Below are 128336 nucleotides of genomic sequence, written 5' to 3' on the forward strand. Positions count from 1 at the left end.
ACCACCACCACCCCCCAGACCCTTGAAGATGTTAATCAGTTGAGCCCATTCCCTGTGTTTAATTTACTCCTTGACTCTTTTTCCATCCTTGCTGTACAGAGGTAACTTTATCCATTTTTTTTTTTTTTTTTTTGGTCCTTGAAGTATCCTTTCTGTTGACCGATGCAGAGGGCTTTTAGTGCTTGGTGCTGCATTGTTAGCTGTCGTCATCACAGTTTTCTAGAATATCTCCTGCAACTCCACTGTAAAAGGAAACAATGTTTTTTCCCCTCTGAAATAAGACTGGTTAACAGCTTCTGGTGCTTGATCAGGAGAGAGGCTTGAGCTGCAAAGTTCAGATGAGGAGTCTGGTGGCACTTTAAAGACTAACAGATTTATTTGGGCATAAGTTTTCGTGAGTAAAAACCTCACTTCTTCGGATCCTTGTTGTTTTTGTAGATACAGACTAACACGGCTACCCCCTGATACTAAAGTTCAGATGCAAACTCACTTGCAAGTTGAGAAGGATTCAGGACTGAGCCTTTTTTTGGTTCAGGCCCATCTTGAGAGAGCAGGGAGAAGAAACCAAATGCTGTGTCCGGCAGTGGAGATGTTGACTGTGCTGGGAGCAGAGAAACAACCGTTGGTAGTGAGCATTTTACTACCTTTTGTCGATTTGTAGTAAAACGTTACCTGAGACACAGAAGATGCAATCCTGTGCTAGTAGTTCAAAGTAGGTTTGACAGGATGCATTGCAAGTGTTGACATCTTTCATCTGTCACTTCGTATATACATAACGAAGATCTGTTGCTTTTAAAGAGTTCTGTGCAGGTTAATTTTGTTTTTTAGGTGGTTCATATGAGCTCACGCACTCCCACCCCCCTTCCCCTCCCCCCCACTTCCCTCTGGTGCATTTTTATAAGGCTTATCAAGCTGCTGTGCACCTTTTCTCCTAAAGAGATTTCAGTAAGTTTCTCTCTTACCCAGTGGCCTCAGGATATGGTCAGTATCCTGATCTGGGTAAAGAACTTGAATTTCTGAGGATCAGTCTTGTAGTGTTTGGTTAGTATTTCCAAGTACACAAACAAATCAAAACCTTCAGTCTCCCCACCCCTCTGCCCCCACTCTTAGGACACTTACTGTATGATCTGTGTTGGGATGGTGCCAAATTGGTGTGACCATACTGAATGAATGGTGAGAACATGGCTTGATGTGACTGAACTGCAAAAGAGGATTCTGGGAGCAGAATCCTTCTCTTAGCATCAGGCAGATGCCAGAGGTGAAACTGACTGGCTCAATGCTGCATGTATGATCAAGACTGATCTTTGAGTCAGCAAATATGTCCACCTTGCACACATCGATGAAGCTCTTTCTATTTGCAGCTTGACTACAGTTGGGGAAGGAGTGAATTATATAATGCTTATTAACCTCTCCGTGGACTAAACAAGGTAACTTTGCTTGCCCCCCACAAACGGTGCACAATGGTAGACTTCCCAAGGGAAACCATTTGTCATGTCATATAATACAGATATCTCCAGTATTTTGCATTTGAGAATATAAAACTATCAGAGCATACTGCAATAAACCCAGTATTATGAGATATGAGACTTTTTTTTAATGTCTGCCACTGTTTGACTACTGTAAGCTAGATTGCTCCTATTCTGTTCTATATATGTTCTCATACTGCACACATCACCACAGTATCAGAGTGCCTTCATGGTCAACATGCAGAGTAAAATCTCCATGTATGGATATCCCACTCCCTTTGTTAGGATGGGTATAGGATGTATTAGGAGTGTGGATGGGTGTTGCCACATGAATCATTACCTATTCCCTCCCACTGACCATAGCAGGGGGATCTATTGTGAAGGACCAGCTCCCTTGAAAGTTTCTGGTAGCTGTAACCAAATAGTGGTCCAAGGAGAATCTTCTCGTGGTCTGTAGAGAGCAGACAGATCAGCTGGCCTGATACTGAGAGGTGCTAAGCAGACAGCAATCGGTGTTTTAAAGACTATGATATATGGTCAATGGGGAATGGTGGGTGTTCAGTACCTACTTTTCAGGCATCCAACTTCTTACTACTACTACCACCTCATCACATAAACCACAGTCACCTCTACCACCCCAACATTAGAAGCAGAATTTACAATGAAATAATGAATTAGTGTAAAATACAGGACTAAACAAAGACCCTCCTATTTTTAAAAACATAAGTTTATGCATAAAAGCATAACAATGTTAGTCATACCTGTAGTCCTCATTGACTTCAGTGGGAGCTTATATTAATAAACCAGTGTTCTCTAGCAATTTGGAAATGATGATTTAAAATACATTGTTTGTCAAATCCTTTTCCTATTCCTTGAGGCAAAAACTTTTATGGGTTAGAAGAAAACAGCCAAGTATAAAAATATTGTTTGCTAGCATTTTGGCTTTGATTAAAGGCTCAAATGCTGGGTGAGATGGACTCAGTGGTTGGGATCCCAGTGAGACTGCATGGCTGCCCCAAGAGTGAGTGTGCATACTTGTAGGGTACCATGCTTGGAAGGATGTATTTTTCAGACAGTGCTAAATCCAACAAGTAATAAGTCAACACAATTTCAGTGATTTGTAAGAAACTACACCTGCTTATCCCAGGTCTGAATTTGTCTGTATTAGTTAACTGCCTTTTTTGTTCCTTGCAGTGATTGTCAGAGAAACTTATTCACTTTGTGAATCCTCATTATGAACTTTGATTTGAGAACAAGACTTGACAGTTGCTATAAAATCTATACAGTCCATGAAAGCCAGTAGCAAAATGTACCACTTTTGAGCTTTATAAGGCTAGCCAATCAAACTGCCTACTAAATATAGACTCTATATGGTGTAACCTTTCAAAAACTTTCCTTATGCAACAGTTCATGTCTCAGCCTTTGGATGCAGATTGTAGTGAAAAGACACAAGGTACATTATTTTATTCTTCTGATCATGATTACAACATTCATGATCTTGTTCTCATTATAATCCTTGTGCTTGCAGCTCTGGAAAGCTCACACGAGGTTCACTGTGCACTTTCTTTCTTTGAGCTTGGGTTTGGTAGATGGGTGTAGGTTTTATTTTTTGTTTTTGTTAGGGGTTTAAACAGACACAATCTTAAAGCTAACCACAGTAGGGTCTCATCTGGCTTTGTCTAATTTAAAAAAAAATGCAAAACTGAATGTCTTATGGTTTTGGATAGCTTTATGATTTTGATGCAAGTTAGCCTGAAACCCAAACTTGTGAGTTTGTTGTGAGCATTTAGAATTGCTCTGTTTATCAACACTCATCTTGTGATTCATGCTAAGGAGGGGCAAAAATGAATTCTATATGAATCTCCAGAATGCAGCTTTCAGGGTAAAAAATATTATAGTTGTATTTCCTTCCTAAGTGTCTCATTTTTGTGGCATTTTCCCTTGAACTCCTACCATAATCAATTCCATTTGGCAGAAAGCACATCTTGATTCTGTCTTATTTACTTGCAAGAATTTCAATATCTAGCTTTTATTATTAACCAGATGTTTAAAAGAAACAATCCAAAGACCTTTTAGGAATTAGTAAATTATTATTACAGAAATGCCTCCGACATAACGTAGGAGGCAAAGAAAATAGGATCACTAAATCTGACCTCACTTGATACCATAAGATGTGTAGTAGGCCAAACTGAAATCTGACTTCTTAAACTAGGAAGCTGTTCCTTAATCTCAAATGATGAAGGCTAAAATGCACTGAAGCCAATGATAGCATGTGTCCAAGAGCAGAATTTTATTCAATGTACTTGACTGTGAAAATGGAGCCTAATAGCACTTTATATCAGAACTCCAATACAATATCAATGAGAACTGTGTGCAGAGGATAGTATTTGGACATATTAATAAGGTCTGTTTCCACTATTGATCTTTCCTTATAAAATTTAATTAGTGCCAGCTGAAAAAATTATCCAGTGAATTGATCCCCGTTTTTCTGGTTTTGAAACATTTGTGAACCCATCCTGATTGCTTACAACTCATATGTTTTAAGACTTTGTGAAGCTGGCAAACCAGGTGCCAGCTCATGCCAAGGCCCCTTGGCCTCACTGAACATTGACAAAAGCATAGCTGGAAACCAGTCTGGCTCACCTATGTGTTAGCATTGTTACATTCTTATCAACTTAAGATCTATTATGTTTAGTGTCTAGACTTGATTAAATGTTTGTAGGATGCTGCATGTATCTATCTTAACAGCTGTATCCCATGGTATAAAGTTATATTGAATGTTTGCATTGTAAACCTCTAACTGTAATTCACAAAACAGGAAAGAAGCATTAAGAAATGTAAAGAGCTGGTCCTTCATATGAGAAGACCCATGAGAACCAAATGAGCTGTTTTGAAACCTTAGAGGGGACAGACTGATTTCCTTCACACCCATGCCCCATGGAGAGGAGACCAGTGCCAACACTTGTCCTATCAGTTTGAATTCTGGGGGAAGGGAATAAAATCACTGACCAGAAGGAACTTTCAGTATGCTGCTTGGATTTAGGAGAGGGCAATATTTCCAAGTATAAGCAAGGGATCCCCAAGCTGCTTAGCTTAGCCCTAAAGAACATTATGGAGCTTGCATCTTACAGCAGCTTCTATCTCAGGTTTTTTTCTCAAAACAAACAGACTGGAACTCATTTGTGTGTATTTTACCTGTCTAACCTTGTAAATAACTCATTTCTTTTCATTAGTTACTCTTGAGTTAACTTACAGGATTGGCTACAAATGTCGTCTTTGGTTTGAGATCTGAGGTACAATTGACCTGGTATAAGTGACTGCCCCTTTGGGAGTAGGAGTAACCTGAATATTGTTACCTTTTTGGTGTAAGGGACCATCTATTACAAAGGCAAGCTTGCCTATGTGGCAATATAGACTTAACATATCTGTGACAATTAAGGAAGAATAGAATCCAGCTCGTTTTCTAATAGCTGGTATAGCATTACAGGGTTGGTGGGAGGAAAAAGCAATAGAAACTTTTATCACTAAAGGGAGAAGATGTAATTCTTGACACACAACAGATCTGAGTTGGGAGGTGTAATTTTCAGACAGTTTTCATACGTTGATGTCTTGTATGTTTATCTTCTCACACCTAGTGTGAAGATAGTTGAGTAAGTTTTTGCAAAACTTTCTCTTCCAGTTGAGAAAAGCCTCTCCAATCAAGAAAGTATTTAAGCACATGCTTAATTTTGAGCACCTGCGTAAGCCTCTTTTGAAATCCATGGGACTGAAGTGCATGCTTGAGTGCTTTCCTGAATAATGGATCTTTAAAGATGCAAAATTCAATAAGAATATTAAAAATACTTAGCTATATTTATGCCATACTGCATTGTATTATTGGTATTAGAAAAATGTCCATATGTAAAGTAAGGCACTTCTATTTGTGAGTTCAACACTAAAATAACATAGAAACAGCATTACAAGGACAGTGTCATGTGACTGCTGGTGTCACAAAGGATAACCGTTTTCAGCAAGATGGCTGTCACAGAAGTGGCTTTAGAAGGGCCAGTAGTCATTTAAAGCGTAGACACTTTTCTGCATTGCTCCCAGTGGCCATATACCCCCTCTGAGGGCAGAATTTGCCTGGAATTTTGAATTGTATTAAATAATCAATGCAGCGTTAGCATTTTCAGAACCTAAAAGCGGTCACTAAAGCAGGTACCATGCTGTGCATCTGCCAAAACATTGTGCTAGTTAAGAGATCTAACTGTTGCTGTCTGTCTCAGCTGAGTCCTCCAAGTAGCCTCTTGGTAACTGCTTTGGTTAATATTGTTAGTCAAGTACTTTTACAGCAAAGAACCATAGGTCAGAAGGGTCTGCAAGATTCCTCTAATATAACCCACTGCCAAGATACAAGTGATTTGAAATCCTTTTAAAGAGCCATCTCCTGCCTCCTAGAAAGGCAGCAAAAGAACTGACAAATCTCTGGAAGAAAAATAGTGGTGTTTGTGTTTAGTTGGACAAGCTCAAATGTAAAACTAACCTAAACTCCAAACTTTGGAAGCCCCCCAGCACTGTGTTACATAACCACAATTCAGTCTAGGTACACACTGGCTTCCAAACCTCCTTAGCACAAGCAGACCTAGTTGTCAGTAAATTTATTCTAGCAAACAGGGCCTGATTTGTTGTTTTGTAAACTCATTCTTAACACCTCTTACTGCGAAAGCAGGTCTAAGTTGGTGACTGAGGTTCTCTTTAAAGGAACTCAAAACAAAAACAACCCACAAATATTAGTGGGGAAACATTCTTCAAGATTCTGCATTAGTACCTGGGTGCCTAAATCTCCCTGCACTTACATGGACACATTTTAGGCATCTGCAAAGTGAAGGGAAAACAGATCAGTTGCAGGGTTTGGTCTCTTGTGCACTCCACCAACAAGCAGCTTCTAATCTGCTTTCAAGGAAGAAACAAGAGCAAGTTATAAAAATTTCTGCGTGCATTTGATTTTTAAAAGGTAAATTGGGGTGATTGTCAGGCTCCTAACATCTGTGCTCTATAATTTTAGTCAGACACTGTATTGTTACTGTTCTACCTAGAGAGTACATGGAAGTGAGAAGCAGAGAAGTATTTTGGCATGAATTCTTGACCTACAGATATTTTCCTCTGCTGTAAAGCTCTATGTGGCTCATTTTGCCTATTGCTCAGACATTATGTAGCTTTTGTCTTTAATTTTGTGCAGCGGTTATACTGCAGAATTTGCTGTCTGAATTTCCCTCTGAACTGGTTATAATGTGTCATAAACCATGCAAAGGTGGTTTACCATTTAGACACACATCAGACCCCCTCAAGCTGATGGATCATGATAGGTCAGATAAGAATTATCACAAACTTACCACCACAAGCAGTAGGAATCTGGGAAGTTATAGTATGGGGGGGCTTTATGCAGCTTGTACTGTAGTGAAAATACATCAGTTGAACCATAATGCCAAAGATCTGAAATCATTTGTCATCTCCACTCAATACAGATAATTTAAAACATCTCATGCTGATATATCTGATTTTAAAAATTAAATGAATAAAGATGGAAACTTCAAAAGGAAAGCTTGGCTTTTTCTAATAGTTCAAAAAAAAAAAATCACATCTTCACAGCCCTACTTCAAAATAATCCAGTATGATACATCATCAATGATTCTTACTGATTTTGTATGAGTTGGTGACTTGAAACCCTGTGTCTTTATGATCTTAATTGAGGAACACGGTTAACTCATTTGACTGACTTCTCCACTCTAGCTATGCTAACACTGGGTTGGACACCCCTCCCCATCTGGGATGCCATCTGATGTGCTGAGGTCTCACTGAGCCCACCCATTCCACCAGCCTGGGCTTCCTCACCCCTTTTATGCTGTGCCAGGCCCTCAAGCCTTAGCAAGTGCACATATGCACAGGTAAGGCCACAGCCAGCTGCAGAGATGGACTGAAGTCAGCTCTGTGTGAGAGGGTTCAGTTCAGAGATTCACCTAGCTTTCATGTGCATGTCCTCTTCGGGGAGTAAACCCCAAGTAACATTGTCTTGCACTGTAGAGAAATCTATACAATGTAAGCTCATAAATTCACCCCTCCCTCAATGTGGAGGAAGATGTGCACAACTTCTTGCCTCCCAGTTATAAATTGCACAAACTGGGTTTTATAATAAAACAAGTTGATTGCCTTTTTAGTTTTTAGGTGATAAGGGATAGCAAACAGAACAAATATTACTAAGCAAATAAAACAAAACATGCAGAGTAAGCTTAAGATCTTAGACTGGATTCAAGAAGTAATTTCTCACCCTAAACATTGCATTTTGGGCAGATTGCAGAAATTCTTGAATGTTAGCTACCCTGTTTGCAGTTTAAATCTTCAGACACCATATTCTCAGAGCAGATCCCTTTTTCAGCCTGGGCTCAACTTTCTCCGCCTCTTCCTCTTCCCCATGCCCTGCCCCCAGTGTCTTTGTTTCTCAGCTTTCCAGCTGTCATCCTGGGTGGGGATTCAGTGAAGAGTGAACCAAGATCAAATTACTTCCCAGCCTTTAATAGAATTAACATAAGGTGGGACCTTTTGTTTCCCAGTCTTCTACCAGCCCTCCTTTTTAGTGGAAAATCATGAAGTCCAAGATGGTATTTAGTACCAAGTGACATGACCACCTGACCTTGTGTCAAAGCAATGTCGCTTCTCGGGAAGGGGAGAGATTCTTCCTAATGGCCTATCATAACTATAAAGGGAAGGGTAACAGCTGTCCTGTGTAGAGTACTATAAAAACCCTCCTGGCCAGAGACTCCAAAATCCTTTTCCCTGTAAAGGGTTAAGAAGCTCAGGTAACCTGGCTGGCATCTGACCTAAAGGACCAATAAGGGGACAAGATACTTTCAAATCTTGGGGGAGGGGGGGGGGAAGGCTTTTGTTTGTGTTCTTTGTTTGGGAGTGTGTTCGTTCTCGGGACTGAGAGGGACCAGACATCAATCCAGGTTCTCCACATCTTTCTAAACAAGTCTCTCCTATTTCAAACTTGTAAGTAAATAGCCAGGCAAGGCGTGTTAGTTTTCCTTTGTTTTCTCAACTTGTAAATGTACCTTTTACTAGAGTGTTTATCTTTGTTTGCTGTACTTTGAACCTGAGACTAGAGGGGAGTCCTCTGAACTCTTTAAGCTTGATTACCCTGTAAGGTTAATTTCCATACTGATTTTACAGAGATGATTTTTACCTTTTTCTTTAATTAAAAACCTTCTTTTTAAGAACCTGATTGATTTTTCCTTGTTTAAGATCCAAGGGGTTTGGATCTTGATTCACCAGGAGTTGGTGGGAGGAAGGAGGGGAATGGTTAATTTCTCCTTGTTTTAAGATCCAAGGGGTTTGGATCTGTATTCACCAGGGAATTGGTGAAGGTTTTTCAAGGCTTCCCAGGAATGGAATCCATTGAAATGGTGGCAGCGGAACCAGAGCTAAGCTGGTAGTTAAGCTTAGAAGTTTTCATGCAGGCCCCTACATTTGTACCCTAAAGTTCAAAGTGGGGATCCAGCCTTGACATGGCCCATCAAGGCTGATGGCCTGCTCTCTGGTGGGTGTTTCCCCAAGTGTACACACAGTTGTAATTGTTACATAGTCTGTTCCTAACTTTAGATACAGAAATGATGCATACAAATTGGATAATCTGATTCAGTAAATCATAACATACAGAGCATTTTAATGTGGCATGCATGAAAGTTAAACAACTTCATAGTTTATTGGCAAGCTGGGATTACTTCAATTTAAGTATGTACCTTTTTTGTTTCATCAGAATGCAGGGCCCAGTCCTGCTCCCTTTGACATCTTACCATATATAACACCTGCAGTTAGGTCAACATGTAATATAATTCAGTGCTAGCAGACTGTTTTGGGTGCTGTCCACATACCTGCCTGTAGTATGACCAGGTCATTCAGTTTGATTTCCCTTTATGTAACAGCTGGGTGTTTCTGTTGACACACCTTGTTTGCAGTTGTTAGAACACAGTATAAGGCTGTAGAAGCTCAGTCTCCCTACTACGGCATGTATGGTTTGCTAGCTCTAACTAGGCTATGAGGGAAGTTGGAATAGCTCTCTAGGGAATGAGCACAGAAGGTCCTATAGGGAAACCTAGTGACAGCAAAGCTCAGGAAGGAAACTTGGACTGAGGTGGCTGTGTTGTTGCTTTGAGGTTAGCAGTACAGCCACACCCCACAAAGGGGAGGAAGTTATACCCTACTGTAAGTCAGGGAGTATATGCGCTGTGGAGGATGGGATAGCTTCTTGGCTCGTTCATGCTATTTTTGTAGCTTTTTTTAATTATATAAATTTACAATATATCTTTGCTAGAATCCTTTTTGGGGAATAACCCTATACTGTCTCCCAAGAAAGTAGTATTCTGCTGACTCAGTCGAGATCCTCACAACCCTCTTTCCTCATGCTGTTAAAGGTTTCACTAGCGAACCTTGCCACCAACGACAGTCACTGCTCAGCATGGATGTCCAGCTGCACACCTTGATCACTGATGCAGATTTCTGTGCACACTTGTCAGTGACTAAAGTAACACCTGTGTTTATCTGACATTGGGGAAATGGGGGGGACCAAGGGGGTTTTGGCGTGTTGTGTTTAGCATGCTGAATATTCTGTAAATATTACAACCATGTGTTTGTTTTAATTCAGAAATGTCCATGCTTGTCAATGTAAATTATGGTTAGGTTTACCAGTGCAATGGTAATTTATCTTGTAAAACTCCTTAGCATGAAGTCAGGAGTTCCTTAGCCAGAGGGCTGATTTACAAACAATTGCCATCTAATCAGGTGCTGAGAATCTTTGGATAAGTTTCAAATCATATCAAATTGTATTTCATGCAAATGACCTCAACAGCCACTTCTGTTATGATATAAAGTCATCCTGCATGATTTTGGGATACTGTTAACACTGTGGGGTGAAAAACTTCATAGTGATTTAAAAAAAAAAAATCCTGTATACGTTGATTCCTAAATTAATAGGCAACAAAATTTGCCCATTTAGAGCTTTATCCTGCACCATTGAAGTCAGTGAAGTTTTTTGCCATTGATTTTTTTTTAATGGGCTCAGGATCAGGTCTATCCTGTTTAGTCAATGGACACCTGTTGCTGTCCACTGTCACATGTTTAAATGTCATTGATATCACTAAGAGCTCTATTCCTGCAATGAGGGCAGAACTGAACTGAGACAGCTGATATGATTTATCCTTAAATGAATGCTTTCCAATCATTCTTGGGCAGCACCCATACCAATGTATTGCCAACTGGGGATTCCTTCACTGTGTCTCCTTGTGACATGTCCTGGGACAGTTTTATTACCATCTCACATAAAATCACAGGTCTCTCCTACAAGGTAAGGAAGTACTACCCCCATTTATTTTACAAATGTTAAATGAAGCACAGAAAGATTGATTTGTCCAAGTGTGTGCGCACTCTCGATCTGTAACAGAGGCAGGACAAGAATCCAGACTTCCTCGGTCTTAGTCCAGTGCCTGGATCATAAGAGCATTCTTTCTCTCTCAGCAGAGCCCTGTCTCATTCAGTGCACACGGTTACCATAGCAGTGAATGAAGCAGTTCTATTGTTACTACTGTGTTTTATATACATATAACTTTAACTTTTATTCTTTGGCTATTTTTCTTGCACTCCGGTAGCTTCCCCTGCTTGTTCCTCCACCAAACAATGCCAAATTCTACTTTGCTTCTTTGGGCGTGAGCATCTTGTGGCTCCAGGGGGTTGGACCACATGCACCTCTGTGACTGGACTGAGTGTTGCAAAAGTAGGGGAATACAGGAATACACTCCTGCATAGTTTATCGAGGTAATACTACCACTGCACTGAACTTAGGTTTTCCTGAATGAGGACTCTGTTAAAAATGGAGGCTTTCAGGATTTGGCTAAGGCACACAGTACTCATGGCTTTTCAAGATATGATGGACAGTGCATGTGAGATTAGCCTGACACAAAGAAAGCAATTAGTCCTGGTTGAACCTTTATCTTGAAAACATGCTGTGGATGTTTTTAGTTGGATTATAGTCCACAACCCCATAGGCAGAAATAGTGAGCAATTGAGAAACATTTGAACAAAGCAGCAAACAGGCCTTTCATTTAACAAACTCCAGTGCAGTTTCCAGTACTGAACCTTACTGACCATATCTCTGAAATGTAAGAGCTTAACTTCATGTCTTTTGGAATAGATTCATTATTAAAACATTCTTAAAACATAGTCTGGATATTCAGTTAAAGCAGAAACTACAAAATTTTCAGTCTCTAAATAAGGTTGACTTACGGCATATAAATAAAATATACACTTCCCTAAGGAATGCAAGTTAAACCAAAAAGCAGTTTGGGGCGACTAGCTGGAAGTATATATTTCTGGTATTTCCTGAAATGAAGCAATAAACTGAGTATATTCTATGAACAAAAGACCCATTGAAAAAATGAAGTAGATGGAATAGGATATATTGACTCCCGGGGCACAGCCAGAAGTCTAAAAAGAGTTTGCAATTAATCACCATAAATTTCTTCCACGGGTACATCACCTGATATGGCCTGTTTGTATTCACTGAACCAGGGCTTGTGCTAATGGTTTTTCTCATCTCCACTCCGATACTACTGGTTTAAAAAGGTTACCCTTTATTCCCATCTGTACTATCCAGCTTGGGGAGGCTCGGGAGTGGGGAACTGAACAAACCCTGCATTGTTTGGGTCATGGTGCTGTTTGTAAACTGAATGCTGAAGTTTGGCTCACCAAGAGTTGGATGGTTAACCCCTTTGTGAGCTCTTGGGGTGGGGGGTGGGACTTGTATTAAGGTGAAACCTCCCACCCTGGCTGTACTAACCCCAGGGTTCCTCTACTTACTACTCCTGCTTTCAGGTTGGCCTTGCTCTCCTCACACACCTTTCAGCCCTGGATTTTCAGGGGTCATCAGCCACTATGTGCTAAGACAGAAGGGACTGTACTACTTGATAGTCTAACAAGATAGCTAAGGAGCCCTTGGCAGTATTCTAGCAAGCACATTAGCCCTTAATGGGTGGTGTGTCCCTGTAGAGTAGCACAGGGCTTCTGCAGCAGAAAAAGGAGGGTTTCCATGGTCCCAGTGCCCTAAGGGGGTGGGACAGTAACCCTGCCTAATGACCACCAAAAGAAAACAGGACATAAAGGGAAGCCAGACCAATCCTCAAGCCATCAGGGTTAGCAGGCAGCAGGAAGGGATGAGATCCTCAACCCTTGGGCAGATGGTTTAGGGATGTTTTTGAGGCTCTCCAGACATCCAGGTAGTCAAGGGTTGCTGCAGATGCTAGGCCACTGCCACCAAGAAGGTAATGGGGTGGGGGGGGAGACCCTTCCTGCATTCTGGGGCCAAATCATATAGGTTTAGACGGGACAGCAAGGGTCAGCTAGTCTAACCGCAGCCAAGATGCAGGATTTGTTGTCTAAACCAGGAGTGGTCAACCTGTGGTTCCAGAGCCGCATGCGGCTCTTCAGGAGTTAATATGCAGCTCCTTTGTATAGGCACAGACTCTGTGCCTGGAGGTACAGGCGCAAACTTTCCACTGTGCTGGGGGGTGCTCACTGCTCAACCTCTGGCTCTGCCACAGGCCCTACCCCCACTCCACCCCTTCCCGTCCCTTCCCATGAGCATGCCGTGCCCTACCCTTGCCCCTCCCCCGAGCCTCCTGTATGCCACGAAAGAGCTGATCAGGAGGGGGAGGTGCTGAGTGGCGGGGCTGTCAGTGGGCGGGAGGTGCTGGGAGCAGGGGTGTGGAGCTGCTGATGCATTATTGTGGCTCTTTGGCAACATACATTGGTAAATTCTGGCTCCTTCTCAGGCTCAGGTTGGCCACCCATAGTCTAAACCAGCCAGGAAAGACAGCATCTAGCCTCCTTTTGAAACTCTCCAGTGAAGGAGATTCCACAACTTCCCTAGTCAGTCTGTTCCATTGTCCTCCTGTTCTATAGTTAGGAAGTTTTTGTTCCTGATATCTAATCTAAATCTGCTATGCTGTAGTTTGAACCCATTGCCTCTTGTCCTGCTCTCTGTGGCACAAGAACAATTTTTCTCCATCTTCATGGTAGTGTTCTGAGTAGTTGATACATCTAAATTAGGAGATAAATTATCTTCCTGAATTTAAACAGAGGTGAAATACCTTATTTTCTATCAAAAGGCAAAGCAGGGGAGGTCTGTGGGAAATGAGGCAGGAAAACATCAGGCCTTTTGATATATCTTCCCTATGCCAGGCAAGGTGCCTGCATTCCTCTTACAGACCGAAGCAGCCAGCTGGGTGAGGGTGAAGGCCTTGGTGGAGGAAGAATGTTTAGATGGATTTTGTATGTTGCCCGGCTTTGCAAACGTTGGTTCATGAGGTGCACAGAACAATCAGTCTAAAATCCAGGGCTATTCTGACTTTATTCTAGCTGCCAGCGTGGCTCAGATATGCCCTGGCTACCTTCCCAGGGCAGTGCTGGATAGGGGTGCAGGGTTAACAAAGGACCAAGTATTGTGACTCTCTGCTGGTGAATTCCCCTTTCAGCTGGTGGGTCCAATCATAGGAATATTCCCCCCCCCCCCAAATTAGGACTGCACTGGCAGAGCAGTACACAACAGCCTCCGTTCAGGGGATAACCTACCCAAAAAACAATTAAAAACCAAGGTTCACTTTTTGCTATTAAGCCCCAAACTGTTGACCAAAACAGGAGCTAAAATTAACAATGGCCAGAAGTCTCGGTCTCAGGTTCGCTTCCCTTCCCGTATCTCTCACTGGGGGGTGGAGGGGAGGGGGAGGGGGGGTCTGTGTTCTCAAATATGACTTAAACAGGATAAAGATGCAACAAATTTATTAATGGGTGGTGAGTCCTCACCACTCATAACAAGATGAAACATAATAAAACAAGGCAGGCTGTATCAATGGGGATTTATACACAAAGATCGAAATGAGTGACAATACCACTTCTGGCAGCTTGATTCAATAGTGCCTTCTCCTCAGGATAGCGCAGCACAACAGGACAGCAGGGTTCCTCAGATGGGAATAGAACTTCGAGACCGGATCAAATAAGTCTTCTCAGGTAAGATTTCCCTCCCCCTGCCTCTCTTCACCTGTGTCATCGTGCATGGAGCAAGCAGGCACTATGGAAGATGAATTGGGTGTGTGTAGGTAAGTATATCCCTTGCTTAGATGACCTTTGTGGGGTGAATGGCCTACCCTATTAACCCTCAGCTACTTGTTCTGCTACAAACAGACCGTAACAAGACTCTGCCCCTCGGGCGGGCAGCTCTGATTTAATCTGTGCACCGCCTCACATAGAAATGGGGTCGCTAGGCAGATTAGCTGATTGACAGCAACAATCTTTTTCCTGCCTAAACATAAAAAGGCGCCAAAATCAAAGAAAGGAGGGGACAAGACGGGATTACAATGTAGATGCCTAGTTGTCCTCTAAAAGATCCAAGATGGCCTTAGGATTTTTACCTCTACACCAGCAGGCTATGGTGCTGGACATCACACACAAGGTTACAGAATTCAGGTTGGGTAGGTCCATAATATGCAGAGGCCAAACTGGCTAACATTACACCCACTTTTTAAAAAGATGGTTTATTTACTGTGTGCAAGCAAGAAAAAGCCTGCTTAACTTCATCCTTTTTTTGTAGATTGCACAGCCCTTTGTGGCTGAACAGGCATAGCTATTTGGGCATGGGGAAAACAATATTTGTAACTATGAAAGCTGCACATTTTGGACAATTGGCGGTTTCTTGGAAAGGAATCTGTAGCCAACTTACGAAAATGATGTGTAGTTTTCCTTATTGAACTGGGTCCTTCAGCTCTCTGTATTATCTCATCTTTTCTGACCAATATGGAAAACCCACACTCTACCTGCCCCCCTCTAGTCCACAGGCATATTGGATTTCTTTGCACCACCATTAGTTATTTTTTGCTACATTGAAGACTTTGGGATGGGTGAACTCCATTTTCGGGGCATATATATACCTGCCAGGTGCATAGTTATTTTCTTGGTGGTCTATCTCTCTTGGGGGTCCCTTACTTATCTTTCATAGCTACCAGCGCTGCAGTTTACCTTTTGGAATATGACATCACTCTGTGTGTACTCTATATGGGCCTGATCTTGCAGATCTTACTCAAGTAACTCCAGAACTGCAAAGTCAGTCTTTATTCAGCATTTCCCTTTTTCTATTTTACTGATATTTCTCCATGCATCAGCTGGGACTATTCCAGTGAATGGAGGATGCAGGATCATGCAGTCTTGTCTGGGCATTCATTCACCTTCCTACTCTCTGCCTAAGCCTTGACTACAGATCTATCCTCAAAGAAAGGATTTTCCACTATAAAATACATAGTGTAAGTATTAGGATGGTGGAACATTACAGTAGCACTGATCAATAGACACCAACACTTTAAGTAATTTTTAAATAGGGGTGAGCCCTACACAAAAAGCTAATGCATTTAAAAACTGCAAAAACTTTCCTAACCTTAAATAGGTATGTCTCCTACTTATTACGAATGGTGTAAAAATATTGAAGTATTTTTGCAACATTACTTTGATTGAAATGCAACTTTAACAGGAACCCCTGTTTCCAGAACAGAAATGTTCAACAAGTAACATCCAAACACTGGAATGGCAAGCTCTACTTTGTGGCTCACTTGTCTTGGTACTTCTGACTGGTTTCAGGGCCAGGTTCATGGTTAGGCATGATGCACTGCAGACAGATCTTTCTCGGTGCTGTAACTTTGGGGACAGTGAACTTTTATGATTGTGGTGCAGAAAATATTCAGCTCCATCAACCTCTAAGAACACACATTTTTAGATATTATTATGTAGCACTTGACAAGTATGATTTTGTTAAAGTAGGTAAATATATCCTTTTTCAGAGAGATTGCATGACTTGCCCAAATTAATTCAATTAGTGCCAGAATAAGGAATAGAACATGCCTCCTGTTCATGTCTAAGCCACTGAACTACAGCCATCTTCAGGCAAGTCTCCAGGCTAATTGTTTTCAAAGATGCCAAATGGGAGTTGGGCACCTAACTCTACTTTTGTGCTTTTGAGAATTTCCCCAGATATTTCTAGAGCTGGGCTAATTAGTCTTTCTTTACAAACTGGTGACTTTCCTCAATATATTTGGGGGTTTTTTTTATACTGACCTGATAGTACAGTTAGATGCAGAGGAAAATCAGGTGAATGAACATTCTTGGTTTGTGTCCTGTTTTGGGAAGCAATTACCAGAGTGTTTTGATATTTGAAAATTGATTTAACTAGTAAGCTGCTGTTCCCTGCTTTAGAGAAGTATAATTCTTAGACTCAAGTTTGCAGTGTACTTAAGAACAAATTTGCAATTGGCTTTCTGCAATACTTGCTTAAAATCCATGGCTTCAGTGAAGATGCCTGACAGTGCTCTCATTTTCTGGAATACTTGCAGAAAGTGAAGGGTGCATGCAAATTGGCCAAGAGAATTAATTTTAAAAAATATAAGCAGACTTTCACAAATTCTTTGCAGTATTTTCCTAGTTCTAACATAATAAAATCTGGAAATCTACAAGACAAGAACTACAGCTGTCAGTAGGTATCTGTAAATCTCCACTTTTACTGAGCTGGAAACAATGCTCGGTTTTACTTGTTTTTCTCTTTATGGAGACTTAATATTTAGGCCTCAATGTTTTAACTTAATTTCACTCTTCCTAATTATCCTTATATTAGGATGAAAAGTTTGGTTAGGACCTTATTATTCTACCTTCTATGAAATCAAAGCAGCTGAACTGTTTAAAGGCAATCTTTAGGGGTTGACTGTTAACACAAAAGACTTTACAGTATGTACCCCATGAGTCAGGAAAAATACACAGTTTCATTGCATAATAGGCTGCCTGAGCCATTGGTGTTTTCCTCTTCAGTGAGCCACATTTCAGAGTTTGTGTGGTCTTGGCGCTAATGAGTCTGAATGGGCCGGAAAAAAGTTCATAAACTAATACACCATAAACAAACAAACACTTTATAAACCATGTCCTTAGATAACAGTCTAGATCAGATTCCTCATTCATGCGCACACAGAAGCAATCAGATGCAGACCCCATAATACAGATAGATGCAGAGGAAAATCAAATGAATGAACATTGGCTTTAACAGTATTGTAGCCATGTTGGTCCCAGGATATTGGGGGGAGAGAGGGTGAGTGAGAATCTTTTATTGGATCAACTTCTGCTGGTAACGGAGACAAGCTTTCGAGTTTATGCAGACCTGAAGAAGAGTTTTTTGTGGCAGTTTGAAAGCTTGTCTCCTTCGCCAGCAGAAGTTGATCCAATAAAATATATTACTTCACCCACCTTCTCTCTCTCTCTCTCTCTCTCTCTCATTGGCTTTAACAAGTGAGTAAGGACCCAGTCTTGTAGTAGCTGCTTTGCCAATCTGTTCCAGGACTGGGGCTATGTATCTAATCTTGCTATCCTTACTCAAGCAAAATTCCTCAAGTTTTGTCAAAGTAAATTTTCTACTAGCTTTTTATGGGGGAAGAGCAGGTCCACAATTTTTCTAAGGGTGAGATTCTGATGTTTATTCATTGAATAGCACCTTCTTTCACATGTAGTCCTATTGAAATCAATGGGTCTAATCACATAGTAAGATGCGATCCATTGTGAGTAAAGGATGGCAGAATCTAGCCCCAAATAAATGTCTCCAAAAATAGCATAAACAAATACTTGAAGTATTGCAAGTTGTAGCACATAATGCTGTCACGTTAATGAGTGGCCTTTGTAATACAAGACTCCAACTTTTAGATCATTGATTTATTCTGTGTGTGTGTGTGTGTGTGTGTGTATAATAGCTATATAGCAACTTTATTATAGGAACTATATCTGTGTGGTGTTGTAAAACTGGGTAAATGGTATAAAATTAAGTTCAGATTTAAAATCTTAAATAGATTTCATGATCTCTTGCACAGCACGTTTACTAGAAAAGAACATCCCACTTGAGAAATTCTCAGCTACTAGTTTTGCCACTTATATGGTTTGTCTTATCCTCATATAAACTTGGAAAATAGCAACTCTGGGAGGTGGGGGGGAAATCATTAATGCTGATGAGTTGTAAATTTTAAGCAATGGAATGTTGTTCTCCTCATGAGTGCTGGAAACCTGTTCCCAGATGCTAGTGGTTCAAAGCATTTGTCTGGAAGCAAAAGGAAAAATGAGTTGCAAAATAGGTTCTTAGTGCATATTGGCTTCAAGGGCTATATACTGCCTCATAAGCCAAAAGGCCCTATAGATTTCTGGAAAAGATTCCACCCCTTCTCCCTGAATTGGTGTGATCTCACTTATTCTGTAGAAGTTCAGATCCTTTTCCCCAAGAAAACAATTACTGTATCAGAGTACTTCACTTTTCTAGTACGCAAAATTTGGAACGTACTTTGCTTTTTAACATGACAGCAATATTCAGGAAGAAGTATTGCTTCCCATCCCAGTAGCTGACATTTCAGTGATGTAACAGAAATATGGGTTATAATATAGATAAATAAGCTTCCATGTCCACATGCATTTATATACATGTTAACCTGACCTAAAACAGTCTCGAAACACTGATTGGATTCTCTTTACTTGTCCCACATCCACTACGTTCAGAATGTTCATGGCCACAGCTTTCTTCGCATCTCGGATATCAGCACATTTGTTCAAAATATTGAACACTTGGCCAGGAAAAAGCTTGGCTGTAATGAGTAAAAATGTAACTCAAAATTGATATTGCCATAAGAACAGAAAATGAGTGACTAGGCAACGAAATGGCAGATGAAATTCAGTATTGATAAATGCAATGTAATGCACATTGGGAAACCATCCCAACTGCACATACAAAACAATAGTCTAAATTAGCTGTTACCATTCAAGAAAAATCTTGGAGTCATTGTGGATAGTGCTCTGAAAACATCTGCTGAATGTACAACAGCATTCAAAAAGCTAACCATGTCAGGAACCATTAAGAAAGGGACAGATAATAAAACTGAAAATAGAATGCCATTATATAAATCCATAGTACATCCACACCTTGAATACTACATGTGGTTCTAGTAGCCCCATCTCTTAAAAAAAAAAAAAAAAAAAAAAAAAAAAAAACACTTAGAATTGGAAAAGGTACAGAGAAGGGCAAAAATGATTAAAGGTACAGAACAGCTTCTGTATGAGGAGAGACTAGGAAGACTGACACTTTCCAGCTTGGAAAAGAGATGTCTAAGAGGGGATATGATGGCCTATAACAGGGGTTGGCAACCTTTCAGAAGTGGTGTGCCAAGTCTTCATTTATTCACTCTAATTTAAGTTTCAAGTGCCGGTAATACATTTTAACGTTTTTAGACGGTCTCTTTCTATAAGTCTATACTGTATAACTAAACTATTGTATGTAAAGTAAACAAGGTTTTTAAAATGTTTAAGAAGCTTCATTTAAAATTAAATTAAAATGCAGATTTTTGTCAGTTTAGTTCAGTGGTTCTTAACCTGGAGTGCATGCACCCCCTGGAGGTGCAAGATGCCCTTTCTGGGGGTGCAAGACAGGTGAGGTTTTTTTTGTTAGAAGCTAAATCATCGAAAACACAAATTTAAGCACAGGCACATAAGTACAACTACTTCGTTTCATCAAACCTATGTATTAACATTATACATGTTTTAATGATTACTGTAATAAAAACTTTGTTTGTATAAGTTTTCAAGCTAATTGTAGTGTAAATTTTTTATAAGGGCTGCAGATCGCTGGGACCTGGCCGGCTGCCGGTGCCCCGCAGGGCTGGAGGCCCGGAACCTGGCTGGCAGGGAGCTGGGCGGCTGGAACCCCAGACCAGCAGCAAGGTGAGCGGGGTCGGTGGCTGGTATCCCAGGCCGGTAGCAGCTGATCAGGGCCGGCGGTTGGGACCCCGGCTAGCAGGAGCCGGCGGCCAGAACCCCAGGCCGGCAGCAGGCTGAGCAGGGCCAATGGCCGGGACCCCAGATGGCAAGAGGCTGGCAGCCAGGACCCCAGACTGGCATTGGGCTGAGCGGCTCAGCCCGCTGCCAGTCTGGGGTTCCGTCCGCCGGCTCCTGCCAGCCAGGGTCCTGGCTGCTGTGGGGTTCCATTCGCTCAAGCCGGCGGTGGGCCGAGTGAGGCCGGCGGCTGGAACCCCATCTGGCAGCAGCTTTAAAAATGATAGCCGTACCAGATAAAAGGCAGAGAGGCAGTGTTAACTGGATACTGACAGACCAATGCAGAATTAATAACTTTTACATTGCAGAATTTTGTACATATTTTTCTACTAAATTTCACTTGGGTTTTTTTGCAACTCTCCCACCTCCCTCAAATTTTACTAGAAGTGAATTTTTCATAGAGCTATTTGTACATAAAAAGATGCTGAAAGGTAAATGTGCTAAATAAGCCAGTTTCTCCTTTCCAAAAAATTGTACCAACTGAATGTTTTCCTCAAAGGTCACATCTTTAAGTTCCTAAGGAAATAGGAAACACTTTGCATTTCATATAGTTGTATATTCATTGACAAATATTTGGTATTTACTAGTTAAAACACAGAAGTGGAAATCAGACTTCAATCCTGGCTCTCACTGATTTTTCTGAGACTTCACGTGAGTTACTTAACCTCTTTGCCTCTGTATAGCCTTTTGTAAAATGAACATACACTAATACCTACCTACCTACCTCATAAGGGTATTGTAAGGGTTAATGATTGACACTGAGCTCCTCAGATGAAAGGTGGTGTAAGTGCAAAATAGTCATGACATTTAACTTATTTACTATAGTTAAGACACTAAACAGGGATTCAACAGATCTAGGTTCAGTTCCTCTCTGGGCCGCTGGCTTTCTGTCTCACCTCAGGAAAGTCAATTGTGTTGTGCCTCCATTTTCCTTCTGTAAAATGGTGACAACACTTCTTTATCTCACAGGAGTGTTATGAGGCTAAGTTCATTAATGTTTATGAGGGGCTGAGTTATTAAACGGATGGAAACCTTATAGTTATTAAGGGCTTGTCTCACTGGCAATTTACAGCACTGCAACTTTCTTGCTCAGGGGTGTGAAAAAACACCTTTCCCTCCCCGAGCGCAGCAAGTTTCAGTGCTGTAAAGTGCCAGTGTAGACCATGCACTAGCGCTGGGAGCGCTACACCTCTTGTGGAGGTGGGGTGTGTTTGTGGGTTGTGTGTGTGTTTTTTGTTTTTTGTGTTTTTGTTTTTTTGAGCACTGGGAGTGTGTAGATTAGCCCTTAGCTCCACAATGATGGCCCAAATCATGCCCCTAAATCCACCCAAGGGAGATAAGACGATCCATGTGTGGCCCTCCTTCTCCCATATGGAAGGGAGTTCTCTGCAGCCCCATTCACCTCACTGCTTCATGGACTCTGGAGTCTTAAGTCCAGGCTGGGGAAGGATGTGGAAACTGGTAGTCTTAAGGGAGAAGGGGGATGGGATGGGAGGGGCCATGTTATCCTGCTCTAACCCTATAGAAAGTTCCCAGAAAATAGGAGTCCAAAGTTAGGGTGCAGGTATAGCCATGGGGCAGCCCTGGTAGAGTAGCTGCACCGGAGTCTTGCTGACAGGGGGTCTGTGGAATTGCCTAGAGTGGATTTGGAGGCAGAAGGCCTATGTGCAGACAGCCTTTTGCATCTATGGATCCCCAGGGAGCCAGTGGGTTTGAGAGCAGGCCTGGTGGCCTTTTCTATGGGGAGAATATCTTTCCCCCACTTCTCCCCACCCCATCACATCCTCTTAGTGTTGGTGTTGCTGCAAGAGAGCTCTCATGCCAATCCCCTCCCAGTTGCAGTTTTCTCCATCATAAAGGATGAGCTGGGCCAATGTTAGAGCCCAGTCCTGCTGCCAGTAAAATAAAGGAGTTTTACCTTGACTTCAGTGGGAGTACAATCTGCCTTTCATCCAGATGGGGAAACTTAGTCACATGACTTGTCCATGATCCCACAGGGCATCAGTGTGTCTGTCTTGAATAGAATCCAGGCCTCCTGATTCCCATGCCAAGAGACCCCAAGGGGACAGGATCTTTGCAATCAATCAGGTTCAGGGTTTGTCCATCTTGAGTCCTGTGTGGGGTGTGTGTGGTGGCTTTGTTTGTTTTTTAAATCACACTTTCACTCTTTCCCTCCCCCCACCCCACCATCCATACACTTAATAGCAGCGCACATTGCATCCACTTCAATGACTGTGTCTCTAAAACTTGCCTGAAAATCAGTTCATCTTTCTCAACACTCACATGATGGGGCCTGTTTTCCTTTCAATGCATTTGGTAACCCTCATTAATGTTAGCAGGAGTCTCACATGCTCACACAGAGAAAAATGGGATCTAATGTCCCCATCACAACTGCTAATTCAGCACGACCATGGTATGGTTCCTTGCATTGTATGTGAAGCAGTTTTAGGACCCTTAAGTTAGTCTTAGGACAGTGCCCAGAAGGGGATAAAGATAAGTTGACAGTGGGAAGTTATCAGCTGTGAATCTTAGAATATTTTAAAGTAGTTAAAGGACTAAAAGGAACAGGATAGTAGAAAACCTTTCTCCCTACTCAGTAACACACCCCATCTTCAATTCTTGGGTACATACACTGGGAAGAAATGTGAACTATAGTAAGCAAAGTACTGCGTGGCATCTGAACAGGACTTCCAGATACTACTGATGACTGGAGTCCCACATGATTCTTTTAGCAGTGGAAAGTTACACCCTGGTTCTGAGTTACTTCACAAAAATGAATGGTATCCACTTAATAAAACTGTTCAAGCTTATGAATTTAGTGTATTGGGAAGGTGGAGATTGGAATTATTTCTTGATGAGACTGACCATATCAAGCTTTTAAATTGTTCAGTGTTTTCCCTTTATATAGGTTATAAACCTGTATGTGAAATATTGGTTACTCAATGTTAGTTTATAATTAGGTGCCTTACTCCCACTGAACTTAACTTCATTAGGTTCTTTTGAATATTCCAGCCATAGTGTCAGTCTAAACCTTTTTCTTGAATCTAGTAAGCTCTTGGCCTCCGATCTACTGTGATGATTTTTTTTTTTTGAGTTCCACAGGCTAATTATGCATTGTATTTAAAAAATCCTTTTATGGTTTTAAATCATGCTATTCATTAATTGTATGTCCTGTATTAAGGGTAAATAGGAACACCTGATTTACCTTCTCTGCGTAATTCATTTTGTCTCTTTCATAACCTTATTTTGCCTTTCTAAACAGTTAGTCCTTTCAATCTATCCTCAGAGTCCTTCCACGCCTTATTTATTTTGTCACTATTTCAGCATGCCATCAATTGATTAAATTTAAATGAAAATAATCTCAGTTGGATTATACCAGCACTTTGCCAGAACACTGCCATTTACCAATAATCAGTTGGAGTGACAAACCCTCTTTGTTCTTCACTGAAGGATTGTCTCTATGTATTCTACTCTTGGTGCATGGTGTGTGCTGGAGATCAGAATCTTTTGGACAGCAGTATCTGTTGGCCGTCACCTGTACCCTACCTGCCCTTGCGGCGTCCTCAGATCATAAAAAGACAGAGTGGGACAACACCTCGGTTCTTTCGTCATGTCTATGGCTGAGACAGAACTACTGGTGTCCTTGCAGTACAGGAGCTAGTTTTTTGATAAATTCTGTATATAGTGTTTTTTATTTATTTTTATTAAATCTGTAGGTTTTCTTCTTCTTATGCTTCCTCTGGGGTAACCCTTCGGTCCATTTCCTGTTACCCAGTACCAGGTGTTCAGTCTCCAGGACTGAACAAAAAATCCCTGGCTTTAAATCCCCTCTTGCGATAAAGCCATTTCCTCAGTGATTGTCACTCCAAATGTTGTTTAGGTGAAGGGTATCTCAAAATGAACTTAAGTGAGAGAAGCTCACTTAAAACGGACTTCTCTTAGACAAATTAATGAGACCTGCCTCTGAGCTGAGCAAACAAGACCCATCCTCATCAGAATAATCTTCTTCCAAAAGTGCCCTGGCTACCACCAGCTCCCAGTTCCTGCCTCCTCTTCACTCTGCAGCGGTTCCTGCTCCTAAACTCTCTTCTGAGACGAGTAAGACTCCTCATTGCTCCCGCAAAGAGCATAAGAGTAGGTCACCATTGGAGGCAGAGATTTCCTCACTCAGTCTCTCATTTAATAGAGCACAAGACCTGAACATGGTCCCTCTGGCCCAAACTTGGTACTGGTGAAAGAGCAGCTATCTGCACTGATGCTGCAGTACCACCCATAGGGCTTTTGGCACAGACAATGGTTCCTTCAGTATCAGCGCTGCCCTTATCATTGTGGTACCATCTACACTGGCACTGAAGTTTTCTGATTTAAATCAGTACCAACTACACTGGTGGTAGGACATTTAATGGTGTCCAAATTTCCGGAGTCCTGCCCTTACTTTCTGCAACCCATAGGATTCCTGCCTCAGTACCAAGCTGTACTAGAAGATCAGCAGAGTTGCTGTTTGGCACCCATGAAGGAGGCCATGAAAGAAATATCAGTGACTCCTCTTTTTATGTCTGCTTCACTCATGCAGAAGTATTCATTCTCTGACCAGACTAGGCAGAACTCTCCAGTCTGACAGAGTGCAGGTACAAAAATTAGAGGGTGGGACAGCCCCATACACAATTTGCCCATGGACCTCACACCGGGCCCTATTGGGTCCCTTGGCTACAGTGCAGCTGGGAGCATGCTATGTGAATAGCACAAGTGATAGACTCGTGCTAGCTCTGCTCAAGCTAGCCTGCTCCAAGCAGTGTGCATAGTGCAGCGCAGGTGGTGGCTCAGGCTATCCACCCAAGCTCAGACCCAGGAGCTCTGGGTGTGCTTGGAATTGGGTGGCTAGTGTGAGCTACCACCTATGCTGCAATGTCAATGTTCAGGGCCGGCTCCAGGCACCAGCTTGCCAAGCAGGTGCTTGGGGCGGCCACTCCAGAGAGGGGCGGCATGTCCAGCTATTCGGCAGACGGTCCCTCACTCCTGCTCAGAGCGAAGGACCTCCCCTTGAATTGCCGCCACAGATAGCGATCGTGGCTTTTTTTTTTTTTTTTTTTTTGCTGCTTGGGGTGGCAAAAACCCTGAAGCTGGCCCTGTCCATGTTGCTATTTTTAGCATACTAGCTGGAGAGGAGCTAGAGTCTGCCTACCCAGGCTTGGAGGCACACTTCTGACTGCACTGTTAGCCAGACTCCTGGGTCCTCACCACATTAGACTGGTTTTCTCTACTTCAAGGTCAGATCACCCTCCCCTGTAAAGTCTGAGAGTTCAATCAATTTGCATGTCTTCTGCTCAACTGCTGTAAATTCAGACCTCTGATAAGGAACACATCTTCCTTCTGATCTGCTCCAGCTGCCATTTCTTCCTCTTCCCTTAATGAGGCTATAATTCAGTCTAGTCCCATCACATCCAGACAACCAAGACATTTCAGGATTTAATCACAAGACTGGCCGAAACATTAGATTCCAGTGGAGGTGATGCATATTGAACATACTACATCCCTCCTTACCAGAAAGACTGGCTAGCCATTCTACAAGGGTCCATTAGCACCAACACAATTATGGTGCCAAACATCAGCCACCATACCTCCGACATTCAAGAAAGCAGATAGGAGATACCAGTTTTCCTCTGTGGTTACTGCTGCTCACAAGCATACTCCTCAGCCAACCTCAGATTGCCAATTATCTGGCACTCTTCTCCAAATAGGATTCACAGTTGGTGTAAGGATTTGGATTTTGTGGCTAAATTACCACAAGATTCTAGGGAACAGTTTTTTTTCCTCTCATTGCTGATTTGCATCTAGTGGAACAAACCTCATTGCAATAGATGCCCTTAATCTTGCCCTTAACTAATGCAACTGTGACAATGAGATGGGTGTTGCACTGTCTGAAGTGCCTCACAACTGAGTGTGCCTACCTCAGGGCAGACACCTCCCCCACCCCCAAAACTGGTGATGTGTTCTATAATTGATTGTTACTGGTTTGGTGAAAAATGTGAGCTCCTGGATCAGCGTAACAGTCTCACCATGGAGTCACAGACAGTCCCCTTAGACTCTCCAGTCTATTTTGCCAGACTGGACTTTGTGACAAAAGGTCACTTAAACCGAAAATCTCACCCCATCAGGTTTCTCCCAGTCCTAAGAGACCAGCCAATTTTATAATTAACTATAAGTTTATTAGCTAAGAAAAGGAAATGAGTTAGAGGTTAAAACAGGTAAAATATAATAACAGGAGCCAGTTTGTAATCACAAATGGTGGCAATGATAGAATTGTCAGTTTTTCCCCCCAAATCTTTCAGGGTACCCAGATTCTCTCTCTCTGGGGATGTCTGCTTTGCATCTGATACACTTCCTGGTAAGAGTCCCAACAGTTCAGTGATGAAGTATCTTTCTTTGAATCTATATTTATAGTATCTTGACACTGTCAGCTTGCTTTCTGTGTGTCTACCCCGTGGGCTTTTCATTTGATGGCGTGTGAGGAATGCACTTAGTTTTTTGACCTCCAATCATTCTACATAATGGCCACTTTCTTTGAAATTAGCATTTTCTGTTTAAAGTCCTTAGGATCTTCATTTGCATTTTACAAGAGTTCTTTGATGGGTTATTTAGTCACAAGGTATACACAAAGTAAATGTTTGTTACATTATAACAGGAACAGATAAGTGAAAACAATACAAGTTAGGTGCTACTAATTTTAATGAATTTTAAACATCTGAATATACATTTAATTATTTGATCTATACCAACAAATAAGTTAATTCGCCTGGGCTTCTGACCTGAGCTGGCACCTGGTTTGCCAGCATCACAGGTGTCATGACTGCAATCCCCAGGAATGCCCTGTGAGGTCCAGACTACAGCTGAAGATCTTCCCTTGGAGGGCTATGATCATTTAAATTCTAAAACAGATGACACCTTGCATTCAAGTACATAAAAGGTAGTTACAAGGAGGAGGGAGAGAAAATGTTCTCCCTATCCTCTGAAGATTGTACAAGAAGCAATGGGCTTAAATGGCAGCAAGGCCAGTTTAGGTGGGACATTCGGAAAAACTTCCTAATGATAGGGCTGGTTAAGCACTGGAATAAATTGCCTAAGGAGGAGGTGGAATCTCCATAGTTGGAGATTAAAAGCAGGTTAGACAAACAGCTGTCAGGGATGGTCTAGATAATACTTAGTCCTGTCATGAGTGCAGGGGACTGGACTAGATGACCTCTCAAGATCCCTTCCAGTTCTATGATTTGCAGAAGAATTCTCAAAAACAACAAGGAGTCCAGTGGCACCTTAAAGACTAACCGGTTTATTTGGGCATAAGCTTTCATGGGTTAAAAAACCCACTACTTCAGATGCATCAAATGAAAATTACAGATGCAGGCATTTATATACTGACACATGAAGAGAAGGGAGTTACCTTACAAGTGGAGAACCAGTGTTGACACGGCCAATTCAATCAGGGTGGATGTAGTCCACTCCCAATGACTGAGGAGGAGGTGTCAATACCAGGCGAGGGAAAGTTGCTTTTGTAGTGAGCCAGACACTCCCAGTCCCTATTCAAGCTCAAATTAATGGTGTTAAATTTGCAAATGAAATTTAGTTCTTCAGTTTCTCCTTGAAGTCTGTTTTTTGAGAATTTTTTTTTATTTCTGTTGAAATATGGCTACTTTTCAATTTCCCTGGACATTCTATAACAGATTTAAGTGTTCTCTTACTGGCTTTTGTATGTTACCATTCCTGATGTTTGATTTGTGTCCATTTATCCTTTTATGTAGACTGTCCGGTTTGGCCAATGTACATGACAGAGGGGCATTGCTGGCACATGATGACATAGATCACATTACTAAATGTGCAGGTGAATGAGTCCCTGATGGTGTGGCTGATGTGGTTGGGTCCTCTGATGGTGTCGCTAGAGCAGATATGGGGACAGAGTAGGCAACAAGATTTGTTACAGGGATTGGTTCCTAGGTTAGTGTTTCTGTGGTGTGGTGTGTAGTTGCTGGTCAGTATTTGCTTCAGGTTGGGGGCTGTCTGTAAGCGAGAACTGACCTGCCTCCCAAGGTCTGTGAGCATGAGGGATCGTTCTCCAGGATAGGTTGTAGATAGTAGTTGATGATGCACTGGAGAGGTTTTAACTGGGGGCTGTATGTGATGGCCAGTGGTGGTCCATTATTTTCCTTGTTGGGCCTGTCTTGTAGTAGGTGACTTCTGGGTACCCGTCTCACTCTGTCAATCTGTTTCCTCACCACCCCAGGTGGGTACTGTAGTTTTTAAGAATGCTTGATAAAGATCTTGTAGGTGTTTGTTTGTCTCTGTCTGAGGGATTGGAGCAAATTTGGTTGCATCTTAGGGCTTGGCTGTAGATCGTGTGATGTGTCCTGGATGGAAGCTGGAGGCATGTAGGTAAGTACAGTGGTCAGTAGTTTTCCGGTATAGGGTGATGGTTAGGTGACTGTAGTGTAGTGTCCAGGAAGTGGATCTCTTGTGTGGACTGGTCCAGGTTGAGGTTGATAGTGGGGTGGAAATTGTTGAAACCCAGGTGGAATTCTTCAAGGGCCTCCTTCCCCTGGGTCGATGATGATGATGATGTCCTCAATGTAGCAGAAGTAGAAGAGGGGTGCTAGGGGATGAGAGCTGCGGAAGTATTGTTCTAAGTCAGCCATAAAAATGTTGGCATTCTGTGGGGCCATGCAGGTACCCATAGCACTGCCATTGACTTGAAGGTATAAGTTGTTCCCAAATCTGAAATGGTTGTGGGTGAGGACAAAGTCACGAAGCTCAGCCACCACATGTGCCGGGGACTCATCAGGGATACAGTTCTTGACAGTATGTAGTCCATCCTCATGGAATATTGGTGTAAAGAGCTTTACCATCCATGGTGGCCAGAAGGGTGTTTTCAGGAAGATCACCAACGCATTGTAGTTTCCTCAGGAAGTCATTGGTGTCTCAAAGATAGCTAGGAGTGCTGGTAGCATAGGGTTTGAAGAGAGTGTCCAAATAGCCAGATAATTCAGATGTAAGAGTGCCAATGCCTGAGATGATGGGGCATCCAGGCAGTGGCATAGCCAGGTGGAGGGAAGAGGGGGAGCAGGGGGTGGGGAGAGAAGGTGCCACCCACTGCAGCGCTTTTACTGACTGGGCAGCGCTTCAGGTGTTTGGTGGCACCTCGGCGGCGGGACCGTCACTCGCTCTGCAGCTCTTCGGTGGCATTTATGAAGCTTCAGTGCTCCCGGGTGAGTAAAATTAAAAAGGTGTCACTTGCGCTCAGCGGGGGAGTGGCCGCTGCCCTGCTCCCCCCAGCTACACTACTGCATCCAGGGTTTCCAGGTTGATGGATCTTGGGTAGCAGAATACCCCTGGTTGGGGCTCTAGGGGTGTGTCCATGTAGATTTGTTCCTGTGGTATAGCAGGGAGTTTCTTGAGCAGATGGTGTAGTTTCTTTTGGTATTCCTCAGTGGGATTGGAGGATAGTGGTCTGTAGAATGTGATGTGATGATGAAGAGTTGCCTGGCAGCCTCCTGGTCGTAATCCGACCAGTTCATGATGACTGCAGCACCTCCTTTGTCAGCCCCTTTGATTATAATGTCAGTTGTTTTCTGAGGCTGTGGATGCGTTGCGTTCTGTACAGCTGAGGTTATGGGGCAAGCGATACAGTTTGTTCACAATTTCAGCCTGTGCACATCTGCGGAAGCACTCTATGTAGAAGTCCAGTCTGTCATTTCAACTGTCAGGAGTCATCCACGCAGAATTATTCTTCTTGTATTGTTGGTAGGAGGGTTCCTGTGGGTCAGTGCTCTATTCAGTGGTGTTGAAAATATTCCTTGAGAGGATTCGCAGACCACATTAAGATCACGGAGGACATGTCGTCACTAGCAACATTAAAGCGCTGCTGCAGCAGTGCTTTAACGTGGCTGTAGTTGTGGCACCAGTGCTGGGAGAGAGCTGTCAACACTGGCACTTTACGGCACTGAAACTTGCAGTGCTCAGGGGGGTGTTTTTGTTTTTTTGTTTTGTTTTGTTTTCCCCCCACACCCCTGAGCAAGAAAGTTGCAGTGCTGTAAAGTGCCAGTGTAGCCAAGGCCTGAGTATATGCACTCCTCCTTACTTGACTAGATCTAAGACTTTCAGAATCTTCTCTATATTATTTGCTGAATGAATGAAAGGGCAGGCCATTTGTTCTTGGTGATTATCTAAATGTATCTTGACTGCATTAAACTATGCTACCAGTTACCTAAATTAGAACCTCCTGATCAAATTTAAGATCTCTCCACAAGGGCTCTCTCAGCTTCTGTAACACTTTCCAGAAGCATCCCCATCTCTGAAACCTCTAAAGCACCCACCTGGAGTTTTTGTTCATGTATTCTCAAACCACTGTTCCCTTACAGAGGTATCTAGGGCAGATGACAACTTTAGCAGAGCTGCATTACAATTTATATTTAGATAACAGGCACCCACCTCCTTCATTAGGTAACTGCTTGAGTCATCAAGAGCGGAGTACATATTGACAGTCATTTGAAGAATGAATGGTTACAAACTTTAAAATAACTATGGTTCTTTGAAGTGTGTTGTCCATATGTACGCCATGATCCACCCTCCTCCCCACTACTATAGAGTCCTTTAAAAGCTGGATTGTGTATTGGCAAAGGAACTGAGAGATTATTAGCTCTGCCTCACACTTTTACATCCTTGGGGAAGGAAAGGGGGAGGGTACTCAAAGTACAAACATGGGTCATTGGGTCGTGCTGGCCAAGAGCCCAATCTTGGATGCATGTGGTGCGCGCGCGCGCGCACACACACACACACACACACTAATACATCTCAGAACCCCAGTAACGTAAGACACAATTTATCACATTTTGCAATCCTAGGAGGCAATTGAACGAAATGACAATTGGAGTTATGCCTCTCATCGCTTGTGAGCCCTATGGCTAGCAGTTCTTGTGTTTCCAGAAGCGGGGCTCGGAATTGAAGGGTGGGGGGGCGAGAAAGGAATCTTGTTCTCATGCCATCTGCAGCAGAATGTGCTTTTAAAAAGGCAGCTTTGCTAAGGTTCCAGCTAGGAGTTTTAACATTATTAATAAAACTTAAGTGGGGGATAAAGTGGACAATTGGACTAAATTCTAGTTAACTCTTCTATGTGCTACCTTCAAATCCCGCATCAAAACTTTATACATTTGCTCTGCCCCCAGAAATGGGGGAGGGGGGAGGAGGGGGCGCTGAAGGGAGGGGGGGAGAGAGAGAGTGTGTGTGTGTGTGTGTGTGTGTTTTCCTAAATGTGCATTATTGATGTACGAACAGTCCTGCAATATTTTACCTGGTGAATATCTTAGGCCTTGGCTACGCTTGCGAGTTACAGCGCTGTAAAGGCTCCCCCAGCGCTGTAACTCACTCCCCGTCCACACTAGCAAGGCATTTGCAGCGCTGTATCTCCGTGATTGCAGCGCTGCATGTACTCCACCTCTCCGAGAGGAATTGCGAGTATTGTGCTGCCACTGCGGCGCCAGTGTGGCCGCCCAATGCGCTGTGAATGGCCTCCAGAATTATTAGGCAGTATCCCACAATGCCTGTTCTAGCCACTCTGGTCATCAGTTCAAACTCTACTGCCCTGGCCTCAGGTAACCAACCATGTGACCGACCCTTTACATTCCCCGGGAATTTTAAAAATCCCCTTCCTGTTTGCTCAGCCCAGAGTGGCGTGGAGTGCTATCAGCGAATCTTTCCAGGTGACCATGCCTCCACGCGCCAAGCGAGCCCCAGCATGGAGCAATGGCGAGTTGCTGGACCTCATCAGTGTTTGGGGGGAGGAAGCTGTACAGTCCCAGCTGCGCTCCAGCCGTAGGAATTACGATACCTTCGGGAAGGTATCAAAGGACATGATGGAAAGGGGCCATGACCAGGACGCCCTGCAGTGTAAGATTAAAGTGAAGGAGCTGCGGAGTGGCTACCCCAAAGCCCGCGACGCAAATGGCCGCTCGGGTACTCCCCCCCCCCCCCCCCCGGCGACCTGCCAATTCTACAAAGAGCTGGATGCGGTACTTGGAGTTAACCCCACCTCCACTCCGAGCACCACCATGGACACTTCAGAGCCGGTGGGGGGGGGGGTAGGAGGAGGAAAACAGGAGTGATGGTGGTGGGTCGGATGGAGACACCCCGGAATCCCTGGAGCCATGCAGCCAGGAGCTCTTCTTGAGCTAGGAGGAAGGTAGCCAGTCGCAGCGTCCGGTACTTGGTGGAGGACAAACAGAAGAGCAGGTTCCCGGTAAGCGTTTTTTTGTTGTTGTTTTTTTCGGGAAGGAATTTTTTCGGTGCGGGCTCTTTGGGAGAGGAGGGTTAGGCATGCATGCCTAGATGCGGAATAATGCATTGATGTTGTTTATCACATCGCGGTAATCGGCCGCGGTAATCTTCTCGAATGTCTCATCCAGAATGTGTGCAATGCGTTTGCGGAGGTTTATTGGGAGAGCCACCATGGTCCTTGTCCCTGCCAGGCTAACGTGTCCGCATCACTGTGCCGCGAGGGGCAGGGGGGGAACCATTGCTGCACACAAGCAAGCTGCATATGGGCCAGGGCGGAAGCTGCATTGCAGTAGAAGACCCTCCCTTGCTTTCCAGGTCACCCTTAACAGCGAGATATCGTCCAGGATGAACTCCTGTGGAAAATGTTGGGACAGTGTTCAGTGTAGGTGCCCCCTGAAGCTGTTGGCTCTCCCCAAGGCACAGAAACCCAGAGGACAGTGCAGCCCTGAAACAATCAGTCCCCCTTACTCACCATTTTGAAGCTCCCGTGGGATGTGTGGACTCTGTTTCGGACAGGAAAATTATGCTATTGTGTAGACCCTGTGTGTTTTCTACTCCTTAAGTGCAGGGGGAATCATTACTCTGTCTGGTATAAACAATGCTGCCTCTGTTAAATGTTACGTTTTTACCTATACAGCTGCATCAACCTTGAGACCTCAGCCGTCCCTCTTATTGCCTGCTCAGAGACTGCAAAGACTCAGGAAGAGACCGCGAAAAAGCAAAGAAGACATATGCTGCAAGAAGTGATGCGGCAATCTATTAAAGAGAATGAGAAAGCACAGGACTGGAGGGAGAGAGAAAGGAGGATCCACCAGGAAAACGCAGCGCACCGGCGGCAAAGCACCGCGCACCGGCAGCAAAGCACTGGTGGGCTCATAAGCATCCTGGAGCGCCAAGCAGATGCTATCCAGGAGCTGGTAGCCATGCAGAAAGAGGAGCAGTACCGCAAACGCTACCCCCCCTTCCAGCCCTTGTCCCAAAACTTTCTATTGTGCCCCACTGTCACCTCCAACCCACTTTCCCCAACTTCCCTGTTCTTCACGCCACCCGCTGGCTCCAACACCAGTATCTTCACCATCCAGCCCTGAAAACCACGACCCTTACCCTCTGCACTCAACCCCCATCACCATGCAGTATAGCTGTCCTGAAGTACAGCACTCACTGCACAGCACACCAGACAGGACATACGTGAATCTGTGATTGTACTGTTCCCCCCCTTTTTCTTTTCAATAAATGGATTCTTTGGCTTTGAAAACATTCTTTATTATTGTATAAAGTAAAAGACTCCTTAGCCCAGGAAATAAACAAGCACTGCATGTCTGCTAAGCAGACACTGATTCCTAAAGATTGGAATGACTGCACTTCACTCCTGTGCAGGGCACCAGATATCACTGCTGGTTTTCAGCCTCAAATTGCTCCCTCAAGGCATCCCTAATCCTTGCAGCCCCGCGTTGGGCCCCTGTAATAGCCCTGCTCTCTGCCTGTGCAAATTCAGCCTCCAGGTATTGAACCTCAGAGGTCTATGCCTGAGTGAAGCTTTCATCCTTCCCTTCACAAATATTACGGAGGGCACAGCACGTGGATATAACGGTGGGGATGCTGTTTTCGGTCAAGACCAGCTTCCCATACAGAGATCGCCAGCGGCCCTTTAAACGGCCAAAGGCACACTCCACAGTCATTCGGCACCGGCTCAGCCTGTAGTTGAACCGTTCCTTGCTGCTGTCAAGGCTCCCTGTGTAGGGTTTCATGATCCATGGCATTAAAGGGTAAGTGGGATCTCCAAGGATCACAATGGACATTTCAACTTCCCCTACCGTGATCTTCCGCTCTGGGGAAAAAAGTCCCGGCCTGCATCTTCCTGAACAGCCAAGTGTTCCAAAAGATGCATGCGTCATGCACCTTTCCGGGCCAGCCTGTGTTAATGTCAATGAAACGCCCACTGTGATCCACAAGCGCCTGGAGAACCATAGAGAAATACCCCTTCCGATTAACGTACTCTGATCCTAGGTGGAGTGGTGCCAGAATAGGAATGTGCATCCCATCTGTCACCCCTCCACAGTTAGTGGATGGCTTTGCACAAATGGGGTTCCCTATTTCCTGCACATTACCCAGAGTCACGGTTCTTCTGAGTAGGATGCGATTAATAGCCTTGCAAACTTGCATCAACACAATTCCAACGGTCAACTTTCCCACTCCAAACTGGTTTGCGACCGACCGGTAGCTGTCTGGAGTTGCCAGCTTCCAGATTGCAATAGCCACCCACTTCTCCACTGGCAGGGCAGCTCTTAATCTCATGTCCTTGCGCCGCAGGGTGGGGGCAAGCTCCTCACACAGTCCCATGAAAGTGGCTTTTCTCATCTGAAAGTTCTGCAGCCACTGCTCATCATCCCAGACTTCCATGATGATGTGATCCCACCACTCGGTGCTTGTTTCCCGAGCCCAAAAGCGGTGTTCCATGGTGCTGAGCATGTCCGTGAATGCCACAAGCAATTTCGTGTCGTATGCGTTACGTGGCTCGATAGCATCGTCGGACTCCTCACCCTCACTCTCACTCTCACTTTGGATCTTAAGGAATAGTTTGACAGCCAAACGTGACGTGCTGGCGAGACTCGTTAGCATACGCCTCAGCAGTTCAGACTCCATTTCCCGCAGACAGATCGCGCTGCACAGAAACCGTTGAAAGATGGTGCCAAAGGTGGACGGAAACAAAGGGATTTCTGGGATGCACAGTGATGCATCACGGGGCATTGGGACAGGACCCAGAATCCCCTGCACCCACGCCCCCTTCCCACAACTCACGGCGCCAGAATGGGAAAAGGTGCTCTGTGGGATAGCTGCTCATAATGCACCGCTCCCAGTAGTGCTGCAAATGAGGCCACAACAGTGCGCTGGGCAGCTGTCAGTGTGAACAGACTGCAGCGCTTTCCCTTCTCAGCTGCACGAAGCCAGGTTTAACTCACAGCACTATATATCTGCAAGCGTAGCTAAGGCCTTATAAAGACCTGCTACTTCTGCCCTTTATGGCATGTCATCTGCAATAGGTTTACTATTTCAGCTAAGGCAACGAGTTCTCACTTAGTGCTGATCAATGCTTTTTAATGTTTACAGGCCACTGGTTTGCCTCATGATGATTCTTTAACCCTCACAAGAAGTCCTCGGGTTTTGCTAGGGCCAGATTAACTTTTTGTGGGCCCAGCGCCAAACATATTTGTGGCCTCCATTGGGGAAATGGGGCATGTGATGGGGGGCAGTCCGCAGAGCAAGGGGCCGGTTGGGGGCAATGAGACGCAGCGCAGCAGGAGTGGCCCCACTCAGCCCAGCACAAGGGCACTATTTACAAACCCCAAACTGCTAGACGCACACTGGGCCACCCAGCCCAGCGCTGCCAGCGTGCCCCTTCCACACTGCCCCCCAGCCCAGCGCTGCCAGCGTGCCCCTTCCACACTGCCCCCCTGCCCAGTGCCCTGCTCTTATGCCCGTGCCGCCTCACCCAGAGACCTCCCCCATAGATCCCTATGCCCAGCACCCTCTGCCTAGAGACCCCTCCCGCTGACATCCCACCACAACTACACAGCACCCTGCACACCATACCCCCTGCCCAGCTCCTCCACCCACAGATCCCCTACTGTCCAGCACCCCCTTCACAGTCCCACCATCACAGCTGTCCAGTGCCCCTTATTCCTGAGGGAATTTTGCATCAAATTCTGTACATAATAAATGTATAAACATTTTTTTTTTTTAATAAATGTGGAAGCTCCACCATGGCAGTGGGGAGCACAGGCCACTGGCTGCATGGAGGTGGGAGATTACCCTGCAGCCTTCTCCCTCCCCTGGGACAGGGACTTGGCAGTGAACCTGAACCTGACCCTGACACAGTACAAGGGCCAGGCCTGCCACAGAAACACCCTGAGGCCCTGCCCCTTTTGTGCCAGGCACACCAGATATGGGCAGGGAGGCTCAGCCCAGCAGCCGGCTCCAAGTGCAGAGGAACTTAGTGTGGGAGTAAGAGGGTTCTGTGGGGGAAGTCTGGGTGCAGGCAGCTCAGTGGGGGATCTGGATGCACAGGGAGGTGCAGGGGCAATGGGAGTCTGCAGGGGGGAACCAAGTGAAAGTGGTTGGAGCTCAGCGTGGGGGGGGGGGGAAGAGTCTGGATGCAGGGGAGGTGGGGTTGTTGTACTTAAAGTACTGCACAGGATCTTTTCAGGGGGAATAAGGCAAAAACCACATTCATTGGTAATACATGCATCAATCAATCAACACTATCATATATATATATGCTCTAGATTACACTCATGCACACATAAACAAACACACTCCGTCTTGTTGTTGTTACCAACTAGTTGCTCCCCTTAACTTCACTGGCCAGGTGAGTTAGAGAGGGGAGGGGTGGAGCCGGGCTTCTGCCAATCTGCATCAATGCTCTGATGTTGACAAGACCCAGGGTCCTCTGCAAGACACGTCACATTTATAGCAGCTTCCCTCTCATGCAAATCTATACCAGATTCAAAATCTGTGTCCGTTGGTCCTTTGTGCTGCTTCCTTCTGGGTGTTGTCCCAATACCGTTCAAAGAGGGTGTTTCCAAAAGAAGATGCTTGATTCTAAACCACCTCCCCCCAAAGGCCATCAATATGTCTGCTCTTCTTTAGTGAGCCCACTTGACAAGTTTGATTGTCCTTGGGTCTGGCTTCCATCCCCTCTACAACTAGCTGTCTAGAGATGTTGCCTTCCATGTAGGGTGACCAGATTACCAGTATAAAATAACGGGACGGGGGCGGAACCAAAAAAAAGGGGGGGGCGGAGCAAAAAAAAGTTTTAAGGGGCCTGGGGCATTAGCAGGCCCCGCACGCTGCCCTCCCCGAGTCCCCGCGGAGCCTCCCGTCCCCTGGCCCGCCACGGGCATATGCGGGGCGCAGTGGGTCTGGGCGGAGGCAGCGCGGAGCGGGCAGGAGCCGGGGAGGGGCAGCAGGGGCCGAATCCCCGCTGCTGCCAGGGAGCCCTGGGTCTCTCCCTCCTGCTCGTGGCTGTGGCTCCTTCCCGGCAGGACGTGCCTCCCGCCGCCCCGGCCACATGCGGCGCGCGTCCCCCGCGCCTAGTCTCCCTCCCGCCGGGAAGGAGCAGCTGGACACTCGCCGCATGTGTGCGGGGCAGGCCGGGGGGTGCGTCCCGCCGGGAAGGAGCCACAGCCGCAAGCGGGAGGGAGAGGCGCGGGGCTCCCTGGCAGCAGCAGGGATTCGGCCTAGGCCCCCGCGCCACCCACCTGGCCCCTGCCCGCTCGGCGCTGCCCCGGCCCGGACCCACCGCGCTGCCCTGCGGGCTGCAGGGCTGAAGCAGCCTTCAGGCTGCGCTCCCGACCCCGGGTGCAGCAGCCCGGGCAGAAGCCCTCTGGCGCGGCGGGGGGCTCACAGCTGAGCCCCCCTGTCTCCCTCCCTTACCAGCCCCCCTTTGCCCGCCCGGTGCCCGGGTGCTGGAGCTGACTCACCAGCTCCAGGATCCAGGCACCGTCGCCGCCACCCCCTCCCTCCAGGCTTGCGCTGCCATGCTGCAAGCCTGGGAGGGAGGAGGAATGTTGGGGAAGAGGCGGGGCCAGGGCGGGGATTTGGGGAGGGAGCTAATGGGGGAAGGAAGGGGCGGAGCCGGGGTGAGGGGGGCCCGAGCGCCAGAACGGAAGGGAAAATTTCTTCTTTGTCCAGTGTCCCGACCAAACATTGGTCGGGACGTGGGACAAAGAAGCAAATATCGGGACAGTCCGGATAAAATCGGGATGTCTGGTCACCCTACTTCCATGCCTTGCTCATTCACACCTCATTCTTTCAACATGCCAATTGATTAAGGAAGTGTGAATCTTATTCTGCTCCTAGCAAAAAGACATTTTCTTCTACTTTAACTATCCTTAGGGGCTATAACGTTATACCAAGGCTTAACACAAAGTTTTCTATACGTTTTTCTACATAGGGATCTGATACAAAGTTCCTATATCAAAGTACTTGATACACAGTTGTATGAAAATAGCTTAATACATGGTTATATGAAGAGGCATAATACAAAATCATATGAAAGTTAGAGGTTATATATGGATAGGCTTAATACAAGGTTATACAGAGAGGCATAATATAAAGTCATATGAAAATTATGTGAAGATGCTTAATACAGACATTTATCTATAGGGTTCATTTGGATGGGGGTCTAGGTGGGTGGGGCTCAGTGGGGAGGATGTCTGGGGGGGGCTCATCGGGGTGGTACAGATGCAGGGGAGGTGGGGCTTGTCAGGGTGAGGGTTTGATGGGCCTGCTTAACAGGGGAACCCTAGCTGCTGCCAAGGGGATCTGCATGCTGGGCCCCCATTTTCCCTATGCCAGGGATCGGTAACCTTCGGCACGTGGCCCACCAAGGTAAGCCCCCTGGCGGGCTGGGCCGATTGTGGCTCCCACTGGCCATGGTTTGCCGCTCCAGGCCAATGGGGGCTGCGAGAAGCTGCGGCCAGCACATCCCTCGTCCTGCAGCCCCCCATTTGCCTGGAGCTGCGATTGTTTACCTGCTGCGTCCGTGGTTCAGCCAAACTGGCCCAGCCCACTAGGGGGCTTACCCTGGCTGGCCGCGGGCCGAAGGTTGCCGATGCCTGCCCTATCCCCTTCTCTTCCCCATCCCATGCCCCTTCCTTCCCCACTGCCTCTGTCCCCCTGCCCTGCCTGCCCCACCATGGCATTCACTCTTGTACAAGATGAAGGATGGCTCCCAGCACACGGAAGGGAGCTCAACCAGCACTAGGTCCCAGAAGGTGGTGTCCAGCTGCAAAGTCCTGGGAGCTGAGCAGCACCTTCTTTTTTCAGCCTGGCTGGGCCGCTCTGCAGTCAGAGTAGGTCTGCTCATTCCACCCCCTTCCCCAAGGGCCCACCCTCACCTCTTCTCTGCCTCCTCTCCCCAGGTGAGCATGCTGCGGCTGTGCTCATCCCCCACCCTCCTGCCAGCAAACAGCTGATTGGCAGCAGGGAGGGGAGGGTGGGAAGGGAGCAAGCTGTGAGAAGAGGCAGGGGAGGGGGAGCTTGGCTGCCCTACTGCAGCAGGAGCCTCAGTGCCAGGAGCACCAAGCTTCTGCCCCCTGCAGGAGAGAGTGGGGGACAGAGAAGAGTGGGCCTGGTCGGGGCCCCCCTGGAGTGTGGGCCTGGCTCCATGGAACCACTGGCTCCATGGTAAATCTGCTACTAGGTTTTGCTCCTTTCTAGCTCACCATGTGGTTCTAAGTAGGAATTTGAGTGCACAGGTCTCGCTGTGAACTGCAGAACTGGAATTAAGTTGCAAACTGGACACTATCAGATTAGGCCTGAATAAAGACTGGAAGTGGTTTGATCATTACAAAACCTAAATCTAATTTCCCCAACACTAATTTCCCCCTACTCACACCTTCTTGTCAACTGTCTGACACAGGCCACTCTCCTTACCACTTCAAAAGTTATTTTTTCTCCATTGGTATCCTTCTGTTAATTGAATTGTCTGGTTAGACTGACCTCACAGGTGGTAAGGTAACTCACATCTTTTCATGTATTTATACCTGCTCCTGTATTTTCCACTCCATGCATCTGATGAAGTGGGTTCTAGCTCATTAAAGCTTATGCCAAATAAATGTTAGTCTCTAAGGTGCCACAAGGACTCCTCCTTGTTTTTGCTGATACAGACTAACAGGTCTAGATGTGTAACTTTCTGATCCATTCTCTCTCTCTCTCTCCTGTTTACCTCACGGCAAAAGCCAAAGAGCAAAGTAAGCTCCATTTAAAAAAAAGTTTATCTTCTTTGATAGTTTTCTCAGGTAAACTCCACCCCTACTTTACCCACTGAGCTGGCAGTGGTTTCTCTCTGAAGTTATCAGAGCTGTAGATGCTGCACCCCACAGTAAAGGGGGTGCTATTACTAATGGCAATCCCGAACCGATCCCGAGGAAGCGGGGGCGTTACTTGTAAGGCATTAAAGATTTTATCGCCAGGCGACTTCAGAGGCACGGGGAGAAATGGGGCGCATCCCTGCCACGTGCACAAGCTCGAGGTGGCTCTTGCTCAGTGCAAGCCCCGACTGCGTTCCCCGCTCCAGCCTGCACAACCCGGGGAACTGGGGTGACTGTGGCCCGGCCACACGCCCCCCGGCCGGCTTTCCAAGCAGTGCCTCGCGGATGGTAGCACAGCACGGCCGGGTCCCCCCGGGCCGGTGTCGGTTCCCCTTCGCCGCAGGACCTCGAGTCATCCTCCGGAATGACTCCTCAGCCCGGTACCTGGCCCCGGCTCGAGCCCCGCGGTCCGGCCGCTAGCCCGGCTCTCCTCAGCAGCCCGGGCAGCTCCGCACCCCTCTTCCGGGGACGAGGCGAGGCTGGCGCGCCCGGCAGAGACGGCTCCTTGCCCGCAGCGCCCCGGGGGCAGCCTGCCTGGCTCAGCTGGGGCAGGGGAACTAGCGCTGCTCCGGGCAGGAGCCGGGAGCCGCTGGTGTCCTCAGCCGGGCTCGGGCTCCGCTCCCTCCCCCGGCTGCTGCCGGCCCAGCGTGCCACTCAAGCGGCCTGGCACGTCCTGTTGCCCGGGGAGGAGCGCTCCACCCCTCTCCGCTCCGGCTTCTGCAGGGCGAGGAGGGGGCGGGCCGTGCAGCCGGTGACTTCATGGGGAGGAGGCGGTAGCGGCAGGAGGTGGGTCTCTCCCTTTCTCTTTCTGCAGGGCGAGGAGGGGAGAAACAGCTGCTCCCCCAGGCCAGCCGGGGAGGAGGAGGACCACAGTGACTGAAAGCAGCAGCTGGGGGAGAGGGCTCCAGCTGATCTGATTTCCTCCCTCCCACCCCATCCCCCAGTTAGAGGAGAATGGAGCTCGGGTAATCAGGGCTGGCAGGAGGTGCAGCTGGAGCAGGTAAGAGGCTGCTTCTCCCTCCTTCTCCCTGGCGGGTTCTGTGCATGGCAGGGGCGGATCGGGGGGAGTGCGGGCAAGTGTCACTGCAGCAGAGGGGATGGGACAGGTGCGCTCGCCGCTTGCTCCTAAATCATCCCCAGCTTGCAGCAGCCCAGGCAGGCGCCGGGACCAGCGGCGATGTCCTTTCTCGGGGCTGTCAGAGCCGTCCATGCCAGAGAAGTTCCAGTTGGGTCTGGGCTGGGGCAGCAATAGGGCCAAGCCGTCTCGTTCATAACCTTGTGTAAATCCTTGCCTGTGAAAATGCAGGCAGTGCCCCCCCTCCCCGCTCGCTCCCTCCCTCCCTCCCATTCAATAGTCAGCTCCTGGAAGGGATTCTGCATTGCAGAATCTCCCACCGAATTCATGGCTGTAGTCGCTGCTTTATCTGATGGGAGCCTGCTTCTTGGCCGGGTAGTCCCTTTGTGGGCAGGAAGCCGGCTTGGGCAGGTGATGACCCCTGCTGCTGCTGGACCTTCACAGGCCATTTGTGAGAGAGGCATTCGCCGATAGATGGGTTCCCCCCCCCATCCAAAAGACTCACAAAAGGGAAATGGTCAGGCTCAGGATCCATGTGAATAAACATCCACCCGAGTTTACAGTGTGACTTGTAATGCAGTGAGCTATCATGTGCCTATAAAACATAATGCAGTAAGGTACAAACCACCTTATATCATTTAAATTGAAACATCTCCTTATCCCTTCGCTTCCCTTGATGCTTCAGACATCTCTCAGCTTTAAGGCTTGTGGAGACTCATAATCTTCCCCTATGAAATTGTGCCATGCAAGGCTGTGTGTCACTATAACTGAAAATAAAGGGACAAAATGTTGACTTCCCTGCTGTGGTTTTATCAAAATATTATCCTCACCGCCGGTCAATGTTGTGCACACCCTACCCTTCTCCACCAGCTCTGTAAAGGGGGAAGGGAGGGGTGGAAATCTAATCTGTTGTCCCTTGGATACCCCTCCTTTAAATTTGACAACGTCAGTGATGTCATAATTTAACAAACTCTTAGTTCCCCCGCACCCAAACAGTGCAGCAATTTCCAATAGACCCTGCAGGCATAAATTATGTAAATATGAACAAAATCAAACCTTTCCAACTTTTAATTTGACCTTTAGCAGCTGAGGCCCATATGTGAAACTGATGATCAGGGCATGCATTTTGCATAAATTGATTGAAAATACGTTGGATGTAATTGGCTTGGTTCTAACACTAAACCAATCCACAGGGAACACACCTTAGCCCAAAAGAAACTGAAATGCCTCATGTGAACAGGTTTTTAAAAAAAATAAACCTAGCACAAAACCAGCTCAAGTAGTTGACACTGAATCTGGAAAAGATTGGTGTGGCATAAATCTAACATTAGTGAAATGCTTTGAGAACTGTGGATAGAAGGTACTCTAGAAGTACAAAGTATTGTTTTATTGTTTATGATCATTTATTAAAATATAAAGTAGCGGGGAGGCTGTGTTGTAACTATTCTCTTTTCATTCCTGAGGTATGAACCTAAATGTTTGGGGGCCCCATTTTCTACTCTCGGTATGAGCTGATTAGATTTTTTTTTTTTTATAATATAAGTAAGGGCCAAATTCTGTGCTCAGATGTACATGCACAACTCTCACTGGCATAAGTCAAAATAAAGCTTGCATATCTGAGCACAGAATAAGATCAAAGAGATTATCCCATGGTCTATCATTACTTGTCTCCTTTTCTGGCATGTTTTATTACAGTCACACCTCAGCTTGGTAAGGCCCTAACATGGGACACAAGATGTGGAACAGCAACCCAAAATTAGGGACACAATGAAAGAGGTAGTACAGAGAATTTAATGTGATATAGTATTGAAATAACATTTTCTTGAGCTTTACTTTTTTATGGTTCTGCATTTTGATGTAAATAGTTTACAAGAATTTCAATCATCTGTGCAACAGTTTAATTTGTTTATAAAATGATGGCGCTTGAAAGTACCATATGGGCATGCATAAGCGTTAATGATCAGCCATAATAGGTTAATAATCTGTTACATAAACATAGCAAAATCAACCAGTTCTTCACCTAGTCATAATGAGGTATCTATATTTGAAAAAGGTGGTTTGTGGGAGTGTGGATACAGATGCATGCATTTTAGTCCAGCAGTTCAAATTCTGACATGGTTGGTAGTGGCTAAAAGCTGCTATCATTTGGTTGTATGTGTGAAATGAGTAGGGATGGTAGGGGTCAAATTTCAGTTCAGACTGGACCCATGTCCGCAACACCAAAACCACCATCCTAACTGGCACTCTTTAGTACTCATGTTGGCAATCTTAGCAGAGAGGCCAAGGGATTGAATGAGCTGTCAATCAATGGGCCTCCAGGTCAGTTTGAGGAAAGCTAATGGTCATACTCTACTTGTTCAGTGGGTTTACAGATTTCTATCTACAGAGCTGTGTGCATGTAGTATCATACACACTTACTCAAGAAACTTAATACCTGCTGGTAGGATGCATCCACTGTACTAATTGTTGCTGTGCTAAGTATTACTATAAATCAGAACACTTAAGATATGAGATGGCATACCACAACACACAATTTGTGAACCCGTGTTGTCTGTACATAGACAAGGTTTAAAGTATAAGTGATATTTTTAAAATCAACATTTTTCATTTTATCAATTTTATTAAGGCTGTTATGGATTTGATAAAATGCAATATGTTCCTTGCTAAACTGCTTATCTCTGTTCTTCCTAGTGTGCGGTGCTGCATTACATCATTTGCTATTTGGATAGAGTTCTTTGGTGTAATATCTGTGTAGGTGAAAAGATGTGTTAATTTTTTTTGGAGCCTTGACAACTGTTTGTCATTGTATTTTTGTTAGTCTTGATTGTATTTCCCTCTTAGAAACGTGGCTACTTCATGTGTCTATTGTCTCTTTCTGTTTGGATAAAATTAGGTTTTCCCTCTTAATTTCATCAGCTAGAAATAATATTGTAGTGGTGATGTTGTAGTCCTGTATCTTTAGTGATCTCCTGGCAGCCTTAAAAATATTGACTTCTGTAATGCCACCAGGGGGACAACAAAACTCTTATTTTTGGTGAGCCTGCAGTTTATGTATTCATGGAGACAAAGTTGGGGGTGGGAAAGGAGGATTAGAGGGAAAACTTGTAGAACACTTACCACCAGATCACTTAGACTTCAGATTTTACTGACTATGTTTCATGAAATGTTCCTGGGTACAGAAAAATATATTACATGGAAATTAAATCTTATGCTTTTAGTTAAGAAAATAGCAAGCTGTTTAAAATATCAAATCTTGCTGTCAGAAAAGTCAGGCCTGCATGGGGGGAGGGGCTGTTTTTTAGCTGGCATGGTCTTTGTGTTTGAATGAAGTTTAATTTTTCCTTTTAGCATGCACCAGTTTAGCGCATAAATGTGTGCAAAGAAATATGTTCCATTGTGTAGAACTAGATGATGCAGACGTTCTGGATGAGATGAATGATGTCACTCTATGACCTCAATGGGACGATGTTGACTTACCTCACCTAAGCATCTGGACCTCTATTTTCAGTAGGGGTGAAATTCAACCAGTTTAAGTAAGGCTTAAGTAGTGCATAGACCTTATGCTGAGCCTTGACATAGGGGTGAATTGTACCCTACAGATAGGTGAGCTAAGAAAACAAACTCTGACACAGTGTATTGCTCACAATAATGTCAAACAATAGCAAATAAGATGCCAAAATGGTTTTCTATTCGTTGGATAGTAATATTTGGGCTTTCCTGGCAGAACAATTAGCCTATGTTTTAGAAATAGAAAACATTTGTTGATGAAATAACTGTGATTATTGCACTCCCTCACCTTTACTTGCTGTCCTCCAGACTTCACCAAATGTTAACCAAAAAAGGTCAAAATGGGAAACTTGTTAAATATGCAGGGAGTGGATATGTAAAATTTTTGCTAACTTGCTGTTTTCCATTATTTTCATAGCAAAATTGTATTTGATAAGCATTTCTGATGGATTTTAAAATACTTGAAAGAACAAAATGAATTGATGTGTTTCAAGGTTTATTCTGAGTTTCCTTTACCTTCCAGCTCTCCTTTCAATGCTTTATTTTGAAGTCAGTACTATGTGTATTAGGTACCTGTCATACCAGTGGCCCTTAGTCCTTTGCTGTAGTATTATTGAGTCATTGATATAATCAGTACTCATCAATTCATGGTTTCTTTTTTTTTTTTTTGGATGAGCCATTGATGATCTTCTATGTTTGAAGTAAACAGATGATTAGGCTATATATTTCAAGCACATAAAAGGTTGTTACAAGGAGGAGGGAGAAAAATTGTTGTTCTAAACTGCTGATGATAGGGCAAGAAGCAATGGGCTTAAATTTCAGAAATGGAGGTTTAGGTTGAACAAAAGGAAAATCTTCCTGTCAGAGTGGTTAAAGCACTGGAATAAATTGCCTAGGGAAGTTTTGGAATCTCCATCATTGGAGATTAAGAGCAGGTTAGACAAACGCCTGTCAGGGATGATCTAGTCCTGCCATGAGTGCAGGGGTCTGGAGTAGATGACTTCTCGAGGTCTCTTTCAGTCCTATGATTCTATGATTTAACTATTTTTAATATTGTTCTTTTTGTTCTTTAAATACTATATTATTTAGGATTATCTTTATTACCTTGTTAAGTATTTTAAACTCAGGCCTCTGAGTCTGAAAGGTATGTGAGTAATATATATTTGATCATTTTGACTTGCTTATTGTTTCTATATAAAGTTCGTTATCCATCAGTGTTTTAAAACCAATGTTGATCTGAACAAAATAATTCACAAATCTTACAACTGAAGACTTTGAATTATTTAAAGTAGTTTGAAAATCTATTTTTCAATACAGTTTACAGAAAATGTTCTGAGTTTTTCTTCACAGGGGAATATTGTCTCTTCACAGTTTTCCCTGACACAGTATTCAGTGCAAATCTCTACATGAATAGTCATTGCTATGAAATTTATAGATTCCAAGCCAGAAGGGACCATTGTAATCCTCTAGTCTGACTGCCTGCGTAACACAGACCACAGAACTGCTCCCAAAATAATTCCTGGAGCATATTCTTTAGCAAAACATTCAATCTTGATTTAAAAATTGTCAGTGATGGAAAATCCACCACAACCCTTGGTAAATTGTTCCAATGATTAACCACTTTCACTGCTAAAATTTTACACCTTATTTCCAGTGTGAATTTATTTAGCTTCAGATTCCAGCAATCGGATCATGTTATACCATTCTCTGCTAGATTGAAGGGCTCTTATTAAATATTTGTTCCCCATGTAGGTACTTATAGACCAGGGGTCGGCAACCTTTCAGAAGCGGTGTGCCGAGTCTTCATTTATTCACTCTGATTTAAGGTTTCGTGTGCCAGTAATACATTTTAACGTTTTTAGACGGTCTCTTTCTATAAGTCTATAATATATAACTAAACTATTGTTGTATGTAAAGAAAATAATGTTTTTAAAATGTTTAAGAAGCTTCATTTAAAATTAAATTTAAAATGCAGAGCCTCCCGGACCAGTGGCCAGGACCGAGGCAGTGTGAGTGCCACTGAAAGTCAGCTCGCTTGCCGCCTTCGGCACACGTGCCATAGGTTGCCTACCCCTGTTATAGATTGTGATCAAGTCAGCCCTTAGTCGTCTCTTTAAGCTAAATAGATCAAGCTCTTCTTGTGTCTTTCACTATAAGGCACATTTTCTAATCCTTTAATCGTTCTCATAGCTCATCTTTGAGCCCTCTCCTGTTTATTAACATCCATTCTGAATTATAGACACCAGAACTAGATGCAGTATCCCGTTGGGCCTAGGAGCACTGTAACTGATTGCAGTGGGATAAGCAATGGGTCACCTGGCACTTGCTTACTTTGAAATTAGATTTGTTTTTTAACCCATCAATATTTTCTGTGTTTTCGATCAAGTGTCTAAACTTTGTTATAACACTTTAAAGCTTAGCTTCAGCCTTTAACCTTTGGTATAGTGTAATAAATTGAGACAGAACAATTCATATAGAACCACTATTGATTAAAATTATGCATTTTGTCAATTTAACTTGATTTTTGGAATTGGATATTTCTAAATACAATGTATTTGGCCCCAGACCTTTTGGATTCAGTCGTCTGCTTAGTAAATTTGTCTATATACATACATCTTTCTTAGTTTTTATTGCTTTACATACAGTGATGCTACTTCCTCTTTCTTAGTTTAAATCAATGACATTTGTATTTCAGTTTCAATAGGTTTCCTAAAATCATTAATTATTGATGTTTTACTTTGTCCATAAAGAAACTGGCAAGGAGTGTGGTTGGAAGTGTTTGTAATATAACACTGGCTGCTTTAGCTAGAAAATGCAAGAACTTGCTTGATGAAAGTATTTTTAAATACTGCCGTATCGAGAATGTTAATCTTTATTTTCAGAATGGGCAAAGCTACTAATAATTTTGAATGTATCCATGTGGAATCAGAATATTTCCCGTTGCCTGTCTGAAATTTCATCAGTAAGAATATTTGGAGTTGTGCTGTCTTTGATCCATGGGCATAATTTCTATATTTTAAATATGACATTTAACTACCATTCTGTCTGTATAGAGGATGGACTACAACTACCACTTTTTAGTTTAAATTAAGGTAGCCATTTTTTTGCATCCATCTTTGTATTTTGCAGTTTCCCAGCATTGCACTGTGCTCTTCCTTTCCTATTTGTGATATAGCTTGATTTTTAGTAAGGTTTTTGACAAAGTCCCACATGATATTTTCATATACAAAGTAGGGAAATGTGGTCTAGATGGAATTACTATAAGATGGGTACACAACTGATTGAAAGATCATACTTAAACACTACTTATCAATGGTTCATTGTCAAATTGGCAGGGTGTATGTAGTGGGTTCCTGCAGGGGTCAGTCCTGGGTCTGGTACTAATCAATATTTTCATTAATGACTTGAATAATGGAGTGGAGATTATGCTTATAAAATCTGCAGATAACACCAAGCTGGGAAGAGTTGCAAGCAGTTTGGAGGACATGATTAGAATTCAAAACGACCTTTATAAATTAGAGAATTGGTCTGAAATCAACAAGATTACATTCAATAAAGAAAAGTACAAAGTACTTCAGTAAGGAAGGAAAAATCAAGTGCACAACTACAAAATGGGGAATAACCGGTTAGGTGCTAATACTGCTGAAATGGATCTGGGGGTTGTAGTGGCTCACAAATTGAATATGATGCAGTTGCAAATAAAGCTAAGATCATTCTGGTGTATTACTAGGAATATCACATACAAGACATGGGAGGTAATTGTCCTGCTCTACTCAGCACTGATGAGGCCTCAGCTGGAGTACCGAGTCCAGTTCTGGGTGCCACACTTTAGGAAGGATGTAGATAAACTGGAGAGAGTCCAGTTGGGGAGAGGAACAAAAATGATGAAATGTTTAGAAAACCCGATCTATGAGAGAAGGTTTTAAAAAAACAAAAAACAAACAAAAAACTAGACACGTTCAATTTAGAGGAAGAAAGACTGAGTAGTAGTCTGATAAGTCTTCAAATATGTTCAGGGTTGTTACCAAGAGGGGGATCAATTGTACTCCATGTTCACTGAAGTTAGAAGGAGGTAATCAGCTTAATCTGCAGTAAGGGAGATTTAGGCTAGATATTAGGAAACACTTTCAAACTATAAGGATAATTAAGTATGTGAATAAGTTACTAAGGAAGGTGGTGGAATCCCCATCATTGGAGATTGGACAAATACCTGTCAGGGTGTTCTAGGTTTACTTGGTCCTGCCTCAGCACAAGGGGGCAGGGCTTGTTGACCTCTCAGGGATCCTTCCAGTCCTGTTTCTGTGATTCTCTTAGGATCATCAGGGCTGGCTCCAGGGTTTTTGCCGCCCCAAGCAGCCACCTCCCCCCGCGCAAAACAAAAAACAAACAAACAAAAAAGCCGCGATCGCGATCTGCGGCACTTCGGCAGGAGGTCCTTCGCTCCGAGCTGGAGTGAGAGACCCACTGCCGAATTGCTGCCGAAGAGCCGGATGTGCCGCGCTTCTCTGGTGTGGCCGCCCCAAACACCTGCTTGGTAAGCTGATGCCTGGAGCTGGCCCTGAGGATCATAGAGCATATAGGAAAGCTCCAGTAGTATTTTACTGAGTAATCAGATATATTGACTAATCAAGGAGGGGCCAGAACCTTTGCCATGAGTGAGCAGACAGCAAAATAATGTTGAATCTGTTTTGTTACACTGATTGTATTCCCACTGTTAATACTGGTGTCTGGAATTAATGTAAAGGACTCTAGGAGAATTTGTTTTATTCTGTTTTAATAGGTGCCTGGAATACTTTTTTTTTCTAATTGTGATGACTGACAGTTTTGAACATCCCTGAAAACAGACCAGAGGTCACTAAAGGCACAACAAACAAACAAACAAAACCCCACCACTATGTTGTCAGAGATGAGAATAATTCTGAGCCTAGTCCCTCTGCAGCACTGATTGAGGATCCAAGCTCTCTCACATACTTGCAACTTATGCGAAGTGATCCAGTGTTGCATGTGTCTTTGTTTAAAACTCCAGGGTCCTGGAGACAGGTGACTGCATGAGAATCTCAGCTTTCATTAAGAAAAGTGTCTAGCTCACATGGTTAGAGAGAGATCTTGAAAACAAATACTAAGGCTCAGAAACCAAAAGGCAAATAGAAAAGACCCAGCATTTATTAATTTTCAAAGTCATATGATATTTTAAACTAACCTTGTGATCTTCTGAGTCCCAGCTCATAATTTTTGAACACTTTTAGGATTACAAATACCAGTGGCCTGTGCTAAAGTTACGACCATCCAGAATCTAAGCTGCAGGATGTAGCTGAATCTATAATATCAGCCTAAATCAGATTCCCTCCTATTTGGCCTCCTCTTTCATGGGCCACAGAATACATTACTCTTGTTAGTCTGTATAGAAAGAGCACTCCCTTACCAAACTCTTGTCCTTCTGCACCTGTGGAGAAAGGGAATGTGTGATCTTAATTAACTTTCTCTGATTTGAACTTTAAATACTCTCTCCCAACTGAATATCAGTATGCAGTGGTCTACGTCTACATTTTATTGATGAAAACTGCATCTCTTCTTTACATCTTTCATTTACCTACCCAGACACAAAAAAAAGGATTCCTTAAAAAGAGGGGGGGTCATCTGATGATTTTGTTTTTGCTTACAGTTCAGTGCATTAAAGACTCTTTCTTGAGTTGGGGCAGCAGCATGGAGAAATACATTTCAGAGCCATTTCCTTGTAGACAACTGTTTATTCCTTGTTCTAAAAGAGCACTTGGGATGGTAGATCCTTTTGAAGCTGTGCGTTTCTTCACAATAGAAAGTTTTGTAGTTGCAAGATTGTTTTATTTAAATATAACCGAGGTCCTGACATAACGTTTGGAAGTTACATGTACCAGTTCATGGTCAAAATTCTTCTGCATGTTAGTGCTGTGGTAAAGTTTCTAATTTCTGTTCATCACTAAATGGCTGGGGTCAGAGCATCAAGTGTGTTTGGAAATAATTGCTTGCAGTTTTACCGTCTTCTTCCTCCAGAAGGCTCTCAACGTGCTTTGCTGATTTCTTTCTCTCTCATTTGAATAGAACATACAGTAATGCTTACATCACCCAGCTCAGGGTTGGAAAGCTGAGGGTGCCTAGCAATGGCAACACTATTTAACATTTTAGGGCAGGAAGTGCAGAGTAACGTATCCAATAGAAATGACAGAAGAATTTTAGTAGGCAGAATGAACAGCCCAAAGGGAAATTTAACCAGGACAGTTGGATTAATAAGATCCCTATTTGTGAAGAGACTGAGGAGGAAACAAAAGAGGTCCAAGAATCTTTCTTTATGCTTCCTTCAACTTTGGTGTTGTGCTAGGAAAACGAATATTATCAGAGTTAACTCTGCCAGATGCGGTGGAGCATTTGGTTAGCTGAATGTCTTTTTAGTGGCATCAAGGGATGCTGATATGCGATCCATCTGTTGAAATTTTCAGCTAATAAATCCAGTCGGAGGTTGTAATTTGCCTTGGGTAAAGGTGGGTTAAGGGCTAACTAGCTGGGTCTAATGGTAGATGATTCCGTGCTCTGAATTCCGAGAAATAGGATTCAGCTGTTTCATGTCATGGCACAAGTAGGCTGTGAGGGGTAACTAAATATTAGCACCTAATGAAAGAGACTGGTGGAAACCGGAGCTGGTCAGGAAGGTGTGTGTGTGTGTGTGTGTGTGTGTGTGTGTGTGTGTAAATTGTACTTTTTTTATGATGGAATTTTAAATTTTTGAAAACTATTCCGTGCAGCTTTGGTAGGAACATCTCCTCCTAACATAGGAATCCTTGTTATGGAAATGTTTGTTCCTAATTATAACTCTTATTTTTCCTGTATTTTGCTAATATTAAAGTGATCTTATTCTTTTGCTCATTATTTTAGGATGTCTGGTTCCTTTCTTTATTCCTGTAAATATTACCCCCCACCCCACACACACATACACAGTTTTGTTAGTTGTAAATAAATATTAACCTTTGTTCTTCCCTTCTTTGGACTGTTGTCTACAATCTCTAAAGCAATTATTAGGGGAGTGGAGTGTGTGGGAACAGATTAATTTTAAAATACCTACATGGGAAAGCTTTCTGTTAGTAGAAAAAGGCATAACAGGAGCCAATGGCTGGAAGCAGAAGCTAGACACATTCAGACTAGAAATGGTGCAAACTTTTAACTGTGAAGGTAACCAACCATTGGAACAACTTATGAGGGGTGTGGTGGATTCACCATCACTTGCAGTCTTTAAGTCATGACAGGATACCTTTCAAAAAGAGTTTATAGCTCACCTAGAAGCTATAGGTTTGATGCAGAAATCATTGGATGTGGTCAGGATAGATGATCAGAATGATTCTTTCTGGCTTTCGTAATCTGACTGGAAAACTCTAACTTGATCTCCTCTAGAACACCCAATTTAAATCTCTTGGAAATCAGGGAGATAATCCTGGGCCTGTTATCCAAGGTGACAGCAATTTAGTTCAGTTTAAACCCGCTAAAATGTCCATCAAATTTCATTTTTGTAGTCCGCTAAGCATGGAGGTCATAACAAGCAGCATATACAAGAACATAACACGTTATTTGTATTCTAGTAGCACTTGTTGGTCCCAACTGAAATCAGGGACCCCAGGTGCTGTGCAGACATATAGTGAAAGACAGTCCCTGCCCTGAAGAGTGTGGAGTCTAAATGAACAAGACAGTGAGAGGGGACACAAGTCAAGCGACTTAATCAAAGTCCACATCAGGTTAGCGGCCCACCCTGGCATAGAACCCAAGTCTTCTGAGTCCCAGTCCAGGGCCCTACTGATTAGATCATGCTGCTCTCACCTAATCTGATATGGAACTTCCCATGTTTCACTTATCCCTCTGAAGTTTTTTTTGGTAAAGGACTCCAGGAAGCAAGAACACTGTGGCTTGACAGAGTGGGGACAGAATAAACTGAAGAATTAGGCTGTTCTTTTGACAAACATTAATGCTCCAAATCCATTCTGCTGTGGTAAATCCATTATCTGGTAGTGCTTATCCATCTGCATCACTGTGAAGAGAAGAAAAATCACTGGTAGCATCATAGACCTTAACTGTCTTGTTCATGCAGCTTGTTCAACTACAATACTTCATTGTTCTTTCCTTCACGAGGGAGGCCATCCTGGAAAGAATGCACTTAAAGAAGGCTGCAATTCTTCCCAGTTAATAAAGTTCACATTTCCTCCATTCTGTATTGTGCAAAATTTTTCTAGCACTGAGGCAGATGAGAGTAATACAGAGAAAAGGCATATGGAAGTGTCATAATGACTAAAGGTGACAACAGCTATCCTGTTTTGTAATAAGGGCTGTTATTATCTATTATGTTCTGGCCAGGACACATCACAGGTTTCCATTACCTCCTGTTTAACAGGCAATCTCCATTCCCTTAAATCCCTCCATGAACACGCTGGCAAGTTCTGTACAGGTGGCCTATTGTGAAAGAAATTCACAAACACTGGCATATACCTGGCATGGTTCACCCTCCTCCCTGACTCTTGCCTCTTCGGCGGTGTGAGGAAGACCCTGGTGCACATCTACCTTGAGTGTGCTAGGTTGCAGCCCCTTTTCCGGCTCCTCCAAACCTTCTCCTCAACTTTGGGCTGCACTTCTCCCAACACCTCCTGCTCTATGCACATCTCATCAGTGGCCCCATGAAGTTGTGAGACCTCCTCCTGGCACTGGCCGAGGTGGCTGTCCACCATGCCAGAAGGAGGATTTGGATGGGGAGATGCTTTCTGACTGGGGGGCCTATTTCTGCTCCTCCCTGAAGTTACATCTCTGGGCAGAGTTCCTCTGGGCCACATCCACTGGCTCCCTGGATGCTTATGAGGCGTAGTGGGCACTGTCTGGAGTTCTCTGCTCAGTGTCCCCCTCTGGCTTCCTGCTTTTGACCCTGTGACCCTCACTCCTGTTCCTGTTTTTTCATTTGTTGTCCCCCAAATTTACTTGAGCCCTGGGTTCAGTGGCTCCTCCTCCTTAGGCCAGAGGAGGGGCCCTTAGAAGCCTTCCCATTCCCCCAGAAACTCTATAGGTGCAATGACTCAGGTATGGTGCAGCCTATCCCTTGAGCATGGCCTGAGTCAGGCCTGGTCTACACTATGAGTTTAGGTCGAATTTGGCAGCGTTAATTCGAATTAAGCCTGGACACGTTCACACGACGAAGCCCTTTTTTTCGACTTAAAGGGCCCTTTAAACCAGTTTCTTTACTCCACCTCCAACGAGGGGATTAGCGCTTAAAATCGGCCTTTGCGCGTCGGAATTGGGGTAGTGTGGACGGAATTCGACGTTATTGGCCTCCGGGAGCTATCCCACAGTGCTTCATTGTGACCGCTCTGGACAGCACTCTCAACTCAGATGCACTGACCAGGTAGACAGGAAATGCCCCGCGAACTTTTGTATTTCATTTCCTGTTTGCCCAGCGAGGAGAGCACAGGTGACCACGCAGAGCTCATCAGCACAGGTAACCATGATGGAGTCCCAGGATTGCAAAAGAGCTCCAGCATGGACCGAACGGGAGGTACGGGATCTACTTGCCATATGGGGAGATGAATCAGTGCTAGCTGAACTCCATAGCAGTAAACGAAATGGCAAAATATTAGAAAAGGTCTCAAAGGCCATGAAGGACAGAGGCCATAACAGGGATGCACAGCTGTGCCGCGTGGAAAATTAAGGAGCTAAGGCAAGCCTACCATAAAGCCAGAGAGGCAAACAGAAGGTCCGGGGCAGAGCCGCAAACATGCCGCTTCTACGCGGAGCTGCATGCAATCCTAGGGGGTGCAGCCACCACTACCCCAACTGTGTGCTATGACTCAGTCAATGGAGAAACACGCGGGTTCGGGGTACGAGGAAGATGAGGATGAAGATAATGTAGATAGCTCACAGCAGCAAGGTAGCGGAGAAACCGGTTTCCCCAACAGCCAGGATATGTTTATCACCCTGGACCTGGAACTAGTAAGCCCCGAACTCACCCAAGGCGTGCTCCCAGACCCTGAGGGCACACAGGGGACCTCTGGTGAGTGTACCTTTGTAAATATTACACATGGTATAAAAGCAAGCATGATTAATGATTAATTTTCCCTGGCAATCGCGCCCAGTACAGCTACTGGAAAAGTCTGTTAACGTGTATGGGGATGGAACGGAAATCCTCCAGGGACATCTCCAGAAAGCTCTCCTTCATGTACTCCCAAAGCCTTTGCAAAAGATTTCTGGGGAGGGCTGCCTTATCCCGTCTGCCATGGTAGGACACTTTACCACACCAGGCCAGTAGCACATAGTCTGCAATCATTGCATAACAAAGCATGGCAGCGTATGGTCCCGGTGTTTGCTGGCATGCAGACAACATCCATTCCTTATCTCTCTTTGTTATCCTCAGGAGAGTGATATCATTCACGGTCACCTGGTTGAAATGGGGTGATTTTATTAAGGGGACATTCAGAGGTGCCCGTTCCTGCTCTGCTGAACAGAAATGTTCCCTGCTGTTAGCCACGCGGTAGGGAGGAGGGGTGAAGTGATCATCCCAGAGAATTGGGTGTGGTGGCGGGGGGGTAGTTGGGTTTGTGCTGCATGTTAACCCGGAAACCGCAGCCCTCCTTTTACATTGCAAACCCATTTTAAATGGCCAACCCAAAGGGTGCTTGGTATGGGAAATGAGGGCGCTACTGTTTGAAACCATTCCCACATGTTAAGAAGGTTAAAAAAGCCAAACTGTGGCTTACCATGGCTGCCTGCAAGCCAAAATCTGTTGCCTGGCACTGCGTGAGTGATCTCTCACACCAAACCAGCAGTTCCTCAATATAAGAGGAAAAATGTGACCTTGTAACGAAAGCACATGTGCTGTGTAATGTGAACAGCAAAATTTAACGTGAAAGAGTGTACCCATTGTTCTCTAAAATGTGTCTTTTTGAACCACCTCTCCTTTCTCCTCCACCAGCTGCAAATGTTTCTCCTTCACAGAGGCTAGCGAAGATTAGAAGGAGAAAATGGTGGACTCGGGGTGATATGTTCTCGGAGCTCCAGATGTCCTCCCACGCTGTCAGAGCACAGCAGAATGCGTGGAGGCAGTCAATGTCAGACTACAGAAAAGCACAATATGAACGAGAGGAGAGGTGGCGGGCTGAATCGCGGGCTGAAGAGAGCAAGTGGCAGGCTGAAGAGGATAGGTGGCGTCAGCTTGCAGACAGAAGACAAGAGTCTATGCTCGGGCTGCTGAAGCATCAAACTGATATGCTCCAGCGTATGGCTGAGCTGCAGGAAAGGCAGCAAGAGCAGAGACCGCCGCTACAGCCCCTGTGTAACCAACAGCCCTCCTCCTGTGTACGGCTTCATGAGCCATGGCATTAAGGGGTAGGCTGGGTCCCCAAGGATCACGATAGGCATTTCAACATCCCCAACGGTTACTTTCTGGTCCGGGAAGAAAGTCCCTTCCTCCAGCTTTCGAAACGGAGCAGAGTGCCTGAAGACGCGAGCATCATGTACCTTTCCCAGCCATCCCAAGTTGATGTTGGTGAAACGTCCCTTGTTATCCACCAGGGCTTGCAGCAGCATTGAAAAGTACCCCTTGCGGTTTATGTACTCGGTGGCTTGGTGCTCCGGTGCCAAGATAGGGATATGGGTTCCGTCTATGGCCCCACCACAGTTTGGGAATCCCATTGCAGCAAAGCCATCCACTATGGCCTGCACGTTTCCCAGAGTCACTACCCTTGATATCACCAGGTCTTTGATTGCCCTGGCAACTTGGATCACAGCAGCCCCCACAGTAGATTTGCCCACTCCAAATTGATTCCCGACTGATCGGTAGCTGTCTGGCGTTGCAAGCTTCCACAGGGCTATCACCACTCGCTTCTCAACTGTGAGGACTGCTCTCATCCTGGTATTCTGGCGCTTCAGGGCAGGGGAAAGCAAGTCACAAAGTTCCATGAAAGTGCCCTCACACATGCGAAAGTTTCACAGCCACTGGGAATCGCCCCACACCTGCAACATGATGCAGTCCCACCAGTCTGTGCTTGTTTCCCGGGCCCAGAATCGGCGTTCCACGGCATGAACCTGCCCCAGTAACACCATGATTTGCAAATTGCTGGGGCCCGTACCTTGTGTGAGGGCTGTGTCCATGTCAATTTCCTCATCACTCTCGTTGCCGCGCTGCAATCGCCTCATCAGCTGGACCTGGTTTTGCTTTGGCATGTCCTGGCTCTGCATATACTCCAGGACAATGTGCGTGGTGTTCATAGTGCTCATAATTGCCGCGGTGATCTGAGCGGGCTCCATGATCCCAGTGCTATGGCGTCTGGTCTGAAAAAAGGCGCGAAACTATTGTCTGACGGAGGGATGGAGGGAGGCATGGGTGACGACATGGCGTACAGGTACAGGGAATTAAAATCAACAAAGGTGGCTGTGCATCAGGGAGAAAAACAAACTGTCACACAGAATGGCCCCCCAAAGATTGAACTCAAAACTCTGGATTTAGCGGGCCGTTGATTTCACGGCGGGAGGGGGAAGCAAATGAATACAGAATAAATCTATTTTTTATATCTTAAGCTGGCAGCTGATGGTGCATCTTCTGGGTTTTTGGCAGAAAATACTGGGCGCTTGGCAGAAAATAGTGTATTACGACTGATAGCCGCCATCATCATTGGGAAGGCAGCAGAATATGACTGGGGGACATACGGAGTTTCAGCCATCATCTGATCGAACCAGTCGTAATACACCATCTGCTGCCAAAAGGCAAGGGGCTGCTGCTGTGTAGCAATGCAGCCCCACGTCTGCCAGCCCCACGTCTGCCAGCACCCAGATCACCAATGAAGCCTACCAGTCATACTCAACCGTCTACTGCCAAAAGCCAATTAGCTGCTGCTGTGTAGCAATGCAGTACCACGTCTGCCGGCACCCAGATGACATATGGTGACGGTGAGCTGAGCTGAGCGGGCTCCATGCTTGGCGTGGTATGTTGTCTGCACAGGTAACCCAGGTAAAAAGGCGTGAATCGATTGTCTACCATTGCTCTGATGGAGGGGGAGGGGCCTGACGACATGTACCCAGAACCCCCCGCGACACTGTTTTGCATCATCAGGCATTGGGATCTCAACCCAGAATTCCAATGGGCGGCGGAGACTGCGGGAACTGTGGGATAGCTACCCATAGTGCAACGCTCTGGAAATCGACGCTAGCCTCGGTACTGTGGACGCGGTCCGCCGACTTAATGCACTTAGAGCATTTTATGTGGGGACACGCACAGTCGACTGTATAAAACCGATTTCTATAAAACCAGCTTCTATAAATTCAACCTAATTTCGTAGTGTAGACATACCCTCAGAGGACACCCAGCCACAGGTATTTCACTGAGCTCCCGCCCCCCCCCAAGCTTCAAGTTAGTTTGTGCAATAGCACTACTCAGCCAGGAACCCTCCTGCCACCTTGCGCTGTCACAGATTCCTAAGACTTTCAGCCTGCTCTTGATATGATTTCTGTTCCTGCCTCCAGCCTTGCCTCAACCTTGTTCCAGCCTGCTTCAGCCTTGTCTGTGCCCTACCCTGACCTTACTCCAGCTCTGTTCCTGACTCAGTCCAGCTCTGCAGCTGCTTCCTCATTCCCCACCCGCCCAACCCTGGTGCTAATTCCAACCTGGCTTCGACCTTTAGCCTGACTATGACTACAATCCTGAGTTGGCTTGTCCAAAGACTGACTCCAGTTCTGACCCAGTCTGCCCCAGATCTCTGTTACAGATCTCCCCTCAGCCCTGTGTCTGGCTTCGACCACCACTCCAACCACCAGGCCTGGCCACCTAGAACCCATAGTCTGACGCCTATTTTCACTCCTTCATCCACCAGAGGGAGAACCTTTCCAGCTAGGGAAGAAGGATGGGGCAGATAGGATGATAGGGGTTGCACGTGGAATCCTAGAACTTGCAGCTGGGAGACCCAATAGAATGCCTTTGCATTGGGGCCCAGATTTGCTTGAATCTGGCCTTGTTTGTGACTAAGCGTGGGTCACAAACTCTTCATTGCTTATTATTCAGGAGGATCTTCTTTCAAGCAAGCTGTCTTTGTGCATTCAGCAGGCCCTTGTTCACTGGCACTCACTGAAATGAGCATATGACCTTTGTGTGGTCATAGTTTTGGCAGCCCAGCAGATAAGCAAAGAGTACTCATACCAGAAACCCTGCAGAATGTGCATCCATTTTAAATGTCCCCAGCTTGACTCCTCTCCACCAGTATTCAAAGCAGTTGATGCGGCAGAGTTATGCTATTCCTGACACCAAACATCATGCCACTGCAGTTTAGACCTCAATTAACTTGAAAACATAAATCATTATCTTCTACACCCAGAAGAGATTCATTTTCATGCCTAAACAGCTCAAAGTCATGTGGTGGTTTGAAGCTGGTTATAACATTTCTTTTTAATCTAGGTGATCAAGTCTCTGTGCCCTTTGTGAGATAAAGATTTTAAAAATATCCACTGTAATTTTTCTTTCTTTCATTCTCTTTCCAGTTCACCATAACACAAAGTTGATTTAAATCAAGAGTGGGGAAAGTATTTCCTCCTTGAGGGAGCAGAAAATAGCAAGCCATTCAGCCCTGAGATTGATTGATTGATTATTTATTTATTTTGTCTCTTGATATATATAGATAAAGATGGATAATTTAATATTTTAAAATATTTTTTTCCATTCAAGAGAACCCACATCTTTTCCTAACATGAAAGTGAATTTTTGTGTGACATATTTGTCGATAAGTGAATGTTTGCAAGCCTTAAAGAAACCTATGTTATACCTATACTCAAATAAGATGCCTTATTTTTGCGAGAAGCTACACTGGCTGTAGCTAGGGCTGCTTCACATCTAAATGTTGTTCTTCTTGCTATGTGCAACTCTGGATACAAAGGGAATAGTGACTATTTATGTCTCAACTTTTTTATAAGTAGTAGTAACATATGAACTGATGCTTCATAGAAAGGATTCCTGTTTGTTTCTTTGTTCCTAACAAAATCTAAGATTAACAATTTAGTGTGGCTCAACCAAGGAAGACAGGACTCTGTCACCATTAACTTACACAAGTACGTCCTCACTGCTCCTTGGGAGATATTCTGCCAAGGGGCTGGGGAGCAATTAAGGTGGATGTAGGCAGCATCTTTGGCACTGGGTGACTGGTAAATCTCAAGGACTACGCTGTCCAGTCTATGGGGTGGAAGCTACCTTCCCTCCCCACTGAAATGACTATGAGGAAATGTCTGGAGCATAGATTTATGTCATTCATTGACCCTTATGTGGGATGTGCTCATATAGGGGATGATTTGGCCCATAAACAGCACTTTTCTTGAGAGTAGGGTTGTAGGCTTTGAAACAAAAATTGTAAAGCAGTGAATGGCAGATCAATGGGCCTGGTTCACTCTTCTCATACTCCATGCTTGGGAAGGGCAAAAAGTTTGCCTTTTGAAAACAGCAGATTTAATCGTGCCAGATTTTTTTTTAAACACTTCCTATAAGAGAGATCTCTTAAAAAGGCTCCTCTTCTCCTCATTTCAAATGATGCAAGCTGAACATTGGGTGATACTATCAATAAAAAATACTTGGCATGTTTTTCTGGAACAAAATATACAAACTGTAGCTCCATATATATGTGTTTGCTCAGTGCTGTTGCATTCTTTCTTGGTGATGGTATGGAAAAGCACTTTTGTTTAAAGGAGGAAACAAATGACTAGGTTTTCCCAAACAAATGACTAGCCCTCTTCCTTTTGTAGGACTAGGGTATGTCATAGCTCTAAGAGGAGATTATTTATAGTTGATCTACCTGATGCAATGAAATCCTGAACCCTAGAAGAGCAGTGCTTCAGCGAGCAAAACTCTAATTATGGGAACTTATGTTTATCTTCTGTTTTTACTGTTACATTTTACTCAGGGTAATGGGTGAGTTGACAGTACTCATAATTTTATTGTTTGAAATAATAAGCACTGTATGTGACCTTCTTTCTTTTTCTTTTAGCATAATAGTATGAATAGGGTTTGTTCTTGGTGTGAAGATAAATGATTTGAACCAAAGCTTATCTGCAATGTTTATTACATTTTTCAAAAACCCTTTTGATGCACAAAAATCCTTAGCCCCTAAGAACAGTTTCCCAGAGAACTTGCTCTATGTTTTTGTTTTTAAAAGACTGTTTGTAAACAGTCCCATTGGCTACTTCGTAAAATTATTGAGGCACAGTTCTGCTAGTGAGATGCAATGGTTCTATCTCTGTTGGTCCTGCACTTTCCCATGTCTGTGCAGTTGGAATGCAATGATATTATGTACATTTGGATTTACCAGCTCTCCTTTCTTTCTTCAAGCCTTGCACTGTTAAATTAGGTCACTGCATATATTGCATGTTAAATAAGGAGAGAGGCTTTGTGGTAATATAGAAGAAGTTAGTGTCAGTTCTTCAAACCTGCAAATATTACTGGAAACGTATCTTATTAAAGTATACCTCACACATGCATCTTGTATGTTCACTTTTCTCCATACTATTAGTCACACATGAACACGCTAATCAGTTCTTTGTTCTGCATGGGTCTATTCTCCTGAAAATTGTGGCATTTGGAATCAATAGAACCAATGAGCCAAATTCTCTTCTCAGTTACACCCATGCAGTCTTACAGATGTCAATGAGTTTTCATGAGTGTAACTGAGGAAAGAATTTGGCCCCAAATACTCAATGACCTGATATAGTGAACATCTATGGTTAGTGGCAATTGTCCATTTTCTAATCAAGCATTTACAAACTTACTCTAAAATGAAAATACATTTCTTTTTCTAAAGAGATCTGAGTTAAAACAAATCTGTTTATTGAGGTGAGATTCAACTACAGACAGACTTGGAGTAAGAAATTCAAAAAGCCCCTGAGTCCCATTTTGAAAAGAAAGAAAGTCTTGGCTCTTGTTGAAGGAGAGTGAGCTGACAGCAGATCCAAACCCATCTCTGGCTTTCTATACTGTACAGCATCAGTGTCCCAACCTAAACATGTTCACCTAAGACCAGGACGATAGGTGCGTGGTGGTTCTTAAACTGTAGCACTGAGGTATTTCCAATTCTTTTACATCTCTGTTAGGAATTCCTGGGGACCCAGCTGAATTGATGGAGGAATGATGTGCTGATGCCTATTTTCTGAGATGATGATGATGATATATAACTTTTTATATACTAGTTCTTTTCATCAGCACACCTTGAAGCACTTTACCAAGAAGGTCAGTATTGCTATCTCCCTCTTACAGATAGGGAAACTATGGCACGGGGAGATCAAGTAACTTGTGCAAGGTCACCCTGCTGGTCAGTGGCAGAGCAAGGAATAGACCCAGGTCTCCTGAGTCCCAGTCCAGTACTCTAAACACTAAGCTACACTGGCTGTAGCTAGGGCTGCTTCAGATAATACAGCCAAACCTGCAGCCGCAGGGCTTCCCACCAAGTAGGAATGATAGCTAGTGAGATATTTACCACTCAATGCCAGTGCCACCTGGTGTGGTGTGGCAAACAAGCCGATTCATGAGACCTCTGTGGAGATTTCTTGAAATCCTTGAGGGGAAAAATACATACTTTAGTTCTTGACATATTAGTCGAGGACATATATTGGTTCTGCTTTATGAAACTTCAGCCTTCCCCCCAGCTGGTATGGCAGAGCTGTCTGAGGTAAGATGGAGTGAAGATAGTTATATGTTGACTTTTGGGCCTTGTGTATGGATGATAAACTTGCAGCAGGTCCGGAGTTGTTCGAACTGGCCCTGAAAAGATTATTCCAGACTCCCAAATCAAACAGGATTGATAGGTATCCTTTTCTCTCTTCTGTTCCCCCTCCTTGTTGCTTTGACTATTGATTTAAATTTTCCATCTGCTGTAGGTAGAGCCCTATAAAAATGTGTCACAGACCGTGAAATCTGATCTCCTCAATGAAATCTGGTCTTTTATATATTTTTACCCTATATTATACTATAAGGTAAAAGTATACAAAAGTACAGTACATAGTGTTGCTCAAACTGGGGTCCTGACCCAAAAGGGACTGCAAGGCTATTGTAGGGGTCGCGATATTGCCACCTTTACTTCTGCACTGCCTTCAGAGCTGGATGGCCGCAGAGCAGAGATTGCTGGCCATTGGCCAGGTGCCTATCTCTGAAGGCAGCACTGCAGAAGTAAGGATGGCATGGTATTGTGTATCGCTGCCCTTACTTTTGTGCTGCTGTTGGTGGCAGGAGTGCCTTCAGAGCGGGGTCTCCAGACAGCTGCTTTCTGGCTGACCATCACTAAAGGCAGCGCAGAAGCAAGGATAGCAATTCTCTGACCCCCACCTCCACACACAATAACTTTGCAACACCCTCTTGAGTAGGGCCCCCAGTTGGAGAAATGCTGACTTAAGGGCTTTACATGTTTGTTTTTTGCTGGTTTTTAAATACATATTCATGCTTTGTTACAACACCATGACATTTAAGATTTACATATCTGACACCATGAAATTCAAGACTTTTAATATGCTTGACTGTGAAATTTACAAAAGTGGACCATGAATTTAGTAGGGCCCTAGTTATAGGATACAGCTGCCCAAGTTGCAATCTTGTGAAAAATGAAGCAACTGAAAATGAAACCCACTGGTATGTATGTACCTTGCTATTGCTTCAGACTAAATAAATCCCATTTTTTCAGTCTTTCCTTGTAGGTCATGTTTTGTAGACCTTTTTAATAATTTTTGTTGTTCTCCTCTGGACTTTTTCCAGTTTGTCTACATTCTTCCTAAAATGTGGTGCCTAGAACTGGACACAATACTCCAGTCAACAACCTTGCTAATACAGCCTGGAGTGATTTTTTTTTTCAACTGTGTTACACTGTTGACTCATATTTAGCTTGTGATCCAATATGACCCGCAGAGCCTTTTCTGCAGTGAAAATCTGGGAGTGGAGGGCTGTGTCACTACCCTGTTTAGTGGCGTATGGTTCTTCAGTTAACCATATTGCATTAAGGGAAAAACTCTTTTCAACTGCAGTGTAGATCTGTTGGTTGTTCTCTTTTTGTTGCACATATTAAACAAGTGTATAATGTGCATTGGAGCTCTGCTTTCCATATGGGAGATTCATAGTGTGGATCAGAGGGGAAAACTTTGCCTTAATGTAATTATAGAGTAAATATCCTTAGGTACAGACTTAGCCATTGAAGGCACCTTAGGGTATGTCTACACTACGAAATTAGTTCGAATTTATAGAAGCCGGTTTTATTGAAATCGGTTGTATACAGCCGATTGTGTATGTCCACACAATAAAATGCTCTAGGTGCTCTAGTCGGCAGACCTCGTCCACAGTACGAGGCTAGCGTCGACTTCCGGAGCATTGCACTATGGGTAGCTATCCCACAGCTATCCCACAGTTCCCGCAGTCTCTGCCGCCCCTTGGAATTCTGGGTTGAGATCCCAATGCCCGGATGATGCAAAACAGTGTCGCGGGCGGTTCTGGGTACATGTCGTCAGGCCCCTCCCTCCCCCGTCACAGCAACGGCAGACAATAGATTCGCGCCTTTTTATCTGGGTTACCTGGGTTACCTGTGCAGACAACATGGAGCCCGCTCAGCACAGCTGAGCTCACCATCACCATATGTCCTCTGGGTGCCGGCAGACGTGGGACTGCATTGCTACACAGCAGCAGCTGCTAACTGCCTTTTGGCGGTAGACGGTGCAGTAGACTGGTAGCCTTCATCGGCGATCTGGGTGCTGGCAGCCGTGGGGCTTGCCTTTTGGCAGTAAATGGTGTATTATGACTGTTAGCCGGCCTATTACAAGTCGGGTCATCGCACGTTAGCAGAGTCTTCCCTGAGCAGCAGCTCGTGCAATAGGCCTGAAGACCATCGTCATACACCGCCCAGTATTTGCTGCCAAGCACCCAGAAAGATGCCGAGGGCTATCAGTCACGCTGCACCGTCGTCTTAAGATGTAAAAAATAGATTTTCTCTGTATTCATTTGCTTCCCCCTCCCTCCGTCAACAGGGTTTTCAGTTTAATCTTTGGGGGGGACCAGTCTGTGACAGTTGTTTGTGTCTCTCCCTGATGCACAGCCACCGTTCTTTATTTTAATTCCCTGTGCCTGTACGCCATGTCGTCACTCGGCCCCCCTCCCTCCTTCCCCTAGGCCGTCAGATACTACGTTTGCGCCACAGCTCGAGCCGAGAAGCGGTTCGCGCCTTTTCTTTGAATTCTGGGTTGAGATCCCAATGCCCGGATGATGCAAAACAGTGTCGCGGGCGGTTCTGGGTACATGTCGTCAGGCCCCTCCCCCCTCGTCACAGCAACGGCAGACAATAGATTCGCGCCTTTTTACCTGGGTTACCTGTGCAGACAACATACCACGGCAAGCATGGAGCCCGCTCAGCTCAGCTGAGCTCACCGTCACCATATGTCCTCTGGGTGCCGGCAGACTTGGGACTGCATTGCTACACAGCAGCAGCTGCTAACTGCCTTTTGGCGGTAGACGGTGTAGCATGAGTGATAGCCGTGGGGCTGGCAGCCGTAGTGCTGCATTGCACCAGCCCCTTGCAGGCGATGGTATATTATGACTGGTACCCGTCGTCGTCGTACTGGTATGGCTGTCAATCATGGCCACCTGGGCAGACATGCTACTGTTTCGATGATGACGGTTACCAGTCATAATATACTATTTTCTGCCAATTGCCCAATATTGTCTGCTAAGCACCCAGAAGAGGCCGAGGGCGATGCTGGGTGCTGGCGGACGTGGGGCTGGCAGACGTGGGGCTGCATTGCTACACAGCAGCAGCCCCTTGCCTTTTGGCAGATGATGGCATATTATGATTGGTATCCGTCATCGTCATACTGGTATGGCTGTCACTCATGCTGCAGCGTCGGCTGCCACCTTAAGATGTAAAAAATAGATTTGTTCTGTGTTCATTTGCTTCCCCTTCCTCCGTGAAATCAACGGCCTGCTAAGCCCAGGGTTTCCAGTTTAATCTTTGGGGGGACCATTCTGTGTGACAGTTGTTTGTGTTTCTCCCTGTTCCTGTACCTGTACGCCATGTCGTCACTCGGCCCTCCCTCCCTCCCGCCCTCCTTCTCCTGGTCCATCAGATACTACTTTCGCGCCTTTTTTCTGACCAGGCGCCATAGCTAGCACTGGGATCATGGAGCCCGCTCAGATCACCGCGGCAATTATGAGCACTATGAACACCACGCGCATTGTCCTGGAGTACATGCAGAGCCAGAACATGCCAAGGCGAAACCCGGACCAGGCGAGGAGGCGATTGCAGCGCGGCGACGAGAGTGATGAGGAAATTGACATGGCCATAGACCTCTCACAAGGCACAGGCCCCAGCAATGTGGAAATCATGGTGTTACTGGGGCAGGTTGATACCGTGGAACGCCGATTCTGGGCCCGGGAAACAAGCACAGACTGGTGGGACCGCATCGTGCTGCAGGTATGGGACGATTCCCAGTGGCTGCGAAACTTTCGCATGCGTAAGGGCACTTTCATGGAACTTTGTGACTTGCTTTCCCCTGCCCTGAAACGCCAGGATACCAAGATGAGAGCAGCCCTCACAGTTGAGAAGCGAGTGGCAATAGCCCTGTGGAAGCTTGCAACGCCAGACAGCTACCGGTCAGTCGGGAATCAATTTGGAGTGGGCAAATCTACTGTGGGGGCTGCTGTGATCCAATTTGCCAGGGCAATGAAAGACCTGGTGATAGCAAGGGTAGTGACTCTGGGCAACGTGCAGTCAATAGTGGATGGTTTTGCTGAAATGGGATTCCCAAACTGTGGCGGGGCCATAGACGGAACCCATATCCCTATCTTGTCACCGGAGCACCAAGCCACCGACTACATAAACCGCAAGGGGTACTTTTCAATGCTGCTGCAAGCCCTGGTGGATCACAAGGGACGTTTCACCAACATCAATGTGGGATGGCCGGGAAAGGTACATGATGCTCGCGTCTTCAGGAACTCTGCTCTGTTTCGAAAGCTGGAGGAAGGGACTTTCTTCCCGGACCAGAAAGTGACCATTGGGGATGTTGAAATGCCTATCGTGATCCTTGGGGACCCAGCCTACCCCTTAATGCCATGGCTCATGAAGCCATACACAGGCAGCCTGGACAGGAGTCAGGACCTGTTCAACTACAGGCTGAGCAAGTGCCGAATGGTGGTGGAATGTGCATTTGGACGTTTAAAAGCGCGCTGGCGCAGCTTACTGACTCGCTCAGACCTCAGCGAAAAGAATATCCCCATTGTTATTGCTGCTTGCTGTGCGCTCCACAATATCTGTGAGAGTAAGGGGGAGACATTTATGGCGGGGTGGGAGGTTGAGGCAACTCGCCTGGCCGCTGATTACGCGCAGCCAGACACCAGGGCGGTTAGAGGAGCACAGCAGGGCGCGGTGCGCATCAGAGAAGCTTTGAAAACGAGTTTTGTGACTGGCCAGGCTACTGTGTGAAACTTCTGTTTGTTTCTCCTTGATGAACCCTCCAACCCCCCCCCCCCGACCCGGTTCACTCTACTTCCCTGTAAACCAACCACCCCACCCAACCCTCCCCTCCCCTCCCGCTTGCAGAGGCAATAAAGTCATTGTTTTTTCACATTCATGCATTCTTTATTAGTTCCTTACAGAGGTAGGGGGATAATTGCCAAGGTAGCAGGGATGGGTGGGGGAGGAGGGATGGAAAAGGACACACTGCATTTTAAAACTTTAACTCTTATTGAAGCCCAGCCTTCTGATGCTTGGGCGATCATCTGGGGTGGAGTGACTGGGTGGACGGAGGCCCCCCCACTGTGTTCTTGGGCGTCTGGGTGACGAGGCTATGGAACTTGGGGAGGAGGGCTGTTGGTTACACAGGGGCTGTAGCGGCGGTCTCTGCTCCTGCTGCCTTTCCTGCAACTCAACCATACGCTCGAGCATATCACTTTGATGCTCCAGCAGACGGAGCATTGCCTCTTGCCGTCTGTCTGCAAGCTGACGCCACCTATCGTCTTCAGCCCGCCACCTCTCCTCTCGTTCATGTTGGACTTTTCTCATCTCCGACATTGACTGCCTCCACGCATTCTGCTGTGCTCTATCAGCGTGGGAGGACATCTGCAGCTCCGTGAACATCTCGTCCCTCGTCTTACGTTTTCTCTTTCTAATGTTCATGAGCCTCTGCGAAGGAGAAACATTTGCAGCTGGTGGAGGAGAAGGGAGAGGTGGTTAAAAAAGACACATTTTAGGGAACAATGGGTACACTCTTTCATTACAAGGTCGCATATTTCGGCTTGCAGGCAGCCATCGTAGGCCACAGTGTTTTGGCTTATTTAACCTTCTTAACATGCGGGAAAGGTTGCAAACAGCAGCGCATTTCCCATCTCAAGGATGAATTGGGTTGTCCATTTAAAATGGGGTTTCAATGTAAAAGGAGGGGGCTGCAGTTTCCCGGTTAACATGCGGCACAAACACAAGTAAACCACCCCCCCCACACACACACACACACACGATTCTCTGGGATGATCACTTCACCCCTCCCCTCCACCGCATGGTTAACAGCGGGGAACATTTCTGTTCAGAAGAGCAGGAACGGGCGCCTCTGAATGTCCCCTTAATAAAATCACCCCATTTCAACCAGGTGACCGTGAATGATATCACTCTCCTGAGGATAACAAAGAGAGACAAGGAATGGATATTGTCTGCATGCCAGCAAACACCGGGACCATACGCTGCCATGCTTTGTTATGCAATGATTCCAGACTACGTGCTACTGGCCTGGCGTGGTAAAGTGTCCTACCATGGCGGACGGGATAAGGCAGCCCTCCCCAGAAACCTTTTGCAAAGGCTTTGGGAGTACATAAAGGAGAGCTTTCTGGAGATGTCCCTGGAGGATTTCCGCTCCATCCCCATACACGTTAACAGACTTTTCCAGTAGATGTACTGGCCGCGATTGCCAGGGCAAATTAATCATTAAACACGCTTGCTTTTAAACCATGTGTAATGTTTACAAATATTTACAAAGGTACACTCACCAGAGGTCTCCTGTGTGCCCTGAGGGTCTTGGGTGAGTTCGGAGGTTACTGGTTCCAGGTCCAGGGTAACAAACAGATCCTGGCTGTTGGGGAAACCGGTTTCTCCGCTTCCTTGCTGCTGTGAGCTACCTACAGTACCTCCATCGTCATCTTCCTCGTTCCCCGAACCGTCTTCCCTGTGTGTTTCTCCAGTGAGAGAGTCATAGCACACGGTTGGGGTAGTGGTGGCTGCACCCCCTAGGATCGCATGCAGCTCCGCGTAGTAGCGGCAAGTTTGCGGCTCTGCCCCGGACCTTCCGTTTGCTTCTCTGGCTTTGTGGTAGGCTTGCCTTAGCTCCTTAATTTTCACGCGGCACTGCTGTGTGTCCCTGTTATGGCCTCGGTCCTTCATGGCCTTGGAGATCTTTTCTAATACTTTTCCATTTCTTTTACTGCTACGGAGTTCAGCTATCACTGCTTCATCTCCCCATATGGCGAGCAGATCTCGTACCTCCCGTTCGGTCCATGCTGGAGCTCTTTTGCGATCCTGGGAGGACTCCATGACGGTTACCTGTGCTGATGAGCTCTGCGTGGTCACCTGTGCTCTCCACGCTGGGCAAACAGGAAATGAAATTCAAACCTTCGCGGGTCTTTTCCTGTCTACCTGGTCAGTGCATCTGAGTTGAGAGCGCTGTCCAGAGCGGTCACAATGAAGCACTGTGGGATAGCTCCCGGAGGCCAATAACATCGAATTCCGTCCACACTACCCCAATTCCGACCCGCAAAGGCCGGTTTTATCGCTAATCCCCTCGTCGGAGATGGTGTAAAGAAACCGGTTTAAAGGGCCCTTTAAGTCGAAAGAAAGGGCCTCGTTGTGTGGACGTGTCCAGGCTTAATTCGGTTTAACGCTGCTAAAGTCGACCTAAACCCGTAGTGTAGACCAGGCCTTAGACTCTCATAGTTATTAAAATGTTGATTTCCTATATTTCCATTAATCAACAATACAATAATGTATTTATATATAATTTGACCTCTTTATTCAAAAGGATTTTGTTGAGCTCTACATTTGACTGGAAATATGACCTGCTATATAGGTATTAGGGACTGATTTCCAAGACTGCTTACATTTTTCTTGCTCCCAACTTAGGTGTACAAATGGCCTGGGGTAGTGACATGTATAACATTACTGCTCATTGACGGTTGTAAGGGTAAAAATAGAGATAGTGGTAAAAATTATTATATTTAGACTTCATATAATATATTCACATTAGTCTGAATACTGATAATCTGCTCTCCAGCTTTACTTCTGGTTCATTACTGTGTCTTTAAGGAAGCCCGAAATCATTAGTACATTTTTAGTAGAATTGAAACACCACCAATGGTAATAAGTATAATAAAATATCTTTTTTACAGAGGGACAATCAATTAATAAATTACAAAATATTTCAAATCAGGTGAATGACGGCAGAGGTAGAGCGATTAAAAACTTCTTCCTCAAACACCAAATCCTCTTTTTCAGTATGTATTGTATATGATTCAACATATCTCTAATAGTTTTGAGCATCTGGAAGGAAATTTAACTGAGAAATTATGCTGAAATTTTAATACTTACAAAAGTGTGCTTTTTATGCCAGTTACAATGGAATTGTCTCTTGAAGTTTAATTCTTTGAATTCATGTCTGATGGCAGTGTTGGATGTCTGTGAGAACCAGGGAGAATTTCATGAGCTAGTGTAGATAACACCAAAATCTGGAATGAAGGAGGATACTGAGTTTGAGAAGAGCTGGGTAGGGCAATTTTCTCTCCATTCTTTGACACTCTCAGCTCTAAATAGTAATCCTCTCTCTTCTCCCTCAGTTCTACTGAATATGACAAAGTTCAGGCTTGTGTAATGGCTTTTAGATTAAATTCGATATCCACACCCAACCTAAGTGGGTCACTCTGGATGATATTGCTGTAATTTAATTAAACTTGTCATTACAGTAGGGCAAATACTGAGAATAACTGAAATGAAATTCGTTTAGGGAATCTGAAGATACAAAGCAAGGAAGAGGAATATTTGTATCCTTCACCTATTAAAAAAATGGCAATTCTCTTTTTCACATTTTTTTAAATTGTTAGTGTTTTCCTCCTTTTGTTATTAATGTATAAGAAAATCTGTTGGAGGACACCCAATCTTTGTGTTAATCTACCCTAGAAGATTTTATCTTAAAATGGGAAATACTTTTTGATCCTGTTTCATGTATAAGGAGCAAGTGCACTCCTATTGAAACATTAGGAATTCTTTTACATTTTTATATATTCCTTTTAGGTCTATAAATAGTATTTTGTTTAAATCATATAACAAAATACTTTCATTGTTTTGTAAATTTGATTGTAATTCCTGTTCTAAATGAAAATTATTATTATTATTATACCTAATGGATTCCATGCCAGAAGGTCAGATTGTTTACTTTCATATGTGAATAATGGTCAGTCAGTGAAAAAATGTTTTCTAATTTATTTGTTTTCAATCCCTTTCTAAAGACATTTAAAACCAGACTGGGCAAAGACTAGAAAATGTACTGTAGGAACTAATTCTGCATTAGTGGTTGGAGAAGATAGACTAGATGTCTTAATTCCCTCCCCTCCTCCCAACCCCCCTCAAGTTCTATGATTCTCTAGTGTAGTTTCTAAATGTTATTGGATATATTATTTATTTTCTTTGTGTATTGACTGAAATGGATTGTCATTGTCTTGATTTGGAGACGCACAGCATATGACTCATTAGATTTTTAGGACCAGAAGGCATCATCCAGTCTGATCTGCTGCATAGCCCAGGCCATATAATTTCACCCAGTAATTCCTGAATAAAAGCCATGAATTCTAATTGAACTAGATCAGATATTTCAGAAAGACATCCAAACTTGATTTAAAGACTCGGTCCATTGCCCAAGTCTGAGTCACCAATGCACACAAAATAGCAGCTTTTGTCACATAAGCAGTATCTCTGTGGTCAGAGTGAGTTGAGACAGCTCTTTCATCTTCTGTTACAAAAAGAGTGTATATAAGTGTACAGTTACCTTTTGTGGTCAAAAGGAAGGGCTCTGTCGGAGAAAAACAGAGTTCTCACTATTTGTTTAGTGAACGCATCTGTTCATATTGGAAATCTGGCTCAGGTACAACTTACCTAACTGGTAAGTGCTTATGGGCCTTAGACTTCCTGGTGAATAGTTCTATGCACATAATGCACATATTCAACGCTACAGAGGAATTCCACAAAACCTGAAGAGAGAGACATACTAGATGTGGGATTTTTTTAAATGCCGGTGTGCTCCTTTAGGTGCTCTTGAAAATGCCACCATAGGTGGGAGATCTGTGTGCATAGGAAGTTCTCTGTTTAACGCCATTTTCTTAAAAGGAGACCTAGTTAGGCTTAATTTTGCAGCTGGGTCCATGCAGGTAGACTTTATGGCCATGCAGATCCCCATTGACTAATGGGACTGTGTGTGTGTGTGTGTGTGTGTGTGTGTAAAGGTCTGCCCAAGTGGATCAGATTACACTGGTCTACAATTTTTGAGAAGTCATCTGCTTCAGAGATAAAATGTACTATTTATTATGTATTTTGATGTGCTGAATTCAAATATGACAATTAAAACAACTGATTGGCTACTGTTTCTAAGATATTTAAGTTTTTACATTTCATGTCTATGTATACTGTGTAGATAGTACAGTTCTAATCATAAATTGTAAACCTAGGTCTTTTCATGTGTTTATGGTTGCTTTACATGATAATATTTCACCTGTCCTGTTTATGTAACACTTTAAAAATCAGCAAAAGGGTTACATAAATAAAATTTATTATGAAACAAAAGGCAAAAAACTATTATGTACATAGACACTGAATAGGACTAAACTACTCGGCGCTTCTTGGCTAGTCTCTTGTATTCATTAAATGGAGCATCTCTTGTCACTGTCCAGCAATAGTCTGCAAGCATTGATGGGCTCCATTTGCCCTGATAGCATTTCTCCATTGTTGCAATGTCCTGGTGAAATCGCTCGCCTTGCTCATCGCTCACTGCTCCGCAGTTCGGTGGAAAAAAATCTAAATGAGAGTGCAAAAAATGTATCTTTAGTGACATGTTGCAACCAAGACTTTTGTATGCCTTGAGGAGGTTTTCCACCAACAACCTGTAGTTGTCTGGCTTCTTGTTTCCGAGAAAATTTATTGCCACTAACTGGAAGGCTTTCCATACCATCTTTTTCTTGCCACGCAGTGCATGGTCAAATGCATCATCTCGAAGAAGTTCACGAATCTGAGGACCAACAAAGACACCTTCCTTTATCTTAGCTTCACTTAACCTTGACAAAATTCTTCATCAAACCCAGCTTGATGTGTAAGGGTGGTAACAAAATCTTCCTTGATTCAACAAGTGGTGGATGCTGAACACTTTTCCTCCCAGGCTCCAATGACTGTCGGAGTTGCCAATCTTTCTTGATGTAGTGAGAATCTCTTGCACGACTATCCCATTCGCAGAGAAAACAGCAGTACTTTGTGTATCCAGCCTGCAGACCAAGCAAGAGAGCAACAACCTTCAAATCGCCACAAAGCTGCCACTGATGTTGGTCATAGTTTATGCACCTCAAAAGTTGTTTCATGTTGTCATAGGTTTCTTTCATATGGACTGCATGACCAACTGGAATTGATGGCAAAACATTGCCATTATGCAGTAAAACAGCTTTAAGATTCATCTTCAATGAATCAGTGAACAGTCTCCACTCATCTGGATCGTGAACGATGTTGAGGGCTGCTATCAAACCATCGATGTTGTTGCAGGCTACAAGATCACCTTCCATGAAGAAGAATGGGACAAGATCCTTTTGACGGTCATGGAACATGGAAACCCTAACATCACCTGCCAGGAGATTCCACTGCTGTAGTCTGGAGCCCAACAGCTCTGCCTTACTCTTGGGTAGTTCCAAATCCCTGACAAGGTCATTCAGTTCACCTTGTTTTATGAGGTGTGGTTCAGAGGAGGAGGATGGGAAAAGCCTGTGACATTGATGGTTCAGGACCAGAAGTTTCATCCTCTTCCTCGTCTGACTTAAGTGAGAATGATTCTGGTGCATCAGGAACCGGCAGTCCTTCTCCGTGGGGTACTGGGCGTATAGCTGATGGAATGTTTGGATAATGCACAGTCCACTTTTTCTTCCTTGACACACCTTTCCCAACTGGAGGCACCATGCAGAAGTAACAATTGCTGGTATGATCTGTTGGCTCTCTCCAAATCATTGGCACTGCAAAAGGCATAGATTTCCTTTTCCTGTTCAACCACTGGCAAAGATTTGTTGCACAAGTGTTGCAGCATATGTGTGGGGCCCACCTCTTGTCCTGATCTCCAATTTTGCAGCCAAAATAAAGGTGATAGGCTTTCTTAACCATAGTGGTTATACTGCGCTTTTGTGGTGCAAAAGTCACTTCACCACAAACATAGCAGAAGTTATCTGCACTGTTCAAACAAGTACGAGGCATCTCTGCTCAAAGTGGCTAAACAGAAATGTGTCCCTTTGCAAAATCAAACACTGACAAATAAGAGAGCATGACACTGTATGATTTCTAGAGCTGATATAGGGCAATTTTTTCAGCAGAGTGATGTAAGCTTCGTTATGATTGCATCACCCATGACTTCTAGGAATATTCATGATGCAATACCAGCTTCAGATTGCATCATTCATTGTTTTGCCTAAAAAGCAAGTACTGTCCAAACCCAGTCATAGATTTATTCATAGATCCAGTCAAAGATGTATTTTAGTCATTTCTGGTTTAAATTGAGATCCCTTCCCTTTATAACTCACTTATCCTCCGCCATTCCCAAGTCAAGGGTTGTATATACGGACCCAATAGCATATCTTGAAAACTAGAGCAAATCAACAATTTTAAGCATCATTTTCGTTCTCAGTGACCCAGAATTAGTAAAGTTTGACTACATTTATTTCAGAAGCATTTTGGCTTTAGAGCAGTGTTACAGCATCAGGGCCCAAATTAGTAAGCAGCTAGTGTTCTCTTATCATTTGATTCTTCAGCTATTTTACACAATTAAATTACCTTTAACACCCAAGACTGCAAGTATAAGCAAGTGCCTTTTGCCTCTTTTAGCATCATTGGGTGGGACAATTGTTAAATTACGTACTTGGTTTCATATTTTAAGTGAGATTATTTAAGACAGATACTCAGCTTTTGTAAAGTGGTAGGTCATTAATCTTTCAAGAGCCATTCACACAGTCTTTGCAAACACACATGAGCTTTGAGGATGACATAGTTTCAATAGCAGAGCCTGGTAGCTCTTGCTGTAAGCGTGTGGTGTTAGTCAAAACAGAATGATGGTCCGCTATTAAATACTAATGCTTCTGAAGTTGGATTGTTATTAAAAATCTGTGTAAAATAGATTGCTTTCTCAGGCCTCAACTAAAATGAAATTACCAAAAATATTGTATTTTCATGATAGATGGAAAGTGCTAGGATCTAAGGTAAGATGCCATGGGGGTTTTTCATAATGAATTGAGTACTGCATCTTACAACCTCTCCTAGGAAAGTTTTCCACTGATTATGTCATAACATTGAAACCCTATAAACTAAAATACTGTTTGTTTGTTTTTTTTGTCTAACTTATACTTCTGTCTGCTTCCTTTATAAACTCATGGGATTACAGCTATGTTATAAAGTAGTCTTCTGCATCGCTATATCATGCATCTGTAAGCTCTTCCATTATTTAATAATGTGTGAATTCTTGCAAACATCTGTTTTAGGTTAGAGCCATGTCTTCAATTCAAGAAGGCTGGAGTCTTGCACTGGGCAGCAAATAGCAGGTGTAAACTTAATTTCCCCTTTGGTCGACTATTTTCCTTTTTATTGGAAAACAAAATAAAGCAACCAAGAGTCTTTTTTGTTAGCACAAACCTAGTTATTTGAGACCTCTAGTTTTTAAGGTTTTATTGTGTCAATGTTTTGTTTGTCATAAAATATTTTAAAAACGTCAATCACAAATAAAGCAGACTTAAAGTTCTTAACTTATTAGGTGTCCTGGCTAGCAACATTTATATGGGTGCTACCCAAGTTGAGCTCATCAACTGACAACTTGGTGTTGTAACTCACTCACTTTTGTTAAAAACTGTGGGTGTTTCCTTTTGAGAAACTACTAGGGTTGGAAACTTATGAACCTTTCTTTTTTTTTGGCAAGACATAATCCTTCCTCCTCCTGATTACTTTTTACCTCTCTCCTAGCCTTGGAAAAAAATATGCATTTGCTCCTTTGCTGCATAGGGAGGCAACTTTCCCTAACTTCCAAGGTTTAACAATCTCATTCGCAATCCAGAAGTCTCTTGAAAGTATTTGGTCTCAGAAGCAGCAATGGATTAAGGGCAAATATGTAAATGAAGGGCAAGAACAGGATAAGGGATCCACACTTTTAAAAGCGTCTCCAGTGCACAGCATTTCTCTTGTGCACCTGAACGTCATGCAATCAACAAAGGCCTCTTCTAGGCTTATTATTTCCATGATCAGAGAGTTGTGTATCCCCACTGGCTTCAAAAAACTAGTCACTTACAAAATCTGTGCTTGCCAAAGGGCTGATCAAAAGGGGCTGCTTTCTCTCACTTGAATGTGAAGGAAGCTCACACCTTTGTGGCCAGTACCTCCTGCCTCTTAGGTGGAGCCCAAAGGGATGCCCTTAGATTATTTGTTTATAAATTATACCACAAACAGCAATTTAAAGGAATAAAAAGTTAGGGAATGAAACCCATGAGAAACCAGATCCTAGTCTTTTTATAAAAAGATGAATTGAATGTTCCAGACCAGCTCCTATGGCATCAGGGGTCCAGTGGAAGTTGTACACTGCTAGGATAGATGCTCAACCTGCTGTCCCCACTACTGAGGCCCACAACAAGAGTTTTTGGAATCAGAGCTTGGCTTCTTTCTCTAGAATGTAAGGACTAAGGAGATGGTCCATGGTGCCTCCACCTGTCCTCCTTAAGCCTGCAGCAAGGCAGGCTGGAAAAGTAGGGCACCATGATAGTTATCTTTGTGGCCCTATTTGTGGTGAGGCCTGCTGGAGATAAAAGGACTGAAGGCTTTTCCATACAAACAGCTCCCTCTTTACAGACTCAGGAGAGCTAGAAGGAGGAAGATTTCAGGGAGAATTTATTGGAAGCGGTAGGGTTTTAAGAACTGAGTGAAACAGTGGCTTTCTCAAACCCATCACAGCAGGGTTTTCCTACTTTTATTTTAATTCTAGATCTTCTTTTTCTAAGAGAGACAAGTGGGTGAAGTAATATCTTATATTTGACCAACTACTGTTGGTGAAAGAGACCAAGCTTTCTTCAGCTCTTTTTCAGTTGGTCCAATAAAAGATATTAGCTCACCCAGCTAATATCATATGGTCTCCCTCATATCCTGGGACCAACATGGCTACCACAACACTCCAAATCTCAATTTTATAAACACTTGCCTTGTTTGTTTTTTAAACATATCACCACTTGAGTAGGAGGACTGCAGCCTTTGTGGGAAGCAAAAACCTTTTAATTTGCACCAAAATCCCCATCTCTTTACTCCATATTTGGGGGCATTGTGGGATACCTGACAGCCAAGCAACACACGGCCCATTTATTGCTATGAGGGAAATAGCCTCATCAGTGTTAGCAGAAAGGCAGCTTGAGAGGCTATTGTAAATAGTTTATCCCGGTCCTGGTGAAATAGGTAATGCCTGCCTTATTACAAATGCATCAGGGCCAGTGAGTCTGACTTTTTCCTGTAGTTAGGATTAATGTGTGCTCTTTGAAATGAAGAAATCCAGCTAAAAGTTACAATACTACAAAAGTCCCAGTCAAGCTCAGTTGCTTGAATTCTGAAAGTTGTTGAAAATGACATCTTCCTGTTTTGTTTCCTTGAGTTAAAATGAGGAAGTGTTTTTACAGTAGCTCTTTAGTATTTTTACTGATGAATTTATCTAACACTTTCTATTGCTAACCTAGTGCACTAAACACAATGCTTTGTTTTAAAACTTGGGGCTTGCGTCTCATTTACAGCAAGGCAGTGTAAACGGACCTCAAAGTGCATGTAATTATAATTTACACCTATTGTAAGACCTCCTTGCACTGACAGAGTGGAGTAAATAGGTCCTTAAGCTGTCTTTGGTGGATAAGATGGTATTTGTGTTTCTTTTTTTCCTTTTCACATGTTTTAAATTTTACCTTTCTGCCTGCTAAACATTAACTTCAGTGTCAACAAAAACGGTCAGAGTGATAGGGTGTAGATCCTACCAAAACCTGAATGCTTCCATTGTTTTTCTTTGACATTGAACAACACGTTGTATAGCGTCAAGGCGGTTAGCAGCAAGAGCAGGTGAATTCTGAAGAAAGAGACAAGGCCATTTTCAAGCATGTTCCCCACCTGAAATGAAAAAAACATGATGAGACAGTAAGCTGCCATGGAAATTGTTGTGAAACTGCTAACATAGGTCCCATTTTCATGCACCTAATTTATTTTAAATAAATCATTTTGAATGATAAAAGGGAAAGATGGGAGAAAAAATGTTCCATCATAGGGATCTCTCAGAAAGGAACAAGAGTCATTGTTGAGTGATTCTATCTACTCTGGCATCACTCGGAGATGAGTCTGCAACACTTTACAGTCAGTAGTGTTGAAGGCTGTCGAAAGAGCTGAAATACGAGTCATTGGGGGTTGGCAGGACAAGAACATTTAAAAAGTCAAGATGTTTAGAGAATTAATTTAGAATAGGGGAAATCATCAGACTTTCTTCAAAGGGGTGCTCAGCTGTTTGCAGGAATGAAGGAAGCAAAACTGGAGAGTCAAGGCTGAGGATTAGAAGGGTAGAGAGTGAGATTGGGAACAAAGGACAGAGTAGGGAATATGAGTTTGAAGGAAGCAAAGACTGTGAAGGAAAGAGGAGTCAGAAGTTAATGGACTGGAGAAAGCTGAATGATTGAGCATGTGATATGCAGAGGGGAGAGCGGGAGAGGACTATTGAAGTAATACTAGTGGGAGAGTGAACTCAGAGAGGCTGTGAGAGAGAGAGCTCAGAAAGAGGTAAAAAGGCAGTGACTGACTGTGAAGAATTGGACCAAAGTTGGTGACTGAATGAAGAATTTAATGAATAATCCAGATGAAACAGAATCAAGGGGCTTAGTTGTGGAAATTGAAGTCATCCAGGTTAGGGTAGTGGGAGGGACTGAGGTGAAATACCTACCACTTTGCCATTGTTGCCTCTGGCCAACCCCAAGTCTCTCTGAAATAAGAACCTTGATTACACAATTCAAAGCACTTGGAGTAGTATGAGAGGTAGACAGGAGACTAGCCAGACTTCATAGAGAGAGAAATGAGAGTCCACCTTGAATTAACATGCATTTAAGTTTTAACATATACATTGTCTTCGACCCCATCAGCTCTCCATACAGTAACCCTCAGAGTCCCAGATCGGTGACAGCGCTGCCAAATAAGCAATGCAGAAGTAGTACAAAGACTTTTTTTTATTCATTTTTTTGGATGTAGGTTCTGACTGAGCTCATGGCAAGGCATTCAGTGAGGTCATGTTCCATCTGACACACATGGAAGTCTGCCGTTGATTTAAAGGGGAACGATGTTAGGGTCTATCGATGCCTGTGATACCAGCTCTGTGCCTGGGCTTTTCCAATGACTCTTCAGAGATAATTGGGCTCAGATCCCCACTGGGAAGATGGGTGGTCTTGGCAGGAGTAGTACTCTTTCAAATGTTTCCTATGGGCTAAATCCATTCTCCTCATATACTCAACCAGAGTAACCGGTCTGCTGCCTGACTGCCAAATCTCACTGCAAAGGGGAGTCGCCATAGGACTTGACTCTGGTATGTAGGGGTTCTGCACTGTAAGCATGGGCTCCCTAAATCCATTTTGGTTCTCTGTTTGCCCCCACTATGAACTGGGACCATCGTGGTTCTGTTGTGTCTGGCATCTTCCTCTGCCATACAGAGTGAAAGGGAATTGCCCCAGGAAATAAAACAATACAGGCCTTTGAGACCATTCAGTGACATGGAAATTGTCGTCAAGTCAATGGGCCTGATTCTTCACTCTCCTGTAGAAAGTGGGTGAAAAATGCTACGTTTGTGATTTGGCTATGTTTAACAAGGCAGTGGAGAATCGTACCCAGTGTCATGGTAAAATAAACAACATTGATCAAAGGGAAATAACCATTTTTAGGATTATTATCAGGGCCCTTTCTTTGTTTTTAAAAATATATTTTCTACTTTTTCAATCTCTTTAAGCTTTTTAGTCCCATCTATGAAGTGGAATTGATTGTGGACTCAGTCATTATGCTGGGCAAAAATTTTCAGAAGCGTCTAAGTCCCATTTTCCGAAAGCAACGTAAGCATTTAAGTCATAAAGTCCCATTTTCAAAAGTGGGACTTAGACGCCTAAATCACTTAAATGATTTTGAAAATTTTACCCTTCACTTTTTAAATGTGTTTAGGGCTATTTTAAAATGAATTGTCATCTCCCCAGCACATCTGAAGCAGTCCATTTTTCTGACAGGAATATCCTCCTCTAGACCTCAGCTCAATCACAGCAAGTTGCACTGGAATCCTTGCACTGTAAGCCATGAATATTTGCTACTGGGGTGCTCTTGTACTGTCACACACACACACACACACACACACACACAGCACATACAGCAGCTTAACAGTTTACTGTGTTCTTGGAGCATTTTTAAAACATAGCTTGCAGGTAAGGAGAGGAAGGAATCTGAATTTTCAGAAGTCTTTTCATTGCCAATAGTTCATGTGTACAGGGTCATGGAATGTTTATCTGAACTAAGGCACCATATGTACTTAAAGTATAGGACTAGATTCTACCATGAGTAATGTGTCCCCTTTGAACTCTTATAGATAAACCCTTTACTTCACGCTGTCATGTATTAACTTATGCGTCATATGTAACTTAGGAACTATTGAAAATGCATTGGGAAGTTTTAAAAACAATTTCTGGGTACTTTTAAATGGCTCATTCTATAGAAGTATTGCTATGAATCCACCTGCACAGGCCACAGAGAAAGAGAGAAAAATTATAGATTAATGTTAGCCATATCTAAAAGTTACATATGAAGGGTTCTCTAGTGGTAAAGCACAGGACCGAAAGCTCTATTCTTACTTTTGCTGTTGACTTGCTGTGCAATCACTCAATAATAATTTAAGCTGTCTATCTGTTTGCTTTTGCTTAAAATACTTACCTGCCTCATAAGTAATATTTGTAAAACGATCTTACAATGACAACCAGCATGTTGGCTGATGCAGCACAGATTGAACTGTGTAAGTGCAGAGCTGTCAGTATGAATCTCTACAGCTTGAGCTGAAGAGTTAGATTTTTGTACTTTAGAACTATAATAGACTCACCTGTGGATCAGGCATAGAGGGGGACATGTGACACATGCTGAATCCCAGTGGGTTGCACTCTGAGATGCTTAGAAGAAAGGTGTTACAAAATTATAAAGTTTCTTTAAAAGGCCTTGGATTTCCCCCATAGCTTTCTTATCCAGTCACTCAGTCTTCTTTTTAACTTGTCTGCAATTGTTTCCTTCTCATTGGGAAAAGGTTGTCAAAACCTTTCTACTGGGGTTTCCTTTTCATAAACAAATATTACCCCCAAAGGGGTGGGGGGAAGAGGTGGGGATAAAACAATTACATTTCTGGTTTAAAATGATGCTTTTCTGTCACTTACAACCAGATAAACAAGGAGGAGTCTGGTGGCACCTTAAAGACTAACAGATTTATGTGAGCATAAGCTTTCATGGGTAAAAAAAAACCCACTTCTTCAGATGCATGGAGTGAAAATTACAGAAACAGGCATAAATACATGTTGGCACATGAAGACAAAGGAGTTACCTTATAAGTGAAGAACCAATGCCGAAAGCCAGTTAGGTCAGTGTGGATGTGGCCGCTCCCAATTATTGATGAGGAGGTGTCAATACCAAGAGAGGGAAAATTGTTTTTGTAGTGAGCCAGCCACTCCCAGTCCATATTCAAGCCCAAATTGATGGTGTTAAGCTTGCAAATAAATTGTAGCTCAGCAGTTTCTTTTTGAAGTCTGTCTTTGAAGATAACTCCCTTCTCTTCATGTGCCAATATATATTTATGCCTATTTCTGTAATTTTCACTCCATGCATCTGAAGAAGTGGGGTTTTTATCCACGAAAGCTTATGCCCAAATAAATCTGTTGGTCTTTAAGGTGACACAGGACTCCTAGTTTTTGTGGATGCAGACTAACACAGCTACCCCTCTGATACTTACAACCAGATGTTCTTCTAAATCAGGAGTCGGCAACGTTTGGCACGCGGCTTGCCAGGATAAGCACCCTGGCGGGCCGGGCCAGATTTATTTATCTGCTGACGCAGCAGGTTCGGCTGATCGCGGCCCCTACTGGCCGCGGTTCGCCGTCCCGGGCCAATGGGGGCGGCGAGAAGCGGCGCAGGCGAGGGATGTGCTGGCCGCGTGCTTACCCTGGGGAGCCGCGTGCCAAACGTTGCCGACCCCTGTTCTAAATGTTTTTGACCTAGTCTGTCTACACACCTTCCATCAATGGCATTCATACAACTTCCAGCCATCCAACTATATAGATCACTGCAAGTGTGGAGAGAAACTGGTTGGCTGCTAACTATGCCCTGGTCTTCCTGATAGACCACATAAGTTGGAAGAGGAGAAGGGACTGTGTGGGGGGAAAAATTGCAAGCTCACAGAGAGACTGGATATGTGTGATGCCTTTACTGGCATCCTAATGAGCTACACTCCTATCAGCAGGGGTTAAAGGACTTGACCTGATTAGCCCTGGTAAACCATTCTATTATTTTATGTGTAGATGTAGCCTAATTATAAATTTTGGTGCAAAATTTTCAACACCCCTCAACTCTAGTAGTTAAGCACATTCTACTTACATTACATCCAGGTTTGTGGTGACTCTACCTCTCACTGAAATTAATGATGCATCTTTCCCATTAGGTTTTGTGGAGAAATATTCTGCCTGCTTTGTTCATTTCACACCCAGCTTGTTTTGTGAATTGTATATGGTGCAATTAGAAGCAAACCCTAAATCAAAATCTGTGTTCATGGTGCCACTGGAGAAGGAGGTTTTCTGGAGGCCTTTTATTCTCACTGAAAATATAAAACTGACCCTTCTCATATTTTAAGACGGGACTAGCTGTGTATCTGTCCTTTTACCCTCCTCACACTCACACCTTGCAGTGAGAAAAGGAACGTACATAGAGAGCTGGGCGGAAAATACTTTTCCTGTCCTGTAAAAGTTTTCAACATTTTTCCAATCCCCAATAGGACAAAAAGTCAGAATCTCAAAAACAACAAAAAATCGTGAACAAATAATTTTAAAAAATTGTTTTGATTGACCCAAATCATTTTCTTTCAATTTTGACCATTTATTTTATTTTACTATAATTAGCTCAAATTTCAAAACAAAAAGTCATTTTGAACTGGAAAACTGGATTTTTTTTCTGAAAGATGTTATCAATTTTGAAAAAAATTCCAGTAAAAAATTCATTGAAACTGATTTTTTACCATGAGAAGTTTGATTTTTGACAAACGCATTTTTCAACCAAAGTTTTTTTTGTTTGTTTGTTTTTTTGTTGTTGAAAAAGTCCTGATAAGCTTTACCAATGTACTGTGATCACATGTTTCCAAGAAAGGAGGAGAGTGGCTAGAGATGTGGTATTGTAGTCTGAGTCCGAGACTTGGAGCCAGGAACTCTTGAGTCCGAGGCCCAGCTATACCGTTACCTCTTCCTGCTCAAGTTATTTACCCTTCGTCCTTCTGTTTCCCTATCTGTGAAGTGAGAATAATTAATACTTCATCTTCATAATTCATGCAACATCTCTTTGTGAAATTTAATTTGAAAAACTCTTTGAAGATGAAAAATGCTGTATAAGTCTGCTTGGAAGTATTAGATTTTTAGCGGTAAATATCAGTAAACCTAGGTTTCACTGTACACACACACACACAAATCAGTGATAACCAAAATGTACAGATAGGCAAAGTAAGAAAAATGCGGCTTGAGAACTTATTAGAGTTTGATTTAAGGATATTTACCTTGTATGTTTTGACATGTGATGTTGACAATTTGTGTGTTGAAGGTCGTAAAGCTCAATCTCAACATCTACTGCCAGTAAGTAATTGTCTGACTCCCCTCATAATTTCCCACAACTATGAACATTTAAATGGATGAAAAATAAAAAATGGCTTAAAACCCATAATTTTGTGCAACTATGAAAATTAAAATTGATAAAAATGGGGAGGGGGGAAAACCTTAAAAATAAACAGATATCAATCAAAATTATATTTAAAAAATCAAATTCCGCCAAGCCTGTTTGTTTATGAAATTTTAGTCATGGAGTATCTTGCTCTAGGTCTACTGTGTGTTGTCATGAACCTATGTCATTATTGGAAAGAAATAACTCAAGAAACTGCAACTAATTGTGAATTCTCAAGGGGCAATTGCATGAAATGCACTAAATGGATGTCACTTCCATAAAACTGAAATGACACCTGCGTTTAAATGGAGCAGTCATTGGCAGGTCATTGAAGGGAGCTTGTGGTATAGATGTCCGAACACGGACTGAGATGAGGAAGATGCAAGGACTTCTGATATTCACTCTCCCCATTTACTGGGTAACAAAAGAATATCTGGGTAACACACAACAGAAAAATACATGTGCTATTGCTGGGTGCAGTGCAAGGTTACTCTTGAGGGATAAGCATATTTCTGAGAATCTGTTTCCTTTATTTCCGGTAATGTACTGTGAATAGGATTTGGTGTAGTGGATCTTTGTTTTTACCTGTTTAATATCAAGAAAATATTCCCTTTTCAATAAAGGTGATAGTTTTGTGTGTGTGTGTGTGTGAGAGAGAGAGAGAGAGAAAAGTGTATTAATATGCATTAGCCTCTAATATTTAGATTTTGCATGATGGGTCAATGGAATTGCATCTTGGATCTTTTATTTCAATTCAGTATTGAAAACCAGGTCCACAGTCCTCTGTGCTGGGAAGTACTGAAATCTGACTAGCACAACGTTAGTTTGACACTAATAAGCTTCATCTACGGAGTTGGATGTCATTCACTACAATATATCGACAAACTTTCTGGGTGGGATATATCACATCAACAGAAGTCCAGCTCATTTAATTGAAAATAAATACAGTAAGATTCATTTTGTCTTAAAGCAGGTTTATGACTCGTAACAGTAGAATAAAACATTACCGGTATTCAAAGCATATTGTGATATTCTTCTAATTGATCTTTCATTCCACTGCTCAGAATTACACCAATCCTTCAACCAGGTAACTGAGAGTACAGATAATTTAAACTTTTGAGGAAGATAGTCTCTCTCTCAATTTTATGTATTTGTTGGGACAAGGCTAATGCTGTGTTCTGTTGCAGTGCAATAAGTAATAAACATTTCACATGGTGCTACAGTTTCAGCTTTCAACTGTATCCAAGAGTAAATGCCAGCAAAATCTGATTGTCTCCTAAAGCCATAAGCAATATTTCTATCCTTAATTCCCACAGTAGTTAATGCAGTCTTTATTGTATTGTATATATCAAAGGAAGTGTAACAACACTGCATAGTCATCCACAGTACATGAAACAAAATACAATGAGACGAATAAAGAAAGAGTACACGTCAGTTAATGAGCCTCTTCTAAAATGGAGGAGTAATTTCATATTGAAAAGGAGGAAACAGTACATTAGAACACCAGTCTAACAGACATTCTAGCAAAGACCTTCATTATTAATTAACTTGGCAGAATTCAATTTTTATTTTTTATCATTTCAACAGACAATATCTGATTGTTGTTAAGCATTTTTTCGATGTTAATCTATTTTTCCACTCAATTATGGTTCTTAAGCATTTTTAAATTTTATCCGTGTAAATTTTCACAGTTATAGGAAATTGGGAGGGGGTGTCAGACAATTACTTAATAACAATTGACACTGAGATTCAAGAAGTTAAAGCTTTATAATAACTAAAACACAAATTGTCAACATCAAATTCAAAATATACAAAGTAAATATCCTTAAGTAAAATTCTAATTCTCAAGAAGCATTTTTTTCTTTGTATATGTGTAAATTTTGATTATTAATGGAAATATATTTTTGTTCACTTGTGTCTAGGGTGAAATCCATGCTTACTGACATTTACCGATTAAAAATCCAGTCTTTCCAAGCCTCACTATTAATGTCCAAACTCCTACAGAGAAGAGAGATTGTAAACTCCTAAGACATTTAAGTGTTACCAGGAATAAAAGGGTTCTTCTGCCCACATCTTTCTTTTTCTTTTTAATTTCCAAAGCAGGAATAGCATTTGTAAAGTTACTTGTTAACTTAAGTTCCAATATCTAGGCTGACTCCCCATTTTCAGTTTATTGTAACTTTTTCAAACTTATTTGTTTTGGTCTGAAATTTTTCATCCTTTCATCATTGCTCAAAGGTTATTTTTATTCAGAGAGTCTGAGCAAAATGGGATTGGCTGTTTTTGATGTAATCATACATCAGAGAAATATGTTTTCCATTATTTTTCTGATCAGAAATTTAGAGCATAGCTAACTCCTATAGATGACTCTAGAAACCTCTATCTTGGCTTGTCTTATCACATTAATAGCTAATGAAAATAATTAAAGTAAGGGGATAACGTACATTTATAGTAAATTTGTTTGGGATGTGTGGGTTTTTTTGTTTTTGTCTTGTTTGGCCTGAAAGAGTCTAAAGTTTGAAACAATCTGAAGTTTTTGAGACTGTGTAATATTTTTAGTTGGTGGGAAATTTTGAGATGGTCTCAAATTCATTAGGCTTTTGCATGTAGGATGTAATGTTGTGTTTGAGTATATGCCTTTTATTTTTTTAAAAAATGACACTGTGTAGCAAAAAGGAAATACACCGCTACCTCGATATAACACGAATTCGGATATAACATGGTAAAGCAGCACTCTGGGAGGGGGGGGCGGGGCTGCACACTCTGGTGGATCAAAGCAAGTTCGATATAACGCAGTTTCACTTATAATGCGGTAAGATTTTTTGGTTATCGAGGTAGAGGTGTATTAAAGTTCAGAGGGCTCAGAATTTGGACTAGAGGGAATTTAATTGAAGAGGTGTCAAAATGAAAAGCTCTAAATCAAAGAAATGACAAAAATTCAACAGCCGATACTGTGTAGTTACTTTTTTTTTTTTTAAAGATACCGTAAGCCAAAGCCATTATACAGTGCATTATCCAAGTTGGGAAACCAAGCATGCTAAATCAAGAAATGTGGAGAGATGGTTGGATATTTAATCAAACTTCTCCCCTTTTGCATAGGCCTTGAAAATATGAGAACTCTTTATATAATTTTAGATCACTTTTAAAATACAATATATAATATTAAACAAGATTTTTGTGTGTGTGAGACTTGACGTGATACACACATCTGTCGGACTACTGTGTAATAGACACTCTGTGTTTAAACTGCTAATGTGACAATTTAGGCGATGGAATTCCATGGACTTTCAATTTCTCTCTCTAAGGCTTGTGTCTATATTGAGATCCCAGAATTTACACTAGGTAGTTTAAACAGAATGATTATGTACATAGCGAGAGTGTAACAGTATAGGACTGATGCTGGAGGATTGCTTTTATAGGTATTTCTTTCTCTGAATTGATTTTTCTTTTGGTCTACGTGTGTATGTGGCGTTTACATAATGTTGGTTTTTGGTATATGCTTTTGATTGATCAGCGAAGCTGTTTTTTCATGTACTAAAGCAAATTACTATTGATGCACTGTTTCAGAAACCGCTGTGCCGAGAGAGAGAGAGAGAAATTCTACTCCTACAAAGTGCTTTTGCTGTCTGACTTCAGGGTTTGATTTTGCTCAGGAGCAGTTATTGAAAATCGTATGCAGCTTTCTATCTGCGGATTTGTGCTTATAATTTTTCCCTTTCTCTAAGCTGCAGTTGAGGCAAATGAAAGATGTGCATGGCATGGAAGAGAAAGTGCTAGGATCAGGAGGCTTAGAAAATGTGTTTTTTTTTTGTTTTTTTTTAGAGAGGGGGGAGAGGAAATAAACACTTAATGCCTCATTAGGTGGCTCAAGTAACTACATTAATTTCCTAGTGAGTGTTTCAGGATTTTCCTTCACATTATCCCTTTTTAGCCACCCATTGGATGAAAAATTTATGTTTGAGAAATATTTTAGTATTATTCTAATGGCCTCCATATAGTGCTACATTTCACACACACACACACACACACACACACACACACCCTCTCCTCCTTCTCCCAATTCTTTCTCATGTCTTGGAAAATTTCTGTCCTAAGCAGTAATTCAATTGATAGTTAGAAGCCGAAGGGCATTAGGGACTAACATGTTGGTTACTCCTGATTTGCCAGCTGGTCCCCCAACAATTCTCACTTTTGAATCTTACATCTACAATTAAGAAAAAAATCTGCCAATATGTTTAATAAGAGACATTTGTTATTCAGTTTCATTCAACATGGCAACAGCTTTATTTTCCATTCTTTGTCTGCATATTTTTTATCCAGGTTCTTGAAGGTGTTTGCTCATAATAGGTTGGGGGGTCAGGGCTTTTGAATTTGGCATATGTTTTGGCAGCTAAATTTATCCTAAGAAAAATGGACAAATATATTTTAGAACAGATGAAGTAGCATGGTTGCAGCATGGTAAACTATTACATAGAGTTGCTGATTCAAAAGCACACTTGGCATACTTGCTCTATGGAAGAGGAAAGGGCTTCTCTATTCAAGGGTTGCGGTATTATGCCAGTGAGTTTTCTAGCTCTCTGGACAGAGGATGGATAATAAGACTAGGAATGGCTAATGGTGTCCTAGTTACTTGCAGGTTATTACTGATCACTGTACTGTCAGGAGCAATATGTTATCTGATGCTGCAAGATTGATAGGGGGAATGGAGTGGAGGGAGGGGAACGTGGCATGAATAAGTGGACAGAAAAAAACCTTATACATAACCTAATAAAAAAGTAGCTCAATAGGCTCTTATAATCAACTCTTTGACCAATGACAAACTTGTAGACAGATGTGCTCCGGAAGCATGAAAGGAGAAGAGCATAAAAATATGTAAGTTTAGAGGACAGAACAGTAGTCACTAGACCAAAAACTTTAGCCATATAAATTAGACAAATTACTGGATGAATTAAAGTACCAAAGGACAGTGTTATAAAATGCTTACCATCACATAAATAAATAAAATATAATCAGATTTGCAGTGATAAAAAAATGCCTTTCCATGTCTCCAGGCATGCTCATATAATAATACAAGCAAATCTCAGCATCATTAACAAGTAATTTCAGTGGGAAGCCAGCCAGCTACCTATAGAACTCCTCCCTGTCCTTCATCATTGTGGGAAGCACACCCTCTGCCCTCTCCAAAACTGTCTCAAACGGATGGTTTATGCAGCATGCCCATAAGGTCACCAATCTGGGTATTCTGGGGTAAGAGAGGAGCGAGTTCCAGGGTCTAAGAGCCCTCACCGAGAACACCCTGGCAGCTGCCCACTCTTTTTCTAGTGAGGGGCATCCAGCTTAGGTGGCATTATGGCATGGGAGAGAGGCAGTCCCTCAGATAAGCTGGTTCCAGACCATGTAGGTCTTTATACATCATAATAACCAACAACTTAACCTCCCCGAGGAGCCTGATGGACAGTGAATGCAGTTCAGGAAGCACTGCTGTCATGTTCACAGCAAGATGCCCCACTCAGCAAGCAAGCCACTGTATTTTGCACCAGCTTCAGTCTCCAAATGGTTTCAAGATGTAGCCCCATGCAGAGCACATTAAAATAGTCTAATCTTGAGGTAGTGAAAGCATGGATAATAGGGGGTCTGCATCCAAAAGGAAAGGTAACAATCTCCTAGCCAGATGCAGATGATAAAAAGCTGACTGGGTTACTGCTGGAATACGATTGTCGAACAGTAGCTGGAGATCTAAAATCACCCCTAATTTGCAGACCCAAGTTTCTAATGGTCTACATGCTATGGTAATGAGTGCTATACAAAAACTTACTGTGGATTCCCCTATTTTTTTTACAGACTTTGATAACATGTTATCTTAGGTGTTTCTATGTACCAATAACCATGGTACAAAGGCACCCAAAACCTTCTGTTATTGGATTTACCAAATTCGGAAGTTTGGGGGTTGTTTTTCACGCCTAATATCACTGTTAGAGGTGAAGGGCTTGGAAATGACTTTGTTTCTGAATTTGCCCAGTGGACTCTAACCCTAAATATTAAAATCTCTTCAAAGCTAAGTTTCTCACTGGAGTGTAAGCAGATCTGTTTCTGTATTGACAGTAGTAATAGGAGTCCAGTTGTTAGAGGAATAGTCATACAGAGGTAGTTGCTCATTTGTATGTGTTTTTACTAAGTACAGTATTGGAAACCTAAGCATTCCTACGTTTCAATATTCTGTAGAGCTTGTTCTTAAATGTACCTGTCGATGTATAAAGACAAAAAGTGCATCTCACATGGGCATTTTGCATTGCCTCTTGGTGGTCGATTTCAGTCCTGCAGCATGTCAGTGTCAGTCACAGTCAGCTATAAAGTAATTCATTTATTACTATTTATTATTACTTTTACATGTTTTCACTAAGTACACAAGTCCTGTTGATCTTAAACAGAGGTGGTTAAATTACATAGAGACAACCCACTCTGCAGTCATCTCAGTTCAGTTATTGCTGCACACACAGCATCCCTTGCTCTTGATAGTAAGTAAGAACTCTGCTAAAGAGAGAGAAATGCCCCCTACCTGCCTCAATGGATGGGGGAAATTGAGGGGGCTGGCAGTGAATGGGGATGGTCCCAGTAGCGAGGGAGGGGACACTAGGTAGCTCCCCAGAGTCTCTGGCATCCACTAGCCAGCTGGCAGCATGGAGGGGTGCTGATTGGCTAGCATTCCTCCAGCTATGTGCCAGCAGTCCCACCTTACCCATCCTGATCTAGGAATGGGAACCTGGGCTGACAGGTGCTGTGAGTCTAGTTGATTACCTGTTTGGGGATCAGGAAGGATTTTTTCCCCCATGGGCTAATTGGCAGGGGACTGTAGGAATGCACTTAGAGCCTAAGTGAGGTACTTGGGCTGAGTTGTAAATTCATCACAAGTTGTGGCTAGTTTCCAGTGCAGTTAAAGGGATAAAATGAACAGTTCCCAGAAGTAAAAAACCTTAGATTTGATGATGGGCCTTAGGCTCATGGGATAAGGTGAGACCTTGTGGCCCGTGTGGGCTGAGGTTCCCACCCTTCTGCACCCTCTGTCCTGCTTGGGGGAGTGGCTGGAGTGTGGGGGGGGAAGGGGGGAGAGTGCTAGGGCTCAGATTGAGCTGCGTCCTGGGGTTAGGCTGAGGAGGGCCTACTCCGAGTTACAGGTTATATGGTAAAGTGCCTTGTAATCCCAGCACTGGAACCAGTTTAACACCAGGTATGGGTGATGGGTGGGTAGTGGGCCTGACAGAAATGTGTCTGTCCTCATTTCACTGCTGTCTGCATCAACTCCTTATATTTATCATTAATTTTGGATCTTTTATCCAGAACAGGTGTTGTGCATTCTTTTCAAAGGGAAGTGAGTGCCAAGCGGGTTTAAAATGCTACGTTTCTCTCACCTATCAGTATTTTGCATTCACTGATGTAAAGTCCTAGACAAGAAGCAGGATAATAGAGAATCAAGCCTCATGAGTCTCTGGGTCCTGAAGAGAAGACCATTTTCCTTTCTGTAGCACTTAAAATGTTACTTTCATCTTCAGATCCCCATACCTTCTTCCTCATGATGAAGTTTCTACACTTTCCCTTCTACAGTTCTTCTCCAGCTACATCTCTGCTGTCATTTCTTCTTGCTCCCCTCTTGATATCCTATCCTATCTCCTGGAACTGGAAGGGACCTTGAAAGGTCATAGAGTCCAGCCCCCTGCCTTCACTAGCAGGACCAAGTACCCATTTTGCCCCAGATTCCTAAGTGGCCCCCTCAAGGATTGAACTCACAACCCTGGGTTTAGCAGGCCAATGCTCAAACCACTGTTCTTTTCAGAGACTCCTTCCGGTTTCTGAAACTGAGTTGGAAATCAATGGGGAAACTAGCTGAGTTCTACCTGAAGTGTCTGCTAGCCTCTCTGGTTACAATAACATATGAACGGACTATCCTGTATCCAGAATTGTAAGCTGTTGTGCTGTGACCTGCTCTAGCTAATGAGGAGTCTGTGTACTGGACTGTAAATTCCCTCTTATCCTTCTGAAAAAGACCAAATAACTGCTGCAAAAGCTGAGTGCCTGAAATGTGAATGTCTGCGTGAGCTTAAAGTCCAATTTGGGGGGAAAGAAGTGGTTCTGAATTAGTTGCAGACTTGGTGTCGTGTTTTGGCAAGTGATATTCCATTCATGTTTGTCATTGTTGTTTTTAGATCCTAAAGTACCAGTAATTTATGGGCCATAGAGCTGGATGAGTAGTTCTGGGAGCTGAATCTTCTCTTTACAAGTTTAGTGCCACCGCAATAGTCCTGTAGTCTTCTCACTGCTCCACAGGCCTTCACCATGACATGGAGGAATTGCTTCTAAAATCAGTGTCTTCTCCACAGAGACTGCCAATGAGGGGGAGATATTAGTGTCTCTAAAGCTTATATGAAATTCCTTTTACCCTGTTATCCTTTTTACTTTGTTAAATACAAAGGCAAAGTATCGATGACTTTTTTGTGATGTGGCCACATCTTCTAGGAATGCCACTGGAGGCCACCCAGCAGCCATCAGATGGTCACAGTTTTTGATCTCTATTGGATTGGGCCTGGCTTCAAGTAGAGAGGTAAAGGTGAAAGGTTTCCCATTCTGAGTGCTGGTAGTCATAGCAATGAACAGAATGATCCCTTCTGGCCATGGACTGCATTAATCTGAACAAGTTGTTTGTTAGTAGTCCTCTGAGCTACCTTTACCCCTCCTAACTTTGAAAATTTTAGGTGATGCAGTTTTTGCTAGATTATGTACATTATCTGATCCAATAGAAACTGTTTGAGGCTTAAAGGCTGAAGAATGGATTTTAGTTTAATTGGTAAGAGTTGCTTAAGTGACACATTGAAATCTATTTCATCCAGTTGCAGACCATACTTGATAATGAAAAAATCTGTTGAATTTCCAGGGCAGCATACTGCGGGGAGGACCGAGTTCTTTTAGTTTTTCTTTTTAAACAGATTATTCAAAATGCCACAAAGTGCTTGGAAATAAGAGGTTCTCTGTGGTTGATGCGTTAGAATTGCTAGGAGCCATCACAAACTGTATTTCTAGCCAATGGGTCTAAGTTGCTTTGGAATGCTAAAAGGTCAAACTTTTAAGATCGATTTGAGAAAAGAATCAAGCCACAAAGAAGAATAGGATGAAGACAGGGGAAGCAAATCTGGCCAAAGGAACTCAACTTCTACAGCAGTGGCATGATTTTGTGAGTTATCAGTACAGCCACTGCCAACAAATAGTGTTAGCTCCTTGGACTGCTAGAGATGGAAAATACTAAGTAGATGCCTGTGCATTCTAAATCAAGGTAAAACACAGTAAAGTCACTAATGGTTATTGTTTGCTACTCTGCTATATATATTATGAGCTTTTGTTGGCAGGATTGTCTGATCAGAAAGCACAATCTCATCTGATGGGCATCCCCATCCCCCCAGAAAAAAAAATTGTATTAGTGTTGCAAAGCCAAGGACTAGGAAATCAGAAAATGACAAAAGAAAAGTTACCTGTCCATTCATAATTTTTCCCCTTGTGCATATTTATTACAATACAGTCTTTTATTACATGGTGACCTATTAGGTCTCTGTTTCAACCTGTGATGATAGCAAGGTCACAATAACTTAGACATTTCTGAAAATCTTGTTCCTCAGAGAATAACTTCCCCTTAGTTTTATGTGGTGGTGAACATTGTTCAAAATAAATTGACTTTTTGTATTCCTCTTCAGTAATACTAGTTTGAACCCTATTTATATAGCTTGTATTTTGTAGATATTATTTCAAAGTTTTGCTGGTTGTACCAAGTCTTCCTCTTTTTTTTTTTTTTTTTTTTTTAAAAACACTTACCCTAAATCCTCTCCAAAGTTCTTTAGGGGACGTTTATCTTGGAAATGTCTTTATGCTGATTCATTGAGATCTGTGCAGATTGTTGAGAAAATGACGTGATTCAGATATAAGGAACAATATTATGCAGTTCAGATGGCAAATCTGTCTGTTTATAATTGAAAAGTTTTTACTTCGGCCTCAAGGCTACCCTGTAAGTATGAGAAAGCAACTGAGCCTTGCTAGCAGATAGAGTTACCACTAGCTAATGAGCAAAGGGTATTAAAAATAAAAACCTGGTACCCTGCTTGAATATCAGTCCGTTTGTTAAAAAGGCAAGAACAATACATACAGCTTCATTTAATGGTGACTTCAGCTGACACACAGCAGTCTCCCTTTGAGCAGTCAAGAAGGAAAAAAGCAATGGGAGCAGTGATTGGTTATATGACTAAGGACTCCATCCTGCAATCCCTTACTCATACAAACAATTTTCTCTCATATATATCTATATATAATCTTATTGACAATGTCCATCACAAAGCGGTATACAGGATCAGACCCCAGAAGTATATTACCTTTAGCTGTAAAGGCTAAATGTACTTTTTTTTTAATTCGTTGTAGTTTTGTGTCTGAGCTTTTAAGTGTTGTTGGAACAGAAGACATGCACATAAATATGAAGAGAGCTATAAGAGAGTGATTCTGTAGTCTCTCACTGGGTTTTCCAGACCTCAAGTCAATCCATTTACTTTATCCCAGAGAAGAGGTGAGGATCATGGTCTACAATTACCTACATGGGGAAGAGCTTTCTAATACTGAGAAGCTCTTTAATCTCATAGAAGACACAATAAGATCCAATGCTTTTGAAACTAGATACATTCAGAATAGAAATGTCATACGTTTTTAACAGTCAAGGTAACTAACCATTGGAACAACTTACTAGGCATGTGGTGGATTCTCCATCACTTGCCGTTTGTCAATCCTGAATGTCTTTCTAAAAGATAATTCAGTAGCACAAACAGAAGTTGTGGGCTTGATGCAGTCATTACTGAGGTTACGTCTTCACTTACCGGAGGGTCCGGCGGCCGGCAATCTATGTTCTGGGATCGATCCCGGAAGTGCTCGCCGTCGACGCCGGTACTCCAGCTCGCCGAGAGGAGTACGCGGCATCGACGGGGGAGCCTTCCTTCCTGGACCCACGGTAAGTTCGGACTAAGGTACTTCGAATTCAGCTACGTTATTAACGTAGCTGAATTTGCGTACCTTAGTCCGAAGTGGGGGCTTAGTGGGGACCAGGCCTGAGTGAGGTTCTCTACTCTGTGTTACGCAGGAAGTTACCATAGATTATCATAATGGTCCCATCTAGTTTCAAAATATAAGAATCTATGAAATTACCTGTATGAATGATATTTAAAATATATTCTCTTTTAAAATTGATTTGTTTTTAAATTAAAGGTTGTTTTAATAGGTAGGGATAAGTGTAAAATAACTCATTTACACTGCAGAAACTCTGGCTTTTAAAAACTTTTTTTCTTTTTTCACTTCATTCGTAACAATTTTTTTTTTTAAATTACAAATAACTTTCATAAAATTTGGGCTGTTTCCTATATAGAATCCACATAATCAGAATGAAAAATTAAATTAATTAGAAAAAGTTTCTTGGCACAATCAAGACTCCGTTATGTCATCAGTTTGAGAAAAATGTTAAAAAAGCAGTGATGGAAAAATACAAATACCTTTTTTACAACGTTGTTACAACTTTTCCTCATTTCAATGTAATAAGCATTAGCAACACAAAAGACAGTTTTGTTCTTTTACAGTGATTAAAGAAATACTGAAGTTCTGTATTTAATGGCAAAAATACAATAGAAAGTGGTACGTGACCAGCTAGGGGCAAGCAATCTTGTGAGTAGTCCCATTGACTTCAGTGGGAATAATCACATATGTAAAGATACTTGTGTGTGTGTTTAATAATATAATATATAAATAAATATATGGAGATATACCTATCTCATAGAACTGGAAGGGACCCTGAAAGGTCATTGAGTCCAGCCCCCTGCCTTCACTAGGAGGACCAGGTATTGATTTTGCTGCAGATCTCTAAGTGGCACCCTCAAGTATAGAACTCACAACTCTGGGTTTAGCAGGCCAATGCTCAAACCACTGAGCTGTCCCTCTTCCTTAGAGGAGGTTTATAGAGGATGTGGTGCTTCAACTACAAATTCATAAAATGTTACAATGGACTTTGATCCTTCAGTCAGCTCCATGTGGGTAGTGGCTTGTCCCCATAGTAAGCTCATTACAGCATTGGGATCTGTGTACATTTGAGGATATATTTTGTAGGCAGTATTTTTGATGCCTGTTTTCTTTCCATAGGTTTTGTGTGTTGTGGGATAAGCACACACTGCCCTTACTTGTGAGTCTTCACCTGAGTCTTAAAATACATCCAATGTTGGTCTTATGGTTCAAGAAGTCCATAGGACAAGACTTTTTTGCTTTATTTCAATGTAAAAGTACAGTACATAATACAAAATGTTACCTGTTTTACATCATAGTTCATGTGCTTCTGGGATGATGTGAGCTAAATTGCCAACATAATTCTGGGCACCGTGTAAAAATACCAAAGGCTCCAATCATGCAATTGACATGTCCGTTACAAGTATTACACTTCCACCTTCTGTCTGCTGGCACAGACCCCATAAGAGGAAATCAGGAAGGGATCCAGTAAATTATGAGCCAACATACACTGGATGGCTATGGTTTTCTTTTCCGCAGAATAGCTTTGGGTATTACTAATAACACTGATTCAGATTTACTGAGAGAACGTCAGACCATTTTCTCACTCGATATGTATCAGTTCATTAAATCTACTGCTGGAACCGAATATTGGTTTAGAGTCTCTTTGGGAAATTAATATTAAAAATGTGGCTAATGCATTATGCATGCTGCAATCTACTTTTAAAAAATAGATCAAGGCTTCAGCTCAGCTGATCACTGAGGAAGAATCCTGTTGAAATGTGGTCCAGGTAAATGTTTATTGTGATGGTCAGATATTTGCTAGAGTTAATTTAATCCAACTGCATAAACTTTAATGTATCCACCTGACCAAAGGACTTCCCTTGAGAGTAGTGTGATGGGTTACCCTTCCCCATGCCGGGGTGCCACCTGATATACTGGGGTACCACTGAGACAGCCTGGGCTCCCTTACACTGTCCTGCTGAGCCAGGCCCTCAAATCTCCTCCAGCACACACACAGATGGGGACACATCCAGCTGCAGAAAGACAAGGACACTGAGATCAGCTCTGCATGGGAAGACTCAGCTTGGGAATTTCCCAGCACTCAAGTGCACTCCCCCTCTGGAGTGTAAACCCAAAATTATATTGTCTTGCGCTCGCAGAAAACTGTACAGCGTAAGCTCATGAAATCCACCCCCTCCCTCAATGTGGAGGAAGATATGCACAGCTTTTTGCCCCCTCCCCCGCATTATGAATTCCACAAACTGAGTTTAGAGAAAACAAAAACAAGTTTATTAACTACAAAAGGTAGATTTTAAGTGATTATAAGGGACAGCAAACAGATCAAAGCAGATTTTCCAGAAAATCAAATAAACACGCAAACTAAGCTTAATACATTAAAGAGACTGGTTACAAGTAGTAATTTCTCATCCTAAAAGTTGTTTTAGGCATTTTTTTCCACAGGCCAGACACCTTTTCCAGCCTGTGCTCAGCTCTTCTCTTCCCACCCGCCCCTTTTGTTCTTGTTTCTTAGATGTTTCCAGCAGTCACCCTGGGCACGGATTCAGTGAAGAATGAACCCTGAATAACTCACTTCCCTGCCTTAAATAGGATTTACATATGGCGGGAATCCTTTGTTTCCCAGTTTGATCCCCACCCCCGATTAGTGGAAAAATACTAGTAGTCCAAGATGGAGTCCAGTACCAGGTGACATGATCACATGACCCTGCAATGTCAAAGCAGCCATAAGTCCTCAGGAAGACTTCCCAGGAAGGTGCGACATTAGCATCTTCAAAGTCCATTGTTCTCTCTAATGGTCCATCCAGACTGATTGCAGACTATCTAAATAAAAAAAAAATAAAAATAAATCCCCAGGCGTAAACCCACTTGTAATTGTTATGTAGTCAATATTCCTAACTTCAGACACAGATATGATAATGCATACAAATAGGATAATCATATTCAGTAAATCATAACCTTTCCAATGATACCTCATATGCCCCATCTTGCATAAAACACATCTTAGTTATGCCATATTCATATCATAAGAATATTTCTATGAAGAATTTGGGGCGTAGTGTCACAATAAGATCATCCAGAATGTTAAAAAACCCAAACCCCTGTCTTTTAATTTCCTTTTATAGGATATGCTTTAAGCCAAAAAGGAAGGAAATTAGAGTTGAAGGAAATTCTAGTCTTTATATGTTTTTCTGCCTCGCTTGTACAGATAATTTACTTTGCTTAATTTACTGCCTGGTAAACATCTTTATTTGGGATAAATGTCCTCAGTTTAACTCCCTTTTCTTTTTAGTGCGCAATGTCCAACTGTCTAGAGCAGGGATGGGCAAACTTTTTGGCCTGAGGGCAGCATCAAGTTTTGGAATTTGTATGGAGGGTCGGTTAGGGGAGGGAGGCATGGCCTAGCCCCTACCCCCATCTGCCTGGCCCACTTCTCATCCCCTGACGGCCCACCCCCAGGACTCCTGCCCCATCCACCTCCCCTGTCCCCTGGAATTCCCGCCCCTGACTGCCCCCCGCCACTCCATCCAAGCCCCCATCCTTTCTGACTGCCCCCCCCTGGACCTCTGCCCCCATTTAACTCGCCTGTTACCCACCCTCTGACCGTCCCAACCCCTATCCACACCCCTGCCCCCTGACCATCACCCCAAACTCCCCTGCCCTCTATCCAACACCCCCCCCCGGCTCCCTGCCCCCTTACTGCGCTGCCTGGAGCACCGGTGGCTGGTGGCGCTACAGCCACACACCGTGCAGCACAGAGACTGGGTCAGGCCGGGCTCTGCAGCAGTGCTGCCCCAGGAGCTCACAGCCCCGCCACCCAGATCATTGCGCCGGTGTCAGGGTGACCTGAGGCTGCAGGGGAGGGGGAACAGGAGGGGAGGGGCCAGGAGCTCAGGGGCTGGGCAGGAGGGTCCCGCGGGCTGTAGTTTGCCCACATCTGGTCTAGGTATTTGCCCACCTAGAGCAATAGGTTGCTCCTTCTATTTTTCAAATAACCTTGTCCATATAATGTGTCTTTCAGTGTTTCAAAATAATCAGGGTGCTTGACTCGCAACATTTCCCTAGTCCTTCCATTTTTATCCCTATCGCTTCCCTTCTTTGAAGCAATCAGCTAGACCTTACTGCTGTCTTCTAAGATCAGAAAAGCTTTCCTCCTAATAGTTACACATATAGACCCTGATCTTACAAGCTGTTCTACATGGGCACTGAGGTGTGTGCACATACACTAGCTTGGAGGGGCCATAGTTTATAATAATTTACAATTAGTTTTCTTAGCGTAAAGTTCTCTCCCTTCCTGAGACTCTGAATACCGCTATCATTATGTGTTTGGTATCTATATCAACTAGGGAGAAAATGTCTTGAGTCAGCAGTATAGAGATCCTAAGCTGTTTGTATTTAGTAGTAATTCTTAAATTATCACTCCATGTATATTTTAAACCTCAGTTTGTTTTCATAATGGAGCAAAGTGAATATATCTGCTTTCCGGAGTAGATTGTGGAAACCTGAGATTCCATTCATGCGAATGGCTGCTCTGGTTGAAGTCAATAAGAATTCATACTTAACAGTGAATATCAGATCCAGCTTTTTCATTGTTTTTAAAGTAGACAGCAGCAGGTAACTGACCATACTGAGTCATATTCACCCCTAGTGTAACTTAGTTGATCTCCATGGAGTTACACCAAAGATGCATTTGGCCTACTGTGCTTTTGAATTCGCCAGCAATCGCTCTCTAAATAGATCTAATGTAGTACATAAGTACAACAGTATTTTCCTGAGTCTTCCCCAACTTGAATAGTATGTTCTGTTTCCAAGCAGAACTGCTGGAGGTAAAAAGAGAGCACTTCTTGTCATGCCTTTTGTCATGCCTTTTTGCTGACATAGGAGAATCTTTCATGTCTTAGTGTCCTTCTTTCTTCTCCCTCTGCCCCCCCGTGAAACAGATTTGATATTCAAAATTGTCTGTAGTGCCCAGGAATTCCCTCTATGTACAGTATGTCAATCTCCTGTTCTTTACACCTATCTAGTGCAACATTATTCACTAGGGAAGTCTGAATTGTCTGCGAGTTCAGTGTTTTATAAATAACCCTTGTTATGTGGTATCAAAGAAAAGCAAGGACATGGAGCATGCAGTTTTGCAATACCATTCGGAGTCCTTTGTAAAATCTCATCCCTCCTTTGTTAGCGTCAAAATGGCCTGAATACCCTTTGCTGTCTTGTGCATTAGGAGAAAACCTTAAATATTATTTTCTGTTGTAAAAAAGATTCTGGATAATCTTTATGTTGGTGATTGAAACAGCCATCACTGGAATATGGGGATACTGTTCCCTGTCATATGATAGTCTGTATAACTAGGTTTGGAAGAATTAGATTTTTATTGGTAAATGTTGGTAAACATCAACTTAACTATATATACACAAACCAACCAAAAATATTTCTATTGATAATTGAAATGTAGAGATAGGCAAAGTAAGAAATATGCTGCTTATTAGAACTTATTAGAGTTTGGTTTAAGGATATTTACTTTGTATATTTTGATATGTGATGTAGACAGTTTTTGTATTTTAATAATTATAAAGCTTTAACCTTTTGAATCTCAACATCTACTGTCATTGTCTGATTCTCCCCATAATTTGTCACAACTGTGGAAAAGTTAAATTGATAATATTTTAAAAAATTCTTAAAACCCATAATTTAGTGCAACTGTGAAAATTTAAGTTGATAAAAATTGAAAAAATGCTTAAAAATAAACACCAATATTATCCATTGAAATGATAAAAATAAAAATCAAATTCTACCAAGCCTACCTATAACTTGTCATCCTGACACACCTCATGCCAGCAGACCTATACACTGCTTTTTTTAATTAATGATGCAGTTATAGTAAACCCCGCCTGATGAAACACCTAATAACAAACCTGATAAACAAACTGCTACACATGCAGTCCAGTAAAATAGATTTGCAAAAAAAAAACTATTCGCATTAGAACCTCTTTCAAATGATAGGCAATGAAGTGTAATGATCAGACATACAGAAGAGTAAAGCCACAGTATAAAGGAAATGCCTACAACATGCTAATTTACTTCTGCAGTAATTCTGATGAAGTTGGCAAACCACACTGTCCCAATGTACCTAAATAGCAAATATCGAAGACTTACTGCATAGCAAGAACTTTGTACCAGAATTAAAACAAAACAAAACAAAAAAACTACTAGATGTTAGGTCCCTAGGAGTTACATTGGACTGTACCATGTTTTTACCTTTTTCTTCTGTTTAGAAGACTGTACTTTGGTTTAGTCCTGGTGTACTACTGTAATTTTGGTTTACTTTACAAAAGTATTCAGAAGAGTCTGCAATAATTATAATCATGGATGTTGTGGCTAATTAAAGGCTGGATTAGCATTTACATTATAACCTGATTCCAGGAGCGTAGCTGGGGGGGAGCAGGGGGAGCGGCCGCTCCTCCACTGAGCATTTTCACCAAAGGTGGCGCCTTGCTGACGACGACTCTGGGTGCTCGGGGGCTGGAGGGAGCACCCACAGGGAAAGCCCAGCCCAGCTCCCCGCCCAGCTCAGCTCCAGTCCACCGCCGCCGCCTCCTCCTCCCCTGAGCGCCGCGTTCTGCTTCTCTCCTGCCCTGGCTCCCAGCACTTGCACTGCAAAACTGATTTGTGGCAAGCCTGGGATGTGGGAGGTGGGGAGAACGCGGTGCGCTGCGAAAGAGGCGGGGCAAGGGCAGGGATTTGGGGAGGGGTCCAATAGGGGCAGGGAGGGGGCGGAGTCAGGCGGGGGCAGAGATTTGGGGAGGAGTCCAATAGGGGCAGGGAGGGGGCGGAGTCGGGGCAGGGCAGGGTTGTTCTTCGGCGGCGGGCCCTTGACTCACTCCAGGTCTTCCAGGTACATTGGTGGCAGGCCCTGCAGAGCTGCCAAAGACCCGGTAGGGAACTGCCCAGTGAGTACAACCCCCTGCCACCCAATCTAACCTCCTACCCCCCGTCAGAACCCGCAACCCATCAACCCCCCCACCTTGTCCCCTGACCACTCCCTCCTGAGACCCCCCCCAGGACTGCACCCTTTACCCAACCCCCCCCTTCCCCATCCCCTGACTGCCTCCCCAGAACCTCCGCCCCCTCCAACCGCTCCCTGTCCCTTATCCAACCCCTCTTCCCAGCCCCGGCCCGGCCCCCTTACCATGCTGCTCAGGGCAGCATGTATGAATGCCGCACGGCCCACTGGAGCTTGCAGCCCCACCCCCTTATAATGCCATTCAAAGTGGCAAGAGCTGCAGAGCTGCCCAGGAGCGGTCCAGAGCACTGGCAGCGGGGACGCTGAGGCTCTGCGAGGGGGGCAGGAAGGCAGGGGAGCCTCCACAGCCGGGAGCTTAGGCGGGCCAGATGTGGCTCGCGGGCCGGTGTAATGACAGAAGAAACCTCCCTCTCCCAATTGCCCACCCCTTTAACAACCGGTTCTAAACCAACTTCTAAATTTAACCACCGGTTCAGGCGAACCGGCTCCAGCTCACCACTGGATACAGGTGCCTCCAAATAATTGTTGAGCGGTGGTGTCATTTTCTTCTGGACAAGCTTCTGACACCCCTTCCGTGCACTTGAGTATCAAGTTTTCCTTGGCATTTGGAGTGGGGGCTGAAGGAGGGGGAACTATGACCCCTCAGGTTTGTTTCAGCAACACTAATGGGTGTGGAGGGGGGCAGGCAGAGTTGTAGGAGAGAAATCTTTATTGGGCACGCTGAGGCTGCAGAGTTTGTGCTAGGTGCCTGGCCCCCACTTGCATCCCTGAGCCCCTGGTGACACAGCGAACTAGGTCCTCCGGAAACATTGCCCTCTTTGGCCCAGGTCAGGGGAGATGCTGCTGTCTTGGGTCTGGACTAGAACAGTTCAGAAACATTCTGCCATTGCAGGTTGTGTATTATAGGAGCAGTCAGAAACCGTAACAAAGATCTGGACCCCCAGTATAGTCACATGGAAAGAGACTGAGCCTGCAAATCTCTGTGGGCAAGACAGGCCCAGGTTGGGAGGGGAAACAGAGGCACAGAGAGGGGAAGTGACTTGCCCAACGCCACTTAATGGGTCAGTGGCAGAGCTCAGATCAGGGCCCAGCTCTCCTGATTCCCAAGTCCAGTGCCCCAGCCACTTCTAGACCCATGACACCTCCTACATATGTATTGGGTTTGATCCCTTCTTGTTCCACTCATTCAGGTCACCTTTATGGAAGGGGGCCTATACGGTCTGAAAAAAACCTTCTGGTATTAGGAAGGTAGCTCCTGGAGGCTCCAGCTAGATGAGGGCCCATTTTGCTAGTAAGAGACAGTCCCCTCACTCCAAACAGACAGAGGATGGAGTAGTATCCCCATTTTACCGACAGGGAACTGAGGCCCAGAGAGATTAAGTGACTCAGCCAAGGTCCCCCCAGGGAGTCTGTGGCAGAGCCAGGAACTGAACCTACATGTCCCAAGACCCAGTCTGTTGCCTTATCTAGAAGCCCATCCCCTAAGCTGCAGACGCCCCCTAAAGAATGGGAAATGCTCCAGAGTTCATGTCTGCACCCCACGCTTTCCAAGATGGCAGCTGAGTTTTTTAGCAGCAGCAGGATTGGCTGCTTTAAATGCCATATTTACAGTACCCCCTACCCCAGAGATTGTACCCTGGACCTGTAGCCCCACAAGTACCAACCCCCTTGAGCCAAGGGAACTACTTCATTGGTTGTGAGTAAGTGGAACCAGCCACTAGGGGGCACCGCACTCCCCAGGCCTACCCAATGGTTACACCCATAGATGAGTCAATCTGATTTCCTCCCCCCCCCCAAAATACATCCAGGATCAGCCCCCTCCCCCACGCCGGCACAGAAGATGGCCTGGTCCCCACTGAATCCCTCTCACATATTATGCAGTCCCCCTGCATATCTGGGTTGGTGGGGTGCTCTCCAGCACCCCTCACCACAGGTTCTTTTATGCACAATGTAGGCTCCAGCAATAAAACCCAGAGACCTAATCTGAGCTCTCAGGCATCTCTCTTGCCTCTCTGCACCAAGCCTTCAGCCACTTGGAATTGCTCACTGCCTTCCTGAATGGGTTTGTAGTTGATATTCTGTGCATGTCACTGGTAATACCTTTGTCTGATCTTTTGAAGACATTTTGCTGCAGTAAATGGAACTTGGGAGGGGTTTTAAAAAGTTTTTATTATTATTTATTTGGACTGAATGGTGCACTGGAGAGAGGTGATGGATTGATGGCTCTGGTACCTAGAGTCACCTCTGTTCCTGTAGAACAGGAGAGCAGCAGGGCCAGCCAGCCAGCCCCCCCCCCCCCATGATTCCCCAATGATGGGCTTCTGTAGATAAATCTCTGATAATTTTCATATGACTTTACATTGTGCCTCTTCATATAACCTTGCATGGTGTCAAGTATCAGGGGGTAGCGGTGTTAGTCTGTATCTACAAAAATAACAAGGAGTCTGGTATTAAGGTGCCACCAGACTCCTTGTTGTTTTCATATAACCTTGTAGTGGGTCTGCTCACGTGTGACTTCTGTTTTCATGAAACTTTGTATCAAAGCCTCATATAGAAACCTTGTACTGATGAGCCTTGGTATATGGAAACTTTGTATCAAAGCCTCATGTAGAAACTTTGCATTGAACCTTGGTATAATGTTACAGCCCCTAGGATAGAATAAGATAGAAGAAAAATGTCTCTTTGCTAAGAATAGACTAAGATTTCCCCTCACCCCTTAATCAATTGCCCTGTTGAATGAATGAGGTGTGAATGAGGAAGGTGTGGAAGGCAGGCATCTCCAGACAGCTGCAACAGTTGGAGAGGGGATGGAAGCAAGACCCAAGGACAATAAAACTTGTCAAGTGGGCTCACGTACTTGTAAAACAATATCATTCGTGTGTTTTATTTTAAGTACAAAATAAATATGTATAACAAATTTAAAAGTATGTAATTAGTAATTTGATATGTCAGGTGGCGCCTTTTTTTATGTGTTCGCTCCCCCTGATGTTAGAACCTGGCTACGCCACTGCCTGATTCTCCTGCTCCTAAATTTACTCCTGGTTGAAACTTGACAAAAAGAAGACTTTTGAAATAAACTAAAACATCCACTTTGCCATAATGCATCAGATAATTAAATCTTACTCTCTTGTCTTTTTTTCAGGCTACATCTACAGTACACATCCCTGGCAGTGATGTGTAGTGTACATGTACCTGCCTGCGGTAGTGATAAACATGCTACATCCATGCTGCTGTGTGTAGCTACATGTGTCAGTGAAAGGCTCTGACGGGGAGTCAGCAGGGAGCTGGCTGCTAAAAAATAGTGTAGATGGGAAGACACCACTTGGGTGAGCTGAGAGCCATGTAGGGTGTATACCCAAGTACATACCCACAAGCTTCAGGCATGCCTTTACTCATCTAAATAGTGCATCACTATCTACACTGCTATTTATATCCATACTAGGTGGGCTACCCAGGTATATACTCTACTGTCACATTCTGGGGTGCAATCCACACCAGTGAGGGGTTGTCACTGCCTTCCCCACAACCTTGGGTGCCTCATAATGCTTTCCTGTTGTAGCTCCCAACCAGGGCCACTCACAAGCAACCTACCAGCATGCAAGTAATGTCCTGAGTGTTTATGTATAGCTGCGGGTTTGGTTCAGCAGCCTATCAGCAATGCTCCAATCACACTCTGGCTTCCACCAGCCTGGGTTACTATTTGCAGAGTGACCCCAACACACTCCCAGTCCTGAATTTTCCCCATAATGTGTATTCTGTGCTGTCCAGCCCTCTCCAGCCTGGACAGTTCAGATATTATAGGTCTGTTGCCCCTGTAAAGGGTCAATATTCAACAGGTTTTGCTACTTTAACCAGAGTTACCAAACAGTTCAGTTTAAACACAACACTGGATTAGTTTAAATTAAAAATTAAAACAAGTTTATTTAACTACAAAGAGAGAGATTAAGTGAGTATAAGTATAATGTATTAAAGTCAGAAATGTTATAAGAGAAATAAAGATAAAATGCTTTCTAATACCTAAACTTAAAATCTAGACTTGGTTCAAGGTAAAATCCTTGCCACATGTTTCCCAACTACAGGGCTGACCAAATTATCTGGTCAGGATCTCCCCCCCCCCCCCCCCCCGAAGTGAAAAGACTGGTTCCTTATCTTAGGTGAAAAAGAGAGAGAGAGAGAGAGAGAGAGAGAGACACCCTGGGGTGTTTTTTGCCCTCACCTTTATTGTCTAGTTACCCTTTGAAATGCATTTTCCTGAGGGTTACCCTGAGATAAAGTTCATTTCAGCTGTGAGGAAGGGGACACAGAGTCTAATGGTGAAAGAGGTTCCATGTTGTTTGCTAATATGCAGATTGATCTGTTCTTGCCCCCCTTCATTGCCCAAGAATGGCCACTTGACAGGTGTTTGCTGATCAACTTTGTTGACATCTGGCTGGAGGTATCCACTTGCCCTTTGTCTTTGAAAAAAGTTTACTCCCACCCCAGACTTGTCTGGTAAACACATTTTAGTAATAATTTCAATTTATGTCCATAACTCATAATATGCATTTCCTACATAGATTACACAAGAATATTAATGATCAGTGTGTTGTTAGCTTTTAAATGATACCTCACAAGGCATATTTTGTACAAAGATTTCAGTTACAGCTACACACCACCAAAAGATGTGTGTTGTGTAGACGTGCTTTCAGTGATCGACATCTGAATCTTCAAGAAGGTAAAAGCGTTCATAAAACACCTGAACAATTATGCAGTCTTGAGTGAGAGGTTTCCTATAAACATCCATTTATGCCCTGAATCATTAGAACTGATTCCTGCTAAGTCAGATTTCTGTCCCAGACATCTTGTTACTGTGTCCATTCAGTATTTGTCCATATTGTAGAGCCTAAAGCTCTGTAGGTCTCCCAATGCTGCATTTCAGTGGTTCTGTCTGCTTGGCTTGTTATGGGGACAGTTAGTTAACTATCTTCTGTTGAAGCACTCTTCTGTCTGCCTAAATCCTGGGGTCAGAAAAGATCTCTCCGTAGTACTGGATCTGTGGTAAGATGACTGACAGGCCACACAATTATGGTGTAGCCTGTCTTTGTACTCAACGACTTAATGAAAACATTTATTAATTGTGTCTACAAGGCCAATATCCTACAGTAGAATAAGAAACCTTAAACTTGGAATATTCTGGAAACTACTTACTAGAGCTGGTCAGAAAATGGTATTTTTTTTCCTCCAGAAAAAAGAATACTTCGTGCTGTTAGGAAATCTTGTCAAAGAGATATTTAATGGGACAAGCTTTCATTCTTGGAAACTGAGGCTTGTGCTTCTTTGGACCCTCTGTTACTAGAGATGTCAGGGGAAGCAGCATCACCTTCCACCTGTCTGCTAGCTCAAGCTTTCTCAAGGACCACGGTGGCTCTCCCGCTAAACCTGTGCAAGCGCATTGCACATGTTCTGGATGAGACATTCGAGGAGATTACCGAGACCGATTAACGCGATGTGATAAACCACATCAATGCACTATTCTGCATCTAGGCATGCATGTCTAACCCAAATGCCTCTCCCAAAGAGCCCGCACTGAAAAAATTCCTTCCCAAAAAAAAAAAAAACCACTTACCGGGAACCTGTTCTTCTGTTTGTCCTCCACCAAGTACCGGCCACTGCGACTGGCTACCTTCCTCCTGGCTTGAGAAGAGCTCCTGGCTGCATGGCTCCAGGGATTCCGGGGTGTCTCCATCCAGCCCACCACCATCACTCTCGTTTTCCTCCTCCTCCTCCTTCCCCCCCCCACACCGGCTCTGAAGTGTGGTGCTTGGAGTGGAGGTGGGGTTAACCCCAAGTATCACATCCATATCTTTGTAGAATTGGCAGGTCACGGGGGGAGCATCCGAGCAGCCGTTTGCATCGCGGGCTTTGTGGTAGGCACTCCGCAGCTCCTTCACTTTAATCCTGCACTGCAGGGCGTCCTGGTCATGGCCCCTTTCCATCATGTCCTTTCATACCTTCCCGAAGATATCGTAATTCCTATGGCTGGAGGGCAGCTGGGACTGTACAGTTTCCTCCCCCCAAACACTGATGAGGTCTAGCAACTCGCCATTGCTCCATGCTGGGGTTCGCTTGGCGCGTGGAGGCATGGTCACCTGGAAAGATTCGCTGATAGTACTCCACACCACTCTGGGCTGAGCAAACAGGAAGGGGACTTTTAAAATTCCCGGGGAATGTAAAGGGTGGGTCACATGGTTGGTTACCTGAGGCCAGGGCAGTAGAGTTTGAACTGATGACCGGAGTGGCTAGAACAGGCATTGTGGGATACTGCCGAATACTTCTGGAGGCCAGTCACAGCGCATTGGGCAGCCACACTGGCGCCGCAGCACTGCAGCGGCAGCGCTGCACTCGCTATTCCTCTTGGGGATGTGGAGCACATGCAGCGCTGCAACCACGGAGATACAGTGCTGCAAATGCCTTGCCAGTGTGGACGGGGAGTGAGTTACAGCTCTGGGGGCGGCTTTACAGCTCTGCAACTCGCAAGTGTAGCCAAGGCCTTAGTGTTTAATTGGCTTTCAATAGTTGGCCCCATTGTGTTCAAATTGGGTATCTTAGTTCTTTAAATGCTGTCCACTGCTGGCCTACCCATTTACTATTTTTGTTCTATTGGGATTGCAGGCAGAGACTCTGTACTACTTGACTGGAGCAGCTTTTACAACTGTGGGATGGCAGACTTTTTCTGTTGACTGTTAGGCACTCTGCCCTCTGGATCCTTTTTCACTTTACTCATCAGTAATTACTCTGCCAAAATATAGTTTTCTATTGTGATTTCCAGCACAAACTGTTAGAGTGAAAATGAAGAGTATCGTACCTCCCACTTGTCCGTGAAAGGATCTTCTATTTTGATGGGGTTGACAAAATATATGGGCTGATGTCTTTCCAGGAGCCAAATAAACATGGAGTCTAAGGATAGCCTATGAAGTTTAATTTATTTTCATTAAATCTTGGTATATAAAAAAGAATGGTAGCGTTAATTAAATTGAGCCAGATAATCTAGGAGATGTTTTACCCTAGGGTCTTATGTGATTACACATAGTCATCATAAATATAATTTTGTTGTCTTGTATTAGATTATATTAATATTGATGTTGATAAGGTAATACAGTATTTTTCCACCATCTGCATACAATTCTTTCTAAACTTCTCATAATTCTGTGCTGTCAGGCTCCCTGGCTCAGACTGTGCATTTCAGAAAGAAGGGATAAACAAGATGAAAACCTAAACAAACTAAAATCCAACATGCTGTCAGCAAGACAAATTTACATACCTACCCTTAAGAAAGCAAATATATGCCCTTGTACTGTATCTTGGATAGGCTAAAGACCTAATAGACCTCTGCTGGTGGCCCAGACTTGTTCTGATGTACAGCAGGACAGAATACTTTATATTAGATTTTAAAAACTTTGAACAAATGATTATATACTATGTGGTCTGCCCTTCTACAGGGTATCCAATGAGCTAACTTAGTTACAAAAAGAACAGGAGTACTTGTGGCACCCTAGAGACTAACAAATTTATTTTAGCATAAGCTTTCGTGGGCTACAGCCCACTTCATCAGATGCTTTATAGTAAGATATTTTCTTACTATATGTTCCATTCTATGCATCTGATGAAGTGGGTTGTAGCCCACGAAAGCTTATGCTCAAATAAATTTGTTAGTCTCTAAGGTGCCACAAGTACTCCTGTTCTTTTTGCGGATACAGATTAACACGACTGCTACTCTGAAATTTAGCTGCAGTTCACTATAGCGACTTTCAGTTACGTAACTATTCCCAGGTTATTGCTTTGCCAAATAAGGTACACAGCATATGAAAGCAGTACTTAAGTGACATAAATTACATAGATATGGATTTTAAGTAACTGCACTGCAATAATCTCATGCTTTAACAGTTACTTTTGTGCACAGTCCATTCAGCTGGCAATAGTTCTGCAATTTTCATGTCCAGGCAACAGATTTTGAGTAGTTTCAGAGTGTTTTTTTTTTTTTTTTTTTTCTCTTAATTAATTGGCCTCTCAGAGTTGGTAAGACAACTCCCACCTGTTTATGCTCTCTGTATGTGTGTATATATATCTCCTCATTATATGTTCCATTCTATATGCATCCGAAGAAGTGGGCTGTAGTCCACGAAAGTTTATGCTCTAATAAATTTGTTAGTCTCTAAGGTGCCACAAGTACTCCTGTTCTTCTTTTTGCAGATTTTGAGTGCAACTGGCAATAAGAATAATCCTGGTCATGTGGCAAAGTGTTTGGGGCTCAGGTGCTGTTTTTAAATACACTATTAATAGGACAAGTGACAGTGACATGAATCAATGGGACTAATCTTGGAGAAATTGTTTAATGTGAGTAAAGATGTCAGAATCTTTTGTTTTGGGCTCTTCCAGTTTTCTGTCTCCATGTGTATATATAATATTCTTTCTCCTTCTGCTGTTTTAGAAACAAACTAATCTTAGTACTGAGAGAAAGGGGGATGTAAAATGCCCACAGTATAGAGGGAAAACCTGCAATTCCCTATGCTACTGTATATTTTGTAAATTTATTTTATTAATGGTCTATTCTAACACAATCTGTGCAGTGTACTGACAATTTGTGGTACATAATCAGAAGGAGACACTTGTCCGTTTGTTTTAATCTGCTGTAGTCTCCTTTTGTGGCATTCCACTGCCCCATCCCTATGGTACCTGCATTAGAGGAGAGTAGTTAAGTTCAAGAGGAAAACACTTGTTGCATTGTGGGGAATAATTATTAGAAAATTATTGTTGCTACTTTATTCCTTACTGCTTTCTGTATCTGAGATACAACATGTCACTTTTTCATGATTAATAAACTAATGAACCTGATAAGGATTTGCTATGCCAGGGTTTTTTCCAGATCTCCTAATTTTCAATAGAAATTCATAAAATAAAATGTGGTGGTATTACATGTTTTGACACATAAAATTGTGCCTTAATAAAGCTGCATCTTTTTATTGGTATGTTAATTTCTATAACCTGTACAATGTCTCTATAAGCTACCATCCTATTCATGAAATTGAGGACTCTCTACCTTTCCCATAAACAACTGGAGCTGAATGGATTAAGTTCAACGAAAGATGTTAGGTTTCTGCAACCAGACATGTCTCCACTATGTCTCAGGAAACTATTCTTAAATAAATGTTCTGGGCGTTAGCTGAGGAGCTTTCAGTAGTCTTAATAGGTGTTCCGTGTCTCAAGCCCTGTGTATGAATTGAGATTATGCTGCTAAGCAAAGAACACCACTCGCAGATGACTGCATCACATGGAACCTTTTCAAATATCAGTCTTTATTTTTTTACTTATAGATTGTTTTCTAAGGATCTTAAAGAATTATTTCAGATATTTTAAAACAATTTCTTGTTTGAATTAATTTTCATACCATCTCTTTGTCAATGGATAACCCAGTCAAAAACTGAACAGGTCGTCATCTACACATCTGCATTAAAAGACAGGAGGCTTGTGTTTGTTTTTTTGTTTTTGTTTTTTACTATCCAAGGCATTTTTAAAATAAATCATTTTCAGTGCTCAGAGAGTCAAGATGAGTGAGGTAATATCTTTGATTGGACCAACTTCTGTTGGTGAGAGAGACAAGCTTTTGAGCTACACAGAGCTTGTCTCTCTCACCAACAGAAGTTGGTCCAATCAAAGGTATTACCTCACCCTCTTGTCTCTCTCGTATTCTGGGACCGACACAGCTACAACAACACTACCTATTTGTAGAGATTAACATAGTTGTATTTTAGGCGTATTAATCATAATCTGCTGTATGTAATTATTCATTTTTTTTCTTGTTTTTACTCATTTTATTTTAATGTATCCATAGTGAAAATGTCTCTTTCATCAGATGAATATGTGAATTAAGCCAATATGCAGCACTTGTTGGGGATTTTTTGCACGATATTTCATTTTGAAGACTTTTCCTGGGCATTTTTTTTATTACGATAAGATATTCCATGGTGTGGTCTTGTTTAGATCTTGCATGTTGGTTGAAGAGATCTAATGTGGCTGTAGATGGAATGAGTTGCTAGGATAGGCAGAATCTAATGTATTGCTATATTTTTTCCTTATTAATTGCTCCTAGTAACTTGGTACAGGGTAGAAAGGGAAAGGAGATAGTAGTTTCTTTGTTAAGCTATTAGTATTAGCCACTTACTATTTCTTGTATGCACCATTATGCCACATATATATTTAGTGCATATTCGAGAAGGCTTCTAGAGGAAAACCTACTAACTGAGTACACTGTATGTATACAAATATGCTGAAATAAGGAGATAGGTTTTGTCAACCAGCAAGTTTTGTAAAACTTCCTCGAATAAATATACCTCTTCCTATATATTCAGTTGCCATTCAACTGAAATTGCTGTAATATGTTGATATGATGATCAAGCAATGGCTCAACTTTTAAGAAAAACAAAGATTTTTTTTCCCCTTAGCAAAATAGAATATGAATCAAAAGTTGATTTTAGATGGCTGCCTGGGGTGCAAATGAGGGCTGTGAAATACACTGTCTAGCTGTGTTGCAAAATATAACTGCTCATTAGATCCCAAGATGGCTACAGTTAGACCTCAAGCAAAATGTGGATATTATTGGAATAAATGCTGTGCTTGTGGTAAGAGGACTAAGCACAAAAGACTTCATCAGAGAGAAAATTCCAGAACCAGGTTACGTGAAGACAGTGAGTTGAACAGTATTTGTATATTTTTCTTTTACGAGAATTCATCAGATAATGTATTTCTTACAATAGTTCTGGACAGTAGATAATAATGATACCTAGACCGCATAGTGTGCATCAGCAGCAGATCTCCAGTGCTTTACAAAAGAAGTCAGCATCATTATCCCCATTTTACAAATGAGAAAGAGGAGGCACAGAGAGGTAAAGTGACTGTTTCAAGATCAGCCAGTGACAACCTGGAATAGAACCCAGGTCTCTTGCATCCGACACAAGTGCCCTGCCCACTAGGTGTGTAGGTAGAACACTGCCGGTTATACTTGCTAAAGCACTTTATAACACAGCCTCATTTTAGTATTGCAGTTGTGACTGGTGCTATCTTGCCACCCTGTATTGAATTGTATTTGCTATTATGGTATGTTGGATTTATATATCTTTATTCTTTTGACTTTTCCATGCTGTTTTCAGCTAGGATACAGAGAGATCCCTTAGGTTTCTTCTAGCAGCTGCTTCATGGAACCTATATGTCAGATACACCAAGACCCATTGAAATTGTTGAACTTAAATCTTCTGGGCTACTTGATCAGTTTTTTATGTATGGCTCCTTCCTTAGAAAAGTTCATAGATTCTTTTGGAAATGTCTTTTGAAATAGATAGATGTGAATCCATGCAATTGAGATGGACCTTAAAAGGTTGCATAAAAGGAAGAGTGAACCTAGTCAAATATGTTGTACTTGTATCAGTATCTGTTCTGATGAGTGAGCTTACAGTTTAGCTAGCTATGCTTTGCAGAGTATTTTAGTCTGCTTGACTTTTGTGATTTCCTGCTCTCCCCTCCCCCCCCCCCCCATTCTATGCCAAGGAAGCTGTTGTTTTTACATACAGTATCAGCTGCATAGACAGTTAACTTGGGGATGACTGTTGCCAGGTGTCCCACTGAAATTCAAACTGACTTCTGACACTGAAGAAGGCAGAGACAGTAGGAAGAATGTGCGTTAGCACCCACTCGAAGATGAGGGAATTGTCAGTTCCCTTCCCTGATGTCATTGTGGGTATAGGGAGAGACAAGTGGCCCAAGGGATGCAAGGCTTCATTACAGCCACAGTTAATACCAAAATAATTGGCTTTGCTCCCCTCTTGAACTACCAGAAAAATCATGCTTGTTAGCAAAAGCTGACATCAATTAAGTTGAGCTCATCTTGACTAAAATGCAAAAATATTAATTTTCTGGCATTCTTAGTGCTACAACATAGATGCGCATTGGACTCAGTAGTAGTTTTGCCATTTATTTCAGTGAGCGCAGGGTTGAATGCATAGGACATACACGTAGTATGGTGAATAGTCTGTCCTCTGTCTGGGTGCAACCTGCTGCCACATTTGGACACTTTGTTATAGTGCAATTTGAACCTGGGAGCGTAAAGGATCAGTTCCTCTTCTGCATCAGTCTCTTCTGTGTGTACAGAAGGAACTTGCTCATAGTGTACTTTGCTACTGTGAAACCATTCATAGACAGGAAGAATGGAAGTTCCACATTATTTCAATGCACTGCAGTGAACAGATTGTAATTCCTCTTCTGCTGAACCTCTTGCTATGGTCAAGTTATATGAAAATTTGAATGAATCTCACCCAAAGTTTTTCTTCAAGCAAATCCCCCTATTGAAGCAAATAAGACATCTGCAATGGCCCATAATAAGGGATCTACTGTATACTATTTTGCTACCAGTCTACAGAAATACAAAAAAAGTTGTTCTTACAGTACTTGTACAGCATTCCTAATTGCATGGCTGAGCTTTAATTGAGTTAATAGTACAAGCTATAAAGTAGTTACCAAGTACCATGACTACATGGTTGTCATTGGAATGATGATAAGCTCTCCAGTATAGTGAGATGTTTGCAGCAATATCTCATTCTATTCAGTGGAAGCTATCATGGTAACCTTCCTGTCTTGCACATTAACTTAACCTGCATACACCTCCACTGTCGCTCAGAGGAAAGTCAGGGTTTGGCATGTGGTTCCAGCAAACCCTGGGTATATGCAGCACTGTAGCTAGTGATGTCTAGTAAAATAAAGAAGAATCAGTGCTGTCTGGGGTTAGTTGGGCCAGGTTCCAGGGAGCAGGTCACATTGTGTTCTCAAATATTGCCAACAGTCCCCTGGTAGTTTCCAACAAAATGGGGTGAATCTTCCTATGGGTTCTCAGTTTGAGTTGATCACAGGGTCAAATCAGATTATTCAAAACCATTTTGAACTTCAAGGGCTGTATGCTCTCTTGAATCTTTATTTGACCCAAACTTAGAAGGGTTCCAGAAACCACAAGAATAGGTCACTTTCCACCTTGAATGATGTCTAATTTATCCAAAATCTCAAATAATTAGTAACTTTCTGGAGAAACCATACTGTCTGCTCCAGTGGCCAATACAAGAGGTAACTATTTTCCCCTTAATGGACAGGGAATTTAGGCAGAAATTTCCCAGTAACACTAATGGGAAGTAAATTTCTAATTAACTGCACAGAAATGGAAGAATAGACCTCACTGGCTGATAGAAGATAGCAAACCTGTCACCCCCAATAAGCAACCAGTAAGACACCCAGATGCTACTAACAACATACCCTTAAAAATATCTCTCCTAATGCTAAATTGCCATTTTGTTGTTATATTGTAGCCTTTTTATTGCATGCTTTTGAATGTTGTTGGTGATCCATTGGGTGTTAAATGAAATAAATGGAAGAAGTTAAGGACGATTTGCTCAGGTTGACTGATTTAAATCCTAGATCTTGTTTCTGGTCCAATGCAAATTATTTGGATACTTTGGCTCTGGCTACAGACACGCATTGATATATTTTGGGTCCACAAAAGAACTTGAGTGACTGTAGAAGACTCCGAATAATGTATTATTCACTAGTAACAAACTAGCTTGACTGCCCATGCAATTCAAGTAAATATATAATCTAATTAGAATATATTTATGCAACAGTGTGGTTCTATTGAGCATGAGAATTTTTATCACCTATTTTAAAATCTAACCACCATTGTCCTTTACTCAATTCATGTACATCTTACTTATGAAATCAACAGTGCACAAATTGGCCAGTGTTCTGTGATGATAAAATACTCAGCCTGCTCACCGGGATGTGGGGTTTTGGCTGGGTTGAGCGAAACGGAGACACCACCCACCCCTGCTAGGTTTGGGGGTAGGGAGGCATTTTTGGAAGCAGCTGGAGTTCCTCTGAGTGGCTCATTGTACAATTTCCTGCCTTAGCACCTATCCAGGGGATTGGGCTATCCTGGTGCCTGCACTGGGGAAGGAGACACAGGTAAGTGGTTGTGTGTGTTGTGCATGGGGAGGCATGGTTGAATCCCTCTACCCCCTCCCCCCCACATTGCTGTTGGTTACATGACATAAGTCTATCTTTTGGGATCTCAGTGGGCAAGATGTGGGGAGGGGATAAGGGAAGCTTCCTGGTATGGACAGCCAGTATTTGGTACACTTACTCAGCCTCACCCTTAAGTTAGGTATGCTGGATTTTCCAGTGCGTTAACTTCTTGGCCAGTTACCCTGTTGGGACATGGAAGGGTTTTTTCTGGGTAGGCAGAATTGGCAAACAGATGTATGGGTCTTTTTGGCAACCAGGAAGTCTAGTTCCTGGGTTGATAGAGCAAAATTGCTGAAACTTGTGAAGGTTTATCTGTGTGGACTTCAGTTTAGCAAAGGTTGAACTGAGAGAATTGGAGGGCTGCTTACGCAATGGTCCTGTGCATTGGCATAGCATGGTGAAGGGTGAATGTCAATATTTGCTGCAGCTTGAAGCTCTCCTCATCTCAGTTCTTCTACATGGAGTTGGGGAGACAAGGAGTCTGGCATCTAGGCCCTGTTTCTCGGTAGGTTGCATGGTTTGGAGAGTAGTTTAGATTCCATTCCACTTTAAAAATATATAAACAAAATTGTCTCTGAGGCCATTGTGGCCGGCTGAATATCCACAGTGGAATGGCACTGCCAGTAGCTGTGCTGTGTGGCTTACCCAGATCAGCTGATGGTTTAAGTTCAAATGGTTTAAGTTGGAGAATCCACAAACAACTTGAGAACTTGTCCTTGGGCCACATCAACTTTCTTTTAATTCTGCCGTCTGAATTAGGAAGATCTAAACCCTACCTGCTCAGGTGCCTAGGGAGACAATGGAACCTGCCTTTGGCAAACAGGTATCAGATAACAGTGGTACCAGGAAGTTTTCTCAAGGCGTTAAGATATTTAGCTGTAAAGAAGTTGATCAACCAAGTTATATCTGGCGTTGGAACCACAGGGACAGATGAAGGAAATACGTTTTATATCTTAAATCTCTTTAATCTACCTGCTGAAAGCAGATAAGGAAAAGTTGTTGTTTTTTCCTATTTTGCAGAGAGTACAGTTACTTTCAATATGTGACATACAGCACTATACCACACACCCTTAGTGTTCTGCAGATCAAAAGAAAGGCCACAGCCAAATATACGTAATGCAGAAATCCAAATGATAACGAAATAGGTTTCCCATTCTCTTCCATATTCACTCCTAGTTTACAACAAAACAATAAGGGGACAAATCAATGTAGGCCAGTGAGGGCAGAACCTGTCCTATGTGATAAGGGACATTTGAGAATGCCTGAATGTAATGAATAGAAAAGGAAGCTGAACTGACTGAATATTTAAAGCAGATGTACTGAGTAATAGGAGTGAGTGGGTTGTAGCTGAGTGACAACTCATCGTATAATCATCACATTTTCCACTTAAAGCATCTCAGAAAAACAGGACAGACCATTTCATTTTTTCTGTCTGCAGATAACTAGCAGATTGAGTAATTATTTTTTAAGAAAAACCCCTTCGATTATATATTTTTCTGTTTCATAGAAAGGTTATTTTGAAAGTATTGAGCTGTATGTTGCAAAATATTCATTTTCCCCCAGCTATTAAGTCATACAGAAAATTTCCTCGGGTCATGTTTCCTTTCCTTAATGTCCTCTCTTCTACAGAGGTCAGATTGCTCTGCTGGCATTTCACGATACACAGCCGATCAGCCAGCTAAGTGCAGGCTTCAGCATGTTTCAGAATCTCTGTTTGAGACTATCCATCCCTTTTCCCACTCACCCTGCCACCCTCGAGAAGCTACCTGTAAGACACATAGATGGACTGGTTAAGTGCAGTGCAGTTAGTTGAAGTTACGGTACATGGCTCAGTTGTAGCATTCTGAGGAGGCAGCTTGTAAACCTCTTTTGTGTCTGAAATACTCACTTATAAGGAGTTGGTCAAGTGGGAACAAAGGTTCTGTGATCATTTAAAACAACAGAAGGTTCCCAGAGAAATCTCCCGTACCGCCAAATGGATTTTGTTATGTTATCAGGAGAGTGGCAACGTGCTTCATTTAGCAAAGTGAGATTTCAAAGCAAATGCGTCTCTGGGGGAAAATCTAAAATCAATAAGAGACCTGGATTTATGCTGTGAATTTTCAGAGATGGCTCCATGATGTTGTTCCATCTCCGTATCCTGTGCTAATCCTGAAAGATCCCATCATGCTTGTGATCAAGAGCTTTGTCGTATGGTAAGGTACTCCTTGTTAATCGGGGTGTGCTGATTTGTATTTAGGGTATTTTAGCTTCATGCAATGTGATTAATTGTTTTAAACTGATATTTTATTATTTTTGAAGATGGAACTGTATGTGGCAAGTTGATCAAGTATTGGAATGAAGCCTGGCAATGAAACCGTAGCTAGACTTTTGCTGTCAAATCAAGTCAAGCTATAGTCTGCAAAGTCAGAGCAAGGTCAAAGAATAATTTCTATTGCTTTTGTTTAATATTCTTTTAAAATAGTGTCACCCGAGTTCAGACAGCATCAATACATTGATTTTCTTTCCTCTGCTAATGTGTGCAGTTCTTTAGCAAAAAATATTGCTTAAGTCCTTCTTCCTTAAAGTAAGTTTGTGTGTGTGTGTGTGCGCGCGCGCGTGTGCATATCCAAACACCCTCTATTGTTCTGATATCTTAAAGGTCTCCAGGGAATGTGTCTCTTTATGTTGCAGCTTTTTGTCAGTATCATAAGTTTTTGAAATTTGTATAAAAAATCAAAACAAGGCTTTTAAAAAATTAATAAAACATTGAGGATGAAAAAGTTAAGTGTCTGGAGTTGTATGAACATGCTATAATTTGGTGGTTGTTATTGCACAAAAAATTCATTTTTCCTCTGCCAGATAAAGCTAAATGACTGTAGGTGAGCTGGAATTAATATAAGATATAAGACAATATGTGCAGATGATGTAATATCTTAGACAATTAAGCTTGAGAAACTTTGATTAATCAAGGTAGTTGAAGATTCAAATCTGTCTGATGGAAATACTGTGGAAATGTCAGAAGAGAAATCATATGCAAGATATATTAATTGTATTGTGCACTTGCTAGCGTAAATGTGGATTATCTGAACATTTTAAACATAAAATTGAGGTTATCTTTTAGAACACCTGAAAAGTAAACAGTATCCTCTGGGGGGGTGTGGAATGAACAAAACTGAAGATTTTAGCCTTCTTATCGACAGCAATAGCTCAAGCTATTGTTGGTTGGTCTCTCCTGAAGTTGTTTCTTTTTACTTCTTTACTATCAAAAATTGAAGTATTGAAAGGATTACATGGGTGAAATCCTGGCCCCATTGAAGGGTTAGGGTTTCAGTCTATATATTCGAAGAGCCTGATCCCATAAAGACTTAGGCCTTGGCTACACTGGCGCTGTACAGCGCTGCAACTTGCTGCGCTCAGGGGTGTGAAAATGCTCCCCCCCCCCAGCGCAGTGAGTGCAGCGCTGTAAAGCGCCAGTGTAATCAGAGCCTGCAGCGCTGCAAGCTATTCCCCTCGGAGAGGTGGAGAACTTGCAGTGCTGCGAGAGAGCTCTCACAGTGCTGGCGGCGCGACTACACTCGCGCTTCACAGCGCTGCTGCAGCAGCGCCATGAATCCCCAAGTGTAGCCAAGGATGCAGGTAACTTTTACTCATGTGAACAGTCCCATTGAAGTCAGTGAGGCTACTCATATATGCTTAATTCTTTGTAGGATCAAGCCCTATATGAATAAGGACCTGAGGTTTTGAAAAGTGACCTTTTCTCATATTAACTACTAAGTCAATTAAAAATTATTTTGAAACGTTCATTAATTCATCTGTTGATTCTCCATTGTCTACAAAAATTGTATTTTAATATAATTTACCTGTAATGGTGATGACTTGAGAGAAGAGAATATGAAGAGCTGCACTTAGAATGAAATGTTTTCCCTTCAGCCTAATAGTATAACACATTTTTGATACTTGGATAAACAGTTAATTGTCACACTAGCAAAAGCCAGTACTCCAATGTTCAGTTACACGTTAATTTTCAAAATATCCATTAAAAGGTTGGCATCTGAGTTTACAGATAATATTTAATTGATGTTAGGATGTTTTAATCTATACTTTTCCAATTGTAACAGGAGATTTTTTTAAAGTTGTGTAGGGACATCTTGTAATTAACTTTACAGAGGAAAAGAGAATTACCATGTTATGATTCTTCTTGTATGAAAATTCTGCATTTTTCCCCTGGAATTTATTCATTTAATGAAAGTCAGTGCTGCAAAATGAGCTTTTAAGGAGCTAATAGTCAAAGTCAGACAGCTCAGTCAAAAAACGAATAAAATACCATTTTCTTTTCAATAAATGGGAGGTAGTGAAAATATTCTCTCTAAAGTTAAACAGAGATGTGGTTAGTTATACTAGGTTCTTATCTCTGTGAAAATAAAATTTAAGGCTTTCTCCCAAGACATTTTCTTGCTATATGAGCCCTGCTGCTTTGTATGGTGGTTCAACACAGGCGAATAGATTTGTCATGTAGCCCAAGGTCTATTTTGGGGGATTGATTCAGATCTCTGCTTTTTCCACCTTGTAAAAAACCATGCACACAATTTAAATGTGGATCTCTCAGTGCCAAGAAAATCAAGAACCTTGTATTATTTACTAATTTGTGTTATTAAAAAAAAATTCCTGAAAAATATATAAAAATAAAAGTTATTTGACTTCAATAATTTTGTTTGTGCATTTGCAAATATTTTTAACTGGAAGCTGTTTCTACCAATACAGCACCGCAGAGCTACAGTACCCTGGTTAGTAATGAAGTTGCAGATAATTTTATAGCAATGTCTCTCTTCCCTTATATGTGTCCTTTAATTGATTGAAGGAAAGGCAACTGTTCCAATACTTTCTTGTTGTTATCTAGTTTACAGGGTAGACAGGACTGGAACTATTTCTGCAGCTTCTGGGAGCCTGATGCTAAGCAATGTGACAACATAAATCTGAAAACATTATTACTGTTGGAAACAACTGGAAAAGTGAGTATCTGTGGCTACTCTGTTCCCCCCATCCCATACTCCGTTTCTGGAATGCATTAATGAATGTGTGTGTGTGTGTGTGTGTGTGTGTGTGGTGGGGGGAGGGAGGGTCTGAAGAGATTTTTCCACCTGTATGTTTTAGAGTTCAAGACAGGAAAGGTTTTTCAGTAACTCTGAAGAAGCTGCAGAGGTAGGTGTCTTGGGTTCTGTGCTTAACTCTGCTATTGGGTTGCTGTATTACCTCAGGCGAGTCAATTTAACTTCTGTGCCTAAATTTACCCATATTGAAAATGGACTCAATAAAACCTATTGGGCGGGAGGGGGGGTCAATTAACTGTAAAGCGCTTTGCAGTCCTCTGGTGAAAGGTAATATAGGCCAATATTCTCCCCATGCCAACCCTGAGTCAGCAGGTGTAGTGCAAGGGGGGGTGCCACTGGAGAGAAGGATTCCTTCCCCAAGTCCCAGTGTGGACACCACAACAATCTTTATGCCACAGTTGCTCCTGAACTCTGCTCATTAGCAATTCACTGGCTGCATGTTTGTTCCACTCCTCCCCCATCTTGGTCCTGCCTCCCCAAACCCCACTCTGGGAAGTGCATGGAGCCCCCAGGCAGACCCCTATGCAATCTTCTCTAATCCTGCCTCCCCCTCCTCTGTCTGCCTAGTGCCCCTGGGCAGCGAAAAACCGTACCAGTTGTGCTGTATCTGAGGATCTTTGTGAATATGGAGATGGAGATGAGATTGCTCCCATATATGTGCAAAGTACTGAGACCTAGCTAATAAACTCACTTATGAAAAGTGCTTTATATGATATTCTTTTTTACAAAGCTACATCAGCCGTGAAATGTGAACTAGAATACAGCATGTACTGCCTGGCAGGGCAGTCTCCATAGAGCTGGGAATTGGCCTCCAACCCCGGTCCAAACTAGCTTGGGTTTGCTAAATTTCAGGGCAAACTGTAAGGCCGAATTATTTCAATTGGCCTTTGAAGTAAGATTAAGCTGTAGGCCGATGTCTGGGAGTGCTAGTGTTTTAGTATGTTCCCCAGCTAGGTGGAAGGGGTGCGCTGATTATGTTGCAGTTTGATTTTTGTAATTTTAAATAATTGACCGTGTACTGAGCAATGGTTCTCAAATTTACTTGATCGTGCCGCCCTCCTTCTTTGTGTCTGTAGTAGTTTGTCGTCCCCCCCCCACAAGTACATATACCGATTTAAAACAAAAATCAACATGCAACTCTCACTAAATATTAAAAACAGTAAGGCGTCGATTCGAACAGAGCCAATGGTCCATTGTAATCTGAGTAAAAGCAAAACTGAGATTATGGTCAATGCTCACAATTAAATGTGCACACCGCATTGAGGCAAATGAATTGACATACGGATGGCAACAACTTTGTATAATACTATGCAAGCTTAACAGAAATCCGTCAAAATGCACAGCGCCATCTAGGGTCAAAGGCACAGCACCACCTGAGGACCTGATGTGTCTGGAGGAATCATCTTTGTTATTCATTGCTGTGGGCAAAATGTCACGACTCCCCCAATACATTCTATGCCCTCCCCAGAGGGCCTGTGCCCCGAGTTTGAGAACCTCTGACTTAGAGTCTGTGCATGGGGACATATAATTGTAAATCAAAATAAATAAATAAATAGGTTGGTCGGATTTATTCTTAGTCTCACTTAACTTCCTTTCTTTTTGTGCGGACTCTTTGCCTCTTTCCTTCCAGAATCTAGGACTCTTGGACTAGGAATATGTTTCTCTATGCAACATACATGCACTACATTCAATCAGCCCCCAGATGTAATATGTGCGCACCTTCTCTTTCTGTCTCCCCTTCCCTGCATCAGATCAAATTAATCACAGACAGTGATGTACAGATCAAGGACAGCAGTTTGTTCAGTTCAGGCAATGCACACTGGTATGTCCTTGCCTTAACGTTAGCTGTTTCATTTACAGCTTTACAAAAAAGAGTTGAGTTTAAATAGGGTTTAACCGATCAGCTTGGAAATTTAGCCTCACAGCAACAGAGCTTTATATCCAGAGTCTGGAAAGGTTAACCAGCCCTATGTGATACAGAGGTGGGTGTTGTGGTAATGAGTTTTGGGTTTCGGAGACAGCTTTCCATTGTGTCAAGGGGTGCTTTGCTTTTTGCTCAGTCACTCAAATTCTTTATGCCTCCTCATGACAACCTCTTACTGTGTTTGACATCACTGTAAATAAATGGCAAATGGCAGTGATAATGGATGGAAGCAACAGATTTTGCCAAGTGGCTGAAGCTTTATTATAACTTCAGCCAAAAAAACAAGGTCCCACCTAACGGGTGACACAAACTTACTGTAGTGAAAGGGAGCATGCAACAACCTTCCCAACCTGTCACTGACCTGGCCCCTTGCAGTGTTGAAGCACAGAGCAGGCCTAACTATCCAAGGGATAACAAGATTGAGTTAGTGCATAGCCTAGTCAAGATTTGCAGCCCTGATGCAGGATATTGCATAAAGAAATCCCAGTGCTTACCCCAAGAGCTTGGGCAGCCTGCATTTTGAGTCACTTTTAGTTATCTCATGTCACGGAGTCTATCTGAATAAAATTATTTGCAGAGATCTTGATTTTGTGTATTGAAAGTTAAAAATATTTAATATGAATTAAGTCTATTCCTTCAATGTACTGGATATTAAATACAGATAAACAGGTAATTGCATTGTCTGTATTTCCAGAAGATGTATCTTTTTTTATATGAATACAACTTCACTTTCAAGGATATAACTATAAATCTGGGTTTAAGCAGTGATATCATAGTATGATATGAGAACATACCATACCATCGGAATTCCAGTATGTGATCATTTCTAGCCATCGCCACTCTGAAAACTTAATGAATTTTTAAACAGAGATTTTTTCCTATATTATCTGTGCTATAAAAATGTCACCAATCTAATTTTGAAAGCATAAACCTGCTTTATGGGGACTCACTGGAGAGGTTTGATTTGTTCCTCCCACAAGTAGGTTTGTTGTGATTTGTTGTTTCAGTTTGAAAGCAGTCTCATTTGTTTATCTTGGAGGTAAAACAATGTTTGTATTGTTTTTTTTTTTTTACAGATCAGTCTAAACCATAATTTCAATTCACAACTAAATATCTTAGGCCTTTTAATATCAGTGGGTTATCAGTGGTTTTTTCCTTTTAGCCACCAGCTAATACTAATTTAGGATAAGATCAAATTTTGAAGTCAAATTCACCCCTGGAATTGGCAAGTGCCATTCCCTTTAATTTGGTGCACCTCACAAACAGACCAAACCATGATAATTCTTTGACCTCTGCACTGAAAGTCTTGCAGCTTGTTGACTATGGTTTATGTTCACTACTTCAGAAGACAGACCTGTTCACCATTTCTTCCCACTTAGTCCCTGGGTTTAGGTCCCACTGTGAATAATAGCATGCAAAGGTCTCAGATCACCCCAAAAGCCTGTATCCTCCCTTCTTCTGCTTATCTCTTCATTATCATTAAATTGCTTTCCAAAGTTTTTGTGAGCCTCTACGGAGAGCAGGTTGTAATGGTGCAGTATGCAGGCCAATGGACGCTCTGAGAAGCAGAGCCCCCACTGAGCGCTCACTCAGTACGTGCTGTTTCTGGAGTGTAAATTGAGTTCTGTGACGGACAGGCAGATCAGCAGGCTGTGATGGAGGCACAACAGTGCAATGAAGACAACCCTTACCCCTTTCTGCACCTCCCCCCCAAAAAACTCTTCAACAACAACATTATTGATGCACCATTTTTTTCAGTGATTTTACTGTATGACTATAAAATGTGTCATGAATGAAATATTAGTGGTGAAAAGGAATCAGATGGAATGCATGATTCCGAGAGCACCATTTTTTAGGGTTTAAGCATAATTGTAAGTGTTTGCATAATGTGGTTAAATAAAGTGAATATATAAAGGCTTAATACACTGTACTCAAGTCGGAACTAAGTTTTAATAGCTTTATAAGGTAGAGGATTGAGACCAAGACTTTACAGTGAGGGTGAAAAGTAATTATCTGGTCAGGTTCTTCATAACCCCCCATCTTTGACATTCATGAGGCTCCCTTATGATAGCAAGCATTAAAGCTACATTCCTTTCTTCATCAATTTATAATGCTGTGAACAAGCTAAATTTTCAACTATGGTCTCTGGTTTTGCACCTGCAAAAATGCATGTGCAGATGTTTGCACCCACAGAGTTGCACCCACATACTCCTTTTGCACATACAAATGCAGGTATGTGTGTCATTCTGTGAGCACTAATACCTCTGCATGTACTTTTGCATATATAAAATCTGAGACTGGCTTGTTCCTTTACATGTCTGGGGTGGTGGTGTAGCCGTGTCAGTTCCAGAATATTAGAGGGACAAGGTGAGTGAGGTAATAGCTTTTATTGAACCAACTTCTGTTGGTGAGAGAGACAAGCTTTTGAGCCAGACAGAGTTCTTCAGGTCCGGGACGTATTCTAAGGGACCATTCAAGGTAGAGTGGCCTGATAGCACCTGTGCAGTCAGAGGACAAAAAGGGGGGTGGTTAGTGGGTGATAGATAGTTGTAATCAGCCATAAATCCAGTGTCTTTGTTCAGTCCATGTTTTTAGAGTCTTGGAGAGTTACGAATTTAAGCTCCCAGGCTCATCTTTTGAAAGTGTTGTTCAGGTTTCTTTTGAGGATGAGGACTGACCTGTCAGATATGCAGTGATCACTTTGTGACAAGTGTTCACCTACAGGTGATCGGGTGTTTTTGTCTTTTATCACTTTTCTGTGTGAGTTCATTTGAGAGCTTAGTAATTGTCCGTCTGGTTTCACCCACATAATTTTTGTTGGGCATTTAGTGCACTGGATGAGGTACACCACATGCTGGGATAGCCATATGTAGGAGCCGTGAATCTTGTGTTGTGGGGGGTGTTGATCATTGTAGCAGTGGAGATGTGTCTGCGGGTTTTGCGACTGTTGTTCTTTCAGGGTCTGGTGCCACTTTGAGTTGATGTGTCCTGTTCTGTGTGGACCTTGCTTTTTATGATGAGCTTGGAGAGGTTGTGGGGGTTGTTTGAAGGCCAAAAGTGGGGTGCAGGTTACTTAATATGGAGAAATTGTTCATGGCCTCAGGGGCCATAACTAGGTCCAACTATATGTGAAATTTAGACTGAATATCCTAAAAACATTAACAGTATGTTAACAGACAAAACACAAACAGACAAAATGTTAACGGACAAAACACTCAGCATATAGCATATGCACTCAACCAGTCTAGGAGCAGAAACAATGCAATGTTACTTATTTGACTGGTCATGGCTATCTAACATAGCTCGAATATTGAATACTGGCAGAGAACTGTTTGTCCATAAAGTTAAAAAAATCCATTACTTTTGTTTTTAAAAAGTGCAAAAATGTCACCAAATCCTTTGAATTACAAATGTAAGACAGTCACGGTCTGCTGGTGGATGTGCCATGAGCAGAAAGGGGCTAAATTTAGTGGATAGATTATTCAGTTAGGAAGATGGGCTCAGCTTCACCATTGACACAGAATGTGTAATCCAGCTCTGGCATGTACTGAAATTTGTATCACCTTCAAACCTAAGGAAAACTAGCCTATGTCTGAATTGGAGTTTTAGGCTCATGGCCCTACTTTCTCTGAAGAGATTACCAAAGGGGCTGCATCTCTGACAAGCTATCACATGCCATACAAATCTCTGCAGTGGTATGTATAACAACTGTCATCTTACAACCTATAAATTGGATTTATGATGTTATATTTTAGGGTCCTTAAGTAGTATCTAGGTTAAGGGGTCCAAGCATTAACTTTCTTTTTTCTTCTTCCTGTTTCCTTTCTTTTCTTGTAATTTCCAATAAGTGTTTTCTTTTAATCTAAGCTGAACTGGGCTCTAACTGTCTTGTATTAGATATGCTATTTGCTGATGTTCCCAAATGAAAAAGAGCTGTGACCTGAAGAATGGCACAGTGAGATAATTTAAAAACAACCTCAGTACCAGAACTACAGCCTTCTTCCTGTACAGCAGTGTGGCAGATGGATCTACAATAGGGTTACCATCTTTCAGCAAGCAAAAAAGAGGACGGGAGGAGCCCCGCCCCCGCCCTGCCCCCGCCCTATCCTGCCCTAGCCCTGCCTCTGCCCCTCCCACTTCCCCCCCACAGAACCCCCAACCCTCCCCCTGCTCCTTGTCCCCTGACTGCCCCCTCCTGGGACCCCTGCCCCTAACTGCCGCCCAGGACTCCACCCCCTACCTAAGCCTCCCTGCCTCTTGTCCCCTGACTACCCCCTCCTAAGACCCCCCCCAAATGCCCCCAGGACCAAACCCCCTACCTGTACCCTGACTGCCCCAACCCTTATCCACACCCCCACCCCAGACAGACCCCTGGGACTCCCACGCCCCATCCAACCACTCCCCACCCCTTGACAGCCCCCCCCCCAGAACTCCCAACCCTCTCCCCTGCTCCTTGTCCCCTGACTGCCTCCTCCTGGGACCCCTGCTCCTAACTGCCCTCCAAAACCCCACCCCCTACCTAAGCCTCCCTGTTCCTTGTCCCCTAACTGCCCCCTCCTAAGACCCCCCCTAAATGCCTCCCAGGACCCTACTCCCTACCTGTACCCTGACTGCCCAAAACCTTATCCATACCCCCACCCCCAGAAAGCCCCCCCC

At 43.1% G+C, this 128336-nt stretch overlaps 1 long non-coding RNA gene across 1 annotated transcript; it reads left to right on the forward strand.

Moving 5' to 3' along the window:
* The first annotated feature begins 41319 nt into the window (after nt 1-41319).
* Nucleotides 41320-121654, forward strand: LOC117884055. The gene is made up of 3 exons (XR_004647473.1): nt 41320-41621; nt 62313-62448; nt 121546-121654. It is a non-coding gene; the product is annotated as an uncharacterized LOC117884055 (long non-coding RNA).
* The last annotated feature ends 6682 nt before the right edge of the window (nt 121655-128336 follow it).

This window comes from Trachemys scripta, chromosome 10 (assembly GCF_013100865.1).
Source record: "Trachemys scripta elegans isolate TJP31775 chromosome 10, CAS_Tse_1.0, whole genome shotgun sequence".
In the NCBI taxonomy this organism is placed as follows: Eukaryota; Metazoa; Chordata; order Testudines; family Emydidae; genus Trachemys; species Trachemys scripta.